The 144,179-nt window shown below is 39.7% G+C and overlaps 2 protein-coding genes across 2 annotated transcripts; both read right to left on the bottom strand.

Moving 5' to 3' along the window:
* Window positions 1-32,759: 32,759 nt before the first annotated feature.
* LOC149303105 (rho guanine nucleotide exchange factor 28-like) lies at window positions 32,760-74,182 on the bottom strand. The gene is made up of 28 exons (XM_089481845.1): window positions 74,125-74,182; window positions 63,536-63,666; window positions 62,952-63,247; window positions 59,402-59,600; window positions 58,767-58,878; window positions 56,891-56,933; window positions 55,375-55,498; window positions 54,091-54,223; window positions 53,735-53,790; window positions 53,247-53,298; window positions 52,103-52,250; window positions 51,527-51,648; window positions 51,176-51,316; window positions 49,917-50,164; window positions 48,076-48,198; window positions 46,588-46,705; window positions 45,694-45,948; window positions 44,776-44,852; window positions 44,359-44,537; window positions 43,556-43,647; window positions 43,181-43,363; window positions 42,748-42,885; window positions 41,031-41,131; window positions 40,254-40,283; window positions 39,035-39,091; window positions 37,996-38,475; window positions 34,297-34,579; window positions 32,760-32,941 (listed from the first exon to the last, which is right to left on the bottom strand). Exons 1-28 carry the CDS (start codon window positions 74,180-74,182, stop codon window positions 32,760-32,762), a joined length of 4,161 nt encoding a protein of 1,386 aa, XP_089337971.1.
* An 11,635-nt stretch (window positions 74,183-85,817) lies between these two features.
* On the bottom strand, window positions 85,818-106,770 carry LOC149303104 (rho guanine nucleotide exchange factor 28-like). The gene is made up of 4 exons (XM_089481844.1): window positions 106,738-106,770; window positions 96,878-97,025; window positions 89,898-90,081; window positions 85,818-85,956 (listed from the first exon to the last, which is right to left on the bottom strand). The coding sequence occupies exons 1-4, from the start codon at window positions 106,768-106,770 to the stop codon at window positions 85,818-85,820; spliced, it is 504 nt and encodes a 167-aa protein (XP_089337970.1).
* Between the last annotated feature and the right edge of the window lie 37,409 nt (window positions 106,771-144,179).

The following is a 144,179-nucleotide window of genomic DNA, read 5'->3' as shown; positions in this document are numbered from 1 at the left end:
TATTACAAATTCCCATAAATCTCCTTTAGCTGCTCTAGTTTTATTGAATGTAGTTAAATGGCTGCTGAGCCAGCTTGCTTTTTCATTCCATGGTCCCTGCTCATAACTTGTCATTTCAGTTTCTGCCATCTCTAACTAGTTCCTGACCTTGCTTTGCCCTCAATATGTTCAGTTCACATCTGATGTCTGGTTTGTGCATATAACCACTTTATAAATATTAGGTTTCTGTTAAATAAATTGAGCCACAGTGCCATTTCTTGTATGTATCACCTTCCACTGTTTTAGAGGGTTTTAGCACATTTTTTGGGACAGTACCAATTTTTAGGCACTGCCCGATTGTCTCAGAGGATCTCCAAGCCCACCATACTGTAAAATTGATTCTACATTTGCAGCAGAGATCTCTATCACAGCTCCCATGTGGCCACCTTGCGACACATTACACTGAAGGCAGGCAGATGGGTAAGGTGGTAATGGTGGTCACCCGCCTCTAACCACACGCCCAGCCCTGCCACTAGACCACCCCTAACAAAGGTGTCCTGATTTGGACACCTGAAAGGGTGCAGTAGCATGATTCCCTTTATACTAACTGCACATTTGGGATTTAAAGCTATGAATAGGAAAATGCAATTATTGTGTAATAATCAGCATGTATCAGTACCTCTGTGTTACTGTGTATTGTACAGTGCAGTTTCTATTTGTTTAATTTAAAAAAACATAATTGCTTTATTTCATATTTTTTATACAAACAACTGCACAGATGGAGTGCAGTCTGGGTATAATCCATCAGGGATACAATTTAGTACAGTGAGGTTTGTACCAAAAATATAGTTGAGATAAACTGAGGCTTTATTCATTTAATATAAATGTTTACCCTATGTAAATCCAATCTAAAAGGTTAGTGAGGCATATCATGTCCTGCCCAGACCTGTCAGTCGTGGCTAACCCCCTTCTCACTCTCATATGTAATGACATTAAAATAAGAAGGAAGAGGGATGCTTCCATATCAGTTCCCCTCAATAATCATAATGTATCCACCAATATATATTACACACTTACCTTTTGCTATTCATTGTTTTGCATATATTCTTATTGTGTGAGTGCACAGTTGGCTATTTAAGAATCTTGTAGGGATTTGTCCTTTGATACGGTATATCTTTATATAATATTGCTTTGCTTTAATTAGAGGGTATTATTTGGGTTAACTGGGGCTTCCATACTGTAAAATAGACGTGAAATTGGGCCAAAAACAAATTCAGACAAATTTCATTCCCTGCCCATACAGTTTGTCTAAAACAGACATGACCTGGAGGGAACATCCACCAAAATGACAGCGTGTCCCTCTCTCTGATCCTCCATTTGAGGGAGAGGACATCACTGAAAGCACCATTTTGCCCTAATGCAAACAGAGGGCAATATGGCGGCCTAAGTGCTTTAATGTGCATTCTTTAGCTGAAAGGAAAAAAACCACTTGCTTTAAAAAGAAGCTGCAGCTCCAGAGATGCATCACACTGTCACTTCCATTGACAAATGTAAGCACCAGTTTTGGCTGCTTAAAGTAGTCGATCACTAACAGGAGTACTTGCTGTGCTTGCTAGGGGAAGAAAACGAGGGGAAATGCATAGTGGGGGGGTTATGATGAACAGCACTTAAGCAAAGTTAATAAGTCTCATCTAACATATATTAATGATATACATTGTACGTATTCTATAAATGCAACCTAAATTAGGTGTAGAAATACATTTTAGTGGATGTCTGGCCAGTGCCTGAATGGGGCCAAAAAAAGGCCCTGGAATTCAAAAGGGCCATAAATGACATAATTAAAAAATGTACACAATTGAAAAGGGGCCCAGTCCAGCCCTGTTTCTGAGTTAATGTAAAACTGAATATCAGTGGAATTGCGATATACCTAGCAGACTTCAGACCATGTCACCAAAGGGTCACTGCCTATTGACACATTACCCACATTACCCATATTCTACAGGTGCCACTTGGATTTACAGATGTAATCTAATAATCTGTTATAAACTTGTCCATGTATGTGTATGTGGAGGATTGCCCATTTCATTTTATGTCAGCTATGCAACTAAGTAATAACTATTTTAGCAGATAGATGGAAAAAACATAGAAAACACATACAGTAGTGCCAAAATCACACAGACGAAATGATTCCATTGCAGGGAAAGCGGCCTAGATATTACAGTGCGAAAACAAAACGTTAATACAAAAAAGTTAATGCTTTGTTAATGAGGTGCGCAGTTTTTATATACAGGGACAATAACATTCAACATGAAGGTGTGGGAACTCTTTTACCACACGGAAGTGAAGTAACGAATGAAGACAAAGAGATGGAGCTAATTATCATATATGATTATACGCAATTGGTTTTAACGATACATTCATGAAGGATATCCTATTATTTTGACATTTTAGATTAATAATGTAAAAGTTTGCAGATACTGACAGCATCTGCACACTTGATTTTATATTTATATGCGTTTATACATTAAATAGAGTTTGTGTTTCTGTTATTAATTAAATTATAAGGACAAGTTACACTTAGTCTAAGTGTGTTTCTCTACAAGTATCCCTTGTTTTATATACAATTTATCCAGCGGTTTCGAGTTGCTACGATATAAGCTTTTGACTGTCAATACATACATCTTAAAGAAGCCCACAGGCCCACTACAACACAGGGCCAGGATACTTATACACCCGCATTTTTTCTTGGACTCTTCACGGCCTCCCACAAATGCAGCCTCATAAGCCTTTTTTTACCTTTCATAAATTTATTGTAACGATTTTCACTATGAGATTTTTTTTCCTTTACATAACTTTGGGGCAGCTTTCGGAGAATTCAGTTTTTTTAATGTGTGGATTGTCAATTCGCATGTATTAATGTCCTCACAACGTTAGTAAGCAATTGCCTTTTGCATATTGAAATTCACATGTAAATATATATTGATCACTATTGTGTTTTTATATGTCCCATACAGCAAGAGGAACATACCTTACCAGATATTCAAAAGAGGATAATGTTAAGTATATATTTTTTTAATAATTTATTTACATTTTCTTCATTTTATATCACTTGGGGCACTCCATTTCTTTGACTTTGTTGATACATACATACACATGTAATGAGTACATCATGGGAGCAGCCATCTGATATGCCTATTCTCATGATTTGTGTGGTTATTGCCCATTAATTTATTTTTCCCACTTTCGTACATTAACCCTTCTTTAGTAGCAGCCTATTTGGCTCGAGTTACCATTGTACAGCATTAAAAGAAGCTAAATGAAATCATAAATAAGTGACGACAAAGTTTGAGTTGAAATGCAAGACAAAATCCCTTTCAGAAGACCAGAGCGTGGGGTACCATCCTTCTGCTTTTTACATAATGCATGGATCATGCATATATAATATACGATAGATAGATAGATAGATAGATAGATAGATAGATAGATTAAATGCCTGCACTGTGTTTTGTTTTCCTTCAGTTCTGATGGGAAGATTTCATTATTTAATCCTGTTAAGAGTCTATTTCCCACATTGTCACACCATCAAATTAAAAGATAATTATATCTTATTGTTTCTCGTCAGACTTTAATTAGTTGGATCAGAATTGAGGATGATAAAAATGTTGCAGTGTTTGCTTTATATCTTGACCTTTATGGATTTGAATTAAATTGCAACGGAGATTGATGTTATATCTGAAGCCCATAAAAAAAACCATCAACAAAATTATAGCAACAATATGATTTAGCTGAATTATGATGCCACGGTGTTTAGGAATATGGCAAGGTTAGGTTAAGTAGACAATTGTGGTTCCGGATTTTATGTTCTTACATTTCTTTTTATGCCTGTTATTGTTAGTATTGTGTACATACCTGGTACTTCTCTGGACAGGCTACCTAGAGGTAGTGATTTTGGGAGGGGGAAGGGTAAGCCCCTGACAATCTTTGGTAGGAAGCAGTGGCGTCGCTACAGGGGGGCAAGGGGGGGCAATTGCCCCCCCTAGGTTATTCCTTGCCCCCCCTGTTGCCCCCCCGCCGAATTTGCATGGTGCCGTCGCTAGCAGTCCCAGTCAGGTGCTAACGATGGCACCATGCCGTCACTAGCACTATCTTACCTTGATGGAGGTCTGTGGATCTCCATCACCACCTACCCCGGCGATCTGCCCCTCACACTGAAGGGCATCACCGGGGCCACCCGATCTGCCCGGTGACGTCTCGCGCAATGACGCAATGACGTCACCGCGCAACTTTATTAACAACTGACAATTGTCAGTTAAAGAGGTATGGGGGCATGCTGCTTAGATGCCTGTATCTCAGGCATCTAAGCAGCTACATACCCCCAACATATACCATTGGAAAGGTAATCGCCTCACCTTTCCAACGGTATATAGATTGTTAAAAAGTAATAAAAAATATTGAGTTAAAAAAAATAAAAATGTAAAAAAAATGACTTGGGGGTCTCTAAAGGCAGATAAAAAAAGATCAAAATTGCCTAGAAACCCCCAAATTAAATTATTCAAACATAAAGTAGTTTAACTTTAAAAAAAAAATTAAAAAGTTTAAGTATTCTAGCTAAATGATCACTGTGGTAGCCAATGTTACCACAGCGATCATATAGCTATAAAAAGTCACATTCCCTTTTTGAAAATGGCCGATACAAATTTTTAATCCTATGATCCCTTTGATCATGGGGTTAAATTTAGCCAACGGTAGAGGGAGGCAATTTTTGAAATCCTGATGAACTGCAAATATTATTAAAATCAGCCATTTAGCCTGTGCGGTACGTGAGTAACCATCTCATCCCTGGAGCGCCTTGCATTTTTACTGCAAATTTTTTTTTTGCTGTAAAAGTGATTTTTTTCTTCTCCCTTTACCATCATTTCTTTGGGATTGTAAGGGGAAAGAATGGTCTGTGCTACTGTGAGTAAATGTATGCAAAGAATGGCGTGTGCTTCTGTGAGTGAATGGAGATATGAAAGGCATGTGAATGGTCAGTAATTAGGGTTGAAGCCTTGACGTGGCATTACTGCTCACGTAGGAAGTTAAATTATGGCACAAAAAGTACACATTTGCAAAAACGACATCCCTTGGTGCATCAAATGAGGGGCTGCATGTGTTTCTAATACAAACCTGGAGTGCGCAAGACACAAATGAACATGTCGCTATGGTTAAAAAAAACATATTTTCAAGCCAAAGCGACATATTCCATCATTATTTGTGCACTCAACTTTTGTCCTAGAAATACATGTAGCCCCTCATTTGAATCTCCAAGGGGTGTAGTTTCTTAAAATGGATGAATTGTCTGAATGAGGGAGAGCATGAGTTAATATGTGGATGATTTGTCTGAATGAGGGAGAGCATGAGTTAATGTGTTTGTGTGTATCATAGATGTTAAAATTGTGGAAGGGCAAAGATGGCACTAGCAGGATGTTTGAGCCTTGGGGACCAAGATGGCACAGGCAGGGTGTATATGGGACAAAGATGGCAAATCTTATGTGTGTTATCTGGGTGCTGGCCAGGTTCTATGTGGGCAGCGTGGTTGGGGTGTGCAACCTGTGATCTATCCCTGTAATTTAGGGGGTTTTAAATATACCTTTAATGCCGTGTTTTTATGTGAATTCCAATTGATCTGTACCTGCAAAGCTTGGTTTGTGTGTTCTTCTGTAGATCTATATCTGCTATGGTATGTTTCCATACAGGGTTTGTATGTCTTGTTCAGTTGATTAATACCTGCAATGCTGTTTCCATGTATTGATTTGATCTATACCTGCAATGCTACATTTCATATATTATTATTGTATACCTGCAAATACAGGATTTGTATGTCTGATTCTGTTTATTTGATATATACCTTCAGTGCTGAGATCACAAGTGAATTTCAATTGATCTATACATGCAAAGCTGGGTTTGTGTGTTAATGTGTTGATCTATACCTGCTATCGGCAGCAGGGTCTAATATTTATATATATATTTATATATATCGGCAGCAGGGACTAATATTAGGCCCTGAAATCATTTAGTGGAAAAGTTAAGGTATTGTGTTTAAAGGATTTCAAGGATTAGTCGTACTAAATTGTGGCTTCAGGCTTCCCATGTTGAATGATCAAGTATTGTATTGTCCAATAACAAAAGTATCATTCCATAGCACATTTCTTTTGGCAATATATATATATATATATATATATATATATATATATATATATATATATATATGTGTGTGTGTGTGTTTTCAGTGGTATGATTTAATGGTGGAAATTATTAATGCCCCCCCAGTTTGACTGTGGTATCTTGTGTGCCCCCCCTATATATTGTTTCTAGAGTCGCCACTGGTAGGAAGGAAACTGGATGGGAGTGGACATGCACCCCCTGCCTAGATACGGAGAGAAGTCACCCTGAGACTCCATGTCAAATCGGTAGAGTTCCTAGGTATGGTTGTATATTGTCATTTTGATGTCATTTTTTAATGTTTTATGATTGTAGCAAGACTATATCTACTGGGTCTCTATAAATAAATGCAATGTAATGTACATAGGTTCAGAATTTAAGCGGTACCGGAAGGCCCTGAAATATAACCAAATGCAGTAGTGAATTAACTGATCAGTTGGGGATGACCAGGTCTTTTCTTTCGGTAATGCATCTAAGGCAGGCATGCAAACTTTTTTCGAAGAGTGCCAGATTTGATGAAGTGAACATGTGCGAGGGACGACCATTTTGCCTGACATTCTTTGAACCATTAAAATTAAATGCAAATTAACTATTTTATGCAAAGTTTATTGAAAACGGCATACTTTTCATTTTGTGACTTGGATGACAAATCTAAACAGGTGTTAAATCACTCTGCCTTTAATATCAAAAAACAGGAAGCTGAAATATGTCAGGAACATTGTAAAGTACATTACACAAAGTAATAAATGTTGTCTGTCAACTTTTAAGTTAAAAAAATGTGAACAGGAACATAACGCCAAGTATACAGGTGTTCCAATATATTAATAACTGATTTAGACCAACTGACATTAACTGAGATTTTACAATGTATTCATCTCATTTGAAAAAAAACTTGCCTGCACTAATGTGAAGGGTGAAACTGAGATCTGGACTGCAGCACATAGACTAGGTCATCAGATAATGGAATTATAGCACAGTCACGGACAGTCAGGGGTTAATGAAGGGTATGACAGCTTGCTACCACAGATTCCATTATGCTCTCTTGTCTGCTTTATACATGTATCCTGAGTGCACGGCGCTGTCTGCCTGTCAGAGTGTTGTCTGTGCAGTTACTGCTCCTTGTCAAGGTCTTTGGTAGGCAGAAGTTTTTTTTCTTCTTCAATAGCCCTTAATGGTCGCCCTTGTGGCTGTGTGTGGAGGCGCAGGGAGAAGGAAAGCCCAAATCTTGCGACGTCCGAGATCTCGTGAGATCCTTTCCTTCTCCCTGCGCTGGCTGATGACGTCAAGTCCTGCGGCGAGAGACCCCAGGAGTCCTGAGCTTTCCTTCTCCCTGCGCTGGCTGATGACGTCAAGTCCTGCGGCGAGAGACCCCAGGAGTCCTGAGCGGCGCTCGGGGACTCACTGGGGGGGGCCGTAAGATCTATATTTGGGCAACTTATCTGTGGGGCCTTATCAGTCCGGAACGCGGTCCACAATTGGCCCGCTGGCCGGACTTTGGACATGCCTGATCTAAGGTAAAGGCTGGAAACATTTAGACATTTGCCAAATAATAGTTACAAAGGATATAGCACTCCAGTAACTGAGGTTTACTCACTAAAGCAGGAATTTCCAGGTGAGTTGTAGGTTCAATTCACTGATTCTACTATGCATAATGGGAAGTCAACACTAACACTATAATGCATACATGAAATGATGTAGTAACTTTAAAGAAATCTCGCTGACTGAACATACATCTTATAGAGCCAACCAAGCATTTTGTTGCAAGAAGCTCACTGGGATATGCATTTCATAATGAAAACTCTGCAAATCCCTACTGTACTGAATGAACCACCGACTATAAGGTAAATATGTCAGTGCTGTCAAAAACAGACACTGATAATCATGCAAAAGATCACACAATATGCCTATAATCTGTTATTGAGGTGCTACTCATCAATTGCTACCCCAGGCTGTCTATCTATCCATCCATCCATCTATCTATCTATGTATGTATCTATCTTTAATAGGAAAGGATATTTACTATTTATCATTGGATTTTAAATTGTATCTAAAGCAGTGAGCAGTTTTATCTGGAAAAATATCATCAGTTGTGGAACTGAATCATGTATATATATATAATCTCTTAATGATGTCAGCAGCAGTGCTGGGTATAATATACTCTTTTAGGGTGCGTCCAGATTAAATTTAACCAATGGCTTTATCAATAGCCTAAATACATTAAGAATGAGGTCCCACTTGTTCAGAAACACTAAATTATAAGCTTCTGTGATACAAATAAGATTAGTTCACCTTGCTCTTGGTGTGAAGTTGGTTTTGCCAAGAAAAAATGTGATGGAGTGAAGGTGAGGCCAGGCTAATCCAGTTTCATTATTTATCAGTATAATCTTCCCAGGAATTCTTGGCAGAACTGGAACTCTGCCTTCTGCTTTTGTAGTTTTAGGCATGCCAATTATTCTTTTTTAACCATTTTAACACTTTTTCCACTTCAAACTTTCCAAGTCTGAAGCCCAGTACTTTCTTATAAGCATTATCCATCATTACCAATGATGGTAAAACTATTAACACTGCCAATCACACGTCACTCTGTAATGTACATTATTAAAGTCGTTGCAGAACAGACTTTTAACTTACAATGACTAGATCTCCTGTTTAAATAAAATATATTAGCCAGCTACTTGAAGAGCATTGTTGCCCTATAGGGTTCATTCTTTACAAGCATCCCTTCTAAAAGAAGGGTATATTACATCTAAACTTAAAGGAACTTAATTATGTGAAAACATGATCATAAGTAACATACATGTATTTACTTGATTAACCAGGTAGAATTTCAAGTCAATCATTGAGATGAAGCAAAAATGTATCTTTTCTTTGACCTTGTAGGAACGTGTCCTTCTATAAGGAATTCTATGTAATTTGTGCTTGAATAATGATATAAAACGTCCACGCCATAGTCTTACTATTATAACGTGGAAATTTACAGTATGTCCTATGTGTTGAATATGTAACAGAATCAGCTCTAAGAAGCATTTACCGTCAATCAAAAACCACGGCGAGAGAAATCTGGATTCAGTGGCTAAGTGACAAACTAAGTGACGTTTCTCCACAGAAGTGAAGTAAAAACAACACGGAGGTCATGGAAATTACACTTGGATATAGAACTATTGCTTAAACAGAGCATATTGGGTTCGTCTGTGATTAAGAACTAGTGCATGAATCACAGATTTTCTGAAGAAATTATTTTTAGCATGAACCCAAACTGAAAAATGGGGTTCTACCTCACATACAGTACCATAGTGCAATGCTAAACTGGTAAATTTAGGAATATATTGGGAATACCCATGCCTTAACCCTCAAACTAATATAAAGCATGATAAGTAAGGGGGTTTAAGCTTGTATAGATTAGGTATATGGTCATTTTGGATCTAAGAAGAGACCAAGGACTAACTAAAGTTTGAGTCAGACAACGTAGGCCACATGCCTAACAGTACTTTTCCCAAAGGAAATCTGTGCACGTTTGCCAATAGCAAAGTATTTGTTAAATGGTATAAGAACAGTGCTCTCTGAAAGCCAGTCTTATTTTGCCTGTGAAACAAAAATGGTTTACATTCTGGACAGAGGAGAACTGGCGACATTCAACCCATGGGCCCCAGTATTATAGTTTCTCATACGACAACATAGTGTCCCAAACAACATTTGGCAGACTACATGCTTAGCAGGCATTATGCTATACATATTCATCTGAAGGGACTGTACAGGAAGCACCGACACGGATCAAAGGTAGAATACAGCCAAGGTGATGCTCTTAGTTCTGGTCTGGTTTGGGGAAAATCAGTAATTGGATTATGAGAGTTAACAAAAATAACATGAAAATAAACAAAATAAAATGTGCAACTTCATCAATTGGAAACAGAGTAACAATTATTATTGCTATTGCAATCATTGCTACTATGTAAGAACCCAGAAAGCATATAACATTATACAGAACATTGTAGAACAGAGCTTTTGCTGGTTTAACAAGATATTGATCATTCCATGTCCTTTCAATTATCCCCCCTAGGCTTTTCTTTAAATTTACCAGCTGTTTTGTTATTTTTCCTTGAACCAGCTTTTCTTTATATTCTTTCCGTTAGAAATAAAAAGTAAAAAGGTTCAGACGTAGAAGGATTGAACTCATGCACCTGCTAATTAACATCAAAACTGTCATAAACTTAAGACATCACTTAAACCAGGGTGACAATGACAAGACACGTAAACTGCAGTTTCATGGCTTTATATTAAAATGGTCCCAAAAGCCACATTTCTAAACTGTTGTTACATGTGGGATATAACTTATCGGTATTTCCATAGTGTTATATTTCAAATAAAATATTTTATTAAAAAAGATGTCTGGTTTGCATTGTAAATTGCATAATGTTTTATTTGCAGTGTCTACAGATAAAACATATTGTAGTATTTACATAAACACAGTGCAAACGTCTAGTAATTATCAAAATATCGGAGCATTTGAAACTTGTCTGAACTGATTTGCTTAAATCAAATTTTTTAATTATATATATATATTTGGGGGGGGGCAGGTAAAGCCAAGTGGCCCATTGACCCCTTGCCCGATAGTAACTAACATACAAAATGACACACTAACGCACACACTTCAGTCTTGTGCTAACACACACACTCCATTTATTTTCATAGCATTTAAAGTAACAAAAGGCCATGATCAAGATAATTTTCAAATATGCTTCATCTTTTGCCTTAAGTAGATTTCTGAAGATACTCCAGCAGAAACAAAAATCCAATCAAAAAGGTCTCAATCATTTGACCCCTGAAAAAGAGATCCCTTAATTACCATATGTGTTAAGCCATGCAAAACTACAGTTTGTACCCTAATACCATCCAGGTGTTTGTGTTTTATTTGGTGGAAGTTTTGAAGTATAAGGTGCATCTATAAAAATGAAGGTCAGGAGCCCAGAACTTCCTCAATGAGAAGGGGTGCCAGAAAAGACACGTAGCATCCATATAATAATAAAGAGTAAATGCAGTGCATACATTTAATGCCAAAACATAAGAATTGTATGTTTCACTACTGTAAAATGCTAACATTTCATTTGATATATTTTGGTTGCAATAAAAAAGTTGTCAGTTCTGAAAATGAGATTTGAACAAATTGTATGTAAAAACTGAACATTATGTTATATATCTTTTTTATCTTTCATCTTATAATGAAGCCTCATTGGGACCTTCCTTAATCCTAAAATTGTGTTTTGGCTCCTATTGTCTATGTACACACATCCGGCGCCCCAGTAAGAGTTATTAGCGCTCTAATTTGATATAACTTGGCTGGTATTAACAAGGTTGAAATGCTTAATGGCTTGCCAAGCTATAAAACCAATCAGAGCAGTGATATATGGAGTTCATGCTGTATATGGCATTCCCCTACATATCACTTCCAAACCACTGTACAACACAGATTAGAATGAAATATTAACTGTTCAAATAATGCCATTCGTAAACTACAGGGTATAAAAAAGTCTGTAGTTAAATTACAGATTTTTTATATATAGGAATGATGTTATACACATTTAAAATCGGGCAGGTGGGGTTATTACTTATTTCTACATTGGCCACTTGTGATCTAGTATTCTCCAATTGTTCGGCTTAATAAATTCTAAAGTTTTAATAAGAAAATTAAAACGCATCGTGAATGTCATGTAAATGCCTTAAGGGAAGGTTATTATTTCCACCAATGGATAGAACAGACTTCATAAATTAAAAAGGTCTAAAACTGTGTATTTTACAAGTTAACACTGGGTCACAATGTATGAAATGGTTAAAATGATAGCCGCTTGAAAAGAGTTATTCTGATGTAAAAATAAAAAAAACTTAATCCTAGGCTTGATATTCAAAGACTAAACTGGAGCTATATATTGTAATTGCCTGCTTGTGGGCTTTTAAGATTAAGGGAATTTATTCTCAGATTTCATGCTGGCCACGCTTATGAGTGTACTTACAAATTCTACCTCACTGATCCCTGCTTTCTCTAGCCTAGGTAATAAGGATGGTCTTTGGGTAGCCACACTCTCTGTGCCTATTAATCATGTGCCTTAAACAATGTTGACAGGAGCTTGCTTCTCATTAAGCTGTCTGAAAGCAGATCTACAGATCACTCTCTTGGGAAAATGGTACTTTTTATGTGAAGCTCAAAGCTGCCAAGCGTAAACATCCTTTAATGGTTTCTCGGATGACCGCTGTAAGATAAAATGACATGTTTTTATCCACTTCTAGAATTTGCTACCTTCAGTTTGTTTGGAACACAATTCCAAAATGTATTAGTAGCTAGAGTTGGTATAATTTATAAAACACAAAGAGCATGATCAATAAGGTTTTTTTTTGGTTTTTTTTTATCTATGCTTAGGGTGTAAAAATGGGCAGATTCTCATGGTCACACAGTCTACAACTTACTTTATATTACATGCTGATTTCATAATCATTTTCAAGTTTACTGATTGTAACAGGATCCTAACTGTTTGTAACTGTGTTATCCTAAGTTTAAATGTCACTTAATTTGTGAACAAAAAAAGTGTTCTAGCCATTATGTCTTGCTTAGGAATATCATACTAAGATCAACCCATTAAGGTTTTTTTTTTCAAAATATTTGCTCATTATTTAAGCATAACACCTACATACCCAGTTTTACAATTAGAAACACGACTCACTGGAATATGGATATCTGGGACTATATAGACTATCATTCTATATAATCCTTGCCTATATTTGTCAAAAGATAAATATTGTAAATACATTTAATTAAACTACTGCTATAACACATTTCAAAGAAGAGTTCACATTCTTTGTTCAACTCATGTTAGATTTAGGGAACACTGATACAGAACAATAAAAACTATATTTGCCCCAATGATTTATCTGACACAGATTCAATAAAAAAAAAAATTGAGCCACTAAATTGTCTTTCTTTACACAACAGAAATAAAACTAAGGTACTGAAATGAAGCATGTTTAAAGCTAGCAGTTACTTTTCTCTGATAGAATACATTTATTCAGGCCATACAACTAAATCTAATAGTTATGAGTCATATAGCCAAGTAATTTTGGCAATACAAACCAATGAAGTCCCAACATTGTAATACAGGCAGTTTGGCAATTTATACAAAGAGTTATGGTTATGATAACAGAGTTTGAGTTCAAATTAAGGATTATTTTACTAGCTTTAATATATATAGGTTAGGACATACTATTATGTTTAGTGGGTATTTATAAGTTTTCTGGCACAACGGTTGATGAATCCCAGGCCTCAAGGGCCACAACCAGTCCAGAATATTTGAATATACTAGCTTGAGCATATATATCTTTACTAAAATGGTTGGAATTGAGAAAATTCCTTTGTTTTTGGCACTGGTGTCACTACAGGTGAACTGCACCATTCTTCCTGTCTCCTTGTACTAGTTCAAAATTGTTTAGAAAGGGCCCTTCCGACGTAGACCACACTGATCCAGGTCGGAAGGGCCCTTTCTAAACTATTTTAAACCAGCACGGGGAGACAGGAACGTATCAGGAACTTAAAGCTGCAGGAACGGTGAGAGGTAAGTGGGGACAGGATTAATGTATATGTGAGCATAGATGTGTACTTGTGTGTGTATGAGAGCATAGATGTGTACTTGTGTGTAAGTGAGCACAGATGTGTACTTGTGTGTGTGTGAACATGGATATGTACTTGTGTGTGTGAGAGCACGGATGTGTACTTGTGTGTGTGTGTGAACATGGATATGTACTTGTGTGTGTGAGAGCATGGATGTGTACTTGTGAGTAAGTGTGTGTAATTTGTGTAAATGTGTTTCCATATGTTGTATGTTGGAAGAAGGGGCAAGGGAGAAAGAAGACACAGACCAGTTGTGCGGGGGGAATGATGGCACAGACTAGCTGTTAAAGCTAAAGGGGCCCGGGGCAATTTTCACACCAGAGGACCATGGTTTCTAGTTACACCCCTGCTTAGAGGACCTAGAATTGGTGATTTATGGCACAAATGCCCTGATATAAAACATATATATAAAAAAATTAATATTGGTTTGACTGAAAGAGATGCACTAGATCAGTTTAAAAGTTATGGCATCACAGTGGCAAACACTTTTTATTTTTTATAGTTTTGGGTTAGTGGCAAACATTTTTTTTGTTTTATATCTCTGTTGGTCGTTTATTGAGGCTACATTGTGTTTGGGGACTTTTTAACTGTTTAATCTCATTAAGGAGCAGTGCAATATTAATGTAACTGGAGGGTACTTCCAGTGTCATAGAGACACATATGGTAAATATTGTTTTTATTATTATTTTTTTATTTTATTGAGTTTTGTTTTTGAGGAGGGATTAACTATGTTACCCCCCTTGTCCCTCTGGATTCTTTATGTGCTGATCACAAAGGGACCCAGAATATGTCTGCAAGTGATCAGCACAGTTGGAAGGGGGTTATCAGATACCCTAGAAGTGTAATAGGGCTGTCAGTGAGAAGCCAGTGATGTTTGCTCCAGCTAAGGAGGGAGACCAGGCTGGCAGAATACAGTTTGATGCCCCATGCAGCACTCAACTATTCCCATGCATTCCAGAGCTTTACTGTGACAAATGTCCCTCTTTGTTTAAGATGGAATCATGGTTTTTATGAAGTTAAAAAGTGGCTTCATGTTACCTGCTTCATTTGTATCGTAAAGATTTATTTTGTAAAGGTCATACGGCCTTCAATGTGTTTGTACATTATAATGAGGTCTACCCTAAGTCATTTCTACTCTAGAGTAAATACGTCCAATTTAGCTGAAATTTCTTATATTTAAATTCATACATTTTGGAGCTCTTGTTTGTGTTTTTGGCAGTTCAATCACATATTTCTTCTGACCCCCAAAATTGAATTTCATATTTTAGACGTGGCTTAACTAATGCTTTCTACAGAGTCATTATGACATTTTCATGTTTTGTATTGACAAAACTTTTGACATAGTTTGTTAGCCTCAGCAACTTCTACTTAACATTGCATATACAGTCGTGTGAAAAAGAAAGTACACCCACTTTGACTTCTATGGCTTTACATATCAGGACATAATTACAATCATCTGTTCCTTAGCAGGTCTAAAAGTTAGGTAAATACAACCTCAGATGAACAACAACACTTGTTGTTCATCTGAGAAGCCAAAATGGAGAAGTCATGTGTGAAAAACTAAATACACCCTTACTACTTGTAACACAACTGCAGCTAAATTTCTAAAATGTATACATAGTTACTGTCTGTGAATTACGTCACATGGCACTCCTCCGCTTAAAAAACTAAAAAATAAAAAAAGGTCTCTTCAAAAGTGTCGCCTGGGGCAATTGCCCCACTCTGCTCCATGGTAGGGCCGGCCCTGCAATCGGAAACAGAACCCCAGGGTCAAGACACTAAAGGTCAACAAAGTTAGGTCAAGTGTAATATTCACACTATTATAGATATGCATTAGCATAGCACAAACTCCAAAGTACCACACATAAAGTATAATGTCCTTCAGGAGCTAGTCCTAATTGTTCAAACAGGGCTAGCCTGCATAATTCAACCCTTGACAATAAGTTCTTCTTATGTATCCATTATTGTCCCTCTAAAAATGGTAATAAACTATTCATCTTCTAGTTTCAAAATGATTGATCTAATTGTAACAATGATGTGCATACGAGTCAAATTAAGGTTGCATTTATATGCCAGGGACCCCTCGGCACAAGAATTCTTCCTCTTGCTTTAACAAAAAATTATTAAATATAAAAAAAACACTTTGACAGAGGTATATAGGTATACTAGCGGACACAGTGGACTAGATGAGGGTACAAAGCAACACTCAGTGAGAGTATGAAGAAATTTCACCATGACTGCCTTCTTCAGCTGTAGCTCTAGAAAAACTGGCATACAATTATCCATGGCTAAATACTGCTTGGGACAAATATATTCCAACCTTATTTTACCCATTTGTTCATAGTGTGTGTGGGGGGGGGGGGGGGTTGCATCAAGCCCTGGAGCTATTTTGCCATTTTTACTACATGTGGGTGTAATTAAGATTCCATTTTCCGCGTTTGATGTAAAATTCTATTAAAAAAAAAAAAAAGAAAGTCTGCATTTTTAAAAAATATTCTCCTATACATTAGCTCCCTCTGATATAATGACCCAATTTATGCTAAGCAACATCCCCTGGTTAGAGACATACATCACATTCATATTTTTAATGTATCAGAGGGCCACATCCCTACCTTGCATAGTACCCTATAGGGTAGTATTTTTAATATTTCTGATTTAAGAGGTTTGGAGGAAACAAATGGGGGTGGGGGTTATAATTTTTACATGTAGTGCTAGGGCAGTGGGATGGGGTATTCTTTATTGATGGCTTACCGGCACTCATGCCGGCAGCCATTACAAATGATTTGTCAACAGGAAGCCAGTCCTACAATGCTGGCTTTTACTGACGTGGGGGGGGGGGGGGTCCAGGCTGTCAAAAGACCTCCCTCTGGTTTCTTTTTATTGCAATTAGATACTACATCCACCCACAACCAAGCAACTCAGCAACTCCCACATGCCGCCTACGATGACAGTCTATGTTACTCGCTTAGTTACTCAAGTCTGTCTTATTATATAGATAATAGAAGGACCTAAGGGAAAAATATGAAATGCTGATTGGTATGGGTACTGCTCCCATACCCTTGGATTTGTACAGAAACCCCTAAAAACAAGAGTAGTCTGGGTAAGAAAAGTGACCCAGGCACCTTAAACTACCTTTAACCACTTTAAACCTTGTATACAAGCTATGCGCTTACACTTTTCCAGCACGCAGATGCACACCAAACCACTGTACTGGCCGTATGAATGGTTACAATGTAAGATGGAGGGGGCCACTGGGTAGTTGCACAGTGTGGCAGATGGGCATATAAAAACATGGCACCCCAGGCACATGCTTAGTTTGATTATTAGAAACTCCTACCTTGGAATATATGCAGTCTCATACTATATATTGTAATCTTTACATTATTAAGTAATCCCACCAGTGTGTCTAAACCTGACATGTCACCAGTGAATCTAACAAACAATACAAGGCTTAGTATGTCACAAATTAACCTTACTTAATCACTAACATAATAAATTAAGCACATTACATTACAGACAACAAGAATAATTGATATGTTCGTGCACCTCTGTATCATTTTTTTTAGTATCATAATTTGCTTTACATTGCTTATTTCCAAGTCTCTACCGTTATCTAAGTATACATTGCTATTCATCTTTATCCGGGCCATTATCATAATAACACAGAGGATAGGGAAAAAGGAATATCATGCTGCACAAATGCCATGTGTGGGATCTCAAGGGGAGGAATAATTGGCTGCTTCTTACATACAATCCTACAAAGACAACCCCAGCTACTTTATCATTCAGCTCCGGAACATGGAACAATCCTTCCTCAGCTCCACTGGGACTGCATTTCAGGAGAACAAGAGAAACAGAATATATTGTACCTACATGCACAGGCTACTTCAGTCAAATGAATTGCCTATGAAAGCTGGTGTCCTGGTTTTTATAGAGGACAATCATTTCATGTTATTATCTTTTATTTATATAGCAGCACAATTTATGCGGCGCTTCTTGCAATACATATATTCAAAAGGTCTGACAAAAATAGAATTGGCAGACTAAGACAAACCGATAAAAAGGGCCCTTCTCACAAGCTTACTTTTTAAGAAAGAAATAACATTTCCAGCTAAGTACGTCTGTATAAGACCTCTCTAGGGAATCCCAAAAAGCTAATTTAGCTGATAGTTTAATAAAAACATATAGAAATGTGTGGTTATTATAGTTTGTGCGTGCTACAGTATTTTGTCTTCCTTACACCCAGCTAATAGGTATCTTACTGTTTAATACGTGTTTGTATTTCTGATGATGTAAGTGACCAAAAACATGTGTAATCCATTGATCACAGATGTTCATATGGTGTGGTAGACATGCATTTGTTTAGCTTGTTGTGACGGGGCCCCCGGCACATATATTGAATCTCTGTGTTCTTTAGACTGATAAAAGTCATTTTTGGTCAATCAGGAACCTGCTAAATAAAGGGGTCTTCTTTCCTTTGAGTGACAAAGATCAACACAGGTCCAATGACCATTCCCATCTATAAGTTGTGTGTCTCATTGATTGAGACTTTATTCTCTACCAATCAATGCATAGATTTTTTTAACATCGTATCTTTCAGAAAGTACTGCATTCAACTGTATTTCTCAACTGTATGATCTTTATGCAGTGAAGGTTGACTTTTTTGAGACATATTTATTTTACAATTTTCTAACTTTTGGTGTTGATGACACCTGAACATATAGGCCACCAAATAGAAAGGAGATCCAAATTCCAATCAGAAAGTCAAGAGCAACAGAACATCTCATCCTATTTAAACATATTATACTAAGTGCCCCTAAAATATAAACTGGAATAACATGAAACCATGCGGATTGCTGTATAATAAAAAGTGCAGCCCCATCTTGTTGGGGAGAGCAACAGAGCATGCTGATCAAGAACTCCTCCTTGCTTCATAACTGAGAATAACTAAATTATTGGAGCTAGCAGCTGGAAATACCTTGCTTAAACAGGTAGTGGTCTTTGGGTTTTAGGATCTTGATTTATAGTGAATCCAGGGGTAAATATTGACAATTGTCTTCTGTTTTGGCAGATTCTGAGAATAAAGTTGTAACACTCACAGGCCAACTTGCTTACTGGGAGTTAAGTTACCAACTTCAAAGAGGTTGTATTACATCTGCAGAAGAAGTATGTATAAATGGTGATGATACCTTTCATACATGTCATCACATGCAAATACAATATTAGGCAGACTATCATGGTCTTGGATACCATTATATATCATCCCTATGTGTTCTATGAATAGCAAGTATAAAATCCTGGTGCACTCATAGAAATAATCTCTAAAACTGCTAATTGTATCCTTTCATCATTGGGTGCAACATAAAGAAAGATCAACAGGAAAATGCATTGTGAAAGATGTTCTACAGGTAATAAATATCACTTCTGTTTTGTGATTTTCCACCCATGTGTATCACATCTGTTTAGTCATTTTCCACTCATCTAGATACACATTTTGAACTTGTTATTTTTAAAGCAGCAGCCCAGGCTGTGATATATTTAAGTATTGTCATGGAATTAGTTTTTTTTTTATCTGTGTTGTCATTCGTTTCCTGATATATTTTCCATTTTATTAAGTTGTTTTGTCCAGCTCGTAACTGGCTGCCGTGAATATAATCCTAGTTTATCCCATAACAGAATGTTTCATATGTTTTTTCCTTCCAAAATACAACTTTCCCTTTAATAAAATTTTGCCATTTATCTATGTATCCTCTGACACTTCACATTCAACAGCTTGCATTAAGTATTATTATCTTGCATTAAGTATTATTATTATTATATTTTATTTATATAGTGCCAGCAATTTACGCAGCGCTTAATACAATACATATATATTTAAGGGGTATGACAAGATGAGAATTGACAGACTAAGACAAACCGATACATTAGGTGGAGAGAGCCCTGCTCGGAAGCTCACAATCTTGAGGATCCCCAAGAGTTTCACTGAAATATTATTTATGGCTCTGGAAGTAATGTTTAACTAACATTTGGACTGATATACTCCTGCAACCAAGCAGTGAAACATCAGATAAGTGGACATTGGAAAAGAACCATTCACTCCTAGATCTAGTCTGCCATTTATTCCCTGGTTGTAAAAGTATCAAACCATATTTGGTCTTGAATGTGTCTTATAATAATGTTATCTTGTCATTTATACATATTCAGTCTGATGACATCTAATAAGTACAAATTATATATAATTTAAAAACCGAATTGAAAACAATGTGCCCCAAAAAGAAGATTGAAAATACAATCTACATTAGTCAAGTTTTGTGCTTGAGAGGAGTGAATTTCAGATTGTGAAACCTTCAATGAAACAATGAAGCCAATAACTGATGAACAGGCAGCCCCAGGGGAACAGATAGCTCTCCGGAGTTCTTCATCCAACAAATGGAAGATGGTGTCACAGAGCAAGTGGGTGCAATGGGATTGGAGAGGCAAATTGTGAGCAGTTGGAAAATTAATGGAAACCATGTTAAAGGAAAGAATTTTGCAATATATGGGTGTAAATAGTTTGCAAGATGAGAACATGGACAAAAAGTGATCATTGTTGGCCTTATTTACATATGCCTACCCAGAACTCTTTGCAAAGCAGGTCTTACGACTTGTCTGGTGTATGTGAATGAGTGTTTAATTATGCCTCTGCTAGCTCTTCATTTTAAGTCGGAGGCGTTTTCCATCACCTTATCACTTATGTTGTGTTGGCTTTGTGACCTTAAAACACCTAAATGTGTGAAAGAGGAATGTCTACAACTGTGCTGTAAAGTAGGATGGGCCCCTCACGATTCCACCTTCTTCAAATATTTGTAGCAATCTAATTACCGTACATGTGTACAGTTAGCAGATTTCCCTTAAGACGGTGTTGTGCACAATCATAATGAATACTAGACTTGTGCATTCGTCTTCGGGCGAACATGAAAATGAACACGAAGAGTGCGTTTTCGTGTTCGTTCCGAAGACACGCCGAAGAGAAGACAGCGGCGGTAAAACGTAGGTGAAGACGAAGACACACACCACGAAGATCTTCCTGATTGTCTTCGTCTACCATTCCCCCCCCCTTCTAACTTACCTTGTCTTCGCGGCATCACGGCAGTTCCCGGAAGTGGAAATCCGCAGGTTCGCCGTCACGGGTTATAGGGCAGTGCGAATGAGCCTATTGGTCGCCTACAGGGACCTCCTCTGGCATCAACCAATTGGTTGATGCCAGAGGAAGACCCTGCAGGTGACCAATAGGCTCATCCCACTGGTCTCCCTCCCTGTTCAATTAGTTAAATGTCGTACGGACATTTAACTAATTGAACAGGGAGGGAGACCAGTGGAATCTGCAGGGTAAGTTGCAGCATTGGGGTTTTAAAACCTCAATGCTGCAACTTACCCTGCAGATGCCAGTGGTCTTTAACTAATTGAACAGGGAGGGAGACCAGTGGCATCAGCAGGGTAAGTTGCAGCATTGGGGTTTTAAAACCTCAATGCTGCAACTTACCCGGCACATCCCACTGGTCTCCCTCCTTGTTCAATTAGTTAGTCTGTGCCGGGTTAAATGTCCGTACGAGCGACCAATAAAGTCGCTCGTACGGACATTTAACTAATTGTTGAACAGGGAGGGAGACCAGTGGGATGTGCGGGTAAGTTGCAGCATTGGGGTTTTAAAACCCCAATGCTGCAACTTACCCTGCAGATGCCACTGGTCTCCCTCCCTGTTCAATTAGTTAAATGTCCGTAAGAGCGACTTTATTGGTCGCTCGTACGGACATTTAACTAATTGAACAGGGAGGAAGACCAGTGGGATGTGCCGGGTAAGTTACGGCACCAGGAGTTAACAGTCTGTACGAGCGACCCTATTGGTCGCCAGCAGGGGGCTCGTCTGCCATCAACCAATGGCAGATGAGCCCCCTGCTGACGACCAATAGAGTTGCTCATACGTACATTTAAACTCCTGGCGCCAGAGCTGCGTTAACCCCGTATTAACCCCTTAACCGGGGAAACGAAGAAAAACCGAACACGAAGAATGTCCGCGAATATTCGCCCGAAGAGAAGACGGGAACGGGCGAATATTCGCGGAATACGAAGATTTTTTTCCCCCCGAAGACGAGCACGAAGACGAACACGAAGAGCCCCCTGGTGCCCAAGTCTAATGAATACTATGAAAATTTGATTGCAGCCCAAAAATCAAAAGGGCTGGCTCCATAAAAGCACTGAGGAACAACTACTTGGTGAAGACACATTATGTACTTCTCCCTTTGTTTTGTCTATACTCACACTCACTCAGGGCCACTATCAGGGCCGGCCCTACAATGGAGCCTACTTCAGAAGGGGCGGCACTTTTTTTGTTTTTTTTGAAGCGGAGGAGAGAGAGAGGGGCACCGAGTGGTTTTCGCTTACCCGCTCGGCGCCCCTCTCTCTCTCCTCTGCGGCGAGTTTCCCTGTTCGGTCTCTGTGCCGGCTTGTAATGCAGAGCGCCGGAAGTGGCGTGAATTTCCGGCGCTCAGCATTACAAGCCGGCACCGTGGCAGCACAGGGAGACTCGCCGCAGGACTGTTTAAGGGTAAGTACCGGTGGGGGGCGGGTAGATAATGCCACCCCCCCCCGGCGTCGGCGGGGGGCGGCATTTTAAACTTCGCCCCAGGCGGCGTTAAGTCTTCGGCCGGCCCTGGCCACTATTGACGCTAAATTGAATTTGGTGAATAAAACATACAACTGACAGCTCCACAGCTCCTCAGATGATCAACCATCTTTCCTACCGAAGCTTTCATTGAAATTACACAGTATAAAAAGACTCGGTACTGTATATTATTACAAGGACAAGATCAGATAACAAGACAGATTATGTGTAAAAGGCGATCCACATGCAAACAGGTAATTTTATCATTATTTGCTAATATAATGTATTTTAAAATACATATGAAACATAATACATACTATTCAATCTTTAATGTAGATGCAACATCTTCCCAGCTCTATTATTCATAATTCTGAATAGATTAAAACAACCCTCAGCACCTCACAAATAACCTGCACACACTTTTTAGAATTTTCACTAGAATTACCTTTTAGAAATAAATACTAGACTTTGTAGATGCCAGAGGAGGCCCCTGCCGGCGACCAATAGAGTCTGTCGTATGGACCTTTAACTCCTGGCAGGATCCTACTCATTCCCGTTCCTGTTAACCCCTGCAATGATAGATAAGGCAGGCTAGAGGCAGCGACCTGTATGGGGAACGGGACCAGGGAGATTAGTTGGAGATACTAACAAAGACAAACACGAAGATTCTTTGTGTTGCATGTTTTCTTCTTTGTGTACGGTTTGAACAATGAAAACCCAACATTCACATTTGTTTTCATGTTCTGCCAAATGTGAATGCACAAGTCTAATAACTACTCTATACATTAATATAAACACTTATTGTTAAGTTACGGATTGTTGTTCAATTTGGTTCACATTGGTTGTTCACATTGGTTCAGGCAGCTTTGAAAGGGGGGCTAAGGAGAAGGGAGTGAACTTTATGACAGCAAATTGATTAGGCAATGCTGACCCTGCCTCAGGCTGCGTCAGATCTCGGCTTCCACAAAACAAATGAAGTATCTCCATAACAATTACATTGATTGACAAAGTTAGAGGTAGTTTCAATAAGTGAACTTAGCTATTCTAAAAGCTGTGGCAGTGACATTTGCCCTTTAAACTGAAATGTCCATGTATAATGGGGAGCATGTGAAAGAACACTCAAGAAAGGCTGATCATCAATCAATAGCACTGGTATTGGAAGACTAATGAGTTTAAAGTAAGGCAGGCATTGCAGCAAATATAATCTGCTAGACATAGCTATAGACCAGATTTGTCTCTCACTTTCTATAAATGTAAAGGACATTGAGTGCACTTACGTAACTACAGTGCTCTAAGGGGCCCGGTGCGAATCTGCAACCCCTTGTTCCTGTCTCCTTGTACCAGTTCAAAATAGTTTACAAAGGGCCTTCCTTAAACTATTTTGAATTGGCACAGGAGCATATCCCCCGGTGAAACAGAGGCTGCTCACACAGTGTGCGAGCAGCGGACGGCAAACTGCAGGAGCAGTGAGAGGTAAGCGGGGGCCAGCGGAATGCGCAAATGTGTTCGTTTATATGTATGCATGTGAGCATGGATGTGTAATTCTGTGTGTGAGCATGGATGTGTAAGTGGGTGAAATGGAGTGTGTGTTACAATGAATGTGTACGTGTGCGTTAGTGAGTATGAGTAAGTATGTGTAATTTGTGTAAGTGCGTTTACATATGTGTGCCAGAATGTATGTTGGGGTGGGCAAGTGGCAAAGAAGGCACAGACAAGATGTGAAGTGGGTCCCTGGTTAAGTGTGATACACACACTGGCACAGTAACTCACTTGTGTTGGCCAGTGGAAAGCACTTCAAGACAAGCTATATCAAGACAAAATTTTACCATGAATTATTTCTAATCCTCTTTAACAATGCTACAGTGCAGCTCTGAACCCGGCTACCATATTAATCAGAGTCAACAATAAACCGCACTCATTTACCATAAGATATTATTGGCAAATGAGTCATGTAAATAAAACAAGAGGTTTTTTTCCAGAATAAATATTGTCAATGAGATCATGCTTATTGCCTAATCTTTTAAGTAATTTTCCTTGGACACTGAGGACACCAAGTGGAGAGCTTTGTCATTACAAATGAACAGATCACTGCAGGTCGGTGAAGAGGAGATGTAAAGCAAAAAGGAGGGAGGTAACTTTAACTATTAAAAATAAAAACAAAGTGTTGAACAGTTAAAAATAATTAAATTATAAAATAATAAAAAAATAATTTTTCCCACTGATTTTTGGGTTAGGTCGAAAAAGGGTGAAACAAGTGCCTTGCAGTCTGAAAATGTAATCAACAAAGCTGAATTTAGCCCTTAGTTGGGGTAAATAGTTTTGCCTCTGGATCCACGAGAGGTTAACAAATACATTCGCTCAGGACATCTTGAGATTTGATGAATACATTCAAAAGGATATCTTTATAAGAGTGATGAGTTTCTTTAACAAACATAAATCACAAGTACTGGTGTAGGGACTATCACAAATTATATCGGACATCTGGCAGTTAGCTGGTAGGTAACTGCCTATACTAAGATAATATTAAATATATTTTATATTATAAAATGTTTTATCATGTAATGTGTAGGCCTGAAACGTAATAAAAAACGACAGAACTAGTTTGTGTCAGTAAACATTATGGATTTATAGTTAAAGTAAACCTGCAATCTTTATTACAGCATCCACCCTTTCCTTAACAATGCATGCTTCACAAACCACTTCAAATGAATCCAGACATTAGACATTAATATGTAGTTGTCCCCCGTTGCAGCTATGACATCTTCCACTTTTCTGGAAAGATTTCTGCAAGATTTTGGAGTGTTTCTGTAAGAATTTTTGGACATTCATCCAGCAGAGCTGATGTTGGATCAGAAGGCCTGTCTCACAATCTCCATTTTAGTTTAGCCCAAAGGTGTTCGATTGGGTTGAAGTCAAGGCTCTGTGAGACCATGCAAGTTCTTCCACACCAAACCTATGCAACCCTGTCTTTATGGACCTTGCTTGTGCTCTGGGGCACAGTTATGCTGGAAAAGAAAAAGTCCTAACTGTTCCCACAAAGGGCATTAACCTTTATTGGAACTGAAGGAGTTAGCCCAAATGCTGAAAAAAAACCCTTGCTCCACCAAAGGTTGCAGTAGGCACTATGCATTCCATTAGGTAGCCTTCTCCTGCTATTTGCTAAATTTGTCCATCAAACTTCCAGATGGTTAAGGTTGAATAATCACTCCAGAGAACACATTTCCACTGCTACAGAGTCTAGTGAATTGTGCTTTACACCACTCCAGATGATGCTGGGCATTTCATAGCGACATTCGACTTGTGTGCAGCTGCTCAGCAATTTCATGGAGCTCCTGACACACGGAGCTTGTGCTGATGTTGTTTGCTACAGAGAGCACATTTTTATACTCTGAGTGTGTCTGCGTGGTCTACCACTTTGTGGCTGAGCTGTTGCTATTACTAGACATTTCCACTTCACAATAATAGCACTTACAGTGGACTGGGGCAGATCTAGCAGGGCAGAAAGGCGGCATCCTATACTGCCATGGTTAAAGTCACTGAGCTCTTCAGTAAGCCCAATTCTACTGTCACTTTTTGTCTATGGAGATGGCTGCCTGTGTGCTTGATATTATAACAATGAATGTGGCTGAAACACCTAAATTCAATAATTAGGAGGTATGTCCCAATACTTTTGTCCATATGGTGTGTAACTCTTGCCTTAACTGAACTTCATGTTTTGTAAGTAGTAGACTTAAATGAACGCTACCTGCCACAATCCTAGCAGGTTCTTCTGACATGGTTGTGTGCACTTGGTTATATGACCTCTATTTCTAGTCTCTCTGAATAACATAGAAAATGCACTGTATTATTTAAACAATTGGATATCCACATGTGATTTAGTTCTTCACACACACTATACAATAATAAAAAAACAGGTAATGATGGTGCTTTTGGCCTTAGACTATATGCATTAACTGTTTTCTTCTTTAGTTCATATTTGTTGGACATTTGAATCTTTTTTCTGCCATATCAATTAGCCATTTGGCTGCTTTTTTAATCGACTCTTACATGTCAATTATGCTTCATTGTATTATGTAACTATCTATGCCACTCTGTAGTCTTGTTAAATGGTGTTCATGCTATGTTTTGATGCAAAACATCCACATTCACAATGGCACTGAATAGAAAAATATTGCTCCTAGGATCCTAGGACACATTTTAATTGGGATTGGCCATGTTTTCCAGGACACACCTAGTTTTTACATGTTGCATATATATGAAGTGCTTCCCTGCAATGTATGGCATGTACAGTTGTATGAAAAAGAAAGTACGCCCTCTTTGAATTATATGGTTTTACATATCAGGACATAATAACAATCATCTGTTCCTTAGCAGGTCTACAAATTAGGTAAATACTGCCTCAGATGAACAACAACACATGGCATATTACACTGTGTCACAATTTATTCAATAAAAAAAGCAAAAATGGAGAAGCCATGTATGAAAAACTAAGTACACCCTTGATGCTTCTATAGAAATTAGGATGCTAAGTAGCCGCTAATCAAATGCTATTTATTAATTGATTATCAGCAAGTGTGACCACCTCTATAAAAGCCAAAGTTTTAGCAGTTTGCTGGTCTGGAGCATTCAGGTCTGTGTTAACACAATGCCAAGGAGTAAACACATCAGCAATGATCTTAGAGAAAAAATTGTTGCTGCTCATTAATCTGGAAAGGTGTCACGAACTATACTTACCCGTACAGCGGGTAGCCCTGTACCCGCTGCTCGACGCGTCCTCCAGCAACGCGGTCTGCAGGCTTCCCGACGGGGGCTTCGCGCATGCGCGAAAGCCGGTTCTCTTAAAGGGACCGCTTCCTGGAAATTGGGCAGGTTTCAGGGGGCTTCTGGGACTACTAAAACAACTGGCACCTTTCCTAAGGTGCTCAGTTGTTGTTTAGAGTTCCTGAAAGCAACTCAGCGGTTTGTTTCCCTGCTTCCCTTAAAACTCTCAGTTAACCCTTTCCTGCCTGTTCCTGATCCATCCTGCTCCTTGACCCTTTAATCTCCGTCCCAGTTCCCCTTGTTTGGTTTTCTCGGCTTTGACCCGTATTTGGATTTCGACCTCGGCTACGTCTTAACCCCTGGTCCATGTTATCCGTCTACTTACCCAGAGTCTATGTTAACTCCTCGTCTGCTGTTCCTGAGTCCGTCTACTTACCCAGAGTCTACGTTAACTCCTCGTCTGCTGTTCCTGAGTCCGTCTACTTACCCAGAGTCTACGTTAACTCCTCGTCTGCTGTTCCTGAGTCCGTCTACTTACCCAGAGTCTACGTTAACTCCTCGTCTGCTGTTCCTGAGTCCGTCTACTTACCCAGAGTCTACGTTAACTCCTCGTCTGCTGTTCCTGAGTCCGTCTACTTACCCAGTCTACGTTAACTCCTCGTCTGCTGTTCCTGAGTCCGTCTACTTACCCAGAGTCTACGTTAACTCCTTGTCTGCTGTTCCTGAGTCCGTCTACTTACCCAGAGTCTACGTTAACTCCTCGTCTGCTGTGAAGTCTACATCTCCCGTTCCCTGCTCAAATCACTACTAGCAGTCTGCCAACAACCTGCTATCTAGTGAGTAGTGCATGGTCCGGCCTCCCTGCACAAGGTTCCTCCTCTCCTGGGCGAGGTAGGCTTAACAAAAGGGTTATAAGGCCATTTCCAAAGAATTTAAAGTCCATTATTCTACAGTGAGAACTGTCAAGCACGGTGGTGGAAGGGTAATGATTTGGGCTTGTTTTGCAGCAACAGGACCTGGGAACCTTGCAGTCATTGAATCAACCATGAACCTCTGTATATGAAAGTATTCTACAGTCAAATGTGAGGCTCTGTCCAACAGCTAAAGCTTGGCCGAAGTGGGTCATGCAACAGGACAACGATCACAAGATCACCTGCAAATCTACAATAGAACAGTTAGACAGGGTACCTCCTCTCCTTTCGCATTTATGAGGAGAAAAAACACACTAAAATCCACAAAGCTGGGGTAAAATTGTCTGGGATCTCATCCTACCTTTTATGAATTATGTATATCAAATGTACATAGACAGCTATTATACAAGCATCACCTTGTTTGCAATTTCCTTTTTATTTGATATGGTTTGCAGCACCATACAGAAACACTGTAAATGTCTTGCAAAGCCTCTGGTATCGAGGAGGCAAAGGTGGATTTCTACAATGGGCTATGTGTAATAATGAGCTGCCGGCACTTAAAAGCATGGAATGCAAGGATGTGTCTATGTAGCCCACTCTGTTAGAGGGGGAAATGTCACTGAACCAAAGTGCAAAGTGGACCACAAAAAGCACATTGATTTGGCCGATCAGTGCCTGAAACTATATTTGGTTAACCGGATAAAACAAAATTTGGCAAAAACTTTGCCAAAAGTTAGTTATTATTTAATACCAAGTGTTCCTTTGTATGGCATAAAAATGCAGGCACAAGGAAAGAAGATATGTTACTTCAATTCCAGCTAAAGATCACCTGTTCAAAAAACCCCTTGACCCTGCCCTTCTGAAGCCAGAAGATATTGCCAGACTCTGTGGCAAATATTTCCCAAACAGGGTTCCACCAACTGCGAAAAATAAATAACCGCTGTAGAGTCTTCTGGAAAAAAGGCACAACGAAAAAACAGTAGCTTTTATTGCACTTCTTGCCCATCTCTTCCAGGTGTCGGCAGTTGCTTAGAAAATTACCACACACACAATTTTAATCTTGCATTTTAGTTGTGAGTGTCCTTTCCTGGAGGGCAGGTAGGGATAATTTTTTTCAAGTTATCTTAAAAAAACAAATAAAAAAAAAATAAAGAAAACCTTTAAAAAGTTTTTATTTTAGTCTACGTTTATTATTCAGAGAGACTAGAACTAGAGGTCATATAACCAAAATACACATAACCCTGTCAGAAGAAACTGCTAGGATTGTGGCAGGTAGAGTTCACGTAATTCTACAACTTACAAAAAAACAAGTTGGGATATTTCTGAAACCTGGAGATTTTTCCCTGCCATTTCATGTACTCTTTGCCAAAAAAAAAAAAAAAAAAAGTATAAAAATCTGGGGCATTTTGGGGAAAACCCCCCCAAAAAACTAAAAAAAACCCCCTAAAAATAAATGTTTGCCAAACGGCTGCAAGACGAGTGCAAACATACCTAATAAAATACCCTGGGCTGGTTCTCTCTAATAATAAATTACATATATACTTTTGCGGGGATATTTTGAGCTGGCGGGCTCCTAAACAGTCCCAAATGTAAAAAAATAAAAACATTTTTTTTTTAAACCAATTCAACTCTAAACTACTTACATTTTGCATGTAATATGCAAAATGTAAGTAGTTTAGAGTTGAATTGGTTTAAAAAAAAAATGTTTTTATTTTTTTAAATGTATTTTTCATGCTAGATGTTGGAATAGCTAAAGAATGCCTATCCTTAGGGAAAAATATACAATTTTTTTGGGTCCACTAAATATGAAAAAGCGGTATTTTTAAAGAAACATGGGAAAGCGTTCCCGAGCATTATGGCCAAAGTAGTATTTTCTAATTAAACATATATGACATCATCGTGCGTACACATGAGCTGAAAATATACTCTAAAGTAATGAAAGCAGCCATTAAAGTTTTTTTATTGTTAAAATTCCCCTTGCTTTTTCATTGGTATTCATCGGATTTCAGCACATGGTTAAAGCATAGGATGTTGCGCTGGTGGATCGGGCATGTATGTAACGGACTACGGAAAACTGGTCTCCATCCTAGATTAAAATGTTACCTTATATTATAAAGAGCCAAACGTTCCCTGCACCTTTTTTTTCCCTGATCCCTTTTCTTGTGAGTAACCACAGATGAGCCATTAAACCCGCAACATAAAAAACCCACTTTTTATTAAAACTGAGAAATAATAAAGAATTATCTTTATTATTTTGTAAGGTTTAATGTACCGTTAGCCGTTTACTTGAATAACTGAAAGCTGCTTTTTAAATGAACACTAAAATGTTTTAAGTGTTTAAAAGGATTTAAAACAATACTTTAAGGGAAAAATAAGGGTAGACAATCAAATGTCTTGTAGCAATACTAACAGGGTTGAATTTTTTTTTATTTTTTTTTAATAAAGTGTCCTAATTTAAATGTTAGATGGTTGGGTATATGTGCAGGCACCAAGTGACCATCTGTATATTTTAGAAGGGATTTACAAACTGAATACAGCAAACAAACACTAATGCAATAAATAGGACTTTATCAAACATTTTTATATTTTACACAGAAAGTACAGAGTAAACGTTTATTAGTATTGAGTAGGAGGGTGAAACAAAACCTGTTTTCTCGAGTAATATTCCGGCATTCTTACGAATGCATTAGAAACGGAATAAGGGACGTGGTGCAGCAGCTGTAATAATGTTTTGGAATTAACAAAGCACTAAGACAAAGTTTTTGGCTAGAAAGTGCACCAAAATATCACTAAGCTTACACTTGACAGATGAAATAAATTACATGTCAAGGGAATTAGAATATTATCATGAATATTACACAGTACAATTGTGTATATAACAACATCTTCCAAATATAGATCACGTGTATAACGCACACACAGAAATAGAGGAAAATTCCATTATATAGGAGATTCTACGGTATTTAAAAGGAACATCTCCAACGCGTCTTGGCTTATCTACGTAGAGAATGTAATAACGTTTTAGAGTAGTGTGAGAGGGTGGACTGCAGATTCAGGAATCCCATAAGGTTTCTATTTTGTCTATATAGAGCCATCTATATGGGTCTGCACGCCATTCTTCTTTTGTTGGACTGTTTACATACTTCCAGATGCATAGTTCTAAAAAGTGACCGTTTAAAAAAAGAAAATAAATCTAGTTAACAATTACACATTGCATATATCAAAATGCATATTTGGTCATTTTTGCATTAAATAAATGGTGCCTTAAGACAATCACACCCAACAATGTATTTAGTTTTTGTGAACATAAATCGGTTAATATGCCTATTTTTATGCACATATACATTTTCTATATAGCTTTGTGAAGCATCTTATAGTGTATGGAGTCAGAAAGATGATCTCTTTGGGTTTTTTGTGAGATTTTTTTTTAAGGCAGGATGCAGACATTAAAACAATTTATCAGGAAAGCAAGTTAAAGGTAAGTGCATAGATAATAGATCATTACACCGTATCTGTTCATTAGGGCATCTGGGCAAGACTGGGGGCCATCCACATAAGGTTATTACATCATGAATGTTAAAAAAGGATTTAGCAGATTATCAAAATGTTCTATTCATAAATGGGTTAGGGTTTTCGCAATTAGGTGTAACACAGGGAGATCAGGTGAGAAATTTTGGCTACTGAGTAATAAAGGTAAGTGAGATGACAGCAAGGCCCAAACGACCCACTGAGCCAGACTCTCCCACCGGACTTCCTTGCAAGCATTTGGAATGACCCAAAAACAACAGGGTAGGAGGCATTTTCACTTCCTGCTCGTCACCTCCTACATCAGAAAACAGCCAGGATCCGATTTGTCCGACTATATTAAGTAACATAATACACAATGGACCCTTAAAGAGATTAGGATAACATGTATTTTGTCTTAGTGTCTATAACTGTATACATTAATTACATAGAAAGGTGCTGAACACGTCACTGCTAATTTACAGCATACTTCAACAATAACTTACTTGTTTTTCACAAGAAATAAACATATATATATTTATACATAAATTCACCCTATCACTGCCAAAACAGACTTGTAAAAGCAATATCTTCAGTGCCAAAAGGGGTTACTAACTGTAAACCCTTTGATTTCAGAGGTGTGCAAAGCTTGCCCTTAAACATTAAGTATTATGGCATGTAAGTAGTGGTAAGTTCTCATTTAAACAAAATGTAGACAAAGAAAACGTCTTTGAAATGTAATGTAACAGATACCCAAGTCCTTGGCTTCATGCAAATCCAGAAATTAAGATTGCCATTATATATCCGGAGATCTTTCAGGTTTCAGCAGTAAGTCACGCGTAGCAGATTGTAGTAGCCAAGGATATGTGTCTGAACTGCTTACCAGATGAGTGGTCCACAGAAGTTGGGTTGTCAAAGGTAGACCTCTTGACTACAGGGAAAAACATTAAAGGGTATATCTGTATCCACAAAAAGCTCCGTTGCCAATCAATGGCAACTATCCAATGACAAAATGTTTCTAGAGTCTATTACATCTTTTGGGTGAATTGGTTTTCTGGTTCTACCAGCAAACAAGAAATTCCTAGGTTATAATAGCCATTTTCTTCCACGTTCAGAGGTATACAATATTTTCTTCAACTCTTCCATTTTCTACACTTTGTGCTGTGTCCACAAGGGGAATTTTCAACACTTCAGTGGGATGGGATGCTTCAGTGTTCTGGGCATTGAAATGATGTCCCCCAGAAGATAAAGCCACTTGGGTTCCACAGGATATTACCTGGGCTGCATTCAGATCTGAAAGCATAAGTTGATGAATGATTAATTCCTATGCAATGATTAATTGTACTATAGAGGTACTATACATCTCAGGTTTTATTATTAGTTTAGGATTAGGAATAGCGGCTAGAGTTCATAGAATTGAAAAATATTCTTAGTTTTGTTGCTGAAACCAGGGGTGCCCAACCTGCGGCCCTCCAGCTGCTGCAGGGCTACATCTCCCATCCTCCTCAGCCAGCCCCCTAACTGAAAGATCATCATGGGAGATGCAGTCCTGCAGCAGCTGGCTGGCCGCAGGTTGGATGCCCCTGGCTTAAACGTTTACAAAAAGCATAGGTGCACAGTGCTCCATCCATAGTTATGACACTTCCTGTGGTTGAAGTTTTAATCCAAAAGAGTATAGATTATTCTTTATACGTGGTATCAGTCAAGCCCAGATTGGCCATCGGACACACCAGGCAAAAGCCCAATGGTCCAGTGGCCAACTGGGCTGCATTTTTTACCCATACTGCAGTTCTAGCAGTAGCGAACATAGTGTGTGACTGTGCATATCCAGTCTTACAGTGACAGGGCTGCTTAATCATCCCCAAACCGGCCCTGGTATTGGCCCATACATGTGGTCTATGCTTATTAAATAAACCCCACACACAGAAAAGAGAAGGGGACTAAAACGTAAGTTACTCACCAGATTTTCCTGTTTAGTTTGTTTATATTTATTTATATTTGGAAAAATCTAATTAGAACTGTAGGATGCCATTAATTAATCACTTTCCTAACAAAACCTGAAACTGTCAACAAATACCAGTAAGATTTAACCTACGTCTAAATTTCAGGTTCTATAGGTTCTAGCTGCTCATCCATCTACAGAATATTTGACAATAGAGCAAAAAAAACAGCAGTTGCCAGATAAGAGTTGTGCAATACGACTGTAGATGCATTTTATTGGATGTTGTAATACTTCTTAGATTACTTTTATCTTTAGGATTTTGTGTTTTCTAGCTGTTACTAGGCTACAATTTTGAGCGAGAGCCTTATTTGAATACTGAAAGGTATAAATTTTAGTTTTTGTTGTTCTAGAGTTAGTAAGGAATATCAGTGCCGTAACTTCTGGTGGGGATAAACGTTCTTTTATCGCCATATAGTATTTATTTGAGAAGTATTATAATGAGAAAGTTCTGTGTTGCAATGACAGACTATAGCATTGGAGTCGCATGTCTCCTTTTTAACTGACCAACGAAGCAATTATACCATACTGTAGTACAAAGATATATTGAGAGAAGTCAAAGTGCAGCCATTATCTCCACACCTGTCTACAATATTTGTTAATGTCTACTTTCCATAAAATGTCATCTTAACAAATTTATATTATTTACCATTATTACAGACATCTTTATTGCTGTGACGGGTCCTTATGGAGGAACGTTCAGGCCTCTGGTGGTGGGAAACCATTGAGGACCAGGGTTCATTAACATTGCCCGATGTTGTATTTTCGACAACTTGCATCGTGTCTGAGACAAAGTGGTTATTCACGTGAGTGTCCGTGTATGCAGGGTTTTGAAGTGTTTCAGGATTGTTGAGTGAAATCTGAGCCAAAGCATTGTTAATGTAGATGGAGTCCTCGTTTTGTAAACTGTCAGACTGATGGTTTCTTACACTCTGTTGCAGAGAAAAGAAAATGACATTGAGTTCTACGGCGCTGTGTACAATAACCAGATTAGAATCCGGTACGTCAGCATTTCCCGGCACTTTTTTATTATTATAATAAACCTCCGGCCCAGCTTTATTAAACCTCCTATTTAATAAAGCACAGCTTGCTTTACAAAAGCACATTTTAATGTAAAGTAATATGTTTCCTAACACTTTGGAAAACTTCATGTGCTCATTCCATGTGCCAGATAAGCCGACAATAAAATTAAACAACTATAAATAACCACACTTTTTGCTTTTTTTCCCAGTTCCCGGGATAATGAGGGTTTTCACTTTGTCAAATGTATAACATGACACCTTGAAACAAATGTGTCAGTTATGAGTTTTCCTGACGAGTGGAAAGCCTACAATTAGGGTGCATTTGCCTCGAATACGGAGTATACAAAGCAAAAACATAGGACAATAATCGTAATAAAAAACACGCAAAAAAGCTGATGTATCCCTTGCCTACATGTTGAAAATAAGGACCATACTTTCCAATATATATTTGCAAATTTATAAAACACTTGCGTTATGGCTCATCAGAAATAACTCAACAACGAACATAGTCTCCGCTGGCTTTTGATACATGATCTTACCATGCAAGGGTTGTATGCCAGGTACAGCGGGAATCTGTCCACCAAGATATTCTTACTTCCAGAAGTTGACAGAATGTGATCAAAGATCATATCTAGATCAATGTTTTAACGCATACGTACATGCCTGTGCATCCGTATTGCCATATTCTGAGTGGACACAGCCACTTGTAATATGAATAATCCAGACAGACGTCTGGTTCAAGGTGGGCACGTATCAAAGATGTGTTTTATTGACACTAATTTTTATTTTTTGCACTATGATCTGGATTTACAGGCCTATGATGTGTAGTCTTAATTTCACATTCACACAAGGACACTGCATTTTTTTTTCATGGCAGTAGGTTTTGGGAGTAAAAAAAAAAAAAAACTACTGTGCAGATCATAAAAGATTTATCAGACCACAATGGAGAATAAAGAGTGGGGCCTTGCGAAAAGACATGTATACAGCTGCGCAATATTTTTTCATAATATTTCAGTGAATCTATTTCATGTTGCTAACCCCCACAACACAAGAGAATACAACAAAGTAACACTCCAGAGCTTCATGGGCAAGGTCAATTCAGATCCCTTAATCATATAAAAATACATATCTTGTAAACGTGTGGTACATTTTATATAATTACTAATCTTGTACATAATTATTTTATCTCAATGGACATCGGCCATCATATACTGACATTGCAATAGTTTCCTTCACATTTTGGGGTCTCCAAAATTATCCCACCTATGCTGTAGAGGAGATCTATTTGGCCGAAGACACATCTCCTGACGGGAGATATACTTACTGCCAGCACTGGTTTAATGAACTTTCATCTACATTAATAGTTCAGGAAGCTGCTTGGGATACTTTAGTGTCCATTTAACATTTCACTAGTTTTAGGTTTGTTTTATGTTTTTATACAAGATTTCTAGAGTGATATTAATTACCGTATTTGCTCGATTATAAGACGAGGTTTTTTTCAGAGCAAATGCTCTGGAAAATACCCCTCGTCTTGTAATCGGGGTCGTCTTCTAATCAGACCTCAAATGAGGTCTGACTATTAGACTAAGATCCAGATCCCCCGCATCGCTGCAGGGGACCTGTATGGTAACCTCAGCTGCTGTCGGCGTGCCGGCAGCAGCCGAGGTTGCATACACGCGTACCTTCCTGCTCCCAGGATAGCCCGCCCACTGCGGGGAAGCAGAGCCGGTTGGGGAGATTGCTCCAGAAGCAGGACCGGGACCCCGGCGGCACTGTGCCGTCCCAGAGCGGATCCAGTAGACCTCTTCAATTTTCTGGAGGAGGCGGGGCCTAGCGGGGTCACACAGCATCATGCCGTAATCCTGTGGGAGCTGCAGCAAGCGCCTGCTGAGGCATCTTGGTGAGTGAAGTGCCTGAGTGGGTATATTAGTGTCTGGGTGGGTATATTAGTGTCTGGGTGGGTAGGTAAGTGTCTGGGTGGGTATATTAGTGTCTGGGTAGGTAAGTGTCTCAGTGGGTAGGGAAGTGTCTCAGTGGGTAGGTAAGTGTCTCAGTGGGTAGGTAAGTGTCTCAGTGGGTATATTAGTGTCTGGGTATGTAAGTGTCCCCCTATATGCCACTCTGTCCCATTATATGCCTTTTAATCCCCTATATGCCAGAGTGGCATATAGGGGGTTAAAAGGCATAACATGGGGCAGAGTGGCATATAGGAGGGTATAAGGCATGCCTGGGGGCAGATGAGCATAACTTGGGGCAGGTTGGTAAATAAAAGGAAATTAAAAACAAAAAAATTGTTTACATGAATTAATATTTACTAGTAAAACTTTTTTCCTATAGGGTCATCAGGCTTTTTCTTTTTTTCCTAAATTAATATTCAGATTTTTGGGGGTCATCATATAATCGAGCAAATACGGTGATTAAGTAATCTGGTTGCTCCTCAAGCAATGTCACCATTCACAAGAATCCCTCTGCTGTTATGTAGTCACTTCGTATATAAAAATAAGGGGCAGCTCTATGTTTTTGGGAGTCCTAAGAATATGCATAAACCAGGGAACATAATTTTTATCATCACAAACACGTGGACAAGAAACGTAAAGGAAAATAAAACACATCCTCAGTAAGATATAGTGAATGTGTGAATGTTTGATGAAAATCATATTGTTTTGGCTAAGCATGAAATTTAAATTACAAAGTATTTACTATGCAGTCTCCCGTGGGAACCTTTTTTGGAGTTGGCCATAGTTTAGTTATGTTTTATTTTTTTAACAACTGGATCCATCCCAACTCTTGCTGATAATATGTTATTGGTGGTAGCCCAAATTGATTTCAGACAAGGCAAAGTTTCAAGCGAGTCTTCCCTTTTTGTCAAGCTCGCTCCATCAACTAAGACTAAACTACCCCTTTATATTTGCATGCTATAAACGCTGAGTTGTGTATAAAGGTCAGTTCTGTTAGTTAATGTAGTGCTATTGTCATAACAACCAATAGATTGTTCCTGCTAATTGCTCTTTACTAATATATTCCTTAAGATACAACTTACCCAAAACTATATTTGCTTTGCTGGTCCCTATTTCTCCCAACACACCAAACCAATTACTGCTTCGGAAACCGGCCTGAAAAACCTTATTAGATCATACTACCAATAATTATTATTTTTTTTTTTTTAAACTGATAATATGGAATTGTGCCTATAAAAACAAGAGGCTGGACCGTGCAACTCATTGTCTGGATGACAACAAGAAATGAAGTCGGACAGACTTGTGTTGGGGAGCATCGGTCCCCATGCATTGCATTCATATGTTGTTCTATTCTATGGGGCTGCATACCTCTGTTCTGCTGTGGGAAAAGATAACAGGCAAGCTGTTTTGACGCGTGTATTTCCAGTGCCTTAGGCGTTTCTGGTGCACGCCTAGCTCTTCCCTCTCTTTCTCCACCAGTCTTTGCCCTTCCTTCAGCCTCTCCAGGTTCTGGTGGAATTCTTGGACTTGCTGGCCCAGCTCTTCCCGTTTCTCCAGCAGGAGATGCTCTTGGCTTTGACAGTCTCGCTCTCTCTGCTGAAGCACATTCTCTTTGTCATCGTGTTCCCTTTGTTTTTGGTCACATTCTCTGAGCCAGCGTTGTTGTTCTTGATGAAATTGGTGCTGAAGTTTCTGTAAATTGACCATCTCTCCGCGGTGCCTTTCTAGGTGGCGGTATTGTTCTTGCAGAAGGACCCCACGAGCAGAAAATCCTCTATTGCTTAATTCATGGTCCTGGCGAAGCACTTTCTGGAGTTCTATATGGCTATCTTGCATGGCTACTGCTGCCTGTCAAAGATTTGAGATTGGACACAAAATTAAATATGCATAATGATACAAATCTTACAGGGGAAAAGGGTAAAGGTGACAGGCACTTTAGACTGTTTCTTAAAACTTCTTGAAAAACAAGACTCAATTTATTTGTTCCATTTCCATAGATAACATCATCTGCTGCAAATCCATAAGTTGTAAGAAATGGTCCGCACATCTCATTTACAACCAGAAACTGTTTCACAATTGAAAACAATCTGCTCTTATTAGAGTGGTATATATACATTGACAGACACATGGATTTGGTGTGAAGGATCTTATAGGGTACAAAGCTACTTCCACTGACATCTTTTCGATTTATATAGTTTAATTTATATAGTAGTACGATAGACCAAGAATCCTGAAGTACGAAGAGTTGTTATATACAACTCCACTAGCTACATCCGGAATGACCTAATTGGGAGGAGAGGCAGCATTTCAACTATGAGCTCTGTCTTAACCTTCTCTCTGGACCAGCCAAGGTCCATCAGCTCACCATGTTATAATTGACCAAAGAATAAACAGGGGAAACAAGTACCTGTATACTGTATAACAGCCGGGTAAGGTTCTGAACTGCTTGCAACGCCTGCAGGGAAAACAAAATGGTTCAAAAATCTATTCCGCACAAACCAAGCAAGCGACAGCCCACCTTCAGTAATGGAACGTCCACGTTAGCTTAATGAGGACGGATATATCAGGCTCATGCTATTCAGTGATGGTTCTCTTGTGTGTTCTAATCAAGGTTACCTGTCAATGTGTTGGAATAAAGCTTTAGAGGCAGGCCTACCTTTAACACATTGTTAGCCTTACTGACTACCTATATGCCGAACCGACAAGACAGAACATTTGGACCAAATTTCAAATGGGTCAAGTCTATTAATTTACTTTCCTACAATATTTCTAAGTGCACCAATCACAATAAATCCAACATAGGTTGTGACGGCATGTAACAAATCTATTTTTACACCTCACCTTGTTTATTTTTACATTGTTTTAATTCCTCTAAGGAGGTAGCCCCGACCCCAACTAATCTCGGAGGAGGTTATTCAAGCCAAAGTAATGCTTTTAAAATGTATCCAGTTTTCCACCATCCAAAAACTCATTCCTCTTCGCATAAAAACACATCATTCTTCACCCTTTCAATTGTTAAATACATGTGACGAATTCTTGAATCTATCTGCTAGTCTTTTGGTTTTTCTGTTTTCCCTTTTAATATTTATGTGATTTCAATGATTATATATATATATATAAATAATTAAAAGTATAAGGTAACCTTACTAACTACATAATATTGGTGCATATGGGATTTCTAGAGTGCTTAGTGTATTTTATGGGAAAAATTCATTTCTAGAGGCAGTTTATTGAAATATATATATATATTGGATATGGAGGCAAAAGGTGGTTATTGTTGACCTTATTTGCATGAGCCTACCCAGAATCCCCTGTGGTTGTGGAAGCACCATGAGATTTAAGGGAAAAACAAGCCTTCTGGCTTGTCTGGTGTCTGTAGACAAGTGTTTAATAATACTTCTACTACCCCTTAATTTTAAGTGGAAGGGTGTTCCATCACCTTTACCCACCATAACTTATGTATTGGTATATATATATATATTGGTATATATAGATATATTTATATATATATATATATATATATATATATATATCTGAAACAAACCAACATGTGCTTGTAGTAAAATGCCAGTTTTCAGTGAAAATACTCTATAAGGCAGGATTTGACGTTTCCCCGGGTATCTTACCTCAGGTTGATTAGAACTTTGGGAATCTCCCTACAAAAAAAACCATTATCCAGTCAGTTGAAATAGTTCAGCCTAGTTCTGAATTACAAAATGTTCCTGAAAACAAACTAAAACAGAATGTATTGCTGGCGTCAAGCATTAGTACGAGTGATGGTGTCAGTGCGCACCGCGGCATTGGCTAGGTATTTCTGTTTATGTGTCATTTGTTAAAAAACAGGTGAATTTTGTGCTTATTTTGTAATATATGGGTGAACATTAACATATGTAGACATAATATGTAGACATAATTACAATTATACAGTATATTAGAAGCACTGTGTTGTGATTTATCAATGTTACAAATAACCAGCGCCTCTTGTGGTTAAATTCCAACAATGTCTAACGCATGGAATATCTTAACCCTTTAAATATCATGTACGGTAGGGTAGCCACGTCACTGCAGTAGTGTAGATGTTTTGCAGTACAAAATATATTTTTATTGGACTAATATTTAATTTTAAGAATGCACAAAGTTCAAGAAGATCGACCTCCCTTTATGAATATTGAACTTCATAAAGAGAAGTTGATACTCTCGAAAGCTTGCCTTTTAAATAATTGAATTCTTTCCATCTGTATATGCATGTATATATTTATATATATGTATATACCGACAACAATATCGCAGGACGACATAGCATCAGCAAACATTTATATTCTTTGCAACTGGACTGTATTTCACTATTTACACAGAACTAATACGTATAGATAATAAGGACAGGATAATTCGCTTGAAATTACCTTTTCTTCAGAGTAAGACATCTCAACGTCACTCATATTAGAGAAGGCCAAGTCGGAATCACCAGAAGCGTTTGCCTCCTCCCTTTCTTCTGGATTCAATGCTAAAAATGATATTTTAGAAGCCCAAATATAAATTTTATGGTAAAAACTATCAAAAGGAAATTAGGAGGGAACAGCATGAGACAAACTTTTCAACAGTAAAATTTACAGCCGCTAGTAAACAGATTAAATCTATATTCTATAAGGAAATAGGGGGTGGGGTAGTAGGTACCGTGTGCGTTCTCCAGTCTTTTGGTAAATAGCTGCATACATTAATATTTTCTTAATATTAATGTATTCCGCTAGACATTATATCTAATTAATGTAGTATATTAATATTTTCTTAAAAACTGTGACAAGTGAAGGATGATTGTAATTGAGATAATTGCGGACATAATATAATAATAATAATTATTAACCTTATTTTTTGCTGTGATTAATATATGTATTTTTTTTTAATTAGGAAAGGTGTTTTTGTTCTACATTAAAAAGATGAGATAAGGCTAAGGAGAAAAAAAAGGGCAACTTCTTGTTCTGGTTATTTATATTTTTTTCATGGAGCTATGGATGTATACATATCATTTTTGTTTTAATGAATCTCACTTCTCACACGCTTTAGAGTTTCTCTTCCCGAAGGTACCTTCCAATAAAACTGAATCTCATTCTCCAAAACAGGCGAACGGCAAAATGCTATAGCCAATATTTTTAAAAGGCCTTCAGATCAGGTGATCGATGATTAATAAAAATATATCATCAGTTGAAGTATGCTTTACCACAAGGGAGAAGTAAATGTATGTCTATAGGAAAATTAGGGGTAATGAGCAGTATATACAACTTACAGACATCCTTCATAAACATCACCAAATTTTGATTAAAAAACACCCAAGTCTTCTGACAATTAATTAGAATATATATATATATATGCATAGAAACACACATATATATATACACACACAGATTACATTTATATATATACATACACATATATATATATATATACATACCCACACATATATATATATATATATATACATACCCACACATATATATATATATATATATATATATATACATACCCACACATATATATATATATATACATACCCACACATATATATATATATATATATATATACATACCCACACATATATATATATATATATATATATATACATACCCACACATATATATATATATATATATATACATACCCACACATATATATATATATATATACATACCCACACATATATATATATATATATATATACATACCCACACATATATATATATATATATATATACATACCCACACATATATATATATATATATATATATACATACCCACACATATATATATATATATATATATATATATATATACATACCCACACATATATATATATATATATATATATATATATACATACCCACACATATATATATATATATATATATATATATATATACATACCCACACATATATATATATATATATATATACATACACACACACACACACATATATATATATATATATATATACATACACATATACACACACACATACATACCCACACACACATATATATATATATACATACACATATACATACACACACACATATATACATACATACGCACATATAAGAAAGGTAGAGCTTACTATTACTTACAATCAAACGGTAATTCTTGCATGTCCTCTGATACCTCAGAATCAATGATTTTTCTTGGTGTGCTGGACTTTTCATATTCTTCTGGGAAGCAAGACGGACTTTCCAATTGTGATGTAATGGCAGAGTACAGATTTTCAGCTTTCAAAATACAAAAATAATTAACAGTTTTTCTCCTGTTCATTTATTTATATATATATAAATAAAAAAATAAATTCAAATACAGAAGGCAGTTTTCATAAACACAGTTAAATAATCACATTCATTTGCAGTGATTGTAATCACAAGGTTGAATGTGTGAATATTTGTTATGATCACTTAGTGCCTGGGTTCAGCATCACTACTGTAAAAACTGTATATTGCTTAAATAAAATTATATATATATATATATATATATATAGCTCCTTAAGAGACTTTCTAGCAGCTGTGGACGTACCTTCCTTTAGGGCGGCTGATAAGAGAGCGGCAGCATGAGGAATTTCACCGGAATCTGCCTTTATGAGAAGCTGGGGTTCTACATTCACATCGCTTCGGCCGCACAGTGCTGCCAGTTCAGCGTAGATTTGCAACTTTTCCTCCAAATAACTGCAAATCTGTTGATCGTGCATATTCAAGACTTCTAAAAGAAAAAGAGATCTGTAGTAATCTACAGCTTCGCCAAAGGTTATCAAGCTTTTCAAAGTGTGATCGTCGGGGTCACCGAGTTTACAAACTTTACACACATTTTTAATATCCAATATTTCACCGGTCATACAGTTTACAATGTGAAATCCTGTTTATATGCAAGTTTTCTGAATTTAAGTAAACATACCCTGGAATTTTTGAGCCTTTGCTGCTCTTGCCTCTGCAACACGTTTATCTTCATCTGACTCGCAGGTTTTGCCTTCATCTTCTTCAGGACAGCTTTAGGATAAACAGTAACATTAAGGAACGACTACAAATGGGGAAGTAATACCAACACTCAATCTCTATAATCACTTATATCCATAGACCATGTATAATTACAAGTTAGACAGTGCAGGTTAGACTGGGGTAAATAAAAATGACGCGTCTCCCAGTGGTTCAAAAAAAACACAGTATTTGGAGTCTCACTTTTTGTTCCCAAAAACTGACTCCATTAAGACGACACACATTTTCGCGCAAAACAGTCATCAGCAAAGCGCAACACACGAACTGACGCTGTTTTGTCTGCAACAAACCCACAACAAACGATCTGCCTCTTCTGTTCCTATTCAAGCTACTGTGCCCTCATCCAACTACAGCGGAGCGGTTTCCAGGTCTTCCAAGACCCGGCAGGTCTCTTAACACGTAAAGAATTTTTGCCGTTTTATTTCCAACCTGCCTTCTCTACTTATCAGTATTACACATCAGAGTTGTAATTGATTTGCTTCACTTGGTATATTGCTTCCCAATGTGTTTACAAATATATTGATTATGGCAGAGTATACAATTGTCAGGCAGCAGTATTTATTCAATTTGCAGTTTCCCACTGTTTTATTAATTGCTATGGCAATCCCCCATATGCAACAATTATTCAGGGACGACAGAGTATTTCCCCTTTGGGAATAAAAAGTGCCGATTAGCCAAAGAAAACAAGTGAAATAAATAGAGTACCTCTGTACTGCCTCCTGAATCTGCCGCATCCAGGAATTGCGTTCTTCTTTGGAACTGGTATGGATTTCGTACATTTCAGGTCCAGCAGATGAGGCACTTATCAAAAACATCCCACGTTCCTCGTTTGCCACTTCTCGAACAATCAGCTTTTGGAGACAAATAACCGGGGGCTTCTGATCCTGTATTAAATGTTTAAGCAGGAACACGGTAGTTGATCTCCAGGGATAGGCACTTGCATTCTATACAAACCCATACAGACCTGCCAAATAAACGCCTGTACCGGCTCCTACTGATCTCTATGGAAATGACATTTTCCGTCTGGACCCTACAAATTACACTGACTCCTGTGAGGTCATTACTAGCTAAGTAGTGTACGCCAGTTGAATAATTGTAACATAGACAAGTTAGAAGACCTACCACTGCAGCAAAAATATACTTTTGATCCTTTTCTTGAAGAAACAGCAAAACATCGGTTAAAAGGAGGGCTTGAATATCTGCAGTTAGATGGGAAAAAACATGTTTTATTACACTGAGCAAATCCTGTGTGTCATGAAAACCCTCTTGTAGTCGTAGATAAATATGCTACAATATGCACTGTAATAAAGCAAACTAAATACGTAGCTTTGCACTTGTCTAATAATAACCGCTCCTTTGTTGATTTGAAGCTGTTAAAAAAAATCATCCTATATCAACAAACAGAAGTATAATTAGTTTCCCTTTTCCAGCTAAAAACAGGCCGCCTTTTCATAGACCTTCATTATCCAACAGTTATTTGTAAGGGTGGAGCATTATTTATTATTATTATTATTTTTTTTTTTATAATTCAAAGAAGATAATCTGGTTAATTTTTATCTGTAAGACAAAGACAATGCTGAAAAAATGGAAAGGTGTCTGCTTTGGATGAAATTTAATTTAAAAACACAAAACACAAACCTTATAATGATATTCTATAGACTAAGTGTGCCTACCATGTGGTCCTTACTGCTTATTTTGATTCTGGGTCATAACCTATTGAAGCCAAACAAACATTCTCCTCTCCAGTTTAGACATAATGCCCTTAAAAAGATTACGTATAAAAGGCCATTCCGGGGATAAGTAGTAGAAGTGAAGCAATCGGCGTGTACACTTCATTGGATATGATAACTGTCAGGTATTATGTCATGAAACGACTAAGAATGGTCTCCAATGACCAACAATTATTCTCCCACAAGCTTAACTATTTTGGCAACATTTATTGCACCACAGCACTTCAATCACACATTTAACTCTAGTTCTATAATTGGCCTCCAAGAGACAGGTATACAGTGCGGGTTAGCTGATCATTCTCATTTGTACCTTTAAATCTCCCAGTAGCGGTTTTCCAGAACACCAGGCCTTCATGCAGAAGCGCCCGCTCTTTGACTTGCAGATCCTGTTTTCTGAACGCATGACCGTTCTTCATTTTCGTGTAGGTCTTATTCTCGATTCTATTTAGAATCTCAAGCAGTTTTTGTTCCTTCTCAAACTCATTGACCCGCAGATCCACAGCCGCAATCATGTCTTTGATGAAACTTAGGGCTTTGCAAAGGTCCTTGTGTTCCTCCGATCCTTCTAACATTAGACATAATTGTCATAAGTAGGCAAATGAAACATGCCACATCCAAATGATTGTCTTCCTATACGAAGTTAGTACAAGTGATATATTTATCTGCATCATATAAGTTCTAGACCAAAGGTTGAAAGTATTCTTTTCACTAAATGTCATGGATCCGAAAAGTAAACGTTACTAATTACAAAAAGCTGCAGAATGAGCTTTAGAATACTAACACTTCCATACAGCATCCAAATCAGGACACCTGTATTGGAGTGCGTGGCAAGAGACGGGAAGGGTCAGGGCCGGCCTGAAAGTGGGTCCATCCTAAAAGCAAGTGGCAGGTGTGGCCACCCAGCCACCTTTCCTGAATAGACACCTTATGACCCTATTCAGGAAATCTTTGGTTAGACAGAGAAGAACTGAGAATCTTTCCAACAGGTCTATGCCCCCATTGCAGGTACCCACGAGAGTGCCTGAAGACTTTCTTAAGGTATGATATAGGAGAAGAACTGCTACTAATCGCTTCTCTTTGGGAAATATCTTACCTATTTATAGAACTTGGAATATATTTTGATCATAGCTAGGTATTTGGTTAGTAACCAGCACAAGCTGTATTACTATTTGCCATCTGAAACGCTGGAGGCCATTGTACTGACCTGGCGTGTACCGCAGTACCCTTTCCACAAGCACTGGATACTTTGTGATACGCTGCGTTACAAGAAGGATGCATTCTGGGATTCCCCGGCGCCGAGCCAACAAATTACTGCTTTTCACCTATAAAAAAAAAAAATGTAGAAAAATTGTTTACAGAAATTAATGATACCATGAAAACGACCAGGATTCTATTGCAAGAACACAAACATTGAGTATACGTACATCAACAAACAGTTCTCTACAAGGTAAGTGCAAGTACACCGAAATAATATATATATATATATATATATATATATATATATATATATATATGAGAAAATACTTAATCACTAACCTCCTGGATATCATCTAGTAACTGGTCTCCAGAGAGAGGGGCTAATATAGAAATTTTATTTAATAGACTTAACTACAGGTGGAATTCAGGTGAAATTAGGCCATTTCGGTTCAATGTCTTAACACCTATTAGTGAATGAAATCCCTAATAAAGTGAAGTGTAGATAGTTGGTGAAAATGTATAAACACTATGCAAATCAAATGACAGTATCGGTATACAAATTTCAATACAGTACAGCAATAGTATATTTGTGTATAAATCGCTTCCATATGAAGGATTGCAATGTAAGTTTAGAATTTAAGTTCAGAATGTTTTTATGAATTTACCTAAAACTAAGATATCTGGAACACACGGTGGCCTGAACAGATTATCCACATGATTGCACAGACATGTACAATTTTTTTTTGTATTAACAGAAATGGCCACCAGAGGGCACTAAAGCGCTCTCTCTAATAGTAAGACACGCTGCATTGCAAGGTGCCCTTTTTTTGCACCAATACTAAATTTCTTAGAATGAGTATATACCGTCTGGAAGCAATATTCAATACTAAATTCAGACTGATATATCTATCTCCGTAGGGGCTGAGGAGATCAGGAGAGATAACCAAGGCACATTAAAATCTTAGTTCCAGGACAGCAAACAAAGTTTTTCTGTTTATGGGTTTATGCAACATTAAACACTGTATTGTGCGGATAGTCATAGTGAACGATGTTCCTTAAAGGTGTTCTGGGGCCACATGGTTTTTTCTAGCTGTCGACTTCTCATCTTTATTCGTCATCATTAAGGCAGCAGTGTAATGTAGCATTAAGAAACAAATAAATTATGTCAACTCCACCACAAGCTTTCCTTTTGCGGGCTTTATGGAGCCTGTGACCAGACCACAAGGATTTATTTCTCAAGGTGTAGAAGCTCCTGGAATACTCTTTGTGCTTGCAATGCAAATAATGCATGGATTATTCCTCATTTGGTCTTAATGTAACTGACAGTTTTTAAAGGAACAGTCCAATATTTTTTTTTAATTATTATTATTTATATTTATTTTAACAATATATGGAGCCTCCGGATCATTGCAGTGCGTCTGCATGGTGTTAACTGTTGTTTGGTTAAACGCTGAACCCAACTACATCTAGGATGGAAAGTTGGAGCATGACTTACTTTTATGAAGTTCTGGAATTTTTTATTCTGCTGCAGCTCTTTGAACAGGTTGACCGCCTCTATGTGATGACTGCAGAATTCACCATACATCTGCTTCATTTGCTGAGCATTCTCTGCAGAAAACTAAGCCATAAAGAAACATTGAAGAATAAACATGAATATAAACAATTAAAATGTTTTACATTAAAAGCGATACCATATCTGTCATTATGTCATTTCACTTATTCTGGAGGCGTGGTGGCCCCCAGATCCATTTTACCCAATGTTTCTGCTTGACACCATGGATGACAATATATAACACATCTATTATATCTATTACATATATATCATATATATATCTATATATATATATACACACACACACAACTATGCAAATATTTTTGTTTTACCATAATGTTGTTGGGTTCTTTTAAAACTTTTTATACATTGCATGATTATTATGATATCACATGGGTCGGAGGAATTTGGTGTTAACTTTCTATACACTATCATAAAAGCCAAATACTGCACTTAAAGTCTAAACATTGAAATCATAATGATAAACCAACTTCATGTTTTTACACGGTGATCACTTTTTTTTTTATATATACAAAGCCCATTGTATAGTTAAACAGTAATTTCTTAAAAATATTTCCAAGAAATATATCCGGTAAACCACTGAAAAGGTGAGTTCAACATTTCAACTGGCTTCAATTTTAGATATAAATCCTAGTAAGCCTCCAGGAAGGGATGAAATATCCACATACAAAATATACTTAATGTGAGGGAGACTGAAACCTTTTTATGTCTTTTCATAGCGTAGCTTATAAAACATTTCAGCAGAGGGGTAATCCTCAAATTTCAGACCGATGTATTTATCATTGATAAAGTGAGGAGAATATTGTGAATTGAATGACTGTATTAGTTATAAGCCTTTACTCTACATAACCTACATGACAAATTAGTTAAAAGTATGTGGAGCGATCCAGTTAGCACCTGGCCACTACAGACCCCTGGTGGGGAATATAAACATGGCTATGACACAGCGAGTGTGTGTGTGAGTGTCCCTGCGCCTGTCAAAATTCTCACAGAGACACAGAAACGCAGCAGGGTAACATAACGCAAGGTTACACGACCCCGCTGTGAAAGCAAGCGAGGTAAGGGGGTGCGACTAAGCACATATGTTTATATGTTGGAACAAGTGCATGTATAAGTCTATAGATTGTAAGCTCGTTTGAGCAGTGCCCTCCTTACCTGTTGTTTCTCTAAGTCTAATTGTTATGATATATACTACCTGTTATATCCTGTTTACCCATTGTACAGCGCTGCAGAATATGATGGCGCTTTATAAAACAATAATAATGTGAGCATTATTGTGTATATGTGAGCACATACGTGTAAATGTGTGCTAGCATGGATGAGTAGGTGTATGTCTGTTAGCATGACTGTGTATGTGTTAGTGGTCTAAGTGGGAGGGTGTGTTAGTGAGTAAATGTAAGCATGTGTATGTGTGTATTAGTGCGAGTATGTAAGTTTGTGTAAGAGTGTGTTTGTATATGTGTGCCAATGCATTTGCTGGGGCTTTACATGCCCCCAGGCCAGGAGGTGCCAGTCCTCCCCTGAAGCCTCCTTTGCACAATAAGAGGCACATTGTAGACTAAGAAACAAAAACGCTAAACTGGACACCATGTGTAATGCTTTACTTGTGCATCAGAAGGATTTTGGGTATCAGATCAGGATACTTGGGATCTAAAATGGAATGTTGGACCTTATCCCTTTGATCTCATTAGATGTCTATTTTTTATGTCAAAAGGGTGTTAGCACTAATATTACCAAGTTATGACATTATACACGTATAGTACCTGTTGCACAAGGACATCTCCAATCCTATTGATTAGAAAATTCCTGTCATTTCCTTCCCTGGATTCTTCTTTTCTTTCCCGTAACTTGTAGAAGAACTGCCTGTGGATCTCTAGCAGTTCATCCAGGCAAGGGAATATTTTGTCCACCGTGCTATGGTCCAGCTGAAGCTCTTCCTTCATCCCTTTCCTGAATATTTCAGACATGATGAGCAAGGTCTGGATATGATGCAGTTCCGTCTGGATTAGTTCTGCAAAGTGAACAACAGGATAGTACAACGATCCTAAAATAACTAGTAATGTCGTTAAAATCCCTATAGGGACATAGAAAATTATAAAAATGCCACGCATTGCACAGATTACATTTGCGGCTATTGAAGCGTATGTAATGTCAAAACGTAGGTTAATAAACCCATCATCATGTGAAAAACTGTACTGGTGTTCATGGAGAGAATACACTGTGGGATCTTACAATAACCATCCTCCATAAATATCCAGACTTTGTGTACACGCTGAAAATTTCAGCCGATTATAAAGCATTTACATAATTTTTAGGTGATCTGTATATTTTAATGAAAATATGCTTCATTAACATTTTGATGTCTGCTACGAAATATAAATTACCTTGAGACCTTACAAATCAAGGAGAAACATTCAAGGAAATAGTGGGCAAGCCAACAGCACTGAATTGTATGTGACCTTCATGAAACCTTTTGAAAGGGGACTCAGGATTTCCCGTTCTGCTCTCTCGAGGATTATTCAAAGGTAAAAAACAGAATCCTGGTAATCCTCTGCTTACATTGAATCAGTGGAAAAAACTCATTTGACACAAAGAGCTGTAAACATCACTGGAAGAAGAATGAACGTGTCTTTGAAGAGCATAAACAGGAACAAACCTTAGGGACTATGGAAAAGTGATTGATTCATAAAAGTTGTTTCTGTGCCAGACACGTGACCAGAGCAAGGCAAATATTTTATTTTTTAACCCACTGCTATGTTCTGGAGTTCTTTAATTGGAATAGAAATGGAATTAAGTGCTAATTTATTTCACTGGATATCTATTTTGTAGTTAAAGTACCATATTTCAATGCTCATAGGAGGTGGGTCAAAAGTGTGAATTATTTCGTAATTTCAGTGTTCAATATTACCTCTTATTTTACCAATACATTTTAAATGTTAGAACTGAGCAAACCACAGCGGCTATTAACGGTGCGTTTGATGTCAAAGGGTATTTTCCCATTGTGAGTGTCCAAATTACCTACCAAAAATGACATCTTGCCTCTTGACAACATCCTTTTCTTGTTTATTGCAGAATGACGAGTCCACCACAAGGCTCCATGATTCTGCCTCAAACTCCATCACATCTTCACTGAAGTCACTCCACAGTGGTGTATCTACTACGTCTAGGAAAAAAGAAAAAAAATATGTATGGAAGTTTTAGAAAAACAAAACATCATGACATAGGATCAGAATGTTCATGTAAAATATATCATGAAATAATTTCCTTGATTGTTTAAGCCAACTTGTCCATTGTTTTAATAAGAAAAAAAGACTGGATCCGTTATAGCGCTATAGGGTGTTATTAGAACCATTGAACAAAACAGGCAATTAACCTTCAATCGGGAAAGAGTCCACGGGTGAAGGGCTTCCCACTGTTTGAAGCAATTCTTCAGACTGTGATCTAGATCTTTGGCCAGTTGTGTCCCCGTCGGATTCCAAAGACTGATCAAATTTCCTATTAAAATTGTATTAAAAGTGTCTTAATTAGTTCAATTTCTAAACACATGGTAATTTACAAATATCTCCCGCCAATATCCTTGTAATAACCCTTTGCTTGGGATATTGCAACCTTTGACTGCATTTCTTATACGATTTGCTTACACAATGACCAGATTCATTCTTAAACACATTCATTCATATCTCGATATAGTCTACTTAAAATACATTGAAGGATCAACACATTCTCTCCCCAAGAATAAACATACATACGTAAAAAATACCGCATTTCCAAACCTCCAACCAACCAACACATGGATCAGCTCTTCAGTTGCAAATGGCTTGAAATCATATTGCGATCTCATGAAGTGAAAGTAAGTAATTTCCCCACTTATCAATCACCTTATTCTAAATTAACATATTAGGAAAATCTTCGATCATTACACATGTATCCATAAAGACAAGGTGCATACCTCTCACAATTTGACACGGGAAGGCTTTTGGACAGAGGATGGACGGATTGGTGGAGGTCCTTCTTGCCAGAAGACAGTCCCAGAGGCAAAGAGGATGACTGTGGCATTGCCGATAGAACGGGTTGTGGAACATCTTTAAACGAGGAATCTGATAGGTTTAAGTATTATACAGTTATAACATGCTGCAAAGCACTAGACACGTGAAAAATGAATAAGCAGGGATATGCTGATCAATTAAGTGAAATGACAAACATAATGTTAATACCCAGATGGTAATATAACGGCAAACAAAAGAAAAATTTCCATACAAAATCAATTATACATTCTTGCCCTGTAGAACTCTACCACTATAGCCTGGAACTCGCATATCTGTGCATTCATTTCCAACCAGGGCTGTACTTCACACTTGAGTGACTAAGTTAAAATGTTTCACCGTCATTTTCTTATAAAGCTATCACTTAAGATTCAGCCGCAAATAAACCACATACAGATATTTCAAACCCCGCCAACAGCAGAACTAACTGGTTTACTGCTGGTTTGACAGCTATAGTGCTACACGCAATCCTTCTTACCCTCTGAGTGATAGAGGGGTGTAGTCACCTACCTGTCAATGATGGAACTAAAAGAAAAACTTTTCTATTGCATTAACGATTTGCAAAAACTGCCACTGAGAGTTAAAAGGAAGAAATATACGTTTCTCCTGCATAGATTGACAAATAAGGTGGGTGAAATTTTGCTTATGATTTCCTTCACAGGATAGAAGGCACCGGCTAACCAGCCAGCAAAATCCCCAGATGCAATACCTTGCATGTTTTGGGATGTGGAAAACATACCTTTTGGGGTGGCACATAATTAAGTCACATTTTTAATTTACTATTTGTTTTTCTTTTCGTTTTTTTTTTTTCCTTCCGCAAATAAGGTCAACAATAATCCCCGTTTGCCTCTATATAAAGTGGATATAGAGCCAAAAGGTGATTTCAAAGTCTTGATTACATATAAATAACGTTCTAATTGGCCTTGGTCAGAGGAAATTGCAAGTGGTCTAAATATTTTTTTTTACGCTTGCCCGGGTTTGCCCAAAGCATTAATATTTCAAACAGCTCTTATTATTAGTGATATACCACGTCACAGTTTATCCACTTACTTGAGATGACTGATGGTTGCTTATTCTTAGGATGATACCTCTCCTGAAATTTCTGCTTGGGGGGGGAAAAAAAAGAGTAATAATTAAAAGGATTGGCTCTGATACAGTCATGAAAACTGCAGTATCCAGGGCTGTAAATGGAATACATGTTCCGGAAAATACACCAGAGTATTAATTGTAGTAGGATTTTAACTCTGTAAATAATGATATAGGTTGAGTAAGGATTTGGACTAGCGAGTGGTTGCTAGTAGACACGGTTAGAACAGCACTGTTTGTTTAATGTCTCATCTAACCATATGTGCAGAATTATATACAGAGTTCTAGCTGTGGAAAGTTTCTTAGTATATAGACACATTCTTTTTAATAAAGCTTTTAGAGCTGTAATGGAACTTGGATGTGTATGTCAATGGATTAGAGAGAGGAAGCAGAATATACTCTTACATAAAAACTATTATATATTTCCGAGATATTTCCATAAGTTATTTTACCTTTGTACATGCTGGGGTGGACTCCTTGCAGCCTTTGTGCACATTCACATTACAATCTGAAACACAGATAATTACATATTTATCGGCATTCAATAAATAAAGCAAAATAGACGTGTATAATTCACTTGGTTGCATATGTCTTATAGGTTAATAAATATTGTGCATTATTAGTCATAGTCTATTAGTTGGAACACTAAACAATAGAAACAAAAGGCAAATTGATAGGAGAAATAAATGTTGTGTTTGTTGTATTATAACAGTTAATGTTATTTTTTCCTGGTGTTACCTTGGATTTTGTTGATTGGTTTAATATTTGGGATTGGTTATTTCCCGTGAAAGATATATTAGACACTTACTGGAGCATTGGAGAGATTCTTTCCCCAGCATGGCCTTTTCACACACCAAACATGGGATAACCCCCGAGAACGTCCCTGCCACAAACTGGTGCCTGTTGACCTTTTCCTTCTCCTTGCTGTCCTTATTTTTAGTCTTCGTGGAAACGCAAAGGCGAATGAAAAGAATCAAACATGTATTTAATCATTTGGCCATTCAGAAAAACTTAAAAAAGCACAAGAAAAAAGTAAAAGTGCCACGATTCATATTCTCCAAGTACCAGTGTAAGCAGTAATCGCAGATATAACAAAGTTGATTCTGGGGTGGATTACTGTGCAATAGTTTTGGAGAAGAAAAGATCGTTCATTCTATATTCCTCCCTATAAATAAAAAGTAATGTAAATATAATGGAATTGTGCACTTTTCCGAACAGGTAGTTATTTTTTTTTAGTGAGTGTAACAAGACATTTATAAAAATATACATCATTTTATATATAAATATAATTTCACCGTTTTTTTTGGGTTTTTTTTAATCTGATTCTGAAACACGTAAGCGACTTCCTGGTTGTCTGAATCATACATTTCAAATTAAAACTAAACTCTGAAACAAGTACATATATTAAAAATAAGAGACACTAATTAATTCGATTTGGCTAATTTTGACCTTGGAATGTTGTTACCTCTAATCATGTTATCCAATAAAATCATGTTTAACCAGCTGATTAATAACAGAAGCTGGACCTTTAATATGCTAGTAAACAAAACTGAAGCAAATATTTGTATCTGATAATCAATTAATGTGACAAATTTACATACAATGCAAAGTACATCGTATCGACTAGATCATGAAGAACAATTTGAATGTATGGAACCAAGATGATGGCCTCGGGATGACCCTCTCACCAGCATATAAATTAAAGTGCAGATAAATTAATTTAGACTCTCTATGGTGTGTGCTTTTTGTTTGGAGATCGCTTACAAGTTGGCTTATGGTCTATCATGGTACATGGTAAATCAAAACCAACCTAAATATACATATTTTTAGGTCTTATAAAGTAAAAAGAAGATCCACACAAACTTTATAAGCTGCTTGGGGGAAAGCTGGCACTCACAAGCTGTTTGGGGCAAAGGTGGCACATGCTGCTTGGTGAAGTTGGGTGGCACCAGGGGGCCTTTGGTTTCTAGTTATGCCCCTGAAGCAAGGTGCAGAAGGGAGTTCTATTTCACCCCGTAATGGTCCAATCCAACGATTAGTGCTGAACACAAACCATTCATAATAATGAAACTTTGCAACACAGGACTCTAACCTTGTTTTTGTTGCGTGTACTGGTCATCCTGTTCCGCAGGAAGCTGAAAGTCCGGCTCACTTTGTTCTTTTCAGATTCAGGTTTTGTAGGTGTTATATATTTGTCCCATTCCTCTTCTTCGATCCTACAGAAAATCAGCTTGCATCGGTTACACAAAAGTGAAACTATCTTCAAACTAAAGAGAATCGTTTCAAATTGTGATTAAAAGGTAGAGCCATTGAAACAACTGTACTATTAATATTGCAAATGCAAATGTTGTACAATAAACCATGAACATTTTACACTCAATGGAAAATACTTAAAAAGGCAATCTGTTTCAATGAAGGTAACAAAACATAAGCGGCTTATAAACTGTAGTTTATATTTCCTTTAATTGGTATCAAATGTGCAACCAATAACATCATTCCTTACACTAGCATGATGAGGTCAGCGAGAATGAACTACAACTGAGCGAAGAAATCATCCTTCGAGCAAAAAAGAACAATACATTTAAAGTGTATGGGGCGGGGGGGTTAATGGGACTGCCACAGTACCCCTAAAAAATGGCACACTACGCATAAATCTAAACCCGGGCAAAAGGATGGAATCCAAAAAAGAGCTCAAGGAATTTAAACCACCTACGAAGACCCCAAGGTATGCGAGCCCCAGAGAAATGAGAAAGAAGAAGAGCATAAGAAACTGGGACAAAGAGATATATAGTGAGTGAAAGCAGTGAGACGGCCAGATGAAATGGTCATATAGTGAACCAAATCTGAAGAATACAAACAGAACGAACGCGTTGCATTAAGCTGCATTTTCTGTTTGGTGACATCAGGATATAAGAGCTACAATCAGGGAAAAGAAAAAATGTCGGTGCGCTAAGCTAGTCTCAGGCTCAAAAAATACAAATGTATAATATGAGGCCTACCAAACAGTGTGAGCATGCTGCGAATACAGTGTGTTGGCTGTACAATGTATACAAAAAACAAAATACTGTCTGCGCTTCTCACCCTAATAAAGTTGGCAACAAATATATAAACATAATATAAATGAGAGGTTTTGGTTATATGAATTGGCCAAAGCATAATTAAGCTCACCCGCCACGTCAAGGCACACTCTCAATAGGGTGAGAACCTACTCTCACCTCCTACATAGTGGGCACACAAAGCAGTTTATACGGCTACCAAAACCTTATTAATGTGTTGGGGGAGGTGCAATTAAACCTCCTCCCCATTTAACCCCAGGACAGCAAGCTGCAACCAGACTGATGAGGAGCCAACAACCTCAAATATGTGCAAACAGGGAAAAGAAGAAATGTCGGTGCACTAAGCTAGTCTCAGGCTCAAATAATACAAATGTATAATATGAGGCCTACCAAACAGGCCTACTTTTTATAAGAGCTACAATGTAATACCGAAACATTTTTGTAAATGGATATTTGGTCTTAGAACCTTGACATCTATTACAAGTATTATTTTAGTCTATTTGAAAGTTCTTATAAAGTAGCTTGAAGTACAACTTCAATTATATACCGTACCTCTTTTCTCTTGGTGGTTCAGTTAGGCTGTAAGCACGTTGCTCTGATAAATAAATATATAAACAAATTGAAAAACAAGGGAAATGAGTGTTAGGCACTACCGATAAAACCGTTAATATCACACACACAATACCATCACCATTGTTAAGTTATACCATCCTTCAAAAGGGAAGAGGAAAATCACACGGATCGGCACTCATTTTTACTTCACATAGTAAACCAGGTCAACTCAATAAGGGTATTCAGATCCATTACTTTATTCAGATACAACAAAAAAAGGCTTTTGGGTTTATTTTTGGGTCTTTCTTTGGGACGTTTTGATTATTATTTATGAGGCATTTGGGGTTTTTAGTTTCTGTGATTTTCCCAGCAAATCGACTAATATTTTATGGGATACAAGCACGCAGTACAGTGATGTTGTGTACCGGGCTGTCCTCTCAACGCGTTCTTCATGGATGGATTCTAGGAGTTTTCAAAACATCACAGTGCGCAGTTTACTCGCAATTTCTCTCACTTCTGATGCATTGCGGAACACAGTAATCAGTAAAAGTCATGAATATATGCAGTATTACGTACTGTATACAAATATTCAAACCATGATTCTTGCAAGACCCATACAAAACAAGCTAAACGGAGGCTCAGATCTTAATTTTTGTAACGTATGTATAAGGGTAACCCACCACCAAGAGAGTGAATAGAGGAATTCGTGAGGTCATGTCCACAGCCCCTAAAAACAGCAGCCATTGCGCTACCAAGACATTTCTGAATGAATATTAAAACACCGCTAACAAGGTCGCATGTATTTTGTGCTTCCTGGTAAAAAGAATGTATATTTTTTATACACACTAAACAAGTATCATTTACGGAGGCGTGGAGACACCTTAATGAATTCCTTTGATTATTTGCAAAGAGAGAAACTCATGCGACATACAGTCTGAAGATTTCATAGCACCGCTACTGTACTTACTACCATGCTGAAGAAGAGACACTGATTTAGACAATGAAAGTGCCTGAAGTAGTGAGCGGCCACTGACGCCGAAACCTCCATCTGAGAGCAGGAATAAATTCTTAAAGCAAATGCGTTTCAAAATGGGGCTCATAATTAGCAAAGCGGTTACATACAATGGACCTGTCACTTTATTAACTGAAGGGTGTCTATCTCGGCCATATAGTCTACATGTAAGGTTAACTGTCTAGTGCTGGAGACAGGTATACCAGGGAACTTCCTAGGGCTAGCCCTCCTGAGCTATCTCTTCTTCTTCTTTCTTATGGGGGAGAAGGTGGTGAGTAGAGCCGATCGAGGCAGTCTTCGAGGCTTGGTAACCAGCTAAACTCGAAGAGTTATGGAAGCTGCAACTATGTCTTTGGTGATTTTACCAATATATCTTAAATACATAAAAATCCATGTGGATTTCTTGAAGGGGAGTCAACGGAGCAAAAGATAGTTGTCTCAGCTTGTGGTCAATAGACATCCTCAATGCACCTTATGTGGAGGGCACTGTCAACCAAGTGTCAGCAGGAGACGGCTGGCACCACAACCTACGCAATGCCAATTTTATACATCTTCTCTGACCCTGAAGTCTTCAAGAAAAGCTGGAGCCCATTAAAACCAGTTGGCTTCCACAGATTAAATGACATAACTGGAACTTTAAGTGCTGTTTTAACATTTATAGCTGAGAATGGTTTGCCAAGGAAATGTAATTGATCATTAAAAATTATTGGTGCAGAAGGCATGCAGGTGAAACCGTGATGTGTAATTAAAGTAGATTTAGTACTTTAAAACGAGGTGCATGTCCACAGAACTGAAAAGTAGAGTTCAGCGATCACTGAAACAAAGCATGTTATTGCCTCTAAGTTTTACAGAAGAAATACTTGCCTTCAGAGGGATCGCCGATGGAAAGGTCACGTGTCAAGCGAGGTTTTGCAAGAAAAAGTTTAGGTGATGAACAGGAGTAAGAGCGAAATCTCAGACCTGTGGCAAGCGGATCCTGGGGAAATAATTGTGCTATGTATGAAACTATTTTTTTCATTTTTTTTTTGAGAAGGCAACAAATTATTATGTTTTTTTCTGCCATGTACTTTTTTCTTTAATATTTCTGGACAAGATCAACGTTACGCTGCCAACAAGAATAATATTCAAAAACAAGACATATGAAGTATGATGTCAAACGTTTGGCATTTATTTCATAAAACATTATTTATTAATTTTTTAAATATATTTATTAAAACTAGCTATAGTGGAGATCCTGTAAAAGCAAAGCGCTATTCCCAGGGAAGCTGAGATGTAACATAAAAGCAGTATATTCATGCCTTGTTTTAAATTCATTCCTTTCTCCTCAGCCCACACATCCGCTTCCCCAGAGAGTAGTAATTACCCTAAAGGTGTAATATTACAGCTATGAAAAATCATCATAAAACAGACTATGAGTTTAAGATTGCTGCTTGAAACGGAGACCAACGTAAGATATAAATCTCGGTCTGCGCAAGAGAAGCGAATGCATCAGAAGGTACCTTTCCTTGAGAAAGAGGCAGTGTCTCTGATCCTCGGACGTGGAAATTCCGTTCAGCGTTTGTCTCTGGAGAGTCGAGTTCATCACCACTGTTTCCCAAAAGCCCTGATGAATCCTCTTGAACGGAAGATTTAGGGCTGTGGTTACGAGGGTACGATTCCTCGTCCTCGCTGTCAGCCTCAAGGCCATCAAGACTTGAGCTATGAAAAGAAAATAGGTGTCCAGACTCACACATATAATACATTTAATCTGTAAATGGTGTAAGGAAGTTGTTAAAGAGCAGTTATCCATATCATTAAGAAAAAAGGTTGTTTTGCAGGCCATCAGAGGATCTAAATGTATTAGAGACTAATGTATTATAGATACTACATGAATGGTGGGGGTGATTGAAGATGTATCTGGGTACTAGGTTTGTTTTTTCCCATAGTTGCCAATTTCCAGTAACGACAACACTGATAACTACATGAGATTTGGTCATTACCTACAATCACCGCCAAGAATTAGATCATCTGCTTTAATATCCACGTACAAAAGCATCTGGATTTGACCGCCAGTATGAATTAATACACTAGGGAACTCATTCAAACACATCAGCAGAAGCTGCGGATAAACTATACGGAGAGGGCGAAGCAGGACTGCTTTATATCAAGGTGTGCAGAATAACTAAAAGGCAGATGCTCTTAGAATTGCCCTAAATGAGGAATATAAACAATATAAAAAAGGACAGGATGAGACAACAGGGTTATTCGTTTTCCTTTCAACGCATCTGAATCAATTAAAAAGGACCCGCCAGACATTATATGTACTTTAATGCATTCGATAGCCGAGTGTCACCTTTACATGTTTCTTTTTCCTCCCTTCCAAATATGCATTTGCCTTTTTGCCGTCCCCGAGCTACTTAGCATTCTTCTAAACAGCCCTTTCATTAGCATAAAAATACTCAAATGTTGGTGTAATAATTGTTATAAAATTTGTTATTTCGCCTAACTAGTAAGTTACAAATGAATATATTTGACACATGTTATATGTTTAAAGGACAATTAAGTAAACACAATTGCATTATGCGATCTTCTGTCTATTCCCAGCTTAACAAAGGCTGCCTGAACTAATCAACCACAATCAGCAATCAGGAATACTCATACATATCCCAAGGATGGAAGAGGAAGCTAAGACACTTTTCCCCACTGTATGCACATTAGGTGGGTTTTAGTAAATACATATTGCTTTCTGTAAACTGTAGTGTAATCAGCTGTAAAATATAGGGATTTGGGGAAAGCTAAAGATCTGCTCTGCATTATTTAATGCAGAAAGCGGAAAGTCGCCGCATGGAATGTAAATGAATATTTCCATATTGGTCCAAGAGAAGATGACCTCTTATACTCAAAATGAAGAACTTTAATTGGTCCAACACAGAAAAAACAACATCTAAGGTCCTGAAAATGTATGTAACTTTACATATTTATCGATGTTGGCCCAAAAAGGGTATCAGCCTCACTTATAGACTCAATCTTCCAGGAATGTTTGTAACGGGTCTTGGGGGACTTTTTTAGAGAGTTACGCTAGGACAGCTCCCAGCAAACAGAAGCAGTTCAGCATCTTTTATTTTCTTTCTCATATAGATTTTGGATGTGCATTAAAGCGCCATTTCTATATCATTATGAGCATAAAGATCAAGTGGCAGGGATTCCTTTCTTAGCCTGGCAGCACTCGGATTAATACATAGGACGTGTCCAAGTTTCTCCGAACGCTAAACACACACACAGCTATGCAATTTATCTACGCCATCTGTGACACATGGCATAGGAAGGTTTGTAATGCAGTTATTAAGCATCTGGATTTGATAAAAGGAGGAACAGGAACATTACTAGGATCTCAGAGATCAAAGTTTGTGACATGATCCGAAGCATACTTCCTGAAGTCAAAACACATGTCCACAGACCACCTCAAACGCTTGAGCAAGAGACAACAGTCATTTGTTTTTTTGACTAGGTAACTAAAACAATGGACCAGGGGGAGCAGTAACTATATACTATCTGGATCTGAAGGCATTCAACACACTGCAAAATGTATAAATAAATTGCAGGAAGGACTTGTCACTAGTGGGGTACCTCAGAGATCAGTATTGGGACCTCTTCTTTTTAATATTTTTTATTAGTGATATTAAGTGGTCTTAATGGTGAGGGCTGTCTTTTTGTAGATGATACAAAAAAAACACAGCAGGGTAGGCATTCCTGGTAGAACAAGACAAATGGCAAATTATTTAAGTAAATTAGAAGAATGACCGAGAGCGTGGCATCTGCAGTTTAATGTTGATAAGGAACAATGGGCTAAGTGTTTGAGCTTTTAGCTATATCGGGAAAAATGGCTTGATCTAAAGGGACAGTCTAGTCACGTACTACAATACATTTGATTTTTAGCGCACAAACAGATTCCGTACCAACAGATGTGAAAATTAACAATAGTATTAAAACTGAGAATATACAATATTGCTAATAACCGTAACAAGCATTCTGATACAAGAGGAGAAGGGGGCTGAGCTCTTGCAAGCTCACAGAAGGTTAGGAGGTTGCTTGCACTCCGCTGTGTTTTACAGCATGGTAATTGATGCAAGCAATTTTTTTTTTGGCAGGAATAAGAAAATTTGATTTCTCCAGTGCTTGCTTCAGTACATGTCCTGTAGCGTGAATGCAAGCTAGAGCTCCTATCAAAGTGAAATGGAGTTCAACTTGCTGGCCTTGCGAGTTGCCCTGTGCAAGCAGGCATATGGAACAAGTTACAGCAATATGTCCTATCCTATGGTTTATTTGGGGTTTTTTTCCCTATTTTAACTTAATGATCATGTTCACATTTTCCATGTTTAGTGTACCCAAATAAATTATATATTGTTTGTTTCAAGGACAAACATTTTTAATGCTTAGATATTTATTTTTCACCTTTATAGACCTTAAGGATATATTTTTAACTAAATACCACTTTTGATGTTATGGTGACATCACACCTTTATTTTTAATGCTTAAATTATTTTTGTCTCCTCACTTTGATCTTCGCTAAAGCCGATCACTCAGATTACGAAGCAGACCTCTCTAGCCCTGTACTCCTAATCGCAGAACCAGTGATCGACCAGCAAGGGAAGGGGGGTCATCCGTAATCCCAGCAGGGTCAAGATAGCTCTTCTGGGATTTCTATCATTATTGTTCAGTTTTAAGTCCAAAATACTAAGGACCCACCAATTAAGTCCTTGTGGTCATTTGAGCCACTTCTCTTAGGAGGTAATTGTAGTCCTAACGCTCTAAAACATCTTACCATAGGGAAGATGAGATCTGTGTCTAAAAGTGGCAGAACTAGCATCTGATATCATATTCACAAGTTATATCTCTTCTCTTAACCCCACCCCTATAAATGTCTGAACCAATCAACAATAAGCAGCACATTTAGAGTAGGGGATGTTATGCCCATGGTATAGCCGAGTTTCTAATATGAATTTTGTATTCCCCATTACATACACACATTTGGGGCACAGAGGCTATGAAGTGTACTAAGATGTCTCTTACCTTCTCTTCTTTATGGTGGAACGGGGGGAATTTCTTTCAGTACCATATCCAATTGTCCTGCACTGCCGGTATTTGCCCCCCGGAGGAGTCCACTTGGATGATGAAAAGTACGCAGGTGAGTCTGCATTATCTGTATTGTTTATTTCAGCATGGTTACTCCCAGGAGGTGACCCAACCTTGTAATTAAGCGTTTTAGATGAGTTTTCAGAAGCTGGGGTGGAGTTTAGCTGGTCTCCGTGTGAAAGATTAGCGTCGGCATTACCCAGGTTATTGTAGCTGATATCTGAATCACTCACCTGTGAACAAAAATATGTAAATGTGTTACCAGAAGAGCAAACAACAAATCAAACATCAGCATACTTATAATTTAATACAACAGCTTCCTATGCATGTGAATCTTCACTAGTTTGATAAGCACTGTAATATATATGATTATGCTGAACCTCTACCACATCTGCTGGAGGGCTGTTCCACTTATCTTACACCCTCCCAAGTAAGGTAAAACTAACATTGCATAACATTCAGATTAGAATAGACATGTGTGACTAGACATTCTTGAATTTGTGGGCAAAAGGATGACTTACTTCATCTACAACCATACAGTTCGCATAAACTTCATCGCTTCCATTCAGCATGGCAGAAAGTCTCGCTGCAGCAAGAAAGGTGGGTGGATTTTTCAGTTTTCTGAGGCCATCTATTGAATAATGTCTTTTATCTAGGAGTAAAAACAAGAACATGGGATAAGATAAAATGCGCCATCATATATTTACCGGCTCTCCCAATTAACTATCCTGGTACAGCTTTGCATAAATCGAGCAGCATTCACCTTCATCTCAAACACTATGTTTTCAGCTGTCCCCCCCCCCCCCCACTTGTATGATTTCACATCAGAAATGCACCTTATACATGACCCCAATGTTTTGGGTCTATCATGCTGCCTCACAACATTGCTCCATCATTAGAAGCAATGACATTTTACAGAAGTGTACACTTAATCAGATGTCACGAACCACTCAAACTGGAAGTGTCACATTCAGATAACTTCAATACAGAACTACAACCGTGCCAAGAAGTATATGTCCAAGTCTCATTTTCTGCATTGTTGCACATTTTAGGCACTGAAGTAATTAGATCCTCAGCCAAAAGGAACTTGAGTTATGAAAACACAAAAGTTTGATACTTAGGCCATTTAGCCTGTGTGTGACAAAGCCGCGTGTGCCCCGTTCAATTGAAATTTTTAGAGTTCTCCAGCATGGGCTGCTAATTTCAGATCTTGACAACAAATCAACAAGACATAGACTTTGACTGGGCCATTCCAAAGTGTTTAACGTATTGTTCTTCAAACACTTCCATGTAGCGTTGCTTATGTGTTTTGGATCATTGTCTTGCTGCATGGCCCAGCTTCGCTTCAGCTGATGGCCAGATTATTTCCCAAAAGTAGTCATTTAGGAAGTGAAGTCCCTCTTTGGGGATCAAATCACAAGACGTCCTTTCATTTCTCTCTGGGTGGGTAACTGTATCACAGGTTACAGTAATGTGTATAAAAAGATGGGAAAATGTGCATTATACTGAATAACATGAACAACAAATTCTTCTCCACAAAGCCTCATAAAAAATTAAAGGCCAGTACCATAACCAACGCCGCTAACAAAAAATATTTTATTCAAATAATGTGACTGGCTTCCTGTATTGAAATACGTTTAATTCTCGCTACCTCACCCTAAGAAGGACTGTGAAAAAATATCTCATTAAAAGAGAAACGGTATCTGGTTTTCTGCATTAATTGTTCAGAAAATGCGATATAATCTACATCTAAGTCACAAGATGCTTAAGCTAATAACAACACCAATTATGTTTTTTTAAACCATCCTGTAGTAGATTTACTTTGATGTTTCATGGTCATTGTCCTTACACAACTTCTACAGACCTTTAGCTGAAACCTTATACCTTGATAAATTTGGGAATTCATTTTCCCCTCGATGATGACAAGCTGTCCAGGCCCCGAGGCAGCAAAGCAACCCTAAATCATGACGTTCCATTCACCATACTTCACTGTTTGGATGATGTTTTCACGTGGGTATGCAGTGCACTATTTACACCATACATAGTGCACATGTTTTCTTATCTGTGAGGCATGGCTCAAATCAGCAGATGCTTCTTGAAAGTAGCAAACCCCAAATTTCGCATTTTTTTTTATGTCAAAGTAGCTCTGATTGAACTCCACAGGTTTGCTAACTCCTGACTCCAAGTAGCTTTTGTTGAAGTAAATAGCCTAAGGGTTCACATACGTTTTCCAACACTTTAAGACAACATATATATATATATATATATATATATATATATATATATACACACATACATACATACAAATTGCTATAATGTAAACAATGTTACAGTTTCAATATAAAACACAAGACAGTCCATACATTGCACATTAAACAAAGCAATGGCGTGAGTGTTAAACATGTCACCGTGGGTCATATATCAATACAACGAATGTCTTTTCTTTTGATCCATTTGAGAAAGCTACCATTGGTTTCTATCGTCTCAGCAGCTGTAGAAGATTTTAACCATCGGTGCATCCTGACACATTGCGAGTGTCCAATAAAATAATAATAATAAATAAAAAGAAGATATTTCCATCAGCAAAAATAAAACTCTCTCCAGTATAAGCCAGAATTTTTATTCCACTCTGAATGCCAAAAAACGCGACATTATCCAGATATGGAAGGTACTTTTTTTGTTTAACATCAGGACTTCTTCTCTTGTCCAATTCGTTTAGCACATTAATAAAAAATACATATACATTATATATATCTATACATACATACATCTATCTCTCTCTCTCTCTCTCTCTATATATATATATATATATATATATATATATATATATATACATACACACACCCACTTGTCAGATATATATCTATCTATATCCGACACGTGATCACCGCACATATAAAACAAACAATCAAAGTAGTGTAATCCAAGGACAACACAGACCAGCCAAATCTGTCTCCTGAACGTTGTGTGATCAGGGTGGAGAAGCTTCGGGACTACCCAGATATTTTCAGCCAGCAACATGATACAACAGGCTGTGCATTTTTGGGGAGATTACTGCATTTCTCAGCTGACAATAGGCAAGCATCCAAACCACAATTCATCCACAATAATCGTTAATCCAGTATACCTACTCTGTGTGTCATGTCTGCAAGATTAAATTTAACTTTTCAAACAAAAGAATAGAGAAAGGAATGGGACAGGGTAAAAGAATTAAAGAAAACTGTAACCCTGTCATTACCAATTACAACACTGTCTTCTGTACAACTGTACCAATCATAAAACATGTCTGTATGCAAATGTATATAGCATCAAAAATGATGGCAATGACATAAGAACATAAAGGTTGTGTTCTGCTTAGACAGAAGAGTAACCCAGCTTTCTAGTACTTAGCATTAACCTTAGCACTGGCAGTTTTTATTCTTTGAGATTTTAATAACTTAAAAAACAGCAACCTTTTCTTAAACATATTTTATTTATGGAAAAACATTGTATAGAAATAAATAATTTAAAACAACCACTCCATATAATGTATTTTTACATCCAACCAGAGCAAATAAGTACATTCTTAACATAAAAAGGAAGAATGGAAAAAAAAAAAAAAGATTATAAGCAAACAATTAGGAGAACGTACGATGGAAAGAAGAAGAATCTTGGAGGAAAGAAGAGAGAGGTATAATGAGCTAGAAACATTTATCTAAAATTACAAGGTCAGAAGATTAGAGATAATGTAAGACAGTTTTACTTTACTGATAGAGTTGTAGATAAATGGAACAGTGGTAACGGATAATAATAAAGAGAATTTAAGCATACATGGGACAGACATCCTTAATCTATGACAAGACCAATGACTGATTAAGGTCGGAGTCTTTACATCGTGAAAAATGTGCAGACTAAGCAGGCCAAATAGTTCTTATTGGTTGTCAAAGCTATGTTTCCATGTTAAGGTGAACAGAAGAAAGAAAAACAAACCAATAAGAATCAAGTAATTAAAATGGTTTTAGGTAAAAAGTGGAATTAGAAAGCCAGGAAGCCCAAATCTTTTAAAAAGCTACTGACATCACATCTGATGAGCCATTGTCAGGTTGTTCATGGTGTCCGTGATCTTCTGGTGCACCCTCAAAAAATGATAGGTTGATCCATAGTTAGACAATTTTCCACGAGGCCTGCCTAGCTAATAAGCTAAATCTTTGTCAATAGTTGACTTTTCAGTGTTTGTTTTTGTATTACATGACAATTAAGTGTTCTGGTAAAAAGTTTGGATCAAGTAACAATTACGGAATTATTTCTGGGATGGGTTTCGGCACCAAGAAGTACTAAGAATGACATGTGTAACACTATATTTAATTGTAAAAGTGTTACATTGATTCAGTGGTCTCCTACGTGTAGAAACTGCAGCATTTGCCTCATTATGTCCATGGATAAAAGCAAATAAGAACAGAACAGGCTTAAATCCCACAATGTTGGGATTTTGAGAATGGATGTGGATTTGTATTGCTGTTGTAAATTTACCATGAATGAGTTACTAGGAAACTATGTGTTCAGTATTGCCTCATCTTCAATAAATAGAACCTGCATAGGGATTAGCTGTACCACCGGGGTGTTACTTTCTCAGCGGTAATGGAGATGTCAAGTGAGAGCGTTCTTCAATGGCAGCAAAACCGGACCACACAAAGTTATTACTATAAATAACATTATGTATTAAACATTACAGATGAAAGTGGCCCCATATTTTGAATACTAGTAAAGATACATGGGGATAATAATGCTGGGAGAGAGTAAAACAAAGATATGGAGAAGAGAAAGCTATGGCTGTCACACAGGGCCCCTCGACAGCCCCTGTCTTGCAGGGGAACCCCATTAATCATGTTCCATGGGAGAGACACATCTCTTCACCATTTATAAATCATATCAAATACATACATCATCGGTCTGGATACTTGTAATGTAATGGGCTTTAACTGTTATTTCATGTAGAGCAAGCATGTCATTTCTATGCAATTCCCCATAGGGAATTTCTGCTTTGGCATTTAGCTAGCCTTGCCCCCTGGCCCCTGGGTCGATCATTCCCAACCTTCTTATGAGACATTTTACAAAGAATTTGCTTCTACTAATTATATATATATATATACACACCGTATCGGCTCGAATATAGGCCGCACTTTTCCCCCCCACTTTAAGTCTTTAAAGTGGGGGTGCGGCCTATATTCGGGGTCTAGCGCCCGACACCCGGGACATGCAGTTCCGGGCGCCGGGCAGGCAGCAGGGTTAGGATACAGATCCCCGCAGCGGGGCAGGGGACCCGTATCCTACTCTCTGATACGCTCAGACAGCCTCCCCTGCCAGCACTTCCCACGGGGGGAGTGCTGGCACGGGAGATTGTCTAAGCGCATCGTGAGGACGGTCACCGGCAGCGGTGAACGTCCGCACGATGCGTTTTACCTCTGCCCCCAAGACTTACCAGAGCAGACTCCCCGGTGTCTTGCGGGGCCGGCGGGGGACACCTACGCAATACGCGTATACAACTTCCGGTGCCGGCACATCCGCTGAGTCCCGGCACCGGAAGTTGTATACGCGTATTGCATAGATGTCCCCCGCCGGCCCCGCAAGACACCGGGGAGTCTGCTCTGGTAAGTCGGGGGGGGGCAGAGTGGCAGCATATCTCGGGGGGAGGAGGACAGTGGCAGCATATCTCAGGGGGGAGGACAGTGGCAGCATATCTTGGGGGGGACAGTGGCAGCATATCTCGGGGGGGACAGTGGCAGCATATCTCAGGGGGAGGACAGTGGCAGCATATCTCGGGGGGAGGAGGACAGTGGCAGCATATCTCGGGGGGGAGGACAGTGGCAGCATATCTTGGGGGGGACAGTGGCAGCATATCTCGGGGGGGACAGTGGCAGCATATCTCAGGGGGAGGACAGTGGCAGCATATCTCGGGGGGGGCATTGGCAGCATATCTCGGGGGGGACAGAGTGGCAGCATATCTCGGGTGGTGGAGAGTGGCAGCATATCGCGGGGGGGGGGAGACAGAGTGGCAGCATGTCTATTAAAAAATTTTCTTTAAAAAAGCACCAAACTTTTAGGGTGCGGCCTATACACGGGGGCGGCCTATATCCGAGCCAATACGGTATATATATATATATATACATACATACATACATACACACCCACACACACACCCACCACTTTCCCCTTTTTCCAGGCAGAAGAGCAGTGTTGGACATGTCCTGCTCGCTTAAACAACACAGTGTTCATGATGGTGGCTTTTACAGTAATTCTTTGCCCCAAAACTCTTGGGCCATATTCATAACCAGGTTCAAAGGGCTAAATACAGCGCTATTATGGTAGAAACAGAATTTTCTTTTTAACTGCACTACATTTAGCACTTTGCACTAGAATATTGATTTATGAATGGATCCCTGATTGGGTGTTCTTGGTTTAATCCTTCAACATTTTATTTTGTAGCCACAATCACAAAAATGTGAATTGCTCGGAATAATAATAAGGATCCGCTCCAACACTATATTCATTAATGCGTATTAATGTACATTTTGCACGGGCGCCAATGCATTTTACTGCATGCAAACTGGTGCAGTCATTGTTTGGTTACTGAATTAGAAAACAAGACTTCCGTCTCACTTAACTTTTCCACCGACGCCTCTACTGTAACCAGAAAGCATTTATATTTACACGCTTGGCTGCAGCAGAAACATTTAACATGTTTTAATACAGCATATGGGATTGATTGATGTGCGGGAATTATACTTCCTGCCTACACTTCCTGCTTACAGTGGAGGCAGCTGGGGGAGGAGCTTAATCAGAATGAAGTCCGTGTTCTAACTTGAATAACTAAAGAATGCTAATTTTCATGCATTAAAATGCATTCACAGCCAAGCAAGATGAAGAAATAAATATGCAATTTGGGGGGCTAGACTATTATTAGATCGCCTGCTTTGTATTTTTCAGTTGTAGCACACATTTTAAAAAAAAATATTGTGTGTAGGGCTGCAACTAACGATTATTTTCATAATCGATTAGTTGGCCGATTATTTTTTCGATTAATCGGATAAAAAAAATGAATGTAAATTTCATTTATTTAAAATAATGTAATAAACAAATTATATTAAATACAAACAGCATAATAAAAAAACTTTGATAAAATGCATTTCTTGACTTTATTTCGCAACCAGCCCCCCCCCAATTTATGCACGTTTGAGCCCAGGCTTTCCACGCTGCCTCCCAGACATGCCACGCTGCCTCCCAGACATGCCACTCCACGCTGCCCCCCACATATACCACTCCACTCTGCCTCCCACATATACCACTCCACGCTGCCTCCCACATATGCCACTCCACTCTGCCTCCCACATATGCCACTCCACGCTGCCTCCCACATAAGCCACTCCACGCTGCCTCCCACATATGCCACTCCACGCTGCCTCCCACATATGCCACTCCACGCTGCCTCCCACATATGCCACTCCACGCTGCCTCCCACATATGCCACTCCACGCTGCCTCCCACATATGCCACTGTGCCTGATACACCTTATACCCCGATACACCACTCCATCCTCCCCAGACATGCCACACTGCCCTCCCCACATATGCCACTCCACTCTACCCCCAGATATGCCACTGTGGCCCCAGATCTGCCTTATACACCCTGATACACCACTCTGTCCTCCCCAGACATGCCACACTGCCCTCCCCACATATGCCTTAAATACCCCATATGCCTTATACCCCCAGATATGTCACTCCGTCCTCCCCAGATATGCCTTATACCCCCCAGATATCTCATAGTCCCCCCATAGAGTCACAGACCATACTTTTATAAATAAGTACTGGGTTAATCTTCACTGCCCCCAGGATTTAGATTCCCCTTAGTTTGCCCCCCTTTATCTCTAACTGCACCTTAAGTTAACTTTAATAAATTAATAAAATTAACCCTCAGTCCTCATCATTAAATTAACCCTAAACACCCCATTAACCATAGCTGCTCCTAAATTAACCCTAAACACACCATTAACCATAGCTGCCCCTAAATTAACCCTAAACACCCCATTAACCATAACTGCCCCTAAATGAACCCTAAACACCCCATTAACCATAACAGCCCCTAAATTTACTCCCACCTCCCCTAACTTTCAGTAGCCCAAATATTAATTTTATACTTACAGTTAGATGAGTGTCACAGCCATGTGGTTCTGGCCTTCTGGGAGAAGGAAGGGGGCGGGGCCAGTTGTCACAGTGATTACAGGGAGGGACTGGTAAGTAGGAGCTGCTGCTGTGAGTCACTGAAACGGTTTATATAATGAGGGGTATTTTTCAGAGCGTTTGCTCTGAAAAAACCCTCATTTAATAATCGATAAAAATCGATTCAACTAATCGATAATGAAATTCGTTGGCAACGATTTTCATTATCGATTATTATCGATTTTATCGATTAGTTGTTGCAGCCCTAATTGTGTGCCTGTAGAAAAATATTTGAGGTCGTAAAGTTTATTATTTATTTATTTATTAAGTACCAAAGCACACAGATTAACAGACCCGGCACAACTGATTTAATTCTTAAGGTTCATCCAAAAAAAGCATTACCCCCTGGAGTGCGAATGGAGGTTAATGATTAATGGACCCATGCACTGCACATAGTGAAGTATCTAATTAATGATTTTTCGCTCACATTATCTAATCACAATCATATAAAGGCATGTAAATTCAGGTAAGGGTAACTAGTATGATTTTGAAAACACGGAACAAGTTTGCTTGAGTCGTTTACTCGGTTTTCCAAAACACTGGCATCCCATTGGATGAGCCAAAACACATCAGATTAAGGCAGATCTCTTGCTTTTTTCAAATCTAATATTGAAGCTCTATTAACTAAATAAACCCATCAATTTACTGATTGAAATAGCAGAACATGATGGCACTATATAAAACAAATAATAATAATAATGTATATGAAAAACCTACTTTAAGCGTATAACATGGGGAAAGGTATCATCATAACCCCTTTTTTCGAGGAGCTGCATGGTTGTAGGTCCCCATTATGTACCTATTGTTAATGTTGCTGATGGTTGATGATCGTCTCACTCAGGAAAGTAACCAGATACTGATGTCCTGACCTCTCTGAGACCCAGATCTCAGCTTATATGAACTTAACATTTAACTTAAATATCTGTAAATGCCAAACAAAAGACACAACCTATAGGTAGTTTTAATTAGTGAAATATATTCCCCTTTATTTAGCACTAGTGAATGCCAGGGACAGGGCTGCAATTGCCAAGCGCTGTATAAGTTCAAGGACAGAGTCTGAGTAACTGTGACTGCTGCAGAGGTAAAGTAGCGCATGCACGCACATTCTCCACACCTTTCCTTAGGTATGTGTTTTTTCATTACATTTTATTTATAGAGCACTGGCAGATTCTGTAGCTCTATCACAATGGAGGGGAGTGCAAGGTAAGGTTTACAAGTGGAACATATTCCATTGTACGTCGCTGGGGAACATGATGGCGCTATATAAAACAATAAATAATAGTAATAATATACACCAAGATATCCAGATACTGTATTTTGCAGTTCTGTTGCTTGCACAATGGTGATAAGGAAATCTGAGTTGTTTTGGGTTAACAGGCGCTAGGCATGGATCCTTCTGTGAAGATCTTGCCAGTGATAATGCAACAGTTGTGTATGTGTAAGCCCATAGTAGACATGGCTTAACACTATGTAGCTGACACTCTGATGTTGATTCATATATAAGAACATCTCTACTGGACGTAATTATACTTCCTGTGTCATTAAGCAATGGTCCGCCAGGACGAATTATTATGGCTTCACGTTCGTAGAGCATAAATCTTGCAGACCCTGATAAAAGAAAGTTAAGATACCTTTCCCCACCATATACACAGCTGGTAGGTTTCAAACACACATGTATTTCTTATTATAAAATGAAAACAATTACATGAGTATAGAGTAAGTGACGGGTCTGCTTTAATCAGCACAAGAGCACAAGAGGTCCTAATTAAAGCCCACCTGTGTAAAAGTCTTCTTAAAATAAGCGGGGCTGCATTAGGTCTGCCACAAATATCACAAATTTCACACAACCTCCAGGTTTGCAAACTTACTCAAAACAATAAACTTTACTTTCCAGCCCCCTGCCCTACATTACTGCATACAACGCTGTACCTTACGCTGAGAGAAAAAATATTTATTTTTCCATAACTCCCATTTAAGTCATTTCAGCTTGGGGCCGTCCAACAGATCTTCCCATCCGGTTTAGAGGACTTTGGGCTAAAATGCACAGTGCAACTACAGGATCCCAGGAGCCAGACCCAGACTGGCCCTGTTGGCTGGTAAGATCCCATCCGTATGTGATCGGAAACCGGGTCCTGCAGCGTGTGGATTTCCCAGGCCACATGTTCCGTTAGTATAAAAAGTATGGTATGAAAGTGCCAGGGACACTTAACCATTCCCTGTCTGGCCTGGGTGGGAACAGCAGTGTTATATTGGGCTACATTTACTACAATCAAAACACCCTCTTTCGGGTCTTTGGGTTATGCTTAAAAGTAGTCTTATCACCACAGCATCAGAAAGAGCTCCCATTGAGCCAAAGGGAACACTTTCCTGCCACTAACTGAGCTTTAAGCATCTAATCAGTGGAGCCAAAATTGGGCCGAAGGGGGACAGACTGATTTTCAAAGTAATATATAACTTGTGCTTTGTATAACTAGCACAGATTTATGGACAAGCTGTCCACTTTAACTTTGTGGGACAGAATGAAGCAATTACAATAAAGCATAGCAAAAAATGCTTTGATGACCTTTAAATTTCCAGTTAAATCTTTTTTTTTGGCATGGACCATTTCAGAGCCGTTTATTCATTTGTATTTCTATTTGTGTGTTAGAAACAATGTGAATGATTCCACCAGCATTCTGCCACAAGAACTACAACGGATGACGCAAGCACATAAAACGATAGAAATCCACAAAACATCTGGCACATCTTTAACAGAATAGCTTCACGGTTAACACTTCCATGCCCAGAGCCAACTTCACTACCCCAAACGATTTGAGTATTTTGGATGCAGCGATCCGCTTGCTCATCACCATTACCTATCCGACAATCAATCGGGCTGTTTCTGCAGCACAGGCTGTAATAATGATTATCCATCGTTATGGTGAGAGAGGTTTCCTGCATTCTCTTACATTATGCATAATTACATCTCTACAACAGATGGACTACGATTAACCGCTTAACTTCCAGTAGACCTGCGTAACATTCAGGATGAGCTGGCCTTATTAAAGGAGCAATAAACAATATTTTTTTTCTGTGGGAAAAAACAAATAATGATATTAAACCTAAGATTCTGAATAGTCAGGAGAGCGCTACTATAGACAATAAAAATTCAAGTTACTGACTTTACCATCCATTAGGGCCGCCCTTAAGAAAGGGCCGAGGTAGTCCATTGTCAAATTTAAAGAAATGTCCCTCATCAGCTATGCATTATGCCTGGTCAACTCAACATTTCATGTATGAAAAGCTCAAACGGGGCTGACCCTTCATAATGCATAGAAAATAGTGTGTCAAACTTAGTTGCAAACTCCTGGATCAGTGAATGGAGCTAGATAGAATGACGTAGGCTGTAAAAAACCTAAGATGAGATAAAAGATGGGTAATTATAATCCCAAACCCTAGAACAGTTGTCATATACAATAAATGATAGAAATAATAAAATAATCACTAATCATTTGTTTCATGTTCTGCTGTTACAGATTAATATACATCAGACTGTAGCAAAAAAAAATTACAGATATCATGCGCAAAGCTGTGGTGAGTCATATTTGCAATGTCCTGAAGTTCCTAGAGCATGGCTGACTAGGGTTTCTAGCGCCCTGAACAAAGGACAGAGAACACCTCATGGCAGAACCCCCTACCAGCTGTGAGCTTTAGGACCCCCCAAATTTCCCTTATGGCAGGACCAGCCCTGAACTGTAGCCAAAGCACTGTATACAAGAAGCAGTCCTACATCTTAAAAAGTATTAACAGTGTCAGTAAAAGTAGCGAAAAGGACTATGAATGTATTCAAAACAATAACGAATAGATCATCTTACTGCATTCTGCCACATGGCAACCACTTGTAACATAACGTCAAGGTGGCTTTTGTGTTTAGGAAAGAAGGTTCCAATATTGTCGAAGTCTGTGGCGGGTGCGATTGGCACATGCACAGGATCGAAGTTTGCTATGCCTTATTATCACTTTAGAAATATACAACATGCAGTAACATAGATGCAAAGATACAGCCTGAGCTCACATTGCTTACGCTTGTGCTTTCGGGGTGTCTGCAAAGGAATAAGGGAAGCAATGTGTAGCAAACCTGAGCAAGGTAATCCGCAAATTAGCTGTGTGACATTACATTTTGCTGTAGCGAAAAACAACCAGCCACAATGTACTTTTAATCGGACACAAATAGCGTCAAGCAGTGCTCCCGGGACTAAAGATTTAACCCTTGGAGAACCAGGAAGCAAAAATGCATTGCAAAGGATAAAGGAGCTGTTAGTAAAGTCACAGAGGAAGTTGTTTCTACCTTGTTTAGATGAACTTCTATGAATCCTCATTTTTGGAAAAGATGGCCAGGAGTAATTGAAAGGCGAGTCCGAGTCTGAATCCATTATGGTTTTGAAAAATAAGCAAGTCCCGAAGCACAAATATGTTAACAAGACCCAGGATCTCCTTTAAGGCAAGTCAAGGGTAAAGAGGATGTAGAATAAAGGAATCAACAGGCTGGATCAGATTGCCCTCTCTAACCAGGGGAGGGAGAGTTGTAAACGTTTGCTCTCTTCAGGCGCCCAGGCATGTAGACAGATCAGGCTGTAAATATTAAATCAGATGGGAGAATGTAGGGAAAACATGAACCAAAACTGGAGCTGCATCATGGTCCACAAGTATTTGAAAGGTCACGGCAAGCCAATGAATCATTAACTCACCTCTTCATTTCCATGCTAATGGAAACTGCCTGATCCGAGCTGGGCTCTGTGGAATACGTGTGCAAGTAAACAGAGGAAAACAAGCAGTGCAAATAAATATAGTGACATGTGGCAATGCTTGGGAGAGGAGCGGCGATCTCTGCTTTTAGCTTCATTTTTGCTGGTTTGCTTGCATCGCACTGAAGTCAGATGGAAGTTACATCTGCCAACAGCAAGGCTAAAAAAGCAGAGAGAATATCACCATCCGCCTGATTATAGGATGATGGGACTTGATGTCTCCTCAGAGCCCCAGGTGCACATATGTGGAAAGAATGATAAATAGAGAGAGATGGAGTGATAAAGCGATAGAGAGATTATATGTAGTGTATGTGTCCACATCTTCTGTAGCTGTTTATCTAAATCTCATTTTTTATGTGGAGGCTCAAAGTACATAAAGCTCTATGAATTAATTACAATGACAAAAATATAAATGTATAGATATCATGCACACAAATAATCAACCATAGAAACCAAATAGTTATTAAATTGATTGGGGGAGCTACTCACTTACTCATCAGTCTTTATCAATCAAGAAGATTCGGAGGCACCAAAAAACTAAATTGATTAAAAGGAAGTAGAGACTTGCTCAGTCGCTTTCTGTAATATACACAGTAATTGTAAAACCACTTGAGTGTCAAAAGGTGTAAACATGCAGTATGCTGCCTGGTCCCCCTGGTACCCAGAGGGTTAATGTGCCCATGTAATCTTGCAGCAGAGCATAATAGAGCTTGGTGAGTGATTTACAAGGAGCACACCATTCTTACACTGTATCCCTGAACAACTCTCTGCAGAGACTTATGTGCTATGCCACCAATTGGCTCCTAGATGTCCCACGCCTCGGCAAGTGTTTTAAACGAGGGCACAGAAAACTGGAATAAGTTAAAAGTGATCTATGGAAATGTTTTTATGGCATAAGAAAATATGAATGTGTTTTCGCAATACGCATGAATGAATAATATTTATCAACCATATCCATGATACATAATGAGAGTGCATTCTGCCTTTCCTATGACATCAGATGACTTACAAGGAGCTTCTAGCACACAAAAAAGTAAGGGCTAAAGGTCAAACTAGAGGATATTATAGGTGTAGGTGGCAGGCGTCTAGAACTGTGTTAGCCCAGCCCTGCTCTCTTGCATTGACCATTTTTCATTACGCTCTTTATAGTTTGAGTACACTCAGAAAGGCTTTAACCAACATTTTTTTTTCTATAGGGACAGGGGCAGTATTTTATCTGGAGATACCTGGGGTGTAAATGTATGCGTACAGGCAGATCACAGCTGCATACAACACATGCCTGTCACCCAGCTCAAGTATAGCCAGCAGTACCTAATGGTACGAACAATCCTTTTACCCATCTGGATGTTACAGATTAGGGAGATGAGCAGACTGCATGATCCTCTTAATTTTATTTTTCAGCAAATTACAGTATGATATAGTCAGTCTTATTGCCAGCATAATCATTTTATCTGTCCCTGTTCAATTTTTAACAGAGTATCTCTCCTGTATGCCATTATTGGAGGTCGCTATGTGAGCCCATTAACATATCTGTGCCCACCCTTCCCTAAATAAAATGAGTCCATTATTAAAATTTTCTTTATTATCATTTAGCGCACAGTAGTAATCACTACTGTAAAAACAAAGCAAATAATCAGCGCAATTGACATATACAAGCACAGTAAAGCAAAAGTGGCCCCAGCATCAGTGAACTACAAGGGGCCCAATGCGTTCTAGATACTATGTTGTCCACATACCCAAGTCTTACATTTTTGTTACAAAATGTATGCATGTTCTTAGCAGGTCTAAAAATGAGGTAATACAACCTCAGATGAACAGCACCACATGATGTATTACACTGTGTCATGATTTATTCAACAGAAATAAAGCCAAAATGGAGAAGCCATGTGTAACGTTCACCCTTCGCTGGCTGGACTTGTTTAAACTTTGAGTTGCTCATTCCCGTTTCCAGCCACTAGTGGCCGCCCTTGCCACTCAGGACCACTCAGACTCATTATCAGGTCCAGCTGCAGTGTATTACCTGATCAAGCCAGCCTATATAAACCTGCCCAGCCCTTCAGTCTGGGCCTTGACATTGACGTTTTAGGACTACCTGTTTGGTTCCTGATCTGTTCCTGCTTTGGTTCCTGATCTGTTCCTGCTTTGGTTCCTGATTTTGTTCCTGAGTTGCGGCCAGCACCCCACTAAGTGGACTCCCAAGTCGAGTGCCTTGCAAGTGGGCAACCTGCCGTGTGCCCTGCAAGTGGGCAACCTGCCGTGTGCCCTGCAAGTGGGCTTCCTGCCGTGTGCCCTGCAAGAGGACTTCCTGCCGTGTGCCCTGCAAGAGGGCTTCCTGCCGTGTGCCCTGCAAGAGGGCTTCTAGCCGTGTGCCCCCACCCGAGGGCTTCCTGCCGTGTGTGCCCCCACCCGAGGGCTTCCTGCCGTGTGTGCCCCAACCCGAGGGCTTCCTGGCGTGTGTGCCCCAACCCGAGGGCTTCCTGGCGTGTGTGCCCCAACCCGAGGGCTTCCTGGCGTGTGTGCCCCAACCAGAGGGCTTCCTGCCGTGTGTGCCCCAACCAGAGGGCTTCCTGCCGTGTGTGCCCCAACCAGAGGGCTTCATGCCAAGTGACTTTCCTTGTTTATATTGTTGTACCATCATATACAATACAACTCTTAATCCTGATCTTCTGTCTGTGGTTTATTTCCTGCGCCTGTCTGTAACAACCCCAGGCCATCATGCATCGTGGGGTACAGACAGAGCCCCTCGTATCCCCTGCACCTGGGCTCCTATCAGACCTGCTCCCCCGGTTCATGACACCATGTGTGAAAAATGAGTACTGCTTCCATAGAAATAAGAGATGCTAAGTAGCAGACAGGTGCGAATAATAAAATGTCTTAATTCAATTAATTGATCATCAGCAAGTGTGACCACTTCTATAAAAGACAATGTTTTTGCTGGTCTGGATGCTGAGAAGGAAAGACATCAGGAATGATCTTAGAGAAGCAATGTTTTCTGCCCATCAATCTGGGAAGGCCATTTCCAAAAAATGTGAAGTCCATCGTTCTACAGTGAGAACCATTATTCAAAGCAGAAAACATTCAAGACAGTTGTCAGTCTTTCTTGGAGTGGACATCCCAGCAAATTCACCCCAGTGCAGACGGTGCTATAATCGGAGAAATTGCAAGAAACCAAAGAGTTACATCCCAGACTCTACAGGCCTCAGTTCATGATAGTACAAGTGAGACCAAAGTAGAGATGTTTGGCCATAATGGACAGCATATCATGCCAACTGTCAAGCATAGTGGTAGGGGGGTGATGACTTGTTTTGCAGCAACAGGACCTGGGAATCTTGCAAACCATGAACTCATTTGTATACCAAAAGCTTGGACAAAATTGGGCGTTGCAATGGCTCAGTCAAGGTCCAGACTAGAGGACCCACGGGACCCGCCAAAAAACTTGTGGGCTGTCAGGCACCGTACCTGCGGGTCCCGGTAATCCCGCGCAGTCCCGCAAGGCTGCCTTCTCGCTGCTCCATTACAGTGTCTCCTATCTTGCTCCGCCCAGGAACAAGGCAGGGTCACGTGATGTGACGTAACTTCCTGTGACTCCGCCTTGTTCCTGCAACAAGGCGGAGCAAGAGAAGAGACGCTGTGAGGGAAAAACTCGAGGGCAGCCTTGCGGGACTGCGCGGGAAATCAGGTAAGGAGACGGGCGTGATTGGCCACAAATGTGGCGGGAGCGGGCGGGATTGGCCACAAATGTGGCAGGAGCGGGCGGGATTGGCCACAAATGTGGCGGGAGCGGAACACCCACATTGCGGGAGCGAGATTAAAAACAGCGGTAGCGGGATTAAAAACAGCGGGAGCAGGCAGGAGCGGGATTAAAAAAAGCAGTCCTGCGCAGGGCTCTAGTCCAGACCTCAACCCAATTGAAATGCTGTGGGGGACCTTAAGAGAGCTGTGCATTTACAAATGCCCACAAACCTTGATCAACTGAAGCAACGTTGCAAAGAAGAGTGGGCCAAAACTCCTCCCCAATGATGTGAGAGACTGAAAGTCATACAGAAAACGATGACTTCCTAGATACTGCTGCCAAAGGTGGTTCTACAAGCTATTTCATTATAAGGTGAACTTAGTTTTTCACACATGGCTTCTCCATTTTGGCTCATGTGTTGTTCATCTAAGGTTGTATTTATCTAATTTTAGACATGCTAAGGAACAGGTAATTTTCCTGATATGTAAAAAAAAAAAAAATAGGATTCAAAGAGGATGTACTTTCTTTTTCACACAAAAATATATAACAGTTAAAACCCCAAAAGTTGCTAACAATTTTTAATACGTAAAAATGATCCTGTACACTGTGTATGCTTTATTATAGACAGACTGCACCGAAAATAATACGTGTTTTTTCCAGTTTTAAGTGACTTGTATTTATATTAATCATGTCTGACATCCAAAGACATGCCCAGGATGTTGTATGCAAATCTCCCATGATCCCCTGGGAAACAGTCAGTGAAAATTGCACTGGAAGCCTAACTCAAGTAAGTATGATAGTTGAAGGATACTACTTCACCCTAATGACATTTTGCTCAGTAAATATTTGTATGTGTTCTGTTCATCTGACAATATTAAAACATAAATAAGTAGTAGAAAAAAGATTTATAAATTTAATACAGGGTGAGAAATTAAGACAATGGGCAATCTGAAATGTGATAGCGCCCCTTTAACAAGATATATATTTTTTTAAAGATTGTGATAATGTACTTTGCTTGAAAAGCTGTCCATAGTTTGAGCTTCCATTACTGCTGATCTAAGAGAAAATATATGAGTAATATGCAGTAGGAATGTCCCTCCCAAGCAGGAACAGGTAAATATATAACCCAAGATTAATCAATAATCACACTGCAAGAATTGTCAAAATAAGGAAACGAGTGAGCCCGATTCTTAATTTGAAATACTGCCGCTGATTAGATTCTACATTAAGCCACAAATCTATTTAAAAAGAGGACAAATTAGAAAAAATAAAACTAGTGAATCAAATCTGCTAATTGGGTTTGATTATATCAATATCTTAAGATAATAACGAACAGCTGAGAAACCAGTTCCAATGCTGGAGGATTATTGGGCACACCAGTGGAGCTACAAAATGGTACCGTGGGGTAGATCACCCATATTGTCTATATATTTAATATCTATACTTTCTTTTTAAAAACAGGGAAGTACCCAAGAAGATGTGAGTAGAATTTAACACCAGAACTTCTGCCTGCCAGTCTCCCTTCACAGCATAGTGAGAGCTATTCACTAAAGGAATTAGTGTGCACAGTACATTTCGATGTTTACTTAAATCAGTGCCCCATTGTGAAGCTTCTATGTAGTGACTCCCCATATGTGTTGACAAAATGGCTTTAATACTGGTCCTTGTGGGAACCTTGACTTCTCATTATTTAAAAGATACACTTAATTGAGTCACCTGTATTCAAGAAGGCATATTAACCATAACATAATCGCAGCTGTTCCAGACTTTGTTCCCCTGAGAATCTGCCCCTTCACCCTGAGACCCTGAGATGGGGCAAATCCTAAGAGATCCCAGGTATGATCATACATGGCCAGCTTCTTGCTGGAGAAGCTTACTGGGGCTGGGAGGGTTAGTGAATAAATCTATGTGCGTCAAAATATTTTTGTGGGATTAAAAGACAAAAATATCTTACAAGTTGACTCTAGTAGCCATGTTTTCAGGCAAACTAATAGTTGGCAAGAAACACTCAAAAAGATTTAATTAAAAGCTAGATGGACCTCCACTACAAATAACAGGAAGCGAAGGGAGTGTGCCTGGGCTGATAGGATCACGCAGTATATATAGTCCTAAAATGAGAGGGACAAGTTTATTTCAGAAGGAAAGGGGATATCAGAGCTACAGGAACCGAGAGGCCAAAGCTAGGCAGAAGACTAAACATTTCAGGGAAATCCTGTGACAGGCACAGCGGCTACGTTAACTTTGTGTACGCGATATAAATGTTATTGAAGGCCAGCTAATGATGCGGATCACGGATAACCAAGCTGAAGAAATACAAACTCCTATCATCCCCATTCAGATGTTATTTTACAATAGAGGGAGGCTCCTGTTTGCAGTGTTTTTGATCTGTCAATGTAAACGTATTGTTGCCAGGGGAGGGGGGGGGACCTTTTGGCCCATAAGGGCCGGAAGGGGGCAAATGGCCCGCTGCACCCACCCCCAATCCAAAAAAACTAAATCCAACCTTTGCCATTGAGCTGTTCTGTCCTTAGAACCTAATGAACGTATAGAAACGTGTATACCTCCCAACATGGCCAGAGGGGGTCAAGGCTTCACTAGGACCCTTGGATCTCTTAATAGCTATTATGTAAACAAGTATGGTATTTACATAAAAACTTTCAATTTCTAGACACATTCTTGCTGTTTCTGCAGGGCTGAGAAAAGAATACAGCATAAGGTATGTGGACATGAGAAGTCTTCATAGGGGTGAGGAGGACTGTAAAATGATCGTTGGCGAAAGAAGGGGTAAAAATTAATTGGCACAAGTGAAGGTGGATGAAGGAATGGAAGCAAGCGAGGGTGAGCGAAGGGTAATAGACAGAGGGGAGAGCGGAAGAGGAGTGAGATTGAGTAAAGAGGAATGGATAGATAAAAAAAAAAGGAAAGGAGAGCAGAGAGGAGCAATCATATAGAGGGAAGAATACAAAGAGCGAGGACGAGGAAGGAATGGTACTTGACAAAGCAAGGACCAACGTGGTGTGTACATACGCAGTTCTTCAGGTAAATAAAACTGTATCTATATATTATCTTTAACCATGTATAGACTCATTTACTGGAGAAATGACTCTTTTCCACGGAAGGCTTTAAATTACTTGAGAGTCTATGTGGGTTAAAATGCAGTCCCACTGGCAAGTCCTTGGTAACCAATATAGTCATACTTGGGGTATGCATTATATGGCCGTCGCCAATATGTACGCCTTAGATGTTTTTTTGAATAGTGTTCACTGTGTATGCGCTGAATTCTTGCTTTGTTTAGTATAGTTTAATTAATAAGTTTCATCATCCACATAGGATGATGCGTCAATTTTCAGGTCTCAGTCTGCAGGAATATGTGCAGCAACAACGGCATTCCTGATCTGTGAATCACCGGCAGTCTAGCTACGTCACTAGCTGTCGAGGCATGAGCAAGGTTCTCTCGCCAACATAACCACATGCTGAGAATGTCTGGAATGTATGATTACAGGGGAACTTTGTATTAAATAAGAATGAATTAGACTGGCTGCATGTGATGTATATAAATGACTAACATTTACCTCCAGAAATATATTTCATAGTTTTATTTCTGATATAAAACAATGTTTTAAACCTAAATAAAAGGTTAAGCATAAAATGATGAGAGAACATTACCCCCAAAAAATATTAACAAAATTAGCCAGCACGTGATACACTATAGTCAGAGAGAAGGGAAGGACTAAAGACTTAGTTATGAAAAATTTCAACCAAGCACCCCAGTATCAAGCAGGCTAGGCATAGTAAGATATCCAGGGGACAAGAGCATCAAAGTGGACCAGTAACAAAGCCAAACAAATACCGATACATTTAGGAGAAAACATACTGGATGCATATTTTTTCATCTTACTCAAAATATATTCAGCAAAAAGGAATGTATAAAAAGCCCACAACAAAAGGACAAGTGGTAGTATTCATACATGATATAAAATGCTAACCGATGCCCCAAATGGCCTTATGTGGAATTGCACAAAATACATCTGGCTGGGAAAATCAGCTCAAAGCAGGCAGACAATCAGCTTCTTTCCAGTCGTCCCTTAGGTAACAGTGTGAAATAGTTTTTCTTTCTACCATTCAATTGAGTTAAATTAAGGTTGAAGGTATTGTGCCAGAGTATGCCACATAAGAGTTTAGGGGAATTCACTGTATGAATACAAAGACGACAAGGAATGATACATACCAAATGTATATCACTGATATGAATCTCAGTGTACTAGCCAGTCATGCAACAACATAATCCCAGGAAGCAAAAATGTATCAGAAACCATGTTACAAAACCATATTAAACTACAGGAAGATAATACATGCTTCTTGGATAATAACTTCATTGAAATGCACAGATGTTCTTTACGGTTGTTGTGAGAGGGGTGGATAATACCAAAGTGCGCCCTCGTGATCCAATACAGGGAAAAGGGTTTCCCAATAACTACTACTACTGTACAAAGTAGGATAAAACAACCAGCTCTAAAACACTTAAAAATTAATTTTCTACCTTCTTCCGCACCTCCTTCAGTCTGCATCTGCTTTTTGTGATTCCAGTCCTGCATGGATCTTACAATCTAAAACAAAAACAAGGAGACGGAGATTAGAAACCTTTCATTTTAGTGCCTTCAATACGTATTCGCTACATACCGGTACGCATATTTGTTTTGTTATACTTAACAAAGTACAACATTGCAGCAGACCAACAACAACTAGACCCTGTGGAGATACAACTCTCATCACTCTCAGCAAGCACTACAGCAAGGGAGCTGTGTGCTGTGTGTTTTCAAATGTAATTTGAAGACATTTAAAACTTTACGGGGAAGTACAATGCTATTCTTTACAATCCCATACAGGACAATCAGTCCTTAGACCATTATTTTTACAAAATACTGAAACGTTAAGTTGTAAAAATTACCAAGCGGAATGGCGGATATGTATACAAAATGCTGCTTTCTTGTAAGCAGGTGTCCAAAACATCCACACAGTGTGTACGCAGGACTACAAAAATGGACAACTGATTAAATAATATTATAATATATATATATATATATATATAAACTATATATTTTTTTTCCTTCCATAATTTATACATATTATCAGACAATAGTTAGGCAGTAGATGGGACACTTCCTCACAGAGCAATATCTGTCTTATGAAACTGGATCAAAACAATTTTAGATTCAAAACACTTAGACATTGGGAACCCAATTACTGTTTGCATGAACAGGAGAAACAGGAACAACCACCCCGTGCGCTGGGAAGCCATAAAACCTAATTAGTCCTGTATAGTCTAAAATTCTCTCAAGGAGCCGTTATGTGGCATCTAAATATACATGTGGAGTGTAAATGCTTCCTAAAGCATTACCGTGTTAGCCATAGAAAGAGAGAGAGTGGAAATTTGGTAAAGATGAGACCTTTACTGGCCGACGTATAATGGATTGCAAGCTTCCAAGACTAGTTAGGTCTCTTCTTCAGGTGCATTATACCAACATCATATGCAGGAAGAAGAGACCTAGATAGTCTCGAAAGCTTGCATTATATGTCAGCTAGCCAATAAAGGTATCATCTTTATCAAATTTAGTGTAGATAACACAGTTGTTTGCATGGCACAATTCAAGTAATAACACCCAAAAAAAATCTGTATAGGCCCAAAATGTTGAATTCTGAATGGACCTGGTGGGGTTATGGTCCTCTTTGCAAGCGTATCCCTGCCCTGCACCTACAAATCCACCCTTTATAAAAGTCTTCTTACAGTCACATAGTTATATAATTTTTAATCTTGGTTTGCAAAGTATTTTAAAAGTCCACAGTGGAAGCACATTAAAGTTTAAGAGTCCATTTTGGGAGCTATTTTTTTTTTAGGGTACAGGAAGCAATTCAGTTATAAAAGAGAAATACAAAAGAAGTAAAACATTATGATTTCTTGTCCAAAAAGAAGAAACACAGAAACTGGGCAAGTTCAGAAAGAAATGAAATTGTTTATTTCCTAAACCAAATTTCACAGGACGTCTTGAAATGTACTGGGCTTCCCAATCAGGAAACCGGGCCACGCACAAGAACAGAACATCCGAGGACAAGCGGTGTATGTTACAGGTGCTCTCATGCCAATAGTCACTTCCCGTGACTCATACTGATCCCTTCAACAGAGACAGAAACGGACAACGGGGTCACTTATTCACGCCATGACAAAGTCAGGATCTGGAAGACCGGCCATTTATATTTGAGATTTTGTAAATTATTATTCAAGATGTCTAGGACTGGTCAAAAAACACCATCATCTACTACAGACAATTGGAATGGCATGTAGTACATTACTTTGTATGTACTAAACCAAGGAGGTTTTAATATTTCGCCTCATCGTTGTCATCTTAATGTAGTATAAGGCGATAGTCCCAAAGCGGATACATCCATCCATTTGAAATTGATCATCCATTAAATGGTTCCTTTTTAACATAATTGAACCCCTTAATAACACTGCTTTTTAAGTACACTTAGAGATAATGGCAGTTTTAACATTTTTTCAGTATTGCTGTTTAGCTGTAATTTTCTTCTTTCCCATTTAGTGCACCCACACACATTATTATTTTTATAGGTTGCCAAATTAGTATTATTATTATTTTATTTTTTTTACTATTTTTATTATTACTTTTATTATTATCGCACATTGTGATTAGTAAGCTGGGCTCCATTGACCTGCATGGTTGGATGCAGTACCTGTATTCAACCTGCAGGGGAGTTCTCAGGAGGGTCTGGACAGTGGCAGCATTGTCACTCGCTCATGGTGCTTGTGGTTGCTCTTCGGATCAGCGTTTGCCGATTGCTTCCTAAGCTCTGTTTTAGCCGGCCACCATATTTGTTGATCGACAGCCATTTTTTTGTCCTCTGCTAGCCTCATTGGTGAGACTTCTGTAGATGCTGCAAAGCCCTGATCACAGCGAAAGCTTTGCATTTGCAGTTATGGCAGCAATTTCAAAGCAGCCTGTACATGCATGGGCATTGCCATGAACTCATTGCATCATGAGCCAGTACATGTATGAGCTTTGTCGTGAAGGAGTTAAGGATGACATAGCAGGGAATTAAATCAAGATGTCATGAGCTTTAAATCAAGTCGATTTAAATCATGACTTAAATCACCATTTTTAAATGTAAGAAGACTCATTCTTGCTGGCAGTTATAATATGTATTATTTGCAACCAGATGAAGATTTCACATTTATTATATGATAACCGATTTTATATTAACAGGTTAATCACTCATATTTGGAGAACTACTTAAATTGTTTTATTTAACTAAAAATCTTTAAAAATAAATACATAACTAAGCTCTATTTCATGCTCAATAACCTTTGAACTAAATCGCATCTTAAATAGAAAATTATCTTTGGATAGCTTTTTACCCGAAAAGCATTTCATTAAAATAAATCTAATTTAATTTAAATAAAATCTGATTTTTTTTTAAAGTCATGGATTTTAATCCACCTTGTGACATAGTATGTTAAGTAAGCAAATAAATAATTAATGGATTTCAGTTACCGGCAAACAGTTGGCAGTACAGAGGAGTTTTATATTAAAACTACAGGACACAAAACCCCATAATAAATATCACATCGCAATTACTGAAATATCACAATAACTACAGTATTTTCCCTACATAATAATGTAAAAGTAAAAAAAATATATATTTCCATCATTTTCACCACCATGCTTGTAAAACAAAATGGAATAAGGGCCATGGCTATCACATAGCTCTATTTACAATAAACAGAAACATGTTTTGTAGTATATAGCCTTCAGTTCAGCCCCGGGGTTTATTGTGTAACATGTACATTCTGTGCATTTCTCTTTTGCCTAACTACACTAAACAAGGTGGGGAGAAAGAGGACATATAAACATAGGACCTCGGTTCCACTGCTTCATGTTTATAATAAGGTATGATGTCAGATGGCGGTATAATCTTATCATAAGCAGTCACAAACCTCCATGCTAACACACACACACACACTCAGATTTGGGTGGCTTGATGACATTCATTCGCTCTGCTTCTCTTTATTACTGATGCAAATCCTTTTCAGGATTATAAAATAAGAAAACACAGAAGACAAGTTTACAAAAATATGCTATAAATGCGTGAAAAGTCTAGGAAATTACTGTAGTTTCTAGACGTCACGGGTACACAATGTTTCCATAAACAGACAACCATAATTTAATCTATATTTTATAATCAAACTGTATTGAATGAGTTAATCCAATTCATCCCATGACAGTTTATTAAGACCAAAGACGACAGCCTCAGTAAGAATGGCAAAAACATTGCATGCCGTGTAGAACTAGATAATGTTACTGAATGAAAACAAAGTTCTCAGAAAGAAGAGGAACGTTCTAGCCTTTTATGCTACAGTTAAATTGTTCACAGCTGTCTAGGAACTAACTCCTCCTTATAGTTTTGTCAGCCTGCCAATTATATGAAAAAAAAAAGAAAGAAAAAAAACATTGTTTTTATGGTTTGGCTTCGGCACATACCTTTTCACAGAATTGAGTGTCCCATAAGCATTTTCTGAGGAGCTCAATGTCCGTCTCCAATGAGTGACCGGCAGGTTGAAGCCGAGTTAAGGTTAGTACTCCTGACGATTGACAGATCCGTAAAAAGGACTCCTCATTGATTGCAGCAGTACAGAAGTCCAGAGGAGGAGCATCCTGGAAACTGAAAACTATAGCGTTACCAAAAAAAAATAATGTATATAACCTAAATATGACCGACTGTCTGGAAACCAAAGCCTTTACTTCATCAATTTTCAGGACCAGCAGATCTGGAAGGTGTACAGATGCAGGGCTGCTTGTGTAATGAGATATAAACACTGGCTCATTTACTTCATTTAATGAAATTAAAATAAACCGAATTACCTCTGCGGGTCCTTATGTGTGCAGCTTTGCATGCGAGCGCTGCTACCAGTCAGTAACTGGAAGGGAGCAGGGTCTGTTTGACTGGGAAATACAGTCAGTGCCTCGAGGGAAGTCAGCATTGTTTAAGATGTTATAAACAAACCAGACATTCATAACAAAATGTACTCATAGACACTAAAGTGCTTGAGTCATGCAAACTGAAGTATGTAAGCCTGAAAGAAACGACATGGGCCTCGGCCGTATGAACAAACCTGCCAAATACCAGGCAACGGAGAAAAGAATGTTGGGTCAATTAGGATACTTTTTTTGGGCCTTAAATGTAAATAATCCAAACCATGAAACCGCCATGGATTTCAGACGCAATTACATAGTGTTTCAGACAGAACACACAAAACACAGAGGACGTAACGTAAAGACTATGAAGGATAATCATATCAGCATTTTTTTATTTTTATTATATTTATATATTTATATACTTACACACCTACATATAAACAATATATTGCATATGCAGCTGGACAAATCTAAACTATCCCTAACAATAACTCAAAGACGTGTTGTCAACATGATGCATTTATCTATTTAACTATAAATAATATTATGCCCGATGTGTAATGAAAATAAAAAATGCAGCCTATCGTCGCAGTGTGTATTTGTTCCGTAACTTTGCCGTACGTATATCTGTTTATATACAACGTAGAGATTTACGTAAAAGAGCTGCATGGACTGTAGAATGTAGAATATTTCTTACATTATATCCTACATAGCTACATCTCAAACACGCAATACTCAGTACTAACTAAATAGTGTCATTGTGACTAGGTTAATCTGGGGTATCTGTAATTGAGCTAATCTTTTTACACATGGACTAACTAAAGGTTTAAAACTTTAATTTTATGGTTTAATGTCGGTTTTAGAGTGTCAGGATACATTACACCCAAACGTCTTCGGGAAAGCAAAGAGCCCATTTTTACACAAGTGGTGGCATCTTCCAGGATGTGAAGTTGTAGCCACTTAATGTATCCTAGGATGGGATTTACTGTAGCCACATATACTCAATGTAATCACACACTCACAGACAGACTCATTCAAAGTCCTTTATGTTCTTTGATTTTAGCAACAAACATACATTTAATTTTAAGCTCTTTGTAACAGGATTGTTTCATGGTCCTACTCACTTTCTTAAGAGTTCGAAAATTCTTGTGTGCCCATTCCGAGAAGCGAGATCCACCGGCGTCTCTCCCTCTTCATTCTCTGTTCTCAGTGCCGTCACCCCTCCAGGCTGGTATATGAGGAAGTGAGATAGCTCTGTCAATCCCCATCTCATTGATAAATGGAGTAATGTCTCACAGCATAGGCCCTCTGTAAACAGACATATAAAAAAAAATTCACATAAGATGCTGTCAAGCAATAGAATCCCAATGAATGAAAAATAATACGCCATATCTGCCGCAACACCTTTACCCGTCCTTAATTCCTGCTTTCATCCTTATTTCTTATTATCAGATTGTTAAAGTAGTTAGAGATTATGCAGCAAGTCTTTACAATTTCTGCAAAATCCTAGACTTTCCAATTTACAAAATCTACAACTTGCAAATATATATACTGTATATACCTGCCTAAGGTTTGTAGAAGGGAGAATGGGAAAACAGGACAATAAATGAATATTCTAGTTCAGCCACCGATTCTGGACAGATCACAACTTCTCAGAATAGTAGGCTTTTCAATTTACGCCAAATATTTCCAAAACTCATTGTAATTCCATTACAAAAATCCCAAGCTATAGGCCATTTTAACTCTGTGTGTGCCAGCGGTCGAAACATGATTTTCATATATATATATATATGCGAAAACAAATAAGTCAGGGCCAGATTGGGGATGACTAAGTGGCCCTGGCACTTAAAGGCCAACTTCTGCAAAGATATGTGCATTACAGCGTGCAGCCATCCTTATCCAGATGGCGACTCGCTCTGCTGGACGCAATCTACCGATGCAGGTGCAGTAAGGGTAAGTATATGGCGCTTTTGCCCACTGGGCATTTGCCTGATGTGCCAGATGGCCAACCTAACAAAACCAAGACCTTGGGAAGATTAATTTACTATAACCAGGTGGATTTCATTTCCATGTTGAGATCAGTATAGCTTTTTAATACCAAAAAAAGAAATTTTAAAAAAAATGAGCTCAACTACAATAGGTATTTTTAAAAGTTACAAAAGCATGAAAAACATCAGCTGTACAGCACTAAGGATATCATGGTGCAATATAAATCAATAAATATAAAGTAATAGATGACATTATTGGTAAAAGCTACTATTGTAGAATCCTCAGATTAGATCTTTAAAGCTGTAAAACTGTAAAAGTTTTAGTTTACTACAACTGTAAAAAACGGTATGATTTTTATCGGTCAAATAATATTCCTTAATACCTTTACTAATCATAGACACCAGCATATCTATATTCCAGAACCCTTAAGTATTCACATAGATGATGAAGACATCAACATAATTCTTATAATAAATAGCTGATGATTCCAACAGTACAAAAGTGCCATGGGATAGGTTTGTGCTCAATCCCAGGAGAATTTATTCAGAGCAGTAAGTCAACGGAAACAGCTGGCTAAATGTATTTTGGGAACTGCTTGTTGAGAACCGTTTCTATGTAGAAACGTGTGACAGCAGTTAACCTTATGGCAAATTCTTTTGGGTTAAATGGAAGGACATTTACTCATGCAGAAGCAGAATGTGTGCATATATATATATATATATAAATATATTAGTATCTCAAAAGTGTCAATATTTTGTGTGGCCACCATTATTTTCCAGCACTGCCGTAACCCTCTTGGGTATGGAGTTCACCAGAGCTTCACAGGTTGCTACTGGAGTCCCCTTCCACTCCTCCATGACGACATCACGGAGCTGGTGGATGTTAGAGACGTTGCGCTCCCCCACCTTCCATTTGAGGATGCCCCACAGATGCTCAATAGGGTTAGGTCTGGAGACATGCTTGGCCAGTCCTTCACCTTTACCCTCAGCTTCTTTAGCAAGGTAGTGGTCGTCTTGGAGGTGTGTTTGGGGTCGTTATGTTGGAATATTGCCCTGCGGCCCAGTCTCCAAAGGGAGGGGATCATCCTCTGCTTCGGTATGTCACAGTACATGTTGGCATTCATGGTTCCCTCAATGAACTGTAGCTCCCCAGTGCCGGCAGCAATCATGCAGGCCCAGACCATGGCACTCCCACCACCATGCTTTACTGTGGGCAAGACACACTTGTCTTTGTACTTGTCACCTGGTTGCCGCCACACATGCTTGACACCATTTGAACCAAATAAGTTGATCTTGGTCTCATCGGCCCACAGGACATGGTTCCAGTAATCCATGTCCTTAGTCTGCTTGTCTTCAAGAAAACTGTTTGAGGGCTTTCTTGTCTTTAGAAGAGGCTTCCTTCTGGGACGACAGCCATGCAGACTAATTTGATGCAGTGTGCGGCATATGGTCTGAGCACTGACAGGCTGACCCCTTCAACCTCTGCAGCAATGCAGGCAGCACTCATACATCTATTTCCCAAAGACAACCTCTGGATACGAGGCTAAGCACGTGCACTCAACTTCTTTGGTCGACCATAGCGAGGCCCGTTCTGAGTGGAACCTGTCCTGTGAAACCGCTGTATGGTGTTGCCCACCGTGCTGCAGCTCAGTTTCAGGGTCTTGGCAATCTTCTTATAGCCCAGGCCATCTTAATGTAGAGCAACAATTCTTTTTTTCAGATCCTCAGAGAGTTCTTTGCCATGAGGTGCCATGTTGAACTTCCAGTGCCGAGTTGAGAGCGATAACACCAAATTCAACACACCTGCTCCCCATTCACACCTGAGACCTTGTAAGATCAACGAGTCCCATGACACCAGGGAGGGGAAATGGCTAATTGGGCCCAATTTGGACATTTTCACTTGGGGGTGTACTCACTTTTGTTGCCAAGGTTTAGACAATGTATTTGTATTTGAGGGGACAGCAAATTTACACTGTTATACAGGCTGCACACTCACTACTTTACATTGTAGCAGAGTGTCATTTGTCTATGTGTGTGTGTGTGTGTGTGTGTCTCACTGAGAAGAAAGCAAAAGCAAGAGGAAAAGAAACACGTTCGGTTCTATTTGCTGTCCATAGATTCTAGATTTCTGTTACAAAACACGTTTCATTAAGGGTAATCTAACATAACTGCTTTAACACAGGTAAGTAAACAGGCCCTATTTTTTAATTCGTATTTGTGCTTCTTCAGGTTTGGCTGTCTGACTCACCTGTAACTTATGAAATATTACACCTTGAGTTTGTAGTATCAATAAATAAAGTGTATTTACAATACAGAAATTCAGCCTTCAAAAGACCTTAAGATGCATCTCTGGAATATATTCACTAAGGAGAGAGTTCTGGTTGTAACTGTCTCCCTTCACTAGTCACTGTGCCAGCACTAGCACCTGCTTATACAGGACCAGCCACACTCTGCAGCAAAAGGAGCTGACCCTTCATAATAAATAGCGAAGTCAAGGAGCTGAAACACGACTCTCCTGAACTCTCTCCTGTTAACTCTTCTTTTAGTGAATAAATCCCTCAATGGTCCATTTTATCTGGAGTAGGCTCAATCCATTAGGCCAGCTAGAACTCACCTCCATGACATAGCTGCAGACAAAATGCTTTACCTCAAACAGAACCAAGAACTAGTAAGCAATCATTTTGTAACTAGGGTCTACCAATAAAAGAGCAACAAGAACAAAATATTAAACTACTGAATAAACTGCAAGACAGGTAATAACCAACAACATATATGTCACAGGGCACCTGAATGATAGATATGCAGCTGAGAATTTAAGTGAACAGAGCTCCCCCTACTGGTTCTCTAGTGCAGAAACAAATAAAAATAATCACAGGAAGTCAAATTCTACAATGTAAAGAATAATGTTCACAATGTAAGGTATGCAAAATGGAAATGTTATGTTGACAGTTAATATAACTCTTGATCATGCACTGGTAATAAATTATAATGGAAAATCACTTCTTATCCCTATTATCTATGCTATGCGTCTCTCTTGTGTCGGATTATGGCCCAGAAGATCCCGGGATTACCATGGATCATATTGATATAACAATTTGCTTGCTGTGTGGGTGTGATGTGGCAGGGTCTAGCCGACTTTTTAAATCAAGTGTCTTTCCACGTCACAGAACAGTCAGATCCCTCACCTTCTCTCTAACGCGCAACCTGACAAGTTAAAGGGGAAGTCCTATTTCTTTTTTGAGCATAAAATACAGTGCTTTTAATAGTAATGTTGGTCGGCATTCACAAAAACATGGTTATCTCTCTTAGCTTCAATAAACTTCCTTTATCTGCAGACCTGGAGGCTGCCATTGTTGTCAGTCATGCCATTTTGTGTGACTTCTCCTGTTGAAGCACCACACTAGGCTTTCATTAGTCAGCGTGTCCTGTTGGGTGATTAACAACGAGACGTTCTATTATTTAGCACAGGCAGTATGAAAATGAGTCAGACTGTTTGTACAGTAGGTTGGTCTAAGGTACATATGGCTAATACGCAACTGCCTGAAAACATTATATTATTCAATGAAAGAAAACACAATTTTGATCAGATACTAGTAAAATGGAAATCTGTGGTAGTTCCCCTTTAAAATGTTGAGAACCGTGACAGAGCTCCATTCAGAGAAATAATTTGCTTTTATGGCTAAATGGAGATAAATACCTCTCAAATATAAAAGAGAAATAATTGCAGCTGGGCACATTTTCCATTAGACAATGCACAATTTACAAGTGAATGTGTGATTTATCAAACCAACCATTTTACTCTCACTGATAAACAATGTAGAAGGAGAGCTATATTATCTGATGTGTGCTTTTGGAACAGCACCTATCCATGCAAATAGGTGTCATATTAAACACACACCTGTCGTTCCTACATGCCGCACCTGTTAGCAGCTGGCTGTCCACCGGGAGCCATAAAACAGGGTTTCTTTTAACGGTTAACAAAACAACAACACATGACAATAACACCCTGTAACGGTCATGCAGGTCGCAGCCATCTGTGTGATAAGTTTGATTTCAATTTCCATTCCTTGTTGTCTTCTATAGAATTTGGGTTCTAACAAAATACACAAGATCCTGCACTTCCAGCTATCTCGACAAGCATTAATATCTAGATCTGAATACATTTAAATCTGATCAAACAGCAGATGTGGAATAAACATGTATGGGATAGGCCTATGGTTATTCTGGATACACGACAAGGCTAAGGGCAGAATCAGATTCCTAGTCTAGCCAGACTAGATGGGTTGAATGGTTATTGCCGTATCAAATTCTATTTTTCTGTGTTACCACAGATGAGAACAATGTGATATAGACTATACTATTAGATCCAATCACATAAACCTAGTATTAACAGGGAGCACAAAATATCAGTTTCTGTGTTTTACAAAATCTAATCAAGGCTAACATCCTTGTTTAAACAAGTAAACTATAAAGACATTTTTTTGGGGGGGTACTACAAAAGAAAGGGAAGAGAGGACACAAAATAAATTCAGAGGGTATAGACGGAAGTGCAACGTCCTTACATCCTATCTAAACAAACCTTGATTCCCATGGCCTCAAAGCAGCCAACCTTTCCTGTATGCATGCGCTGTGCAGTGGGAACGACAGTTCGCTCGGAGTAACTGTGCTACAAAGACAATATGGAAAGTGGAAAACTTGCAGCTTGTTTTTTTTAGCACAGCAGGCCTCATCCATATCCAGCAGAGCAATGGCTAAAGGTCAGTGTCGTCGTTAACCAAGAGCAGGACAGCAGGAGGAAATCGCTTGCCAAGAGATGCACAAAAGGATATGTGAAACTGTGACCCTAGCCGAGGAGCACAAGTTACTCGGTTTTTAATGGAAACGCTACATCTGCTCATGGGAAATGAAGTAAGAGAGAATACTCGTCTTATAAATCACACAAAAAACACTCTCAAGATAAAAAGGAAATACACATTAACCAAACCGTTTGGGGACCAACTTCACCAAGTTAAACAAAAAAAGGAGCGCTATAAGAATCTGCAACAAGTTGTTAAATGGTCTGTTGTCAGCCCAAGCGACGTTCCCACGTATGAGAAGTCTTCTTAACCAGATTCCATTGAACATTCAATGACTTGGAGCTTAGACCCAGCATTCAGTTTAGTCTTACCTGTTTTAGCATGTGATCCAAGTATGTTCCACGTAGGGGTTAAATCTTCATGAGCCAAGCACAACATCATATTTCGATCCAGTGATTGTATGTCCTTCACAGTCAAACCGAAATGATTCAGTATGGCCTCATGACTAGCGGAGGTGAGCTGGTCGCAATGGCTTTTTAGGTAGTGTGCGATATTGCATGCTGTATCCATCATATAGTGTAAGGATGCACACGCCACAATGACTGATGAGTAGCCATGCGTGTGCATACACACAGTAATAGTTAAGGACTCGACACAATTGTGCCCTGTCAAAAATAAATAAATAATAATAATAAAAATAAATATTATATCTATATATCTTTATCTATATATCAGGTTAAGGATTCAGAGACATTTATTCGCTGGCAGCTACAGTGGTAAATTTTATATCTAATTCCAAAAACGTGAAACCCTTCCAGGGGAACTCAGTCATGGTTTTTCTGGGAATGTCTGTCCGGTAATACAAACCAGGAACTGATAGGTTGTTGCCGTAGAAAATAAAAAAGCTTCTTTAAAGTTGCTTTTATGCAATTAAACATTTAAAAGAAATTAATTGAAAGATACACCTGCTAAGGTTTATTTGCTTTACATGTTACAGGGCACAATTTTTGTATAAGTAGAACAGCACTCTTGAGAGATCTTTGCTGTAGTTATAAAATCCATTTAGAAAGCAAAAGTGGTTTGCAGGATCGGCATAAAAAAAATCATAACATATACCATGCACGCACATATATAAATCTGCAAAATGAACGACAAAAAACACATCTAATCATTTGCATCACAGTATTCCTAGCACTGTATAATAAGCAATTACATGCTGGACATAATCTTTAAAGAGTGGGCAAATAAGCCACCCCTTGCTAAACAAATTCTTTGCGTCATGAAGAGACAAGAAGAGTAAATGGGAATAAAGTTGCTGACCTGGAAAAATAGAGCGTAGAATATTTGGGCTGACTCGTTCTGCAAACATAATATGCCTCTGACTGGACCCGTTATAAACAAAGTAAAATTCTGCATCTTCAGGGAGATGGACATCTTCAGCAAACTTTGCAAACACTGTCGTCTGACCCTAGAAAATAAACACAATGAGGTTCACACACGCTCACGATGGGACACTTTTTTATTTTCCTTTAAATTCATGACGTTTCAAAATAAGCAAAGGTTTCAAGAAAATACAAGCTATACTTATTGTAGCGCAGACACAAACAAAATCTCACCACCGATTCTCACCACCGCTGGATTTAGGAAGTCATTATTGGGTAAAACTTGCAAAGTTTATTTTATAGCCTCCAAAATTAACTTCCCAACTCACCTTAAAAGTGACACTTTTGTAGTTAAATATAGATGATACACAGTAGTTGCTGACTTTAAACAAGCACATATATATCTATACATATAGATAGATAGATAAATAGATATTACACATACTGTATATATTACACATACATGTACATATACACACATACACATTCTTTTCTTTTATCACAGGATAAAAACATAAGCTGTATCTGAGATATTTGATATCACCTAAAAACTAATTGTTACAGTGAAGAATCACTAAAATGTTTTTCCAATCTGAATAGAAGTAAATATAGCTAACTGAAAAGGACTACATCAATCTAGGTAACCCCAGACACGTGGGTCCTGCTCTCCTGTAGATGACCTACAAGCAGAAAAATGCCGATGTTAAACTAACTTGCAATCTGAAAATTAGTTTTGAACAAGGTCAGTCACTCCTAGGTTTCCTAACCACATCTGCTTAAGAGATAATACAATAAAAGAGCCACAGAATCGTAAAAACATGTTGGTTTGAAGAATCTTTAGGGGGGATAGCATAAAGTATTAAGTAAACAAGCTGTTAAACACTTATTTGGGTGTAATAAGTAAATAATTGTACTTGTGAAAATTACTGCCCCTACATAAAATACAATTTTAAAAAAATCAAAGCGAGAGACCTAGAATGTCTGGTTGAACTGCAGATTTCTAGAATGTATTTTCCCTTAGGAGATTGTGGCTATGATGAAGTCCGATCTCTATGTGCAAGCCAAGAATACATATTTTTTTTAAAACTTCAAGAACTCATTAGCTCAAGAATCTGAGAAAAGAATATCTTGCAGACATTGGCATGTTTAATAAGCTAGAGCACGTCAGCAGCACGTAAGAAAATGTCAAGCTTCAGACGTCTTCAATGCTCTGGCAAGCAGTTTTGACCGATCTGTAAAACGCAGGTGGGTAAAATAGTTCATGGATGATGGAGAGGTTGGAGTTCGAATAGGGTGAATAATACTGTATTTGCTCGATTATAAGACGACCCCCCTCAAGGAAAAAAGTTTTACTGGTAAATATTAAATTCACATGTATACTATTTTTTATATTTAATAAAAACTATGATTGAGAAAAATGCATATAACAGATTATTATAATGAAGCAGAATCCTTCCAATTACTATTATGCTTGTATCCTCCACAGCTAGGCCTGTCACTGCACACTGCTTCAAATGCACCTGGGATCCGGAGCATCCAAGTGAAGCACTGCTACCCCTGGTCTCTGGGTGACTTTCCTCATTCTCTGGGAAGGTGGGCAACAGTTGGCCACACCCCCTCCCCACCCACTTTGCCTCCTACTTCTACCTTCACACACAGTTGACCACGACGGAGAGCTCCATGTTGCATACCCAGGGAAGTTGCTAGGAATGTCCACCCAGACATGCAACCCCTCAACTGGAATGCAGAGCATTGTTGCAGGGGGAAAAAAAGTGCTGAACCATCAGTAAATCTGTTTCTGGTAACTCATGGTTCAGCCGGTGAATTCTGTCAATCATCACTTCCAATCAGCCAATGTACGTTGGAATGTTCTTAATTATGGAGCTTGAAAAAGTACGGAGGCGGGCTACAAACAAAGACTGGAACACCTTGGTTACAAAGAAAGGCAGGAGAAGTTGAATTTGTTTACATTAGAAAAAAGGCATCTTAGCGGAGATATGATAGCATTTTAAAAATACGTACGGGGACATCACCAGCCACTCTTTGATGACCTTCTTATTAATAGGACTAAGCAAGCGGTAATCCGTTTGGACTTTAAGTAAGGAACCTTCACATAAAGCAGTGAAAAGGGTTCTTTATCGAAAGAACAAAAAAAGTGTGGGCTTCACTAGCCATGGAAGTTGCCTTTTAGACTAGACTTTTTTTTTTAGCGAAGAAGAATAAAACAGGGATATAATTGACTATAAGGATAGTTATAGCTGTTGATACAGTGCCCGTTTGAGGCACAATTGGAAATTGCTTCAATGTGGTTTTTTTTTTGTCTTCTTCTGGATCAACAGGTAGGACTTCATGGACTATTACCATGTATGTTACATGTGACGTTTTATAGGGTCTCAAGGTAGATCTGGAAAAACCTGCTGCACCGAGGATGCTGTCAGCAGTAACAGCTTTTAGTTTATTTGCCCCTAGGGTGGGTATCTTCACCACCACTATCCTACCACTGATGGCCACTGAACACTGCCACTAGGTGAGAATGCTTTCATTGCCCTAAATGCGTGTGTATGGACTACTATGCACAGTAAACCCAACAGCACTGCCTGCTAGTTGAGACGACGTAAGTAATTATGTTAACGATGGTGCTTGTGGAAGATAATGTGACCTGCTTCAGGGCAAAAGAAGGGCCGACAGCAAGACTGTAGTTTACCTTTCCTACTTCAAAAAGATATAACATTAGTATGCAGACACTCCTACAGACCTTCCAGGCAGGCAGAATGGGAGAGCTTCAGTCACTGAGTGTGCTTTGATTATTCATCTAGAATACACGTGATGGGCTGCTTCTCGTATTGATTTAAATGGAAGTCCATGAGCAGGAAGTGTACTTAAGTATGCCTTCAATGGAAACAGCCAAGGAGAGGAGGAAAAATTAATGCATGCACCAATTTGCATGCAGTAAAATTAACTGGAGTCTAGGCAAAATAGACTCCAATTTACATTTTACAAGTATGGGGCTGGAGAGATAATTTAATATCCATAAAATCATAATGCTCAGTACACATTTGACTGTTGTCTCATTTACAGTTAATTACGTATTGCTATTGTAACAATAACACTGTTACAACAGTGGTTAAACACAGTTAGCTCATCACACCCTTCCCAGAAAGAGACACGCGAATAGCCAAAAAACCTCACAGGGCTAGAGGATGGACATTGCTATCTCTGCTTCCTAAATGACTTTTCATAGAAACAAACTGCATACAAAGTTAAAAGTATTAATGTGGAGACCGGTATATAACATATGAATACACTCATGGGCGCAGGAACCGGGGGGGACGGGGGGGACAGATCCCCCCCAGTAACTCATGCGGGGGGGACCGATAATTAAGAAATCCCCCCCAATAGAAACGCCGCGAGACCTCGAGGCAGGGGCGGTCTGGGCCGGGGGGCAGGGGGGCAATTGCCCCCCAGGCCGCCCTAAATCCGGGCCGGTGGGCCGGACGGACGACCGGCAGACGAGCATTCAATGCGGCTGCGGCCGCAAAGTTAAAAACTAAGCAGCCGCGAGCAGGATTGAATGCGGCCGTCATGCGTACCTGGCGGGGGGCGGGGGCGGTCCGCCCCGGCTGCCGCTCATCTGAGGGGTGCCACCATGCCGGCACGCCTTCAGAAACGATGCGCGCGGCAACTGTGGCTGTGCGCCGGGACTAGATGTCAAATCCCGGCGCACAACACTGAAGCCACGCCCACCGTCTTCCGCTCTCAGTGCACCGGAAGGACAGGAAGAAGAAGAAGAAGAAGTAGAAGAAAAAGAGGAGGAGGAGGAAAAGTGAGAGTGAAAGAAGAAAAGGTAGGAGAGAGTGGATTAGTAAGTGTGTGAGAGTGATGGGTGTTATGCTGAATGTAAGTGTGTAAGAGTGATGGGTGTTATGCTGAATGTAAGTGTGTGAGAGTGATGGGTGTTATGCTGAATGTTTGTGAATGAGGGTTTCAGATAGCATGGATGTGTAAGTGTTGGGGGATAGCTTGGCATAGGGAGTCCGTAATCACATTCCTTTCATGCCCAGATTCCAGCATGTAGTGGCTGCCTAGGCATGATAGGAGTGTGATTGCTGTTATAAATTATTTTTGGGTCCAACTTCGGTGTATTAACACTTTTATTGGACAGAATAATTCAATGACAGTATTAATATATATATATATATTTGCAAACAGCAATCACACTCCTATCATGCTAAGTCAGCCAGCACATGCTAGAACCTGGGCATGATAGGATTGTGATTGTTGTTATATATATATGTGTATATATATATATATATATATATATATATATATATATATATATATATATATATATATGTTAATATTGTTGTTGATTTTTTTGTCTAATTTTGGTGTTACTTTTAATAAAGTATTTTAAAGGTTTATTTTGGTTTTTTTTCAGTTTTGGCCAAGTGAATGCTGAATTTTTAGTTTCAGTCCAGAATTTTCATTTCGGTGCATCCCTACTATATACTATGCCAGTCACTAAAGTGGTAAGCCTACACCACATCAATGTTTGGCTTAGTATATAGTGATAGGGGTTGTCAGTGTCTGGCTTAATCTATAGGCACACATTGACGGTGGTACCGCGTAATCCCTAAGCATATAATGATAACAAATATGCTGTACCCCTGTCAATGTTTGCCTAACCATAGAAACTATGCAGTTTTAAAGCGTGTGTGTGGGGGGGTGCCACATACAGGGTCTGTCACAGGTGCCAAATACTCTAGGTACCCCCCTGCATCATGCGGCTGTCAGACCCAACGGCCATTCCTCAGCTCCTCTTCCCACGTCTTAAAAGGGGTGTGATGAAGAGCTGAGGCATGCGGTGCATGCACGCCGGCCAATTTAATTTCATTAGGCGCTGGTGGAGTGACTGCCACACGACGGCCGCTTTCAATGTCGATCGCAGTCGCTTTGATGGTGCAATGGGCCAGTTGACTAGACTTGCCCCCCAGGCCTTAGGCTGACAGCCCTCCCCTGCCTCGAGGAGCGGCCCGCGTAAGATCGGCAGCCAGGGCAACTGTTAGCAATCACACTCCTATCATGCCAAGTCAGCCAGTACATGCTGAAACCTAGCTAGCTGCCCCCCTTGTGTATTGATGCTGCCAGCAGTATGGGGTCTGCACATCACTTACAGCCACCCTGTACCAGCATGTACTGGCTGCCTGGGTATGATAGGAGTGTGATTGCTGTTAGCAATCACACTCCTATCATGCCAAGTCATATTGCAAATTTTTTTTGTTCAATTGTGGTGTGTTACCTACTTTTATTAAAAATGTGAGTTTTTATTATTATTTTTAAAGGTGGGGGGTCATTTTCGGTTTTAGCTAAGTGAACCGTGAATGTGTTGGTCCAGAATTTTCATTTTGGTGCATCCCTAGAATAAATAGAACTATTTCATTTTTAATTATCCTGAGTCCTGAATTTGTAGTCACAAAACTTTCTAGGCCCAGAAATCAGTGAGAGGAAAAGTAAAGGTTTTGTGTCATTTACTTTATTTTAATCTGCATATTTTATTAAAGGCCATATTTTCTCACAGTGAAAAATGAGTGCGGCCCGCGCACGTATACAATTCTGATGAAGTGGCCCACTTCAGAAAAAACTTGGACACCCCTGGGGTAGACAGTGAGAAGGGGGGTTAGGGAGAGGGTAGCTAGTGAGAAGGGGGGGTGGGGAGAGGGTAGCTAGTGAGAAGGGGGGGTAGGGAGAGGGTAGCTAGTGTGAAGGGGGTGGTAGGGAGAGGGTAGCTAGTGAGAAGGGGGCGAAAGGGAGAGGGTAGCTAGTTAGAAGGGAGGGTAGGGAGAGGGTAGCTAGTGAGAAGGGAGGGTAGGGAGGGGGGTAGATAGTAAGAAAGTGTGAGAGGGGGAGAGGGGGTAGATAGTGTGAGAAAGTGGGGATCTGATGGGGGAAAATGCTGTCCCCCCCAGATTTTTAGGGGTTCCTACGCCCATGAATACACTTCAATTCAGTGCCTAATGACCTGACCACTAGACTTGTGCATTTTGATTTGTACAAAATTAAAACATTTTGGCTAATGTGTGTATTATTACAAATCTCCACAAACAAGAAGGGACTCCCATTAAAATAAGCAAAGACCTCTGAATATCCATTGATCATTTGTTATTCAGTGTTGATGCTGTTAATATATCACCTTACCCTTCCTCTCATTAAACGAATCACTTGGAACATGCCCCAGATTTCCTAGGCTACCATCCAGCAAAGTCAATATACTCTTGTTACATTTTTTTGGAGTCATGCTTCTCAATGCCGAGTGCCCTCACTCTTTGTATTTACTCTCTCTCCCTCCCTTTCTCACTTCTTCATTCTCTTCCTTTTTTCTCTTTATGAGAGAGTAGTGCACACTGTGTAAGATCCCCCCGTATGGGTCTTGTATGACCCCCATGAGATTTTAGTTGGCACAGGTGAACCACTATGATGTCACCGATGATGGGACCAGTAGGCTTCCCATGTACAGTAATCAGAGGGTTCCCCAGTAGGGTAACCCTATACAGCAACATACAACATCTTAGTTGTCCATCAGCTGCTTCCAAGCCCACTATTGGGCAGAAGGCTTTATTGAAAAGCAAATCTGCCCATATCCGGTTACCCAGCACTCAATAATCAAATTGAGAAGTGTGATTCTTGCACCATCTATCTGCCCACTGCTCTAGTGCTACCAAATCAACTCATAAAGTCCTCAGATGCTGCTGCTTGAAGTAAATCTTGTTGATATGCGAGTGGCAGGGACCTCCCCATTGAAAAATATTCCACCTAATTTAGTTTTGAAATGAAAGTACTCTCATGCTCTTCTTTACTAGTGCTCTCCAAACTTTTCTCCATGTGGCCCAGTGCGGTTATATTTATGCACAGAAGGGAGCAAAAACACAGGTCCCTTCAGTTTTTCTGATGCTATTTGGCAGCTAGGCTCACCCCTGTTCTAGGGGGACTAATTGTCTGAAATGTCCCATTATTTTTGTAAAACTTTTGTAAAAGTTTAATACAGTAGACTCATCTGTAATTATAAGCAGGTGCAGAGGGCTAAAAATGACACTTCTCCAGACTCAAACAGCATTGATTTTTTGCCTCTCCCCATCTTGTCCGGAGGCATCAAATGGTGTGTATCATTACTTAAAAATGTGGTTAGAAATGTGGTTTTCAAAATTAACCAATTCTATATTTGCTTCACACAATAGAGAAGAACAGATTATCATAACAAAGAAAATCTAGCCCATCTAGTGTGCCATTTGTTTCCTACTTAAAGTGAAAAGGCATATTGGCAGACTAACTAACCACCACTCTTAGCTTTTCTTAATAGATACATCTTTTGAAAATAATTGTCCAGTGTAAGGATGATAAATATTTAATTGATTGAATATTGAATTGAGGATGCTCACCATAGAAATATAATTTGATGGCAAATAATAAGCAACCATTCAGCCTATCTAGCATGCCCAGGTTGGAGCAATAGCCCTTTCAAAAAAGGATCGGCCTGATTTGGTGCAATCGCCTTGGGGAGGCGGGAAGGAAAGCGTGTATGAGCAGCTAGAAAGAAGACTGAGCATATATATGTGCACGTGTGTGTTAGCATGAGTGTGTGCGTGAGAATGAGTGTGTGTTAACATGAGCTTGTATAAATATGTGCTTACATTAGTTACTGGGAGGGCCAGGGGCCGCTCCCTCTGAGTCTGCCTGTATTTATTGAACTGAGCGGTTCTGAGCTTCGCCTCCACTCTCCATCCAGCAAACACCGTTCGAGTCACTGGTGAGTAAAAGGAAAAAGCGGGTCCGACTGTCCCTTTAATGAGATTGGCGGCTGATGCGGTTTACGTCCAACGTGGATTGGGAGTATACTGCACCCTATCAGTGTGCAAACACTCGTAATGTATATATGGACATAGTGACAATGCGCACCCGTCCCAACTTGCAGGGAAATAACACAATGCCCTGAGGGCTTCCCTTACCTTATTTTAGACCGGAGTACTCGTTAGCCTATCGGGTAAATCAGATTAGTCATTTCAGCTTCAAGCCACCACTCCCTGTTATCTTATTGTATACAGATATACCTGAATGTTGAATACCACACTAAAGAGGGTTCACAAGAGACAGGAGCGACTCAGCTGGGTTTGTCCCGTACATACAAGGCAACAGCATTTATAATAACATTTTAACTTAATGAACCAAAGTGGGAAAAAAATCAATGTTACTGGCATTCATCATGTACATGGAAAAAGATACTCACTATTGGGTAGAAATTGTGACCCGAGTGCTGTCCTCAGACAAATAACTCAATAAAACAGTATTTCCATAGTGAATGGGGAAAATAAGAATAATTGTAAAATATTCTGTGTTGTACAGATCTTTGTCCCCAATATAAACTGATAGAGATTAGGGATCTCAAAGTGACATTTTCCATGTGTTGGGGCAATACTCAATCTGCCAATTGTGTTACTCTATCATACCTGCCACGTGTGCTGTTTTAAGTGCTGCAAAGCTGCTATTGTGGGCAATGGGGGGGGGTCACAAGCAATGTTCCATCTAATTTTTCTTAGTTGGCGTGCGCAGAAAATTTCTCTTGTGCAAAAATTTTCACAGAGCAAAAATTTTGTGCGCACAATATCCGCGCCGCATAAAGTTTCAAAAAAAATTTTTTTTTTCTTTTTTGGGGAAAAACTGTTGTGCGCACAATTTTTGGATGGGTGCGCTCTCTAAAAAAGCTATGTGCGCACAAGCGCACAGCTTAGAGGGAACACTGGTCACGAGGATCTCCCCTGACCCACCCATTAAGAAGTGGAATTGATTGAGGTCTGTGCTCCCATGTGGTCACCTTGTGATAATACATCATATCCCAGCGTTCTGTGAGGGGACCGGACGGGTGAAGTAGGTGAATGGTCTCCAGCTCCACCTCTAACCATGTCCCCCAACAATGGTGTCCCTCTTCGGACACGGGAAATATTGGTGGGTCTGCAACATTTCTACGTTGGGTAACATTGAGAATGATAAAGGCTGATGCTTCACTTCATACAGTAAAGGTGTTGGGTTCAGGTAAATGAATAATAATATATAATAATAGAAATAATACAAAGTCTTCTACACACACCAAAGTATTAACCTCGTAGGTTTATATACCATCCACTGGCAGTTTTTTTAATATATTCAATGCTTTGATGAACAATGTAGAAGTTAAAAGGAGCATGCCCTTCCCAGCACAAAGTTCGGTGTACTGAGTCACCACCCCGCACGTCACAAGGATCCATGCAACGTTATAAATACGCAGGGTTGTTACAGTTACACGCACAAATTCACACTGTGATTTCACAGAAATATTTTCATTAAAATACTTTTACACAAACCGTACTGAACACGTTAATCACACAGGAGTGGCAGGTAATATCTACACAAACTATTGGAAAAATAGTCTTAAAAAGGTGCTGTTCCACCGAGACAAAACTTTGTGTTCTCTAATATGTTAAGCAAATAAACCTTAACACACTTTAATCACATAAAAGCATGAAAGGCACCAGCCTATTAGCGCCTGATTTTGTGTCACTTGACAATTAGGTGTTCCCGGCAAAATGAATGAATGAGGCAAAACAGTCGCATGACGAATTCTAGGAAGGGTTCGGGCATTGAACAATAGCATGAATGATGCTTCTAATACCGCATTTAGTTACAAAAGGTGGAACAGCACCTTTAAATATTAAACACAACACACTGCGCTCATAGGACAAGACATAAAACAAATGAAAGATGTACACTTACGTAAAGAGGCACTTCAGAGTGGTTGAGCTCCATCATCTTAACATCTGTGGAAGAATAAAACTGTCGGTTATACAGAAGGGGAAATGACTATTAAAGCCGGGTAATAAATTACAATCCACCTGTCGGGATTTCTGTAGAGGTTAACACAGCACCGGGGGCATAGCCAACCGTTCTATTCCAAAACTACACCCAAGCGGTACAATGGAAGGGAATAGGCCGTGTATCTCTGTATCGGTATACCGATAATCCGCTCACCAAGGAAATGCCGGAAGCTTCTTGCTGCCATATATAACACATTTCTACAGACATTGGGGTAAGTTAAAAAGAAACTAAAAACCTAAGATCTCATGTATAGTACATTACATCTGCATTTAACCCTTTGTGTACCCAGAAGGTACAGATATGTAGACAGATACACACACACAGTAGAAACGCAATTTATTTCTACAATTTTATTGGTTAAGTGCATTTTTCTATAACTACCCCCAGCATAGATTTTGTCCAACCCAACATACACACTCATATGTGCCTATTACACATATCCGCAGAGCCCATTTTTATTTTCAGTTATATATATATATATATTTATATATATATATATATATATAATTATAATTATATACATACACACAAACACACACACACACGAGAGAGAGAGAGATCGAGAGACGATACATATTTTTTTTGCATATTCTTGGGATCTCCTTTTTGCCAAATCTTTTCATACAGGCACCAATCTACTAGACCAGGGGCGTCCAAGTTTTTTCTGCAGTGGGCCACTTCATCAGAATTGTATACGTGCGAGGGCCGCACTCATTTTTCACTGTGTGAAAATATGGCCTTTAATAAAATATGCAGATTAAAATAAATTAAATGACACAAAACCTTTACTTTTCCTCTCACTGATTTCTGGGATTTCTGGGCCTACAAATTCAGGATTCTGGATAAGTAAAAATGAAATAGTTCTATTTATTTTAGGGATGCACCAAAATGAAAATTCTGGACCAAAACCGAAAATTCAGGGTTCACTTATCCAAAACTGAAAATGACCCCCCACACACTTTTAATAAAAGTAAGTTACACACCAAAATTGTACAAACAATTATATACCGTATTTGCTCGATTATAAGACGACCCTGATTATAAGACGACCCCCCAAAATCTGAATATTAACTTAGGAAAAAAGAAAAAGCCTGAATATAAGACGACCCTAAAGGAAAAAAGTTTTACCAGTAAATGTTAATTCATGTAAACTATTTTTTTTAATAAAAGCTATGATTGAGAAAAATATTTTTTTTGTTTTTATTTCTTGTATTTTCCAGCCTGTCCCCCAGTTACGCACATCTGCCCCCAGGCTTGCCACACCAATATGGCACTGTGGCCCATGATATGCCTTTTAACCCTCTATATGCCACTGTGCCCCATGGTATGCCTTTTGACCCCCTATATGCCACTCTGCCTCCAGAAATGCCTTATACCCCTATATCCCATTCTGGCATTTAGGGGGTTAAAATGCATATTATGGGGCAGAGTGGCATATAGGGAGGTATAAGGCATTTCAGGAGGCAGAGTGGCATTAAGGGAGTTAAAAGGCATTGTATAGAGCACTCTGCCTCCAGAAATGCCTTATACCCCTATATGCCACTCTGGCATTTAGGGGGTTAAAAGGCATATTATGGGGCAGAGTGGCATATAGGGAGGTATAAGGCATTTCAGGAGGCAGAGTGCTCTATTAAATGCCCCCTTAACGCCACTCCAGAAATGCCCTATGCCCCCATTTAACTAACACACACACAGACACTCTCTCCCCCCCCTCCCCTCCCCTCCCCTCTCCTCCCCTCTCCTCTCCTCTCTCCCCTCTCTCCCCTCTCAGCCCTCTCTTACCGGTGCTTCCAGCCGGGGCAGCGGGTTGACGTCGCCTTCTGCTGCAGCCGGAAGGAGGTGGAGTTGGCAGCGGGGGTTTGTATGCGTCCGTCGCGTATACTTTCCCCGGCTGTCAGAGATCAGAGATCTCTGACAGTCGGGGAAGGTCTACGCGACGGACGCAGACAACCCCCGCTGCTAGCCACACCTCCTTCCGGCTGCAGCGGACGTTGTCTACGCGGATCGCGTAGACGTCAACCCGCTGCCCCGGCAATACAGCAGGAAGCACCGGTAAGTGTGTATGATGGGGGGGGGGGGTGAGACAGGAGGATCCAGGTCCCCTGCAGCGGTGCGGGGGATCTGGATCTTAGTCTCCTAATCAGACTCTATTTGAGGTCTGATTAGAAGACGACCCCGATTAGAAGACGAGGGGTATTTTTCAGAGCATTTGCTCTGAAAAAAACCTCGTCTTATAATCGAGCAAATACGGTATTATGATTGTTAACAGCAATCTCAGGCATACCCAGATTCCAGCATGTACTGGTTGGCTGGGCATTGTATTTTTTGTCCAATTTTAATGTGTAACCACACTGTTATTAAAAGTAACACACCACAATTGGACAAAAAAAATCAACAATATGACTTGGCATGATAGGAGTGTGATTGCTAACAGCAAACACACTCTTTTTATACCCAGGCAACCAGTAAATGCTGGAACCTAGGCATGATGGGACTGTGATTGCTGTTAGCAATCACACTCCTATCATCCCAAGTCAGCCAATACGTGCTGGTACAGGGTCGCTGTAAGTGAAGACCCCATACTGCTGGCAGCATCAATACACAAGGGGGCAGCTAGCCAGGTTTCAGCATGTACTGGCTGACTTGGCATGATAGGAGTGGGATTGTTAACTGCAATCACAGTCCCATCATGCCAAGGTTCCAGCGCTTACACATCCATGCTATCACACACACACACACAAATTCATTCATTCACAGATTCATTCCCTCAATCAGGAATACTCATTCAAACACCCTCCCCCACCCCCTTACCTGCACTACAGCGCTCTCAATGCCAATCACAGACTTCAGCAGGGGGCGCGGCCTCCCTCGTTCTCCCCACAGAGGAGGCAGGACTGGAGCAGAGAATAGACCCTCCCACAAGTAAGCGGCAGGGCTCTTGTGATCCTGGCTGCCGATCTCACGCGGGCCGCACCTCGAGGTCCCGCGGGTCGTATTCGGCCCGCGGGCCGCATGTTGGACGCCCCTGTACTAGACAAACACCTTGACTCATTATCTTAGTGCCTGTGGTAAACAATAGAATGGCTCAGTTTAAATCATCTAGCCAGACTCTCATTAGTCACAGTGTCTAGGCACAAAGGAACTTCGTCCATACAAAAAATCAGATCAGATTGATGTTTGAGCAGGGAAAGTCATACAAAACATCATATGACTGACAACAATGGCAGCCTCCAGCTCTGCAGATAAAGGATGTTTATTGGAACAAAGAAATCAAACCAGGTTTTTGCGAATGCCGACCGACAGTGTATACAGCACTGAATTTTATGCTGAAGAAGACAACAATATATATCTGCAAACCATGGGCACTGCCATGGGGACGAGAATGGCACCACAATATGCCAATCTATTTATGGCTGACCTGGAACAACGATTCTTGGAAACACAACTTCACAAACCCTACAAATATTATCGCTACATTGATGATATTTTCATTGTCTGGACGGACGGAAAAGAAAACCTCAGAGAGTTCCATAACGCATTTAATACATTTCACCCATCTATCAAACTCAAAATGGACTTCTCCACAGAAAGTGTAAACTTCTTGGATACAACTGTCACAATAAACAAGGACACACTACATACATCCCTATACAGAAAACCTACAGACCGATCCAACTACCTGCACAAATCCAGCTTCCATCCATCCCACACAAAGCAAGGCATCATCCATAGCCAAGCCACCAGGTACCACCGCATCTGCTCCAACACTGATGACAGAGACATGCATCTAAAAACACTGTCTGAGACACTCAAACAAAAGGGATACAAACCTAGGATCATCAATAAGAAAATTAACTCTGCTCTACAAACACCACGTGAACACCTGTTGCAATACACAGACAAACAAACATCCTCACGCATACCTCTAGTAGCCACATACAATCCTGCCCTAGAAGAAATCCGAAAAATCATCAAGGATCTGCAGCCAATGCTAGCAGAGGATGTGGTGTTAAAAGAAATTTTCCCTGAACCCCCCATCTTGGCCTTCAGACAACCAGCTAATCTCAAACAAAAGCTGGTGAGTAGCAAACTACATACTGAAACTACACACACAGATAATGGAAGCAAACCATGCAACAAAGCCAGATGCAAACTTTGCCAACACATCTGTACCAGCAACACAGCCACCCACAACAACAAGACATACAAGATTACAGGATCATACTCATGCACTTCACAAAATGTTGTATTCATGATTCAATGCACCAAATGTACTATAGGGTGTTACATTGGTGAAACCTGCCAGCAACTCAATAAAAGGATGAATCTGCACAGATACTCCATCAACCATCATGATGAAGAAAACCTTTGCACTCCAGTTGGGCGCCACTTCACCCAAACCGGTCACTCCATACATGACCTTAAAATCAAAACACTGAGAGGTAATTTCAAAAACACCCAAGAAAGAAAGACATTTGAAGCCAAAATGATACATTTTTATGATTGTAAAAACAGAGGACTTAATGTGGATTTGAGCTTCTTAGCACACTATCAAAACTTCCTATAACCTGTGCTTTTTTTTTTTTTTTTTTTTTTCTTTCTTTCTCTTCTTCTCTCTCTCCTACACGCTCACCCCTGCTCCCCCTCTAGCCTTATCTGTGCAGTATATGCCACTATTTACTATTTACGACCCTCTTAGTTTTTTGTCTGCAAATTCTCTACCGTGTTGTTTTAACCCCTGTTTTAACCCTGTATCAGAACATGTACTGGTCAGTTTTAAACTGTGTTTTTCACTTGCTTGGTCAGAAATGCTTTTGACTTGATAAAGGGAGGACTCCCGAAAGCTCGTCTATTATTTTAAATACTGTTAGTCCAATAAAAAAGGTATTACAAGATTCTGCAACATTCTGTTTTTTTGCATGCTGAAGAAGAAAAATAGTTTTTCCTATGAGAACTCTCCGCTTTGCATGAGGTTTCCAGACAGGTCCCAATCTACTAGATAAATCCCCGCACTCCTTATCACACCGCCTGTGGATATTAGAACAGAACGCTTTATTTTTTAGCAAACAGTTCTAGGATTACATCTCGCTGTACCCTATAATTATATGCTTAGCTCAGCCAGTGATTTGGTTTCACAGTTTTTTGCATGTTTATTTAAACAAATACAACCTGCATTCAACAGATCCCATACTTCCATCTCAGAGACCGGTCACTGGAGCTCCATCGGCTTCTCTTTTCAGTATCGATGGTTACATGACGGGTAATTCGTATTATCGAATGTCAGTGGTTGGTGTGGCACTTTATTGTTGAATTTATAAAGTCTCAAAATTCTCCAAACTCACTATTTTATGTATATCCACCAATCTGGTACACAAAATAAAAAATGCAGGGAAGTACAGATGATCATACGCAGGTCAGGAGAAAATTTCCCAATATGTCCATAGCCAACAGGACTATACGGCCAGAGAACCGGCTGCTTGTTGGGGCTTCACTTCACATTTTTTACCTCAGGATGGGTGGAATGGGAAAGTATTTTAACCTCAACCCACTCCGTTCCCCTCCTCTAGCTCCCTGCCCCATCACTCTAATATACCGTATTTGCTTGATTATAAGACGACCCCCCAAAATCTGAATATTAACTTAGGAAAAAAAGAAAAAGCCTGAATATAAGACGACCCTAAAGGAAAAACGTTTTACCAGTAAATGTTAATTCATGTAAACTATTTTTTTAAATAAAAGCTATGATTGAGAAAAATATTTATTTTCTTTTTATTTCCTTGTATTTTCCAACCTGTCCCCCAGTTACGCACATCTGCCCCCAGGCTTGCCACACCAATATGGCACTGTGGCCCATGATATGCCTTTTAACCCTCTATATGCCACTGTGCCCCATGGTATGCCTTTTGACCCCCTATGTGCCACTCTGCCTCCAGAAATGCCTTATACCCCTATATCCCATTCTGGCATTTAGGGGGTTAAAATGCATATTATGGGGCAGAGTGGCATATAGGGAGGTATAAGGCATTCCAGGAGGCAGAGTGGCATTAAGGGAGTTAAAAGGCATTGTATAGAGCACTCTGCCTCCAGAAATGCCTTATACCCCTATATGCCACTCTGGCATGTAGGGGGTTAAAAGGCATATTATGGGGCAGAGTGGCATATAGGGAGGTATAAGGTATTTCAGGAGACAGAGTGCTCTATTAAATGCCCCCTTAACGCCACTCTGCCTCCTGAAATGCCTTATACCTCCCTATATTTCACTCTGCCCCATAATATGCCTTTTAACCCCCTAAGTGCCAGAGTGGCATATAGGGGTATAAGGCATTCCAGAACACGCACACGCACACACTACCGGTGCTTCCAATTTCCTGCTGTATTGCCGGGGCAGCGGGTTGACGTCTCCTTCCGCTGCAGCCAGAAGGAGGTGGAGTTGGCAGCGGGGGTTGTCTGCGTCCGTCGCGCATACCTTCTCCGGCTGTCAGAGATCAGAGTGCCGCACCGGTGCAGGGAACTCTGATCTCTGACAGTCGGGGAAGGTATGCACGATGGACGCAGACAACCCCCGCTGCTAGCCACACCTCCTTCCGGCTGCAGTGGACGTTGTCTACGCGAATCGCGTAGACGTCACCCCGCTGCCCCGGCAATACAGCAGGAAGCACCGGTAAGTGTGTGTGGGGTGGTGTTAAGTGGGGGGGTGTTAAATGGGGGGGGGGAGACAGGAGGATCCAGGTCCCCTGCAGCGGTCTCTGGATCTTAGACCTCTATTTGAGGTCTGATTAGAAGATGACCCCGATTAGAAGACGAGGGGTATTTTTCAGAGCATTTGCGTCTTATAATAGAGCAAATACGGTATTTGATGATTGGTGGAAACAAACGATCACATATTACCAATGTCTATTAGTCTTCTATTAGTCTTGACAAGATTTTTTAAAGGGATAGAGTGAGCCGTGTTCTGCGTTGATAATGATCATACATCGGGGAATTCATTGGATGTGATACGGTATCAATCACTGCAAGTGAATTAAAAATATCTTGAGCTAAAATGTTTATCGGTAAACAGTAACCACAAGCATTACAAGATCTAAATCTCTTTAGATACAATCCAGCAGTGATCAAAACACAGAGGTGACATTACTATTCAACACTAAGGCACCCCTGGAGGTCCAGAATGACAGCAACGTCATCACTGGTTTTACCCCCGGAGCCAACATTTTGGTTCTCTTGCACACATATATATATTTTAGGGGTCACACGGAAATATGTTCAGTATACAACAATTTCTGTCGGCTATTCGAGGCATACTTTCATCTATGCACTGTGCCACTCACTAGGCTATGAAATGTAAAAGTGAAAAGATAAAATTGACAGAATGATTTGTGTGTTACTGTGCTGTACGCAAACACAGTGAACTCTTACCGAAAACTGACACCTTTAAGGTAAGCATAACACGTGTGTGTGTGAGTGTGTGTGTGTGTGTGTGTGTGTAGAAACACAGGTGTACTTACCTGCGATACCAGTGTTATAGGGAACGTGCGGTGTGTCAATGGTGGATTCTTTTGGCACAGATACCACTGATTGGAATTGAAGACACTGAATGTTACATTGTTCTAATTGTTTTACAGCTGGTTAGTTTTTACACACACTGAATGGCTTTAATCAGGTGGAGGGTTAGCTCGGGGAATATATTTATTTGCTGCATGCATTTTCATGATTTCTGGAACTGATTTAAGTTTAATTTATCTTGGTAATATTGATCACGTAATTGATTCTCGTTAACCTATTTTATGAATCATGTCAGCCGTCAGGATTTATGTTATGTGATTTATGAAATCACTTGATTGAATACATTCGCCATCGTGTATAATAATTGAAAAGTTCTGAGTTCCTCTCCAGTGTCTGGTTATTCAGTATTCACATTTGGATGATTTTACAGGAGTATGTGACCAGCTCAAAGTGTTTGGAATATGATTAATTTACACACAGTTGGGGTTTTGTGTGAACTAGCTTCTTTTTTCCATGTTTGTGTGTTTGTCCTACAGCTATGTGGATAGAGACAGTCCTTCGACTATATATATTGTATAAACACAGCTGCGAGATGAGATGTGCGACCCAAGTGTACAATGTAGTACTAATGTGCGAAGAGAAGAACTGAGTCATGTGTGTTACCCTAACACTCTGCTTAAAAGTATATAAAGAAAAAAAGCACATCTGTTACTTTTCCCAAATTCTACATTTCACAGTTCTATATGCTAAATACACGAAATTAACTTTACATATTGAAAACGATATACACCAATTCAAACCTTTCATATGTATACAACGCAAAACGGTACCTTAACTTAATGGGGGGTTGTTATTCCGATCCCGTGAGAAGGAGGCTAAGGTACCTTTCCCCATGGTATACATGAGTTTAAATAGGTGTATATTGTTTATTTTAAAATGGAAACTATAGATGTTTAATGGGTAGAACTGTAAACTGTAGAATTGCTAAGTTTCTGATTGTTGCTATTTGGTTCAGGGAGCTTTAGAGAACTTCAGGTCAAGAAACGAATAAGATAGTCCTGGTCCTTCCAAGGGCTGCCGTTGATCTCTCAGACTACACAATTAAGAACTTTTTTAACGGTATGTCTCTAAAACAATCACAACGATTACACATAAAACGCAAAAGTGATAGATAGCAGGACCAGACAGAACCGAGTGACACAGGTGCCACGGCTGAAGGACTGAATGCATGGCCACCAGCGCCAGATTATTGGCAAAGCATGCAGAGCGATTTCTCAGGGACTTGGCATCACTCGTATTTGGAGAGCAGTTCAGAAAAATCAGTAATCTTCATTAAATACATGCAGAGATCTTATGTTCCTTGAATTATTTGAGTACCAACCTGTACTCGCTGTGTAACAGGTGGTGTTCAGAAAATTAGGGCAAAAGGCGCCCTTCCAAATGTTGGAGCACAAACTTCCTATACTCCATGGGGCATCTACTATTCTGCGCTTGAAGAAAAATAAAGCTTAAATTTTATAATCTGAAGAAGAGCTCCCGTTTAGTTTTACATAACAGGAGGCTGTGCCTGGGTGCTATTCGGAGCCCGAGGCAAATGAGTCCTAGATGCAGAAAGCCAAAAAACTGAAGGGTTTGCATTGTAACTTTCACTTATGGTCACAGTTTATTTGCTCTCTAGAGGGCAAACCTTAGTTTACTTACTTAAAGAGTGTTAGATAAGAGTGTTCCCTGGGAGCTAGCTGTGAAAGGAACTTGTATTTCATATACAGTGATAACTGCTAACCTTTTACTGCCTTTCATTCTGTTTTTGTCCAGATCTTTAGAGACCGCCCTTTCATGTTTTGGTGAATTTGCATGAGAGTTGAAGATACAATTCAACAACTTCATTACGTAGAACATAACAGCCAGACCAAGTCATCTTAAATTTTACTATGGAGCTCGGTATACCTAGTTACATCAGGGATATTTCTTGAGGGTCATTTCACCACCCGATCAGACCTTGTAAGACCTAGTGAGTTGTTGAGTTCAAACAGTAGCTCACCACTTTGGTAAATAAGTCCCTGTGTCTCTTCTTCAGGAAGGTTATCAAACCAAAAGGTAAATATCACAAAAGATGGGAACCATTAATGACCCGCTTCTACCAGGCCCCATAGTTCTTCCTAACCACAAATAAAAACAGAAAGCCAACCCAAGCCAACCTAAATCTGACTTGCATTTCTCTTAAAAACACCAAGTAACTGAACAATTTTACTTCAAAGGCTCTCATCACTCTCATGCTAACAGGTCAAAAATAAACAGTCTGGTCTAGCGGCGGATGTTGTATTTGTGTGTTAACTGCAAACAGGGGTTAGAGGGCCTAATTCTGGTCTTGAATGTCAAGGTTCTCAATGAAATTTGGGCCAAGTAGGCGGTATGTTTATGACATAACTCCAGACGGATGCAATGCATTTTTTATTGCATAGTAATAGAATAAAAGTTGTCTTTTAAAAACAGTAAAAAAAAAAAAAAATACTATTATTATTTCAACTAGAAATTATTATTATTGCTGCCCTAAAGGAGTAGCCATCTCCACTCCCCCCACCCCCATCAGGACATTTTACATAAATGAAATTACCCCACACTTCCTAGTTCCTACAGAGGGCTTTAATGCACCAGCAACCCAACCCGCCTGTCAGGGCTGTGGACCAATGCCCCTATGCTCATTGAACCTAGCCACAACGGGCAAATACGGAGAGGGCACGTAGATATGTACAGATCTCCCAGGCTGCTGTCTGAAGGTAGAAGACATCTGCGAGATAAGGGAGTGAGCAGTCATTTAAAATGATTTACTGATAGTTATCAGTGAAGCTATGATATGTATTGTTAAAAAAAAAATACATTACTTCCCCTTCAATCAGACGATATATGCAATGATGGCGTCCGATTAAGCTGGTTATTCAGTTGAAGCTCTGTCCGGGTGAAAAAACACCTTTCTAAGCATTCACGGTATGTTGGTTATTAGAAAGCAAATGTCAAATAGTCTTCGTACTAGAAATGGTACCATATACAAGCAGGAATAAGTCACTTGGCTGTGTATAACATTTAAACAGACGCTTCATGCCAGCTTTTCCACTGTTGGTCCGCACTCATGCCCACAAATGCTTAACATATAACGTATATAACTCATCTGTTCTACCAACAATGATTTTAAGATTGTAAGCTTGCTTGAGCAGGGCCCTCCTCGCCTGTATCTGTAAGTCAAATTGTTATGTTACATACTACTTGTTATGTCCTCTCTATCCATTGTACTGTACTACAGAACGTGATTGTGCTATATAAGACAATAAATACGGTAATATAGTAAATGGGGTTTAGGTGGTATGGATAATTGTTTTCTTGTCGCTTTAAATGTAAAGAAAAAATAAAACAAACAATCTTCTACCAAGCAATCTGTTAAAAAGGTTGTTTACCACTTTTACCACAGTGGGGAATAAAATAGCTTTCTAGCACCAATAGTTTATGAAGTTTGGTTTTATGATTGGATTCCCTTTGAAAAAACAAATATCAGCTAGAATGGTCACTTCTCTCTTTTTAAAAGTTTTTTTTTTTTTTACTTTTCTTTTTATCAGATCAGTCATTACACAGCTGCTATACACTGATAATTACACCAGACCATTGTCTTCAGTCTCAACAAGAATGCACGCATTGTTTATGAAGGTTCCGTCTGATATTATCAGTAAAGTACATTTAAAAAAGGTCACCGAGCATTGTATAGCAAATAAGCGCTTTGTTATATTGTCTACATGGAACTAGATGGCCATAGCTCACGACCGTCTTAGCAAAGCAAAGTCTCTAAAAGTCTAAATCACAGATCTAAACAAGCTTTATTCAAATAAAGTTAAACAATTAAACGCCAACCGGCCAATGACTGGGAAATAGGAAGCCGTGCTTTTTTTCTGTATACTGACAAGTTCTTAATAGTTCCTGTAAGCGCGTAGTAAACAAAATACAGGCCAAATAAACAATAGCGAAGTAGAGAGTAAGCGGTGCACAAAATAAGAGCGTTTAAGCAATGGCGCACAGGTGTGTTACCAATATGGACCTGCTAAACACACAGTTAAGAATGACAAGGTTCATGGCAACTTAGAATGACCCACACCCAATTGGTTAACCAGTATTGGAGCCAATTGGTAAACAATTTGTCAAGTCCCTACGAAAAATCTTGACTTTAGGCCATCAAAAGGGTCAACATTTAATAAATCTCAGGGTTCTCTCATTTAGAAAGTCTTCAAGTATCAGTCGTCTGTCACAAGCATACTATCCTCTAACCTCAGAGATGCTCGCATCCATATACACACCACCCGCTCAGAGGTCCAAAACTAACTGTCTTTTTGTAATGTAAAGAGGTACAAGGTGAGGTACCCAGCAACGTCCATGCAAACCACAGATTAACTTTTTAAAGAAACCCTGCTGTGGCCTTTGTTCTTTCCTTGAACAATATGTTCAGGTTTAATTTCAGAATCTGCTCCCGTAATCACAGGAAGCTCAAAAAAAAGTCATTTCATTCATTGACAGCCACCTGTGCTAATGAAAAAGCCACCTGGACCCAAGTGAAACCACAACGTTGAAGATGAATGAGGACCAAAAAAAGGAACTAGGACCCCCACCATCAAAGCAGACACGGAAAGCAAAGGAAAATGCACCAAACATTTAGTCCATTAGCAAACTGTGTCCTTAAGTCCTTTTTCTACCTGCTAATGCCCAAGTCTGGACACTAAATAATGGCACTATTCTTTCCACAATGCAGACAGACAAAAAACGATTTAGAAGAAATGAAGAAGCTGTTAAAAGAAGGTATTTAATCTGCTAATGTGATAGGATGGCGGATACACTGGAAAGTAAGCCACACCGATTTGGGGGTCAGTGTTCAGGGATGTGAAAAAGTGGGTCAGCCTTTGGAACTATGGGTAATTTGCTATTCCTTTCAGCTCATCTACCCAGAGATACAGTAATATCCTATACACCATACAAAAGGTTCCAAAAAGAAGAATTTACAGTCCACTATGCATCAAATAATAGGCTTTAATCTATTTAACTATTACAGTATTAAAGATAGAAGCAAAACCCCCTTTGCATTGAAATAGTTTGTTTTCCTGAAGAAACCCCGTAGTGAATATGAAAATCAGAATACGTTTGGTAGCAGTATTTCTAGGATCCTACAGTACAAGAACTTACGGTTCGTGTATGTTCAGATTTTTGCAGCGACCATCGAACTAACTGGAGCTTCGCTGTCAAAAGCACTTAGGATTCAACCGAAGAGGCAACACACAATGTAAAAATTTCATGGAAGAATAGGTTTCCTGCTGAAAACGGACATTCAGCTAGACAATGGAGCCAAAATAGCCTAAAACGGCTAGCTATGGGCAATGCTCAGGGCTAAGAAGCAAGATAATGCAGTCCGAAGCAAACATTTTCTTTTGGCTCATACAAAATATATATTAATAACAGTAGTAATTATAATAATTAAACGTTCATAACAATGGTAGTCATTTGAAAGGTGTTGTTGTACGTATATAATTCTTTTCTCAGAAACAGTTCTTTAGTCATGTAAAATTTCTGTGCTGTTCTTACATCAATAAACCATCAAGGGAAACACAATGAAAACTCTGCTAAGGTTTATCTGCTTAACCTGATGCCGGGCCACCAACAGCAAGTCTAAATCTCTTAAAGGCTAATAGATCCAGAGCTTGGATAGGCTGTAAAAATCTGTAACGTACATCACCCTCCAGAAGACAACATATATAGCTCTAGGATATAACAAAAGATAACATTCCTACATAAGAAATAACTACCTTCAGGATCGGCTAAACACAGGCCTCAGAAAATGGGACTTCTCCCTTAAAGTGACACTTAATACAGAGCCAAGAACACACATTATCCATACTGGTATCTAGAAGCAGTGACAGTCACTGTTAAACCCTTTAGTGGTAGCTCATCTGATTGATGTTGGCGATAAATGTACTAGACAGTCAAGCCATTGAAGGCCTGTGCGTATATATCCATTGGCCAAGACATTAAATATACACATATAGACTAAAATGGTGTTGAAATATTATATATATTTGTTTTTTAAGTAAAAAACATTTTATATGGACAGTATACTACCTCCATCCTCAAGAGCTGCATGACTAATCATCTCAACCAGGGGCAGATCAGGCACCCCCAGTATGCCACTTCTCAATGGGCCAGATAAAATTGAGACCTCCTTAACCGGCCTATTTATACTGTGGAGGACTGTGCCAAGCAGTTCCCCTTTAAGTCAAATGCAAAGCATATTTGGATAACCTTTCTTCAAGCAGATCAGTTCTCATTTGAAGAGTCCTTTTGCAAATGTTTCAAAGCCATGTAAAGAAAGTTTTGTTTAACTTACTTTGTATATAGAATCACATTCCATGCCTCGGCCTTGGTCTGTTGTGTATATATTAAGTAACCATCAGGCACATTAAAATATTTATGTGACAGTGTGCAGACCCATTTCATGATGCTAAAATAAGATTTACAAATGTAATATAGTTACAGTTATATTAGTCTTCCTTTTCTCCAAATTCATTCAGATTATATTTCAGGAGCACGTGGCGCACGGACAGGCAGATCACAGCTGTTTACATTTCATGTGCATACGTCCTCTGAACCCTCAGTATGATTATTATTATTATTATTATCCTTTATTTATATAGCGCCAACAGTTTACGCAGCGCTTAATACAATACATAAATTCAAGGGATATGACAAGACAAGAATTGACAGACTAAGACAAACCGATACATTTGGTGGAGAGAGCCCTGCTCGCAAGCTTACAATCTAGAGGGAAATGGGGTGACAAACATAAGGCATAGAGAAAGGGTGAGAGGTATTGTGGGGGTTGTATCGATGACAAGGAAGTTCTAGCAGCTAAGATGGTGCGGCTTCTCTGAAGAAGTGGGTTTTTAGATGTTTCTTGAATGTTGGGAGGGAGGGAGAATGCTGAAGGTTCCTTGGGAGAAGATTCCAGAGATATGGGGCAGCTCGAGTGAAATCTTGTAGACGGGAAAAGGAAGAGGTGATAAGTGAGGAGGAGAGCCTTAGCCCATGGGAGGAACGTAGGGATCGAGTAGGAGAGTATTTGCTAATGAGGTCAGAAATGTACGGAGGAGCAGTGTTATGGATGGCCTTATATGTCAGTACCAGGATTTTAAATTTAATTCTAAAGGTAATTGGGAGCCAGTGGAGGGTTTATGAGGTATGAGGGGCCAGAGGTATGATTCACATGAATGTGTGATGGGGTAGAGAAAGCAGTATCCTCGCTGCTGAGATGGGCAGTAGGTACCGCTGATATCATTATGGAGGCTTTGGGGTTTTTTGGAGCCTGAGAAATTGTGCTCCTCCCATCGTCTACTGAAATATCATTGTGAAGAACAAAATAAAAGGGTGATCATTGCTCCAAAAGTGGTAGGGCCACAATGGAAACCAAGCCCCCAATCTGTGTCTTCAGAGGTCACACTCCCACAAGGGGATAAGCAGCCTCTTCCTTACCTCCCAGACCTAAACCCTGAAAGGGCCGAATCTTCTAGGACCTCCCTTAGAGCAGACCCACTGAAGACTTGAAGTTCCACTCATATCGTGACCCAATGGTGCTTAACATAATTTCAAACATTAAACACACACGCGCAATTTTGAAAGGTGAAGAAAATTGACGGGACCCACTGAATATAGTGCTTATTGACCCCACTCGCTTGATCTTAGCCAGAAGGCCTAGTTAAAGGTATAGCTTATGTAGCCAACTACCCTCTCCATCACCAACATGGGTACTGCCACCAACAGTGGGGTTAGTCCTTTATTTATAGTGATTCTCAGGACTGAACTTGCCCTGTATAAGTAGGATGGCCACTGATTTTGGCATAATTTTTGATCTCTGTCACGGTCGCATAGGAGGACTATATCGGCCATGTTCCAGAACAAATACATTTACAGATATGAAGATCACACCCTTCCACGCATACAACTCTCAGCACCACAGATCACATACTATACACACCCCACAGGTCACAGTGCACCACACACACACACACACACACACACACACACACCACATTTTGCTACAGACCACCTTGTCAGCCACACACATCACATGCTGCCACACGCATCATTATCAGAGACCAACCTCACACTTCAACACATACCCCCCCACACAGAGCACACTGTCAGCTCACACATCACACATCACACATGTTTTAAATATGTTAAGGATGTGGGGAGTTTTATGCATTATATAATTACATGCATATATAAAAAAGGTTATGTCAAATATTTACACACATAAATTTTAATTAAAATTATCAGGCTAATCAGAAGGCTCTCTTTTTTCATATCCAATAGGTAGCTACACCATGTATAATGCGCGGTTAGTATAGGGAGGCTTCTTCATTTAACTTTGCAAAGACGCCTCGGCCCTTCTAACAGGAGAAACACGGCTCTATGTGATATCTGTGAAGTGAAATGTTGACGTCACCCGCAAACTCCTGCTTTAGTGAATACCCACCTACAGCAATGTCCTATTATTGTTTAATAGAGCACATATTCCATAGCGCTGTATAATGGATAGGGCATAACAAGTAGTATATAACATAACAATTTGACTTACAGAAACAACAGGTGAGGAGAGCCCTGCTCAAAGGAGCTTACAATCTAAAACTAAACGCAGATATCACAAATACAAACGTGGGTTGTTAAGTTATTCACCCGGTCTGGTCAGATAAAGAAGCCGCTACGTCTGCAGGATTAATATCTCTGGTTTGAACCTGTAGAATCCGCTCTGGGGTTACTCCAAGTTAAAACACCTTGCAGTGTTTTCAGTAAATAGATTACAGTCGTGTTTTTTTTTTACTGTACCGATTGTTGTATTGTTTCATCTGGATTTAACATTATAAATAATCAAATAATGATATTAACAGGTTTAGTGCAGGGAGTATTCTGTACATAATGTTCACCGTATACATTACTAGATAAAACAAAGAAAAAGGTCAGCAATTTTGTCTGGATCTCAAACATACAGAACAATCAGTATAATAACCTGTAGAATATGCCACATATACGATACATAAAATAAAACAAAGCTAATGTGTTTCTGTGCACCGCCGGGTATCGTGAAGCACTGGGTAAGGCATTGTGTCCAGGCCATGCGCAGAAGGGGGCAGTGAAAACGGTCGGTGCTGGAGGAAGGCACATGGCGTCTCCTATGTACCTCAGTTGTTGCTAGTGTGGAAGAGCCGTAGTTTGAGGCTTTGTGTATCCAGCATATAGCTGCACATACACCATTTATTTGGCTGTATTGTGCCAAGTGCATACACATACCCTCCACTAGAAGGTATGTCAAGGGTTAAGTCTCCCTATCCTGTACTCCGCATAGTGGCTCATGGGGCATTAAGTCAGTCTCTGAGATTTCAGAGAACACAGGTACTCGGCTTTCTTTTTAAATTCATTCATTGTATATGAAAATACATTCTTACACTGTATACAAAGAACATGCAAACGCTTTGCTAGCACTATGTAATAGGGCCATGGTCTATAATTACAATGTAATGCAGTTACCTTAAATAACCAATACTATTTCACACTTAGAGGCAGTGCCATCTGTAATATTGATCGGGCCTTGGGCAAGCATTTGCTTGGGGCCCCTTGCACTCCCTAGCAGCCTGTGATCATGCCTTTCTACCCCAACAGTAACAGCAGGAGATCAGGCAGCCACAACAGGACAGACCAGGTTTGACCCGGAGATTGCCGGGTGAGCGCTGTTTCTCCAGAATCTTCCAGGGAGCGGGATCAGGGTTTGACACGCCCCGCTTCCCGCCCATTTTCCCTTTAAATGGGGGTGTTTCCCACTGACATCAGGGGACCTGCCGCTGATGTCAGTGGGAACTCCCACCAACATCAGAGGACCGCCCGCTGACGCCAGTGTGCAGTCCAGGCCGCGTCCCGCAAGGGGCGGCTACAGGTAGCCGGAGCACAGAAGTCCCCAGGTATGGTGACTGGTCAGTGAAGTGTCCCCCGCTTGCCCAACCGAACTTCTGGAGGCAAGTATTTAATGTAAAAAAATCTATGTGGCTGGGTACTTGCCACACTGACTCTACAGATTAGGAGGAGACCAACAGTGCGGTCTCTGACCCTAGCGTGTCAGATATCCTCTCGCCACTTGCACAGGGCAGGGGAGGAGGACAATACTATGCCCAGGCTTAGGCCTAGGACAGCACCGAAGACAAATATGCCACTGTTTACAACCATTATACAAAACAACATTTATAATAAGTATAAAACAAAACAAAAAAGAAACACAAATAGGAAAACAAATGAAATTTTGCTTAGTATTTGTTTCACGGTAAATGTGCCAATGCAAAAACATTTCCCAAATAAAAAATAAACATACTAGTGCCATCACTGAAGTTGAAATATTTGTCTTAAAAAGAATTAGAGAAAAAAAAAATTAAGCAAAAATGTATACTGTATGTAAGCATGGCAGCAATGGGCAACCAACATCTAAAGAATTTTTGTAACTAAAAAGTAGATTTTAGAATATTGAAGATGGTTCTGAAGGTTAACACTGGTCATTTACAGCGATCGGCCATAACATTACCCAATATGGTGTAGGTCTCCCTTTTGCTGCCAAAACAGCCCTGACCCATTAGCAGCAGATCCTATAAGTCCTGTAAGTTGCGAGGTGAGACCTCCATGGATGCATCCGGGTGCCATGCAGGTAAGTGACGCACTCCATGTGATGTAAAGTAAAACGTGATTCATCAGACCAGTTCTTATGCTCACATGCCCATTGTAGACGCTTTCGGCAGTGGACAGGGGTCAGCCCCATACACAACAAACTGCACTGTGTGTTCGGACACCTTTGTATCAGAACCAGCACTTGCTTTTTTCAGCAATTTGAGCTACAGCCTTCGCCATCCACCTGCATCAAAGAGTCTTGGCCGCCCATGACCCTGTCGCCAGTTCACCACTTTTCCTCCCTTTTGATGGGTATTGACCACTGCAGACCAGGAACACCCCACAAGAGCTGCATTGTGGAGATGCTCTGACCCGGTCGTCTAGCCATTATAATTTGGCCCTTGTCAAAGTCGCTCAGATCCTTACGCTTGCCTATTTTTCCTGCCTCTAATGCATCAGCTTTGAGGATGAGATGTTCATTTGCTGCCTAATATATCTCACCCGCTGACTGGTGCCATGATAACAAGATTATCAGTGTTATTCACTTTACCCGTCAGTGGTCATAATGTTATGGCTGATCGGTGTGTATCACTGTAGAAAAAGTATATTTTCTTGCAGTGCCAAAGTTTCAAGATTAAAATATAACTGGTTGCTACTTTTACCCCAGTCCTGTACATCATGTGTATAACAGCATTATACACAATAGTGCAACTTTTTCTTTTTTCTCCAGTATGCAAAGCAGCCATGATTTCTAGCAAAATAAAATTTAAAAATAGACTTTTTCTAAAGAGATTGTGTTGGAATTCTAAAAACTAAAATATGACCATTTTTTGGATTAAGAAACATGTTTTGCTTGTTGTAACGAATAGCCGTGGCATGTGTGTTTAGGACAGACTGCTCACATACAGTACATGAAATGCATGCCATACAATGTACCCACGTTCAGAGTATGTGGGGTATGTGCTGAGCCGGAGAGATGGTAGAGGTCCAAGTGCATTTTGGAAAGAGGAGATGGGTTCACATCTGGAACCAAGTAAGCAACTAACACAAATGTCACACAATGCAAGGTTCAATCCCACGGGGAATTGTCTTCATAAAAGGTTTATTTTAGACAAAAAAAGCTAGAGCTACCATTACTTGTCCATTGGGCTCAAGAACATCAAGTGACCCCAGCAGATACACCAACCAAACAAAACCAATGACCAAAATGTCAGATGTATCGGCACTAGGGCTGAAACAACGAATCGATAAAATCGATAATAATCGATAACGGAAATCGTTGTCGACGATTTCCGTTATCGATTAATCGAGTGATCGATTCGTTGTTGGAGCACTCGGCTCCTTTTACTTACCTCCGCGAGCGTTCCCCGCTTCTGCTACACGCTCTGCAGTCTCCGCCTTCTTTCAGCTACGTGACGGATGTGACGCGTTCCGGAGGTAAGTATTCTTCATGTCTGTGCGATTCGCTCTGTGCGAGTGGCTCCATTCGCACAGAGCGATTCGCGGGGGTGGGGGTCCACGGCAGGGTGGGGGTGAGGGTTTCAGGAGATGCAGGGCAGGGTGTGAGTGTGGGTGCAGGGCAGAGTGGGGGTGGGGGGGCAGGCCAGGGTAGGAGACTGAGTGCAGGGCAGAGTGGGGGTGGGGATGCAGGGCAGGGTGTGAGTGTGGGTGCAGGGCAGAGTGGGGGTGGGGGGTGCAGGGCAGGAGTGGGGGTGGGGATGCAGGGCAGGAGTGGGGGTGGGGATGCAGGGTGTGAGTGTGGGTGCAGGGCAGAGTGGGGGTGGGGATGCAGGGCAGGGTGTGAGTGTGGGTGCAGGGCAGAGTGGGTGCAGGGCAGAGTGTGGGGGCAGGGCAGAATGTGGGGGCAGGGCAGAGTTGGAGACTGGGTGCAGGGGCACAGTGCAAAGTGCTGGGTGCAAAGTGCTGAGTGCTGGGTGCAAAGTGCTGGGTGCAAAGTGCCAGGGCTGGGGCAAAGTTTCTTGAACAGTAATAGTCCACCTCTTTTCAGAATGTTTGGGGTTATTTTGTTTCATAAATATTGTGTTTGGGTTCTTGTACTTTGAAAATATTGTTTTTTATTACATCATAACAAAATAAGAATGTTAATGTAAATTTTAAGTTGTTTTTTTAACATCCAGTTCATTAAATTATTTTAAATAAATGAAACATTTGCATATTGGGTTTTTTTATCCGATTAATTGAAAAAATAATCGGCCAACTAATCGATTATTAAAATAATCGTTAGTTGCAGCCCTAATCGGCACAAAATGTGTTCAACTCTATAGCATTCAGTTGAACAGGTTATGTTGCCAAGCACAACCTCAACCTTTAGTCCTGCCGCACATGCTGATCAGCTCCTGTTTGCGGCTTTACTTCTGTCCACAGAATAAGCTTTTCCAGGCCAACAGACTTGTGTCTTTCTGTAGATTCAAAGAGAAGCAGAGGGAGTGCTCGCACAAATAATCCAGAGAAAGCAGGAAAACGTCTCCTCCCTTCCACACCCTGTAGTCAGATCCTCTGGCAATCGCAAGAAGAACGCGGTGAGACAAAGGCCAGACACCGCGCTCACAAAAGCCAAGGTTCAGTTTCACTTCTCTATTTCTGCTTACTATATAGAAATAGTATTACTGATGGCAGAGGAGGAGATGATACATACCGGGGATTATAGATGAACTCACGAGAGTCATTGAACCTCTATGACATCTTAAACCTCATTCTAATATTTGTGTAGTCCAGGGCCAAATTCATGCCAATTCCAGTACAGGGCCAAGGGCCACATTAACGAATATTAGACCTCTTACCGGGTTCATGCCAATGCTCAGCATTGGGAGTTATGGATAAAAAAAAACCTGCTAAAGTGACCTATACATCACAGAAACAAATGTATCAGGGGTCATACACTAAGAGGACCGCACGTCAATAAAGGCAGGTAAGCAGAGCAGCGCCTTTTGGCCACTTTGCCCTATGTATGACTAGCTCAAGTCTGGATCCAATCAGCACGATCATTCGACTGGATGCTACGGCGATAATACATCTTTTTAAACTTTGCGTTACGTTTCAAGGAATGTTTTTAACTCTTCCTTCAGAATGAATGCAGTTTTCCATTAAAAGAACACTATAGCAGGCACATGAAATGAATAGACCCCGGCGCACAGCGGCCCCCGAGCCAGTGCTGGAGCTGAATGAGTATACCGTGTGCAGGGAGATGTCCCCAGTGTTTAGCTGGGCGCATGGAGAAAGGGGGGCAATCTGCAGAAACAACACAATAAGTTAAAAGGATCACACGGCTATGATATGTATTCAAATAAATCTGAATCAAGTCAAGTGTTTTATCTAAGACCCTCCATATACTGAGCCTCCATTTTGTCCACAACATATTTAGACACCGGTGATAACAGGGAGGTGAAATACTGAACTCTCCAGCAAGTCTCCTGGAATTCATCTTTCTGATGGCTCCTGAAGAATGCGTCACAGTTTAATCAGGTGCCTTTATGTTACGACGTGTAGTTTTAGGTTTGAAAGCGTAAGGCTGAGAAGGGGTAACAGCGTTGGAGTCCATGATGCAGAGCGGTGTCTGTTCTGGACGCACGCCAAACGCACAGCTGGATGCAGAGACACAGGAGCGGAAGCCACCCCTGCATCCTGGAGAAATAAGTCCGGCAGTATAAACAGGGTTAATGCTCTATCGCCGGGGTGAGGCTTTCAACAAGTAATATGAAGAAAAACTTGTATTTTGAATGCTTGGCCAAACGCAAAGGGGTTTATTCACTAAAGGGCGAGTAATCAGGAGAGTTTGCAGAAGAGTTGTAGTTCAGCCTCACTGGCAAGAAGTGTATCCGGCAAGAAGGGACTGAGCTTGCCCTGTATAATGCATAATTCAATGTGTGAGGAGAAATCCTGCTGATTTAGCTATACATTACACAGGGCAAGCCAAGCTCTGTGGAGTTGGACCTTCACAACACCTAGTGAAGTCAAAGAGCAGTGGAGGAAACCCTTCCCATGGATAATCAGGGGGAGAGTACATTTAGTACATATTATGTAACACACATATACATATATATATATTATATGTTGCAGGATGCCAAGGTACCCCGAAGATGGTAGATTTAAGGGTAAACATCAGTGCCGTATCCTAGGGGGAGCCCTCTGGTGTTTTAGGCCGTTATGAGAGGGACCTTTCATCTCCCCAACTTTAATCTTTAAGCCACAGCACGCCACGATATGACATCATATCGCGACGCTCTATTTCTTGTATTTGAGATGCTGATAGCAGAGGGTGGCCGCTGTCCTGGGTCGGGCCTAGAGCAGCCCCAAAAGGTAAACACACCGCTAGAAAAAATTGTATCTTTATGGCTACCATTTGTTTGTAACCCTTTCAGTTCCATAGGGGTAAGCAACACATTACACATGTTGCTCAGATCAGCGCTTAAAAGATTTGATATATAACATTTACCAGGAGGTGGCCAGTAATACAGACCATAAAAAGAAATAAAAAGCAAATTATTCATCTCTCAGCTCTGACAATATTCAAACACCGGTTCACTAGCAACTGTATGATCCCAACACAGACACCACAAGACAATAATAGTTCTGTTGTATCTGCAACCGTTGCTGCTTATGAGAGGCAAAAAGGATCTCTTCGGCTCTCTCTGTTATGAGGCTCAGAAGAAAGGCGACCCGAAGTGCGAGAAGCGGAGAAGCTGGCATCCCAGTAGGAGAAACAAATCAAGTTGTTGCGTTGTTCTATGGAGTGATTTTACACTTGAATTCAAACACAACCTTAGAAATCAGATCCGTCTCTAGGAATGAAACTAGATTTCTAGATATTCAGTGTTAAACATTGTCCTTCGCAGCATAACCACCTGTTAAAGGGGCTGTTCCACTTACTGCCTGGCATTGAATTAGACACATCATTCCCGGTACTAGCGAGCGCTCACACCCTTCCCAGGAATAGCTCCATAATCACGCTCGTCACGTGACACATAAGCAGGTTGTTGCCATAGAAAAACGGAAAAGCTTCCTAAAACAAAAAAGAGTTTCTCATATTGTTTCATGAAAGATAAAATCTGCTTCAGTGTATTTGCTAAGCATTCTAGAGATCTCAATACATGGCTTGTCTAAGTGGAACAGCACCTTTAAGTTACACTGACGATTTTATACGTAAAGAGTAAAATGGCCCATTTCTCGGTTAAACACTATTGATTTGATGGCATGAAAAATATGTATTTGCAAATAATTTAGATTGTTTTTTATTATTATTTTTTTTTGTGATTTATTTATTATTACCTGGCTGGGTGTGTTCTCTGCGGTTATTCGTTTCACACGCAGGCGGTTTATCTTTGTCACTTAACCTCCCCCCGTTGTGTTCCTTGTCAAACACGCAGGTGTGGAAGGTCAAACTCCGTATTCACTAATACTAACAATCTTTTTAACGGGTGAGCGAGTTCGTAAAGCGCCAATGTTTCTGCGCGCACCAAATGACACAAATCCGTGACGCCGCAGATCACGCAGGTGCTTCGAGAGTCTCAGTGGGTTAAATGCGGTGCAGTCCCACTGATTCGCCTCCTTTATAGCCTAAAGAATTAGACAGGACTCTCCAAATCCGGGGTACATCGACATAGTGGGGGGCTAAGCAATATATGGCCATATAGTGGCGGAGCCGCCAATATTTAGGCCTCAGATGGGTGCTGCGCACTTCGGCAGGACCCCAGAATCTGAATATATATGTTTTTTAGGGTGCAATTCCATTTCTGTATATTTTGCTTTAAAGGAACAGTTAAAACATTTTACAATAATGATCTCATAATTAAAAAAGTCACAAAGCCTAAACCGGAAAACAGGGGGCGCTATTGAGTTCATTACTGAACCCAGCCACAAAGGGGAGAACGGCCAGGAGATCAGCCACTGCATGAATGCGAAATAAATCCAACGTTTACCACAAAATTATTTGGATTCCATATGCGACCATTACACCCCATTACTGCAAAAGTGGCATTTAAAAGGGAAGGGTAAAAATAGCAAAAAAAATAAAAATAAAAATATGTAGTGCATACACCCCAATAGCTTATCTGCTCTTAAATAATGTCAGGTACACTACATTTTAGCATTTTGCACAAATTACTTTTTGCCATCATGTTTTATACATCATGACATCATAACCACTCTACAGTATGAGGGTATTTAACCGGGTAATCAGGAAATGGCTTTGGCAGGAACATGCGTATTATAATGATGTGATATTTCCATTATCTGCAGACATCGCGCAGCTCCAACGAGGTTCACCCAGCCGCAGCGCCATCTCCATGGCCAGGTAAACCCTGCATGGCAAGGCGTGTGGAAATATGGCACATATTAAACACCCGTCACAAGGGCATCACTTGCTCCTGCACGCCAGCTAGCCAAGACACAGTGTAACGGCCCAAAGCAGTCTGGAACACTTTGGGAGGACCAACGTTCGTAGAGTGAGAGGTAGATGGACCTTTTGAAGAAGGACCACGGTCTGTCACTTCATCTTCCTCCCCGAAAGTTAGTCCACCAAGACATATCAGACTTGTTCGGGCTACGAGCCCTTTGGTGCCAGTACAGTAATATCCGTATGGACACCATGCGTGTTTGGATGGCATGTTTTGGCACCGATGTCGCCAGGCACGTTTCTAGCGCAGATCGTAAGTAGTATTTACTACACAAGAGTATATTTTCTAGAGAAAGTTCTCGATCCATCTAGTTCCAGCTTGTTTATAGACTGGCTCCAAAACCCCAGCAGCAGAAAGTAACCTTGAGACAGCGTTAGATAAGAGACCCACCATAATACCATGGAGCGAATGCCAAACTCAGATAAAGCGGATGGTGGGTTAAATGTCGTTAAAGGAGCTCAGAGAACCATCACGTTGCCATGTCTACTAAACAAGAGCAGATAAAAGCTGCATGCAGAGGGGGCCACTTTAGTGAGGAAATACCCCTTTACACCTCTGCTGGATGTTAATCCCATGCATCTACTACCACAAGGGACACACTGGAGCCTAATTTAAATAGTTTCAGGGTTTACACAATCAGTCAATATAGAACCAGCAACAATTATGAGTAAAGTAGACAGACCCTCATATGCCACCAAATGCCCCCTTTAATAGAACTGACAGGTAAGTAAATGCTGTGACAGTTCCGATATTAATGATCGTTTAACCCCTCCCGAGCCAGAAGGGGGTAAAGCTGAAGAAAGCAATTTTACACACCCCATTCAACAGCACCGAGAGAGTTAAATTAAGCAATCCATAGAACAAGGAGTCCTACAGAACAGCAGCCAGCACTGCCTACCTGCGGGGGTGTCCCGGCTGGCAGGTGCTGCTCCCGGCAACGCAGTTATTGCGGACAGGCGTTGGTACCCCGGCCCTCAGTTACTCTGTACCGGCAGGTGATGGTAATCCATAGGGATGTCTCCCCGTCCTGCCGCTCCCTCCAGTCTGCAGGGTATCCCCGACTCATGTAAATGAGGCATCCGGGACAGGCAGGCTGCCGGTCAGCGACTGCCCTGCCCAGTCTGTCCTCCTGCCCCGCCCAGTCTGTCCTCCTGCCCCGCCCAGTCTGTCCTCCTGTCCCGCCCAGTCTGTCCTCCTGTCCCGCCCAGTCTGTCCTCCTGTCCCGCCCAGTCTGTCCTCCTGCCCCGCCCAGTCTGTCCTCCTGCCCCGCCTAATTAGTCTGGCCCCCGTCTGCCTCTCCCGATTGGCTGGAAGTAGGGCGAGCGGAGCACGTGGAGTAATTCTGTCCAAAACATGTTCATACTGCGGGACCTGCCCACAGCCTTCTCTGCGATGCCTGCCGGCGCCTAAAGGGTGAATGTAGTAGGATTGGGGAGGGGGTTGTGTGGAGTGTGCGCGGCACGGACCGGGTTCTTAGTATTACTTTCTTACCGGGGTGATGGAGCTTCTGTTCTCGCGTCAAGTCCGAGATGAGAGGATCCACAGTGCGAACTCCCTGAGATCGCACTCTGGAAAAGATGTGCCAGTCCAGCGGGGCAGCCATGAAGTCGCCAAGGAGAGATGGGGGTCTCACTCCACAAAAAAGCCGATCTAATGGGATCCACTGGGACATTTTGAAACACTATATATACTCCTCACCTCTCCTTTGTAGGCGACTTTCAAAAGTACAACCATTGCACCTAACACTCTCAGCCAGCATCCTAATCAAGCCATCCGAACAAACCTCCACAGGTCATCCTGTCTCACCAACTCATCCCCATCCGAGCAGTCCTCCTGCCGCTTCACCACCTACTAGATTGTCAGCTCACAAGAGCAGGGCCCTCTTTTTGTGTGTGGTTTAAGTTATTCCACTGATTGCTACACCGCCACGGAATCTGCTGGCGTTATATTAATAAATGTAATGTACAATGATCCGTGGTATTAATGGACAGGATACACCAGAGATTTCTGTAACCGGCTCATGGAGACGTGACGTGCTCGGGCAGTAGGGCAACATCGTCTTAAAGGCACACAGCGGGTTTGTTTCATGGCAACGCCATCATGAAGGTGTAGGGGACAGGGGGTGCTTGTCCTGCGGCGGCCCAAAAGCAAATACACTGCTGGGTGGGTCATAGGGACATTTATTTGTGCGGATTGGTTTCAGATAAAAATAATAAAAAAAGTGGATGTATGTGGTCCGGTTTTAACCCCCACTATGTCCCAAAAACATGACATACCAGGGAATATGGACCAACACCTAAATATCTATAATCTGCACTAAGTATATTTTTTTAGGTAATTTGTGAAAATGTTTTCCTAAATTTTATTTAGAAGATTAATGGGATTCACACAATTTATTAACAAGGTCCTCTTTAACACAAGGTAAAAGGGGCAGGTGCCATGTCTCCTTTGGGCAACTGCTGGAACACAGCTCTCTGCTAACACTTCTCCTTCACCAGGACATGACATCATTGAACCCAGTCTGGGATATGACATCATTGAACCCATTCTGGAATATGACATCATTGAACCCAGTCTGGAATATGACATCATTGAACCCAGTCAGCTGCCTTCTACTCTAAATAGCCAAGAAAAAAACTATATGCATCTGCCCTTTTCCCCTGCCAAACACACATGTTCCTTACACGTGATTTACGTACCGCCTGTTATCTCCAGTGCTGGCTTGACACAAAGGGCCTAAGGATACAGCCTGTGAGTGTCAAGCAGCCAATCACTGGCGAGAGCTGTTGGACCGTGGAGGAAGCATTCTTCCGCAGTGCTGGAGCTGCGGCTTCTCCCCAAGGTATGTGTTGAAGAAAGCGTATTAAAGTACATAAATTTTTTTCTTGTGAGGCCCTCGGGGGCATTAATGAGTCATTTTAATAAGATTGGTGAATTCTGATCTGATTTTTGTGTCTCATTAATGTTAGTGTATTATTAATGTTTGGTATAGAGGCATTGCCCAAACTTTACTCTTTAGTATGTAAGTGCGACTGTTATCTGAGGTAATTACAGGGGGGGGGGGCAGGAACTCTCAGCTCACCCGTCAGACACCTTTAATTACAGCGATGTTAGTATGCTGGCGTGGACGCCCATCATGTACCCCTGTGGTGCGGGAACCCCCAGAGACACCATTGGGGGTCTGCATCAGGAGGCGACGCGAGCATTGCTTGTCTGCTTCTGACAGTTACGTGACCCCACTATACGCCTGAGCTGGCATTATGTTAGGACTGTTGTCCCCAATACAAACTATGTCTTAAAGGAACGGATATATATTTTCAGATATGGCGTCTTTTTTTAATGGACTCCATGCAGAAAATAACAACACCTCTGTCTCTATTAGTTCCCTGCCCCTGCTGTCCCTGCTGAAACGGGGAGCTGTAAAACCCATAGTAACAGCAGCTGTCAATCACTTTTACAACTCTAACAGGAACGCTACTGAGCATGTGCAAGAAGTTGACGTACTGATGGTTCCTGGAGATGCACCCAGGGCAGGAGGATATAGGCCTCTCTTTCTAATAGCTAGAGAAGTCCTGCTCCTGTTTGCGTGCAGTAAAATGTAGGAGTCCATGCAAACGGACCTTTAATGGGAATTAAGAATAAAAATGTTTTGGGGCAACCAAGCAAGATATCTGTATCATGCGAATATAGTAGGTATGTATTCAGTGCAGCTAGATCGATTCTTTTAATATTTGGTCTCATTTTATTGACCGATATTTGTTATCATTGTTTTCTTTTCCAGCAAAAAAACAGAAAGATAAAGGTTTTTCAGAGCAGTCATTCCAAGGATACCTGGAGCCAGACGTCAACAAGCTAAATAATAAATAAATGGCCCAACGTCCAAACTCTCACGGTGGAATTTGCTGCGTGCGTCATAGGTTTCGTACCATATTCTGTCGCGCACCGCTTATATGTGCCACGCACTTATTGTCCGGTTATCTTGTCTCAATAAACCTCGGGGCTTGATGTTTCTTGTTATGAATGAAACATGCCAAGAATGGTTTGTCGAATAAGCTTTTGGAATATGTTTGCATATTTTCCTTTCCCTTCCTGAAAACGAAACAATTTTGAGCTTTTAAAATGAATCTTAGACGATTAAAGGGCAAGTCCCATGGAAACAAAATAGATATTTCTTTGAGTATTAAATATAGTGTATTATACATATATTAATGTAGCAATGAAGAAAATTGGGTTTCCGTTGTATAGTTATGTAGTATTTATGTGACAGTCCAGCTCAGCTCATTGATTATGACCATACTAATAGGGTTGTGCATATGCCGATGACGTCCCTTCATTTGTCGGATGTCTCTCTGATTATTAAAAGGATCTTTGTGCTTGATTTTACACGCCTGTTAGAAATGGATGTGGCTGTAATATATAAACTCAATAATTAGGAGACGTGTCCACATACTTGGTCGTATATTGCATGTTCTGCCTTGGGATTTTTATGTCCGAAGTGCATTATTTCACATTTGTCAATATTATTAAACTAAGCTGCCATACTTTCGATCGTTCTTCTAGTTTACTTAAATCACTTGCCATTTTATTTGTTCCACCAGGAATGTCTACCCCCGTTGCAGACTTGTTTCGTCTGCAAAACTCACCATTAAGACTTTCTGTAAAATCACTAATACACAATTATTAAAAAGTAGAGGTCCCAATACCGATCTCTGAGGTACCCCACTAGTCCTTCCTCTGAATATACACCATCAACTACAACCTTTTGTCTCCTGTCACTCAACCCCTGCCTTACCCATTCAACTATTTAACATCCAAACCCAAGCGCAATTGATTTATGTCATCTATGAGGAACAGCGGCAAACGCCTTACTGAAATCAGTCAGAAAAAATCAGTTGTTAGTTCGACAAGATGTATAAATACATATATAGGGAATTGTTATTATATAATATATATATTTTATACATCATTGCTTTCTCCTTATTGGTATTTTTTCAAGATGCTGGGACGGTATCTGCATTTTTTTTTTTTGCCTTCCTTACATTCGACATGCTTTTCTTGGCATTTTTTAAAATGATAAAAATATATACCATTCCAGAAGTATCTAAAAATAGACAAGGGATATCTTGTATAACTAAGAAGTCAAACAGGATTCAGGGCTATGATCGTGATGAGCTTGGCACTATGCCTTAACAAAGCTGCTTATTCTCTAAAACATCTGCTGGCATCCAGACATTCTGATCTCCGTACGTTGGAATGTGAATGGCGTGTTTAATATTGCTGCCATCTGAGTGTTTTCCTTTTTGGTATATGTCAATTTTGTATAGCTCAGAGTCCCAGAAGATGTTTTGTACCACTATCAGGCAGGTCACAAAGAGTAAATGAATAATCAGGCTGCTGATGACTTACCCAACAGTATGTCACGTGGGTCATCCCAAGTAATTTCAGTGCTCGTCCCAAAGTCTTACAGCCTTAATTACACCACCTTAGGAGGTACTACAGAAAGTCCATTAACACCACTCATATGATACATCATGTGGGACGGTAATTTTCATTCATGTAACAGATTAAATACAAAGACGAAGATGTCAGAATGTGTTCCATAATTGAACCAAGGAAAAAAATCTTAAAGGCAAAGTAAATAAAATACCCTCCTAAGAAATGAACGAAGCCTTGGCAGCTCTATATCTTTGTGACATTACTCCATGTCTTTTGTGGTAGCACCTAACACTACCAGCCCCATATCCGCGTCTTCATTTATCTGTCGGCACCAGGTATGGACGGTCTGGCATTGATCTGGTGCCGTAGTGGGGACCCAGGAGATCTGTTCCTCTTTTGGCAAAGATTTCTCCTTTGCTCCCAGTGGCTCATGTGATTTGAGGAAGTTTCGAGTTATGACATTATAAACGTGCTTCCAGCGAGCCGTTACAGCTCTACTCAACATCACTGAACAAGGAATTCCTGTTGAAACGTCACCGTCTAATCAACTAATGCACGTTCAGCTAGCCAATCCTGTTGCACTTTGCTTACGCTTTGTGGAATCCAGTATATTTTATATACATTGACTGAGAGACATATGTTCTGCATTTTGTCGTGAACTTCTCAGAAACAGCACAAGTTGTGGATGCTGTGGAGTCATATGTGGGTAACCATCTATGGGATTCCAATGAAGCTTATAGAGAGGTGGGAATGAGACTTTTGTTTTTTGGCACTTACCGCTCCTAAACTTTTCTAACATATAAAATTACTTATAAACTTACAATTTTACTTTTTTTTTTTTAATTAAATTGAATTATGTTTGTACAGATACTAGATAAGTAAACAGCAGCCACATACTAAGTCAAAATCCCCTCCCTTCTTTAGGAATAGCTTATGTGTTCCCATCTTGCATACTTTGTGTGAATATTTACGAGGGACTATCAATTAAAGGCTCCATCCCTGACCCTAGGAGGCTTTATAGATTAAATTCTCTGTCCATTATTCACCTAAATCATTGTGGCAGTGGCAACTTTCTCCAAATCTATACTTCACAATGTAACATGGTCACCTTTTAAAACCACATATAGGATCCCTCTGGTGGTTACCCAACTATTGAAGAAATACGCAATATTATTAACGCCCTACAGCCAGTACTCTCAGAGGACCCCATTTTTTCCCGAGCCCCCTATGCTGGCATTTAAGCAACCACCAAACCTGAGAAACAGATTGGTCCACAGCATACTTGGAATGGCACTGTACCATGCAACAAATCCTGCTGCAAACTTTGCCAACATATATGTGACAGTAACACAACCAGTCACAACAACAAAACATACATCATCAAAGATTCTTACTCATGTAAATCGGCAAACGTGGTGTCCGTGATACAATGTTCTGCATGTGACAAAGGGTGCTACATTGAGGAAACGGGGCTTAAACTGCACCTTAGAATGAACCTGCACCGAAGCTCCATCAAAAACCACGAGGAAGACAAATATTGCATCCCGGTAGGACATCATTTCACACAGAATAATCAGAAAACCTGAAAATTACAGTACTCAAAGGGGATTTTAAAGACTCCCAGGAAAGGAAAATATATATATGTGTTAAAACTAACTTTAACGATAAACTATGGCCCAACCATTAATTCCCTGTTCTGATGAGCTACTTAATTCTGCCCATTATGTTATCTCCACCATGTTGTTATTTACTGGTTAAGACAGCTTTAATAATGCAGAGGACATAAAGAAATGCATTACAAATACAGGCTTTGCTACAATTAGACACATATCTCAACTTTTTTTCAAATAAACTTTTAAGCAAAATCTTTTGATAATAAATATACACTGACAAACAAAAACCACTGGCTATAGGTAGTTTCAGTTATGATAAAAATAGCTACTTTGTGTTTTAACTATATTTATGCATTGTGTGTGCTAATAACTCAATCTTTTAGAAGGCTCCTCACAGTCTTATACAGCAAGCCATGGTAAGGCCAACAATATTCATTAAATAATAGCAATGAGATTAAAAATAATACGTGAAAGGACATCCTTTTAGCTTTTAAAATTGTTGTTTTTTTATTTCTGTCATCTGAGCTTGTTTGTGGTAGTAATTTGCAAGGCAACCTAACGTGAGTCTAATGGTTTAGAAGACAGTAGAGTAGACATTATCCTAACTGGCTGTTATGTCTTTTTTGGAAAACATGAGTTCCGGCTTTTCTCCTGACCTCCCAAAACAAATGTGGTAAAAAAATGTCTTAAGCCAAGACACAAAAATAACTTAGAGATGACAAACCGGTGAGAACACCGACACTTTGCAGCAAGCTGAAATAAGGGACATGAAATGCCTCACGCTTCATAAACGATCAGAATTAAGTTTACAAAATATCACAAATTAATATAATAAATATCTTTAGGGAAACTTGTGTAAAATATATTTTTGTTTTTCTCAATATATATTGATCATTCATTGTTACGTTCATAAATTTGGAAAAATAAATATATTTCATTTCACAGCATGTTTCCTTTAAATTAATGCTAATCCTTAAAGAGGCTTAGATTAGATATTACTCCCCAAAATTGGAATGCTTTGATCTAGTGGCCAATCTTTATTCTTCTGATATGTGCTTTTCAATAGCATTGCTGGTTGTGCACTATTTCCTTTCTTTGTTGAATTTACAAATGTTGGGCAAGAGTCTTGTATAATATTCTATCCAAATCCAGGATAGAATATTAGATATGACCCTATTTCCTCAATACAGAAATAGTTAGTGGTAAATGACTGCTGCTCACCTTATTTAAGAATAGTTCTTTTCAGGAGGATTCGATTTCCTACCCAAAATGTATTGTTAATTGCGAAATAAATCAAGTATGATTCTTGTTTCATAATAATCACGTAGGAAGCTGGGGATGTGGTGTTTCCTACCAAACCATAGAGGCAACTGGAAGGCTAGTGTTTATGGATAGAAGGCATAGAAGACTCTGAGAAGTTGGTATAGAAGAAAACTGGTTGTTTGGCATATCGTGTAGGCTGGGAGATGATATCCCCTTTCAATCATACAGGAGAAGCATACAAGTGATGTAAGTGATGCTTGGAAATAGCCATCTCCTGATCACCACAAGGTAAGCCGACATGGCGCCATTATCCTGTAACCAAAGAAGAAGCTAGGAGGTCAACATGTCTTACATAAAACTAGCTGGTTAGTTGGCGTGTTCTTATTCCCAAAGAGATAGATCTTGGTTTAAAATAAAATATATTATGGAATCATACTTTCCAGATAATGTTTTGCTTATGAGGGGACACTAGCAGTATTTTAATATTATTGTATTTGTGAAATCTATAATACTAGCATATCTAATATTATCAGCTTCTTACTTGTTGCATAGATGAACATTTGTCATTGTTAAATTTGGGATTTTTCCAAGCTCCTGAAATTCAGTATGGATACACAATCCCTTTCTAAGCCACTTTAGGGATAATGTTCACTCATTCGGAAGACTGGTTGGGCAGGTTTTATCTCTGAGAGCATCACAGCTGTTGAGAAAACAAATTGAGAACCAACCTCGTCATCAGTTTTCTCTGCATTCAGGGTGTTTCCCCAAAATGTAGGCCTGAAAGCATAGAGACTCTTTAATCACAGAGATCATGCTTGCCGCACATCCTTGAGAATTCTAACTCTCAATGAATTAGCTGATGGCCCAGGGCTGTATTGTGTAACAGGTCATAGGATCAAAGTTTGCCGAAATAGTGTACACTGAAAATATTTACTCTACTGAGATATGAAAATGTACTTAAGTTTGGAGGTATGATTAAATATGAGCAAGTGTGAATATTTTGTGTGTATTTAGAAAATTTAGAATAGTATAGCTGCTGCTCATCGGCCAGGTCCCTATGCAACCTTTACTTACACCGAAAACAGCCTGCTGCATGATCCAGTCGGCAGGGCTGAGCCTAGGGTCACTGATGCCTGGGTGTAAATTCTTTTGGGGCGCCCCAAGTGTGTGTGGCTATTCTTGCTCCCAAACAACTAACCAGTGGCAAAAAACCACCAGTGCGATGTTTGCCCCCAGACTTACCAGTGCCATCTTTGTGCCCAAACAGATCGTCAGGGCCGTCTTTGCCCCCAAACCACTTGTGTGTATGTTAAATGGTGAGTGACGTGAATTATTTTGTGGTTGCTGTTTTTGTTCTTTTTTTTTACTTGGGAAATTAAACTAAGTTGTAAAAAGAGTTGTATACGCTACAGTTATGTTTACACAGCTTGTAAATGCACATTTCCTTAAGTCCATGGAGAAGAACATTTCACTTCTGGTTTGGGAGCTCTTCTGTAGCATTAACCTATTATCTCCACTCTCTCCAGGCGGATTCACATACTAAATGTAAGAAATGCTGAAATACGAGCAGAAAGGTTGAGCGCACTCTCTCATCCAATGCAGAAAAGTAATTACCGGAGTCCGGTAATGTAAAAAATCCAATCTTTATTCAATAAAAAAATGTAATGAAGTAATTCATAAGACCAAACAGAAGGTATTTATCTTACGTATTTTGCCGGAAAAGAGTTAATCATATATGAGGGTAACTGCAGTATAATAGATTGTAAGCTTTCGAGACTATGTAGGCATATTATTCATTTAGAGCTGAAATTACTTATACGTTTATGCAGTAACAGAGAAACAGGCACAGCACAATACAGAGATTGTGCACTTGAGATTGCTTTAGCACATCTAATGGCTAACATGGTAGAATTGTATACCTATAATTAATGCGTGTTTCATTAAACTCATGAATACTCTTTAATGACTATGTAGAATACAAGAGTTAGAACATTAATCAAGCAGGGAGAATGTGTCGGATTTTCGCAATGTGCGAGATGGTGAGAGGTGGTTTTGCGAGGACAATGGCAGGATGACATTTCCTTTGCTTATATCCTTCCATGGCTTCAAAATATCTGAGAACAATAATTGTTCTTAGAAAAGAAAACATGTTTGCTTAAGAGACAAGTGAAAGAGGCAGAGGCAGCTGGATGAATAGGGACAGTTACAGAATGAAAGGGAATCAACAGATTAATTGCTAAGAAATCAGAAACACACCCTATCAATGAGCTGGCCGGATGCAGCCAGCACTGCGTTGTTTCATCGGCACTTTAAATAGCGTGTTCTCTGATGGCCAGAATACGTCTCTTTACATTCTGTGTGTCTTTTTATTTGGAGTTACTTTTTTTCCGTCTCCAAAGAATATTGACAATAAGCTTATTTCTAAAGCTTGAGACTCTTACTACTGGGTATTCCTGGAAGCTGCCTGAGGAAGGAGAGCTCTGAGCAATGGCACAGTCCGTCTTTGGCTGCTGGTCCTAGGGGCGCGGAAGCATCAGGGCTACTTTGATAGGGACAGGTCTATCTATCTATCTATCTATCTATCTATCCATCTATCATACCAGAGGGCATAGTAAGGGGTGGACTGATGCATAACATGTAGAACCTAACACCCTTCAAACATATACTTGGATATCAGGCTCTCAATTTCTAGGTGTCCCTATCACAATAGACAGTAATTTACTTTTACAACATATAAAGTACAATAAACTGGGTTTTTGGAGGGATATGACTCAGTATACCAGTCTTACTGGTAATTTAGAAATGCACTTCTGTAGGATATATATCTATATATATATATATATATATATATATATATATATATATATATATATATACCCTTTCCTCTATTCATATAACATTGATTTTGGCTTTAATTCTATTACAGCATCTTCCCGTTAATTACTGGCGATCATTGCTTTTGGATGTGTACAGGAAGTTCTGCTGATAGTTTTCCTACGCAGTTGCTTACATGCAAAGGGCTGAATTGTGTTTGTTCTTTTGGGATCTCCAGTTTCATGGAAGTGTCAGACATTCATTATTATAACAACTGAAAAACAAGCACGTAGTATACTATTACACATTCACTGGTATGGGAGCAGAACATTTCTTTTGTTGTTCATAATGGATGTTTTCTTAGTATAATGTGTTACCACCAATAAAGTATTCACAGCTTTTTAAGGCAGACCGTATCTTAAAGTATAAGTATTTTTTTCTACCTAAAGGCAAATTACATACTTCTGGCATTTTGGAGCTACTGTTCCAGGTGTCCATCACTTATTTCATTGCACACTTTTGACATCAGAAGTGACTTTTTGATATATTAAACTTTTGTATCATTTAATTCTAACCATGGATTCAAGTTCAATGAGTAAACTAGAAATAGATTACTCATTGAACTTGAATAATGTCCTTAAGGGTTTAAAACGTATTTTGATGAAATATATGTTTGTTTCAGTTATATGATATAAACAACTTTTACTATAGATGCAATGCATTCTAATACGGGGCAAATCATAAAATGCTGTCGCAGTTACCAGCCCAAGGCTGTCTGCTACAATCCCACAGAGAAAAACAAATTCCCTGCAGTCTCTGGAACAAGCAGGGGATATTCACATAGGTCCATTGTTTACGTATCACTGAAAAAACATTTGTGCTTTATTGCTCCTTCAATCGACAGAGAAATGTACATAATTTGCATCAACATTTTCAAATATATTTTATTTGTTTGCTCTAAGTAGCTTCTGTTGCTGCTTCTCATACGTCTGGCAGCAGCATTCTGTAGGAACCTGACTTAGGGTGGGGGGCAGATCACAGAGCCCATGTTGACTCCACCATGTAAACCTTCTATAGCATGCTGAATCTGTAAACATCTGAATGCTATCACAGTGCATGCTGACAACATCCTCATAGAAGAAAAGGGATCTGCTAATGCTGTTTATATGGCTGTATTAATTATGCCCAAAATTCAGACACCTAACGATCATGATAGGGAATTGGGGATACCATCAGGTCCAGGAGGATTAACTGAGGACTATGGTTTACTATTGCATGCTACTGTATGTAGCCAAAAGAAACATTCTGGGCTTTTCTGAATTCTGGATAATTCTGTGCTCCATGTTTTCCAGAATACGATGGTTTTTGCCTGAGACAGGGGCGGATGAGGCACTGAGCAGAACAACCTGGACCCCAGCCAGACACCATACCAGCTTGTGAGAAGGACTCACTACTGGTGGGGAGAGAGCAACTACTTGTTCATCCATGATTTATGGGACCAAGCCTGGCCTTAAACCCCAAAGAGTCCTGTGTATTTACCTCTTTGACCTAATTTTATGTTCAATGGCCTTTC

This window comes from Sceloporus occidentalis, unplaced genomic scaffold, assembly GCF_023333645.1.
Source record: "Sceloporus occidentalis isolate IW3139 unplaced genomic scaffold, rSceOcc1.0.p SCAF_16, whole genome shotgun sequence".
In the NCBI taxonomy this organism is placed as follows: domain Eukaryota; kingdom Metazoa; phylum Chordata; class Lepidosauria; order Squamata; family Phrynosomatidae; genus Sceloporus; species Sceloporus occidentalis.
This window is presented reverse-complemented; position numbering and strand designations above follow the sequence as displayed.

Excerpts from the sequence above, each read along its gene's own strand:
- LOC149303105 (XM_089481845.1), bottom strand. The coding sequence starts at position 74,182 with ATGGATAATCATTATTACAGCCTGTGCTGCAGAAACAGCCCGATTGAT. Across the intron at positions 53,299-53,734 it reads CCACCCCAGCATGTACAAAG|AAATTTCAGGAGAGGTATCA; the intron begins GTAAAATAACTT and ends CCCCCCAAGCAG. Across the intron at positions 40,284-41,030 it reads TGTCTTACTCTGAAGAAAAG|GGAGATTCCCAAAGTTCTAA; the intron begins GTAATTTCAAGC and ends TTTTTTTTGTAG.
- LOC149303104 (XM_089481844.1), bottom strand. The coding sequence starts at position 106,770 with ATGGAGCTCAACCACTCTGAAGTGCCTCTTTAC. Across the intron at positions 90,082-96,877 it reads TCTACGCTCTATTTTTCCAG|AGGGCCTATGCTGTGAGACA; the intron begins GTCAGCAACTTT and ends GTCTGTTTACAG. Across the intron at positions 85,957-89,897 it reads ATTTTCGAACTCTTAAGAAA|GGATCAGTATGAGTCACGGG; the intron begins GTGAGTAGGACC and ends TCTCTGTTGAAG.